General features: G+C 48.4%; 2 protein-coding genes, 1 non-coding gene and 1 pseudogene across 5 annotated transcripts in view; 1 reads left to right on the top strand and 3 right to left on the bottom strand.

Annotated features, from left to right (window-relative positions):
- Positions 1 to 4400, bottom strand: part of MMP17 (matrix metallopeptidase 17) — a 23471-nt gene extending 19071 nt beyond the window's left edge. Inside the window, exon 1 of the mRNA XM_025402519.1 lies at positions 4134 to 4400. Coding sequence (XP_025258304.1) covers positions 4134 to 4304 — 171 coding nt within the window. The 5' untranslated portion in view covers positions 4305 to 4400. The remainder of the gene's footprint in view (positions 1 to 4133) is intronic.
- A 6532-nt stretch (positions 4401 to 10932) lies between these two features.
- LOC112635643 lies at positions 10933 to 11036 on the bottom strand. Its single transcript, XR_003121987.1, has one exon. It is a non-coding gene; the product is annotated as a U6 spliceosomal RNA (small nuclear RNA).
- Positions 11037 to 21977: 10941 nt separating this feature from the next.
- LOC112635658 lies at positions 21978 to 22078 on the top strand (annotated as a pseudogene).
- A 14303-nt stretch (positions 22079 to 36381) lies between these two features.
- On the bottom strand, positions 36382 to 127198 carry SFSWAP (splicing factor SWAP). Of its 3 annotated transcripts, XM_025402627.1 has the most exons (19): positions 126838 to 127198; positions 124055 to 124224; positions 123344 to 123475; positions 118180 to 118265; positions 111772 to 111997; positions 110359 to 110471; positions 108972 to 109107; positions 83135 to 83375; positions 82007 to 82138; positions 80741 to 80834; positions 79245 to 79416; positions 71068 to 71298; positions 69433 to 69623; positions 57607 to 57872; positions 50663 to 50818; positions 49297 to 49422; positions 38700 to 38873; positions 37019 to 37091; positions 36382 to 36697 (listed from the first exon to the last, which is right to left on the bottom strand). In XM_025402627.1, the coding sequence occupies exons 1-19, from the start codon at positions 127053 to 127055 to the stop codon at positions 36632 to 36634; spliced, it is 3003 nt and encodes a 1000-aa protein (XP_025258412.1). In that variant the 5' UTR covers positions 127056 to 127198; the 3' UTR covers positions 36382 to 36631. The 3 variants fall into 3 exon arrangements, with proteins under 3 accessions (XP_025258412.1, XP_025258414.1, XP_025258415.1); XM_025402629.1 differs by lacking the exon at positions 50663 to 50818; XM_025402630.1 differs by lacking the exon at positions 50663 to 50818 and having other exon boundaries at positions 123340 to 124224; positions 126838 to 127190.
- Between the last annotated feature and the right edge of the window lie 16090 nt (positions 127199 to 143288).

The following is a 143288-nucleotide window of genomic DNA, read 5'->3' as shown; positions in this document are numbered from 1 at the left end:
GGTGCCACGTCCCTCGGGCACGGCGAGGCTGGGGTGGCCCCTGCTGGAGGGTGCCTAGCAGGTGCTCACAGACAATGGAGGGCTAACCTTATGAAGCGGGTGCTCTTATTACTCCCAGTTTACAGATGAGGACACCAAGGCACAGGGAGTTCGGACATCTATCTTCAGCCACACAGCCCAGGCTGTTGGCTACAGGGTCTCCGCTTGTGACCACTGTGCTATGCGGGTGTGAGAGACAGGCTGGAGGGCTGATGAAATGTGTGCTCGGGGAACACCCCGGGGGACACGGAAGGAGCTGTCCAGGTGATACGGGGGGGCGGTGCTCACGTGCTCACGGTGGGGGGGACAGTAAGTGCAAAGGCTTAGGCAGGGAAACACACAGCACAGAGGAGCCAGCGGGACAGGGAAACGCACAGCGCAGAGGAGCCAGCGGGACACGGAAACGCATAGCGCAGAGGAGCCAGCGGGACAGAGTCAAGGGGCGGGACGGAGAAGGAGGTGGGCCAGGTTGCGTGGAGCCCTTGGGGCCAACATGAGGAGGGGACTTGCCTATTACTGCAGGGTCCACAGGGGAAGCCGGGCTCCACACCCTGCCCAGACCACCCCGTCCTGTCCCTGAAGTCCTGTCCCACCCAGATGGTGCCCAGGAGGGCCCAAATCCCAGAGGCGGGTGCCCAGGAGGCTCACAGCCACTGCATGACAGAAGTGCCATCCTGCATGCGTCTGACACCCACCCTGCGTCCACAGCCAGGGCAAGCGTCCCACTGGATCTGCTGCCAACAAGGAGGCAAACTCACGCATGCGCAAAGTGCCCCTGGAACCCCCAGGAAGACAGTGTGTCAGGGAACACCCTGCCGTGCCTCCAGATCCTCTCCAGCCTTCCCCCTTCCCATCCCCCCAGATCTTCTCCAGTCTTCCCCCTTCCTGTCCCCCCAAGATCCTCTCCAGCTTCCCCCTTCCCATCCCCCCCAGATCCTCTCCAGCCTTCCCCCTTCCTGTCCCTGAGCCATCGGAAGCACCTCTGCTGATCTTACGGCAGCCTGTCCTCACTGACCCCATTGTACAGACAGGGAGACTGAGGCCTGACACTTAGTCGGGTCGCACAGCCCACGTCCAAGAGAAACATCATCTCTGGAGCCATGAAGATGGCTGTCAGAAGGGGACCGCGGAGCAAGGGACACTCAGACGTCTCTCATGGCGAAATCAGGCTGTGGTCTAACCTTCCTGCCTGTCTTGGTTTTGGCTGGGGGTGCTCGCCTGAAGCTCTGGGAGCAGCTGCAGGGGACACCCCGGCCCCAGCCAGGGCGATGACAAGGTCCTGAGGGCCAGGAACCCAGAGGCCACCGGCAGAGGCCAGGATATGGAGGGCGGCTGCCACCTGGTGCCATCTGGCCCAGCATCCCACAACCTCAGCAATACCCCCCACCCCGCCCCACCCCACCTGGTGCAGAAGATCAAGGGAGCTGCCACTGCCACTGTGCCGTGGGGGCGGCGATGACAGCCACAGGCTGTGATGCCGAGAGGAGAAATGGAATAGAAACTTCAGAGCACAGTTTGTCAAAATCTGCCACCACACAACTGCCACCCAGAACCCAAGACACTCTCGCGGCGAGTCCGGGAAGTTCCGGCCAGAACCGGGCTGCAGGCCGGCCTGGCTGAACCGGAGACGGTGGCTCCGGCACAGACACTCCAGATAGCGTGTGAAGCGGAGATGGCACGGCCCACGGGCAGCACGGTGCCACCGTGCAAAATAAGGCACTGAGAGCCGCGTCCCATCCGTGCCCAGGAGCCAGGGGCGGGGGGAGGCGGACGCCTGTGGAGACCCTGGGCTGCTGGTTGTACGTTGTACTCAAAACACAGGAAGACAAAAAATTCAGGCCCACAAGGACGCACAGCCCTGCTGAGGACCCCCGGGGGACAGTGCGCTCTTTTGTTCCCACCCAGGGCTCCTGAAAGCCCGGCTCCGGCCGCCCAGCAGTCTGAATCCCGGCCTTGTTCACGTGCTAATGGGGGGCGCTCCGGGGCGGGCCCTCCCCTCCAGCCGCCGCTCCAGCCCTGTTGGGTGCAGCTCTGTCTGCAGGAGCGGGTCCCTGAGACAAAGGAGCCCTTCTCCTCCCTGGCGCCCAGACCTGAATTTCAGTCAGAGAGGGGGCGGTGCAGGAGTCCCCCCTCCCGCCCAGGTCCCGGCCTCCCCATCCCTCCCCGAGGGGAAGCCGCCCGCCCCTGGGCCTGAGCTCGGCCCGCGGTTCCCCCGAGGGCCAGCAGAGGCCGCCCCGCACCGCCAGTGTGAGCAGGAGGCTGAGGCAGGACGGAGGCTCCATGCCAGGCCAGGCCGGGCGGGACCCCGGAGGGGGCTCCAGGCAGGGGGCTGCCCGCAGAGTCCTCCCTCTCCGGCTGGACACCGGGGCCCCACTTACTGCCCCCGGCCAGGCTGGGGAGCCACATCCTCCGCTCGGTGCTGTCACAGGGCGCGGGGCGGGTGACTCCCGGAGTGCCAGGAGAGACCGAGGCGCAGGTACCAGCCGAGAGGAGGGCGCCTGACCCACTCTTTCCGAGCAGGTGGGCAGGTGGGTGGCAAGAAACTTCCAAACCGTGCTGGGTCTGATCAGCCAACATGGCTCGGCCAGGGGTCCATCCTCCTGAGTGTGTGGGCACCACCTTGAGTCTTCCCTTGGCATTGACCCAGTCCCTTCTGCAGCACCCTTGGACCTGGAAGGCCGGCCTGGGCTCACCTCCCTCCAGAGCTGGAAACACCACGTCTCCAGGGCGTGCTTCTCGGTGGGGGATCCGGGAGACCCCCAGCTACAAAGGGGTCTTGAGGAGGTGGGGAGGCACCCCAAGTTCACAGGCTGCCTGGCTGGAAGTCACTGTGGGGACCTGCAGGCATCTGGACGCGGGCAGCAGGGACAGTGACCAGCACCCTCCCAAATGGCTTCGGGGCCTGGGGCAAACGGTGGCCAAACCGGCTTCCCATCCAGACCCCCTGGCCAAGTCCTGCCAACCACAGGGGCTGCGGGTGCCACCCAAGTGGCCCCTCCAAATGCCTCGACTGCCCGAAATCCACCTGCGCTGACTTGCTTGGACCCCAAGGTTTTGGAGCTCCTGAATGTCCACTGCGCTGGGCAAGGGGCCCTGTCAGGACCCCACTGGGAGACTGTCCGCGGACGAGGGCCGGGCCAAACACTTGTGCGGGGCAGGGAGGCCTCAGCTCCTGGCCCGACTCCCTGGGTAGGAGTGCAGTGAAGGCAGCGGTGGGTAGGAGCCTCAGAAGGAACCGCTGAACCCAGCCCGAGTCCACCCGGCCGCCCCAGCCGGGGGGCACTGACCCCACGACGTCTGCTCTAAATCTTCCGGGTCCACAAGAGACGCAAGTCCCGGCTGCGGAACAGGGGAGGGGGCTGTGGGAAGAGGCCACGTCGCTGCCCCCAGGCAGGGTTCCCAAGCTGAGCTGACAGCGGCTCGGTGTGGGGTGAGGAAGGCTCTCCCCGCGCCCCCGGCTCAGTACTGTACCAGGGCCAGGCAGGGCCAGTCTGGCCGACCTGGGGTGGAGGGGAAAGAGGCTGGAGGCCAGGTCCTTGCCCAGCGGTGAGCTGGGGGCCGGCTTCCCTGTGCCGCCAACACCCTCAACCGAGCAAACTCAGGGGCTCAAGGCTTTCGGGGTGCCCCCACTCCGCAGCCCCTGCCCTTCCTCGCTCTGTAGGTGCGTGCTCCTGCCCCCACCACTCCCACCCGGAACGCACGCAGCGCGCAGGGCTCGGAGCGGCCGCGATGCCTGCTGTCGCCCACCCCGGCTGCTCTGGGGCTGCTGCAAGCCAGGGACCCGGGCTCCGGGTGGGCGACCCCCTCACAACTCCACGGGCTCCTGAGGCTGCGGCGCGCTCCGAGCGCACGGAGCCGGGACGGCAGCCGGCGCCTCCCTAGGACTCGCGTGCGCTCGCTCGGCCGCTCAGCCCACGCCCCAGCCTCAGTCTCCCCACCCAGGAAATGGGTCCAGGGCGCCCGGGCTCCCGCGCGACGCCGACGCGCACTGCTGGGGTCTTCCCGGTCCCCGCCACCCGGCCCGCGGGGACCCCCGACTCCGGCCCAGGAGCTCCGCGCCCGTCCCGGCCCCGCGCCCTCGGCCGCGCGCTCACCACTCCCAGGCTGAGGTCCTCGGCGCGCGGCGCGGGCGCGGGCGCAGCGCAGCCCCCGCGGGTCCCCAGCGCCAGCAGCAGCAGCAGCGGCAGCGGCCGGAGCCCGGGCCCTGGGGGCGGCGGGGGCGGCGGGGGCGGCGGGCCGGGTCCCCGGGCTGCGCGGCGCCGCATGGCGCTCACATGGGACCGCGGGCGGCGTGCAGGGTCCCGCGCCCTCCGCTCGGCGCTCCGCAGCCCCGCGCCCTCCGCTCTCCGCGGCGCCCCCGCCGGACTGAGCCCCGCGCGGCAGCCTCAAGCGGCGGGGCGGGGCCATGCAAATATATGCTAACGAGGCCCGCCGCCTTAAAGGGCCCGCGCCGCCCTGGACGCTGCGACCCCCGTCCCGCCCCACCGTGTCCGCGAGAGGACCGGGTCCGCGGCATCACAGGGAAGGCGTTTCCCCGAGTGTCTCGGGACGGTCCTGGGGCGGCGGGGACGCGCGGGGTGGCCGCGGGGGCAGGGGTCCGGGGCGCCTGCGGGGCGCTGACCCTGACTTCCCTCTCCGGCCGCGCTCCCGGCCCCACTCCCCACGGCACCCGAGGCCCGGGTTCAGAACCGGGTTCAGGCCCCGGAGCCGTCGCCGCAGCGCAGCTGGTGGGCGCTTGGTGGAGCCCGCGGACCGCGGGAGAGGGAGGGTGGGGGCTGTGGGAGCGCGGGGGACTGGAGGGCGAGGGCGGTTGTTGCGGGGCTGGGGTCTTTGGGAGGCTCTGCAGTCCCTGCGAGCCTGGGAGGGACAATGTTAACTTGTAACGTTTGCTGGAGCTCAGCGTGTGCCTGAACATGCCCAGGGGTTACATGAATAATTTCATTTACTTACAACATTTATGAGATGAAAACTATGATTTCCATTTTGCAGACAAAGAAACTGAGGCCCAGAGAAATGAAGTAACTTATGGGAGGTCCTGGAGCGGGGAAGTGGCAGAGCTCAAGCAGGTGCTGGTGTGGATTGAACTCGTGCAAGCTTCGTACAGGCTGCCCCCCGAGTGGGAGATCTTGGGAGAGGGCGGGGGGTGAGGTTCAAGTGTAACCCTAGCCTTTATTCAGCTTCTCCTCGTGCTGGACAGCATGGCTTCCCCTCCTTCCCAAGCCCTTCTGCTCCGCCACCCCAAATCACAGCTGTTACTGTCAGGACTGAGGTCACATTCTACGGACAGGGAAACTGAGGCTTGGCTCCTTTTACCAGAACTGGTCTTAAGGGAGTGGTGCCCCCCCACTCCTGTGCGGGCCGACCCCCACCCCACGCCTTCCCTGGGTGCTCTGGCCAATCCTGTCCCTGCTGCCCTCAGAGCCTCCCTGGCCCTGTCTGAACAGGGAGATTCCACACCTGCTTCAGACGACCTTGGTTCGGACTGATGGAGATCACCTGTAGGAGGAGCCCTGGCATGTAGGGACTTTCACAGCACATCCCAGAGTTTTTTTTTCTTTTTTCTTTCTTTTCTTTCCTTTCTCTCTTTCTTTCTTTCCTTTCTCTCTTTCTTTCTCTTTCTCTTTCCCTTTCCTTTCCTTTTCCTTTTTTCTTTTCTTTTCCTTTCCTTTCCTTTCCTTTCCTTTCCTTTCCTTTCCTTTCCTTTCTTTTCTTTTCTTTTCTTTTCTTTTCTTTTCTTTTCTTTTCTTTTCTTTTCTTTTCTTTTCTTTTCTTTTCTTTTTTCTCTGTTGCCCAGGCTGGAGTGCAGTGGCAGGATCTTGGCTCACTGCAACCTCTGCCTCCTAAATTCAAATGATTCTCCTGCCTCAGCCTCCTGAATAGATGGGATTCCAAGGGTGCACAACCGTGCCCAGCTAATTTTTGTATTTTTTGTAGAGATGGAGTTTTACCATCTTGGCTAGGCTGGTCTTGAACTCCTGACCTCAGGTGATCCGCCCACCTCGGCCTCCCAAAGTGCTGGGATTACAGGAGTGAGCCACCACGCCTGGCCTCATCCGGGATTTTGACCAAATGCATGTACATCAGGACACCCTTGTTTCCAGAGCAGAGACCCAGCCAAAGCGGCTGTAGTCAAGGAAAGGAAGTATGTGGGGCTCAGGAACGGTGGTGTCCCAGCATGTGCTAAAGTCAGGCAGGGCCGGACCAAGTCACACGGCAACAGCATCAGAACGCGATTTCTCTCACTCCATCTCTATGTGGGGCAAAGATGGCCCAGGGCAGCTCCCGTCATCCTTCCTGCGCAGCAGGCCCAGCCAGAGACAGACGCTTTCTCAACCAACGGTCCCAAGGCCACCTCTTTCTGGATTCTGGGTCAGGAATTGATTGTGGGGCCAGGGGCAGGGAAGTGAGCTGCAGCCCTGGGCTGGAAGGGATTCTCTACAGGAAGTCAGAGGAAGGGAGGGTGGATGGCAGGCAAAGCAGGGTCAAGGGCTCAGAAGAGGCGATGCGGCCACCATCCCCACCGCGTCACGGGGCTCGTACGCATCTGAGACTTGCAACAGGACGCTGTCAAGGGGCTGTGGCTCGGTGCTGGCAAGAGGCTTCACCGCGGGGCTTGCTGGCAGTGAAGGGAGATGGCTTGTTTATGGGCGACAGTGGCTTGGGGTGTACAAATGTGAGAAGGGGCCTTACAGGCAGGCCACAGTTCTCCCCAGAAAGGCCTGGTGGAGGCTGGTGACCTGGAGATGCTTGGTTAGACGTCGGGAATGTGGCCTTCCTCAAAGCAGCTGCGTGGCACCGTGGCTGCTGTGTTCCCTTCAAGCCTGCCACCCGATTCAGACATCTGTAAGTTGTTCTTCCCCCATCAGCTCTGCAACGGTGAAATATCATGACCGGGCACGGTGGCTCACACCTGTAATCCCAGCACTTTGGGAGGCCGAGGCTGGCGGATCGCTTGAGCTCAGGAGTTTGAGACCAGCCTGGCCAATATGGCAAAACCCATGTTTCTACTAAAAATACAAAAAAATAGCCGTGCATGGTGGTGTGTGCCTGCGATCCCAGCTGCTTGGGAGGCTGAGGTGGAAGGATCACTTAAGCACGGGAATTCCAGCGAGACAGAGCGAGACCCTGCCAAGAAAAAGAAAGAAAGAGAAAGAGAAAAAGAGAGAAAGAAAAAGGAGGGAGGGAGGGAGGAAGAAAGGAAGGAAGGAAGGGAGGGAGGAAGGGAGGGAGGGAGGGGAAAAATCACATATTATCATGTGCAGAGGAGGGTGTGGGGAGTGGGCACTCGGGCTCCTGGTACAGCCCCTTGGGAGGGCCACCAGGTAGCAGCTATTATGATTCCAGAAGCGCGTGTTCCGCGGCCTGCGTTCTTGGTGTCTGCTCTGGAGTGACACTCCCGTCTTTGCACAGGAAGGCTAATGCAAGCATGGTGTTGCAGTGTGATTTGTAATAGGAAAGAATTTGGAAACTGCCCACGTGCCCACCCATGGCCGACTGGCTGATCCAGCGCCATGTGTCCTGCTGGCTGTGGCCAAGGGCGTGGGTAGAGGCTGGAGTCCCACCTGCACCCTGTTTATGGATCCATGGCCCCACGGTGGGGCCATAGCCCGTGAGGAATCAGGCACCTTTCCAAGACCCACGAAGCTGCTGTGTCAGCTGGTGGCTGCCCTGGGCTGACCACACTGGGACCTGTCCCAAAGACAGAACACTGCCTTGAAGCCAGGAAGAAGGGATTTGATCCAAGTGTATCAGCAGGGCCACTCAGACATATTGTTGGATTTTTTTCTTTTTTGAGATAGAGTTTTGCTCTGTCACCCAGGCTGGAGTGCAGTGGCGCAATCTCGGCTCACTGCAAGCTCCGCCTTCCAGATTCAAGCAATTCTCCTGCCTCAGATTTCCAAGTAGCTGGGATTACAGGCACACGCCACCACGCCCAGCTACTTTTTATATTTTTAGTAGAGATGGGGTTTCACTATGTTGGCCAGGCTGGTCTCAAATGCCACACCTGACTTCAGGTAATTCACCCATCTCGGCATCCTGAAGTGCTGGGATTACAGGCATGAACCACTGTGCCCAGCCTCAGACATATTGTTGAGCAAATTAAACAATTTATGAGAAACAAGAAAAGCAGAAAGCAGAAAAGACCCACAATAACCATATACTGTATTTGTGTTTACCACGCACACACACACATTGCCTCATATCTTCTGAGCCCCTTGATCCAGCCTTGCCTGCTATCCATCTCCCTTATCCTGCAATTTCCTTTAGAAAAGCCACCTTTGTCCCTGTCAGCCCAGGGTTTAGTGACGCTGCCCCATGCCTGGACCATTAAACCTAGGCTGGGCCCATCAGCTCATTTCCTGCCCCTGGCTGGAGACTCAGGTAGCGATGTCTGTGGACCATGAAGATGGGCAAATGACAGTTGGGCACTATTGTTGGGGCTCTGTGGGGCACACACTTGGGGCTCCTAGCTGTGACATGAAGGTTCTAGGAAAGCCAGAGGTGCCCAGCCCTGGAATGTAGCCATCCGGGTGCAGACACTCTGATGGGCAGCCCCCGGGTGGCCCTGCCCACGGTCGCTCCTGTGGGGACCCAGGACCCTTGGGTCAGGCAGTGAGGAGGGGGTGCTGTGCCCCTGGTTGTATCACTCATGGTGAATTCCATTCAAGGCTCTTTGTGTGTAAGTGACAGGAAGCCCAATGCAGAGAGGCCTGAGCACAAAGCACTGTGTTTGGCTTATGTCACCCATTTCAGAGATGGGCCCTCCCTGGACCCTATGCCAGCCCCAGCCTGGTTGGTCTTCTCCTCAGCCCAGCGTCTTTGTAGTCCTGGTTCCACGTCCTCATGCAGTGGTACCTGGCTTCCCTGCTGCCATGAACACCACCAGTGGAGGTCCTCAACCCCTTGTTGTTGACTTTTGAATGTTTATTAATTCATTAATTGATTTTTGAGATGGAGTCTCACTCTGTCGCCCAGGCTGGAGTGCAGCGGTGCGATCTCTGCTTACTGCAGCCTCTGCCCCACTGGTTCAAGCGATTCTCCTGCCTCAGCCTCCCGAGTAGCTGGGATTACAGGCGCCCGCCACCACGCGCAGCTAATTTTTGTATTTTTAGTCGATACGGGGTTTCACCGTGTTGGCCATGCTGGTCTCGATCTCCTTATCTCAAGTGATCTGCCCACCTCAGCCTCCCACAGTGCTGGGCTCACAGGTATGAGCCACCGTGCTCGGCCCACATTCTGTGCATTCCCCCGTGGCAGGCGCCTGGGCTGCCTTCGCACTTCCGTGGTGAATATGCTACACCCCCTTCCTGGTAAACGATGCTGTCCCCTTTCTCAGCACCTCTTTGGCAGCATTTCAGCTCTATATGAGTCCGTTCTCACAACGCTGCAAAGAACTACCTGAGACTGAGTAATTTATAAAGAAAAGAGGTTTAGCTGACTCGCAGTTCCACAGGCTGTACAGGAAGCATGGCTGGGGAGACCTCAGGAAGCTGAAGGTCTCCCCAGCCATGGGGACCTTCGCTCCCCACCCCTTCATGGAAGGTGAAGGGGACGCAGGTACGTCTCACGTGGCCAGAGCAGGAGAGAGAGAGCGAAGAGGGAAGTGCTACACACTTTTACACAACCAGATCTCGTGAGAACTCACTTCCGTGAGAGCAGCAAGGGGGAAATCTGCCCCCATGAGCCCATCACCTCCCACTAGCCCCCTCCTCCAACACACGAGGCTTACATTTCAACATGAGATTTGGGCGGCGCCACAGAACCAAACCCCTTCAATCCCACGCACTGTAGCCCCGCATGGGTGGGTTCTGGGCCCCCGGCTCTCAGCGTCCCCCCTAGCTGGCCTCCATCACGAGATCTGTACTCACCAGCTCCTCGTTGCTGGCCGAGCGCTGCCTAGGTTTGTCCACTCCAACCCAGAGCAGGTGCCCAGGCAGCCCAGGCGCCCTGGACATCCCAGGGTGAGCCGCAGGCTGGGCGCTCACACCAGAGTCCAAGCCCGGCCGCCTCTCTGCAGGCTCTCCACCTAGAAAACTGGGTGCCGTTATTTATTTATTTCAGGACGGCCGAATATGTCTTTATCCCAGAAGTGCTCATTCTGAACAATAATGAGAAAACAAAATTAATCTCTTCATCTCGAGTTTATTAAAGTTAACAAATATTGCCTTTGTAAAATTTTCAAATTCCTTAATTTCAGCTATTTGTTGCAGAGGAAATAATCTGCTGTCACTTCGTACGGCATTTGGGGGAATTAGCTTTGACCCAGCCTGGGAAACCCTGAGGCCCAGGGGCCACGGGAGGCAGTGCCCACTGGGCGCTCTGCAGATGACGCTGCGTGCCCTGTCACCCACCTGCGTGCAACTGAGGTCGGCTTCTGAGGTCTCACTGCACCCGAGGTGCTTTCCCAGTGGACCCATGGGCTGTGGTGTGCGAGCAGGTTGGGCAGGTGGGCGGAGGCGTAGGCAGCTCAGCCACACCCCGGCAGGCCTTGCAGCAGACTCAGGCAGAACGGAACACAGAACACAGGTGTTCCTAGTTGACATATTTTTGGTTTTTTTTCAGACGGAGTCTCGCTGTCACCCAGGCTGGAGTGCAGTGGTGCGATCTCGGCTCACTTCAAGCTCTGCCTCCGGGTTCAAGTGATTCTCCTGCCTCAGCCTCCAGAGTAGCATGCGCCATCACGCCCGGCTAATTTTTGTGTTTTTAGTAGAGATGGGGTTTCACTATGTTGTCTAGGCTGGTCTTGAACTCCTGACCTCAGGTGGTCCACCCACCTCATCCCCACAAAGTGCTGAGATTACAGGCGTGAGCCACTGCACCCAGCCCCTGGATGACATGTTTTGAGGCACGGTTTTGTATGTGTGTGTTATTTTTTATTTTTATTTATAATATAAAAATACAGAACACTTTATGAATTTTTGTGCCATCCTCGTGCAGAGGCCACGCTAATCTCTGTGTCGTTCCAATTTTAGGATAGGTGTTGCTGAAGTGAGCAGTCTGTTGTTTTTTAAAAATAAAGTTCTAAATTTTTAGAAGTTAAATTTATAGAAAAACTATAAATATAGGAAAGTTCCCATGTATCTTTTTATTTTTTATTTTTGAGATGGAGTTTTGCCGTTACTGCCCAGGCTGGAGTGCAATGGCACAATCTCGGCTCACCATAACCTCCACCTCCCAGGTTCAAGTGATTCTCCTGCCTCAGCCTCCTGAGTAGCTGGGATTACAGGCATGTGCCACCACGCCCAGCTAATTTTGTATTTTTAGTAGAGATGGGGTTTCTCCATGTTGGTCAGGATGGTCTCGAACTCCCGACCTCAGGTGATCTGCCCGCCTTGGCCTCCCAGAGTGTTGAGATTACAGGTGTGAGCCACTGCGCCTGGCCCCACGTATCTTTTTAAAAAATAAATGTTATTGTGTACATTTAAGGTGTACATCGTGATGTTGTAGGGTACGTATATGCAGTAAATTGGTGACCACAGCGGAACAGGTGAGTTTTGCATCATCTCACAGGCACCCGTCTTCCTCCCACAGTCAGAGCAGCATTAGCAAACACCTGGAACATAATTATTCTCTGTAGCCCTCAGGTGCACACAAGCCCGTTTGAAGGGGCTCACCCTGTCGCCCACTGTTTTATTCTGTCTTTATATATTTGATCCCTGCATTTTTATTTATTTATTTTTTTGAGACAGCTTCTTGCTGTCTTGCCCAGGCTGGAGTGCAGTGGTACGACCACAGCTCACTGCAGCCTCGACCTCCTGGGCTCAAGCAATCCTCCCGCCTCAGCCTCCCAGATAGCTGGGACCACAGGTGCACACCACCACACTGAGCTAATTTTTAAAAAAATTTGTAGAGATGGGGTTTTACTATGTTACCTAGGCTGGTCTCAAACTCCTGAGCTCAAGTGATCCTCCCACCTTGACCTCCCAAAATCCTGAGATTACAGGTGTGAGCCACCGCACCCCATACCCCTGCCTTTACTTATTTATTTTTAAGATTCTGCATATTTGTGAGATCCTGTGATGTTTCTTTCTGTGTCTGGCTTGTCTTGCTGCATCGTGACCCCCAGTCCATCCATGTGGCAAATGCAGGATCTGTTTTTAAGGCTGAACAATAGTCCGTCATCTCCCTCCATGTGATCATATACACCACATTCTCCTTATCTGTCCGGCCACTGATGGATGCCCAGGTGGTTCCCCGCTTTGGCCGCTGTGGGTAGTGCTGTGGTGGACGTGTGTGAGTGTGGACACCTAGATGGGTGGTGAGCTTGATTCATTTGGGTACAGGCCCAGGGGAAGGACTGCTGGGCCCTGTGGCAGTTCTATTTTTAATTTCTTAGGAATTGCCACATTGTTTCCATAATGGCTGAAGTGCCCATACACCTTACACCCACTCTCCTCTGTAATTAACATTTTATCTCATCATGGTCCATTGGTCACAGTGAATGAACCGTAATGATACATTGTCATTAAGCACAATCCGCATGTTATTCAGGTTCCCTGAGTTTTTCTCTAATGTCCTTTTTTCTGTGCAAGGGCCCCGTCTGGATCTCATGTGACATTTATTTATTTATAAAGTGTATTGTTATTATTATTATTTTGATACAGAGTATCACTCTTGTTGCCCAGGCTGGAGTGCAATGGCACAATCTCGGCTCACTGCAACCTCTGCCTCCCTGGTTCAAATGATTCTCCTACCTTAGCCTGCTGAGTAGCTGGGATTATAGGTGCCCACCACCACGCCCGGCTAATTTTTTGTATTTTTAGTAGAGATGCGGTTTCACCATGTTGGCCAGGCTGGTCTTGAACTCCTGACCTCAGGTGATCCGTCCACCTCGGCCTCCCAAAGTGCTGGGATTACAGGCATGAGCCACCACGCCCCGCCCTTGACTGGGGATTTTATTTGTGTTGAGCGCGTTCTTACTTTCTGCAACTATAAGGTTGTGTGTTTCCTGCCCCAGTCCTTGTTTTGTGTTTTTTTTGTTTGCTTGGTTTGCTTTTGTTTGTTTGTTTTTGAGGCACAGTCTCACTTTGTTGCTCAGGCCAAAGTGCAGTGGCATGATTATAGCTCACTGCAGCCTCAACCTCCCGGATTCAAGCAATCCTCCCACCTCAGCCTCCTGAGTAGCTGGGACCACAGGTACATACCACCATGCCTGGGTAATTTTTGTATTTTTAGTAGGGACAAGGTTGCCCAGGCTGGTCTCAAACTCTTGGGCTCAAATGATCCTCCTGTCTTGGCCTCCCAAAGTCCTGGGATTACAGCCACCGTGCCTGGCCCTGAGTTCCTCGTATTGGAGAATGGAATTAGGACCTCCTAACCTAAATATGAAACAGAAAGAGGCTCTCTAGAGGATGTGGGTATTTATTTGGGAGGGAATATGTGTGCCATAGTAAACTGTGTGTATATTAAGGAGGGTAAAGGAAGAAAAAGGGTTTTAAAGGAAAATGAGGATGACATCATTGTTTTGAAATGATTGTCCTTGGCCACGAGGATGAATGACAAGATGATGCCAGTCCAGGGTTGGACAGGCAGTCGCTGGGCAGATTTCCTCGCAGAAGTATTTTCTAGGCAAAGTTGTGGTTTTTGCATCTCTTTTGTGGTAGTTTTTATCAGGCATACAAGGCTGAGAACCCTCCCTTCATAATCTTTCCTGGCTCTATTTGTCAGGTGATTTTATTTTTTACACTAATAACTCCATTTTGCTTCTGAAAACTTTCCTATTTCCCCTTTTTAAAAATATTTTTTAATATATATATATTTTTTAGATGGAGTCTCGCTCTATTTTCCAGGCTGGAGTGCAGTGGTGTGATCTCTGCTCACTGCAACCTCCGCCTCCCGGGTTCAAGCGATTCTCCTGCCACAGCCTCCTGAGTAGCTGGGATTACAGGTGTGCACCATCACATCCGGCTAATTTTTGTATTTTTAGTAGAAACGGGGTTTCACCATGTTGGCCAGGATGGTCTCAAACTCCTGACCTCCTGATCTGCCCACCTCGGCCTCCCAAAGTGCTGGGACTACAGGCGTGAGCCACCATGCCCGGCCTCTTAAATTTTTAAAAAATAAATAAAGATGGAGTCTCCCTATGTTTCCCAGGTTGGTCTTAAACTCTTGGGCTCAAGGGATCCTCCTGCCTTGGCCTCCCAAAATGTTGGGATTACAGGTTTGAGTCACTGCACCCAGGCAATTTTTTTTTTTTTTTTTTTGAGAGAGGGGACTCTGTTGTCCAGGCTGGAGTGCAGTGGCATAATCAAAGCTCACTGCAGCCTCCACCTCCCAGGGTCAAGCAATCCTCCCACCTCCATCTCACAAGTAGCTAGGACCACAGGTGTGCACCACCAGACCCAGCTAACTTTTAAGGATTTTTTTGCAGAGGCAGGTGTCTCACTATGTTGCTAAGGCTGGTCGTGAACTCCTGGCCTCAAAAGATCCTCTCGCCTCAGCCTTCCAATGCACTGAGATTACGGGTGTCAGACACTGTGCTCGGCCGTATTTCCCCCTTTGATTGAGATCTTTCTCAGGCAGCCAGATGTGGCGGCTCAGGCCTGTAATCTCAGCACTTTGGGAGGCCAAGGCAGGTGGATCTCGAGGTCAGGAGTTTGAGACCAGCCTGGCCAACATGGTGAAACCCCATCTCTACTAAAACTACAAAAATTGGCCAGGCGTGATGGTGTACGCCTGTGGTCCCAGGTATTCTGGAGGCTGAGGCAGGAGAATTGCTTGAATCTGGGAGGCAGAAGCTGCAGTGAGCTGAGATTGTGCCACTGCACTCCAGCCTGAGTGACAGAGCAAGACTGTCTCAAAAAAAAAAAAGAGGCCAGGCGAGATGGCCCATCCCTGTAATAACAGCACTTTGGGAGGCTGAGGCGAGCAGATCACCTGAGGTCAAGGGTTTGAGACCAGCCTGACTAAAATGGTGAAACCCTGTCTCTACTGAAAATACAAAAATTAGCTGGGCATGGTAGTGTGCGTCTGCAGTCCCAGCTACTTGGGAGTCTGAGGCAGGAGAGTTGCTTGAACCTGGGAGGCGGAGCAGAGGTTGCAGTGAGCCAAGATCGTGCCATTGCATTCCAGCCTGGGCAACAAAGTGAGACTCTGTTAAAAAAAAAAAAAAAAAAAAACTTTCTCAGGCATCACTGATCAGTCTTTCTGTACTTAGCTTTTTAGTTTTTTGTTGTTTTTTTGAGACGGAGTCTCACTCTGTCACCCAGGCTGGAGTGCAGTGGCACAATCTTGGCTTACTGCAACCTCCGATCCGCCTCCTGGGTTCAAGTGATTCTCCTGCCTCAGCCTTCTGAGTAGCTGGGATTACAGGCGCCTGCCATCACACCTGGCTAAGTTTTGTATTTTCAGTAGAGATGGGGTTTCACCATGTTGGCCAGGCTGGTCTCAAACTCCCGACCTCAGGTGATCTGCCCGCCTCAGCCTCCCAAAGTGCTGGGATTACAGGTGTGAGCCACTGCGCGCGGCCCTGTACTTAGGTTTTGATGTCCCGGGGATGTCCTGGTTGCTGGTCTTGCCGCACACTAGGTGAGGTTACTGTGGGTGGTGACTAGGAGTCAATGTCAAAACCCTTTTAGCCACAGTTGAGCAATAAGAGAGGTTTGGAGGGCGTGGTTCCCGGGCTAAGTCCCCCTGGGGCCCGTTACTGAGTTCAATTTTTTCTGCTTTGGAGTCTCTTGCTGTCATCTTGACACGCTGGGCCAGCATGATTCTGCTAGGAGTTGTACTTCAAAATTTAACAAGGAACGAACGCAAAGCTTGAAAAGGGGAAATACAAAGTAAAATTAATAGTAATGTGGCAATCCCAGTTTGCATAATGGCTTTGAGTCACGAACCCAGGCGTAAAGGCAACCAGGGGAATAAATCAGATGGCCACAGGGTGGGTGAGACCAGCTGCGACCCTGTGACCTGTTTTCTTATTTTGTGCATGTGGGTCTCAGCTTTCCCAGAGGAGTTTCTCCAGGTGCAGCACGTGGTGTCGGCAACACACAGGCATTTCCTTACTTAACCAGCCGGGACTAAGGGATCTCCTGGGTCAGGTTCTGTGGAGTTGCCAGCAGAAGCCGTGGATCGTGAAGGTTCAGCGACACCAGTGTCCTGCCCCATGGAAGAGGTGGGCACTGAGATGGGTAAGAGCCTTGTCGTGACAGGAGTCCTGTTCTGGCATCCGGGGAAAGCCGTCTACAGCACGAAACGTCCGATTCGCAACCTGGTTTGCAGTTTGAATGTCTCTGATTATGGCATTAGGGGGTACTGTGAACTTTTTGTGTGGCCCACCCATCAGACGCAAGGCTGCTTTTGGAGAATTCATCTAGTTTTAGCTGATAGGACTTTAGGAACAGAGAAGTTTCCATTTTTAGTAATTCTATGGAAGAAAGAAAGATTAGATGAATCTAGAAGAATGTAGGTGTTACGTGCGTCGTCCGTATAAGAGGCCACCTTAACGCTTAGTGTGAGGAAAAAGGCTGTTTATTGACTTGGGTGCAAGGGGCTGAGTCTGAGAAAGGAGTCCGCGAAGGTGGTAGGCTTATCGTTGGTTCTTATAGGTTTGGGATAGGCGGTGGAGTTAGGAGCAATTTTTTGCGGGCAGGGGATGGATGTTACACAGTACATTCATAAGGGCGGCGAGCGTGTATTGTCACAAGAGGAGGGAGGAATGTTACAAAGTACATTCACAAGAACTGGGAATATCACAATGTACATTATCACAAGGGTGGGGGAATGTCAGGATGGCTTGACCATGGTGTGGCCAGCTCAGAGGACGTTACAGGGCTCCCGGCCCTGTGTACATTTTCTTTTTTTTTTTTTTTTTTTTTTTTTTTGAGACGGAGTCTTGCTCTGTCACCCAGGCTGGAGTGCAGTGGCCAGATCTCGGCTCACTGCAAGCTCCGCCTCCCGGGTTCACGCCATTCTCCTGCCTCAGCCTCCCGAGTAGCTGGGACTACAGGCGCCCGCCACCTCGCCCGGCTAGTTTTTTGTATTTTTTAGTAGAGACGGGGTTTCACCGTGTTAGCCAGGATGGTCTCGATCTCCTGACCTCGTGATCCACCCGTCTCGGCCTCCCAAAGTGCTGGGATTACAGGCTTGAGCCACCGCGCCCGGCCCCCTGTGTACATTTTCAAATATCACATTTTAGTCAATGCCTTGACCATGTGGGGCCAGGCGTGGTGGCTCGTGCCTGTAATCCCAGGACTTTGGGAGGACAAAGTGGGCGGATCACCTGAGGTCAGGAGTTCAAGACCAGCCTGGCCAAGATAGTGAAACCCCGTCTCTACTAAAAACTAAAAAAATTAGCCGACTGCCATGGCAGGCGCCTGTAATCCTAGCTACTCAGGAGGCTGAGGCAGGAGAATCGCTTGAACTCGGGAGGCAGAGGTTGCAGTGAGCTGAGATTGCACCACTGCACTCCAGTCTGGGCAACAGAGTGAGACTCCGTCTTAAAAAAAAAAGAGAGAATGGAGTTTAATTGGACCAATGCAAATGATCATATTGTCCTAAGAGTACTCACAAATAGTTTGAATTTTGGAGAAATCAGTAGGAAGAAAAAGCAAATGTTTTCATCTTTGTTTACAAAAGTATACTTTACCAAACTGTTTTATACTACAGGTAGTTTAAAAGGGAGGGCTGGGGAGGCCTTGCGGGAGGGTGGAGCAGTGAGTGAGTGCGGGCAGCTGCCTGTCGGGCCAAGGAGCCCGGGCTTGACTGCTGAGGAGGCTGGATGAAGACAGTTTAACCAAACAACAAAAGTGCTGGATGACCTAGAGAAACCTGGAGAAGGGAGGACTTTGGTTCAAAAGACCTGACATAATTAAGTTTTAAAAACATCTACTGCTCTTTAAAATCTGCTTTTAGCCAGACTGGGCCACAGGGTGAGATCCCATCTCTATAAAAAGTACAAAAATTAGCCAGGCATGGTGGTGCACACCTGTGGTCCCAGCTACTCAGGAGGCTGAGGTGGGAGGATCACTTGAGCCTGGGAGGCCGAGGCTGTAGTGAGCTGTGATTGTGCCACTGCACTCTAGCCAGGGCGACAGAGTGAGACCCAGTGTTTAAAAAAAAGGTTGGGTGCCGTGGCTCACACCTGTAAGTAATCCCAGCACTTTGGGAGGCCGAGGAGGGTGAATCATTTGAGGTCAGGAGTTTGAGGACTGACCAACATGGTGAAACCCTGTCTCTACTAAAAATATAAAATTAGCCGGGCGTGGTGGTGGGCACCTGTGGTCCCAGCTACTCGGGAAGCTGAGGCAGGAGAATCGCTTGAACCCGGGAGGTGGAGCTTGCAGTGAGCTGAGATCACACCACTGCACTCCAGCCTGTGCAGCAAGAGCAAAACCTCACCTCGAAAAAAAAACTTGTCTTTTTTGGTTTTTTTTTTTGAGACAGAGTCTCACTCTGTCGCCCAGGCTGGAGTGCAGTGGCTGGATCTCAGCTCACTGCAAGCTCCGCCTCCCAGGTTCACGCCATTCTCCTGCTTCAGCCTCCAGAGTAGCTGGGACTACAGGTGCCTGCCACCACTCCTGCCTAATTGTTTTTTTTTTTTTTTGTATTTTTTTAGTAGAGATGGGGTTTCACCGTGTTAGCCAGGATGGTCTCGATCTCCTGACCTCGTGGTCCGCCTGCCTTGGCCTCCCAAAGTGCTGGGATTACAGGCGTGAGCCACTGCGCCTGGCCAAAAACAATCCTGTCTTTTTTTTTTTTTTTTTTTTGAGACGGAGTCTGGCTCTGTCGCCCGGGCTGGAGTGCAGTGGCCGGATCTCAGCTCACTGCAAGCTCTGCCTCCCGGGTTTACGCCATTCTCCTGCCTCAGCCTCCCGAGTAGCTGGGACTACAGGCGCCCGCCACCTTGCCCGGCTAGTTTTTTGTATTTTTTAGTAGAGACGGGGTTTCACCGTGTTAGCCAGGATGGTCTCGATCTTCTGACCTCGTGATCCGCCCGTCTCGGCCTCCCAAAGTGCTAGGATTACAGGCTTGAGCCACCGCGCCCGGCCCAAAAACAATCCTGTCTTGTATGTTGTTAGATTCCTTTGGGGGTTCAGGGCTGTTTCCACCTAATATAGGTCTGTAGCAATGTCAATGTGAAACCCCATCCTGGGGGGCGTGGAATCACTTTTCATGGTTCACATCCTTGTAAAAATCATCAGTCATCATCTTTTCGTAAGTTTGACAAACACTCTTTGGAATCCAGAAAAGTCAAGCAGTGAAGGAAAGGAAGGGGCCACTTACTTTGCCTCGAGTCGGAAGACTGCGGTGGACCAGCCTCATTAAGGCCTGTACAGGTCTTCAGCAAGAAACTTGGAGAAGCCCCTAAAGATATTGCCAGGGAGAAAACAAAGAAAGCTTCAGATCCGCCTTCCTAAGCTGTCACGACTACTCTTTTATTTTATTTTATTTTATTTTATTTTATTTTATTTTGAGACGGAGTCTCGCTCTGTGGCCCGGGCTGGAGTGCAGTGGCCGGATCTCAGCTCACTGCAAGCTCCGTCTCCCGGGTTTACGCCATTCTCCTGCCTCAGCCTCCCGAGTAGCTGGGACTACAGGCGCCCGCCACCTCGCCCGGCTAGTTTTTTGTATTTTTTAGTAGAGACGGGGTTTCACCGTGTTAGCCAGGATGGTCTCGATCTCCTGACCTCGTGATCCGCCCGTCTCGGCCTCCCAAAGTGCTGGGATTACAGGTGTGAGCCACCGCGCCCGGCCACGACTACTCTTTTAAATGGCCCCACGCTTAGATTTCTGTCACCACGAATGGGGGAGCCTGGGCGAGTGTGATTTACCTCACTGCACCTGCCGTGGAGCCCACGCTGCTACGCCTTCCTTAGACTGTCGGGACGCTGAGTGGACAGTCAACTCCCACCACCTGTGCCTGTGAAAGGAGCTCTGGCTGAGAGGCTGTGCAGGCTTCGGGCCGGGGCCTGTCGTCGTTCTGTGTTGAGGAGATCGTGTGGACTGCGGCAGAGCCAAGCCTGAGCCCCGCGCCAGGATGAGTGGAGCGCCTGGAAAACCTGATTTCCAGCGTGGCGTGTCTTCCTTCGGTTACACTGAAAGTTTTACCCAACGACTCGTTTAAGTTTTTTTTTTTTTCTTTTTGAGATGGGGTCTTGCTCTGTCACCCAGGGAATCCTCCCACCTCAACCTCCCAGGGAGCTGGGACTACAGGTGCACACCACCACATCCTGCTTTTTTTTTTTTTTTTTAACTTTATGGTGATGGGGTTTTGCCACGTTGTCCAGGCTGGTCTCAAACTCCTGGTCTCAAGCTATCCACCTACCTCAGCCTCACAAAGTGCTAGGATAACAGGTGTGAGCCATCATGCCTGGCCAAGTTTTGTTTTGTTTTGTTTTGTTTAATTTTAAATTAAATTTTATTTTTAGAGTTGGGCTCTTGCTATGTTTCCCAGGCTGGTCTCGAATTCTTAGCTTTGAGCCATCCTCCCAGCTTGGCCGTCCTAAGCAGTGGAATTACAGTCGCGAGCCGCTGTGCCTGACCTCGCTGAGGTTTTTTATCATAGAACAATAAGAAACGCGCTGTGCCCATAGTTCTGTATCTAGTGAATGCTGTCGCTAGGACTTGCTCCTGGTTAGTTTGGCCTCAGATACTGAGTTTTTCCATGTGTCTACGTTGAGCCTGGCCTTGTGTGACTTGTGTGAAATATCCACTTCTCCACCCTCTTTGTTCTCTGCCAGTGGTAATTTCTTGAGTCATTTCATTTTTGCTGCAGGAAATCAGGTTTTTTTTTTTTTTTTTTTCAGATGGAGTCTTGCTCTGTTGCCCAGGCTGGAGGGCAGCGGCGCAATCTCGGCTGACTACAATCTCCCTCTCCCGGGTTCAAGCGATTCTCCTGCCTCAGCCTCCTGAGTAGCTGGGATTACAGGTGCCCACCACCACACCTGGCTAATTTTTGTATTTTTAGTAGAGACAGGGTTTCACCATGTTGGCCAGGCTGGTCTCGAACTCCTAATGTCAGGTGATCCACCCACCTTGGCCTCCCAAAGTGCTGGGATGACAGGCGTGAGCTGCCACACCCGGCAGGAAATCTGGTTTTAAGGGACTTGCCTATGAGTGAGTGTGATGGCTGGAGCCTCTCAACACTGCAGATCGCTGTAAATGAAGAGTGTGGAATGATGAATCTCTACGGTTCACGTGGGCCATCAGACTGATAAGCTGTACATAATCTGTAGGATATTCACATTAATATATTTACATAAATATAACTTTAAAGAAGATTTACTATAACAGCTAAAATTATGACTAATGATATTAGATTTTAAGTTTTATACAATTTTGAAACATTATTTATTTATTTTTGAGACAGAGTCTCACTCTGTCGCCCAGGCTGGAGTGCAGTGGCGCGATCTCAGTTCACTGCAACCTCCGCCTCCTGGGTTAAAGTGATTCTCCTGCCTCAGTCTCCTGAATAGCCGGGATTACAGGCGTGTGCCACCACGCCTGGCTAATTTTTGTATTTTTAGTAGAGATGGGGTTTCACCATGTTGGCCAGGCTGGTCTTGAACTCCTGACCTCAAGTGATCCGCCCGCTTCAGCTTCCCCAAATGCTGGGATTACAGGTGTGAGCCCCCACGCCCAGCCATGAAACATTTGTATTAATAACATAACTGTAACTGAAAGAACGTCTAATGTAATTTATTATTTGATAGTGTCTCTCACATAATTTACTAAATAAGCCTAGTCATTTAATGCCTCTACAAAATGAGAGATAAGTTTTTAAGGCTCTCCTAGGGCCCAACTAGAAAATCCCAAAGTTAAGCCTAGGTCAGAAAAACTTAATTTAGAATTTTGTTCTTGGAGAAGCTGCTAAAGATGTCAAAAGGTTTAAAACAATTGAACGAAAGGTGATCATAGGTCACTGTGAAATAATAGTCGTTTGTTTCACTGAAGTGATAATCAAAAGACTTTGAAAGCAAGACAGAGATAGTTACACAGCACTGGCTGCGGCAGCACAGACACTAAAATTGGAGTGACACAGAGGAGTTAGCCCTTGTGCAAGGATGACATGCAAATTCGTGAAAGCTTCCATATTTTTTAAAATAATAGAATTATAAATATTAAAAAATTATTTTTTGGCCAAGTGTGGGGGCTCATGCCTGTAATCCCAGCACTTTGGGAGGCCGAGGGGGGCGGATCACCTGAGGTCAGGAGTTTGAGACCAGCCTGGGCAACATGGCAAAACCCGGTCTCTACCAAAAAATACAAAAATTAGCCGGGTGTGGTGGCGCCTGTAATCTCAGCTACTCGGGAGGCTGAGGCAGGAGAATCGCTTGAACCCAGGAGGCAGAGGTTGCAGTGAGCGGAGATTGTGCCACTCCACTCCAGCTGGGGCAACAGAGCGAGATTCCATCTCAAAAAAAAAAAGAAGTCACCATTTCAGGGTGTACACTTCCATGCATTTAGGACATTTACAAAGTTGTGCAGGCCGGGCGCGGTGGCTCAAGCCTGTAATCCCAGCACTTTGGGAGGCCGAGACAGGCAGATCACGAGGTCAGGAGATGGAGACCATCCTGGCTAACACGGTGAAACCCCGTCTCTACTAAAAAGTACAAAAAACTAGCCGGGCATGGTGGCGGTGCCTGTAGTCTCAGCTACTCTGGAGACTGAGGCAGGAGAATGGCGTGAACCCGGGAGGCGGAGCTTGCAGTGAGCTGAGATCGCGCCTCTGCACTCCAGCCTGGGCGACAGCAAGACTCCATCTCAAAAAAAAAAAAAAAAAAAAAAAAAAGTTGTGCAGACGCCACCTTGTGAATGTCCTAAACTCCACCACACTCCAGCCTGGGCAATAGAGCCAGGCCTTGTCTTAAAAAAAAAAAAAAAAAAGAAAGTTTTTTTAAAAAGGTTACATGGATGTAACCTTTATTTATTTTTATTCATTTTTTTCGAGACAGGGTCTCAATCTGTTGTTGCTCAGGCTAGAATGCAATGCTGCAATCTCGGCTCACTGCAACCTCCACCTCTTGGGCTCAAGTGAGCCTCCCACCTCAGCCTCCCAAGTAGCTCTGCACCACCGCACCTGGCTAATTTTTTGTTTATTTTTTGTAGAGGTGGAGTCTCACTATGTTGCCCAGGCTGGTCTCAAACTCCAAGGTTCAAGCAATCTTCCTGCCTCAGCCTCCCAAAGTGCTGGGTTTACAAGTGTGAGTTACCACATCCACTCCTCTTTCTTACAATAATTACAAAAAATATTGACTGGAATGCTAAAGCTGTGAGTTTTATCTCAAACCCATTAGAAAAGTTAGCAGATTCAAAGTAAGCAGAAAAAAATAGAGAACTTAGAAGGCTCTCCACATTAGCTCTATAGTTGAAGGCTTTTTCTTTTTTGAAGAGACTGTTTGAATAATGATAATGTGAGCTCTTAATTTTTGTTGATGTAATTTGTCCACCAGTTAAAAAAATGTGCATGAGAATAGGCTATAATATGTAGGTGGCTGGAGTCCCAGAAAACTTGGCATGTCTTAATATTTAAGAATCCCATTCTGTTTCTTTTCTTTTTTTTTTTTTTTTTTTGAGACGGAGTCTCGCTCTGTCGCCCAGGCTGGAGTGCAGTGGCCGGATCTCAGCTCACTGCAAGCTCCGCCTCCCGGGTTCACGCCATTCTCCTGCCTCAGCCTCCCAAGTAGCTGAGACTACAGGCGCCCGCCACCTGGCCCGGCTAGCTTTTTGTATTTTTTTTTAGTAGAGATGGGGTTTCACCGTGCTAGCCAGGATGGTCTCGATCTCCTGACCTCATGATCCTCCCGCCTCGGCCTCCCAAAGTGCTGGGATTACAGGCTTGAGCCACCTCGCCCGGCCCCATTCTGTTTCTTATTAATATCTTTAGAGCAAAGAAAATTCTGTAAATCCTGTCAGAGAATGTTCGAGTTCGACCAGTGTTTTTAGATGGTGGTGACTGGCCCAGCAGCTTTAAAAAAGTTTTTTCTTTGTATCTCCTAGTACATATTTTTTCCAATTATGAATTCAACATGAAACCCAGTGGTTTTTAATTAGCCACCCTGTGTCCACCATTTAGAATGTTTATTTTTGTTCTTGGAAGATTTTTAGAAACAAAAAAGGGAAAATGGCCAAATCATGTGTGTGACCAAACTATAATCAGGATTTGCAAAAAATTTTGACCCAGGCATGTAGATCCAATGAAACATTCAGCTAGGAGCAGTGATCAACAGTGAGTTTACCAGAAAGACACACCTCCAGACAGAATCTGAGTTCTGTCAAGAAAGACACTTGTTTTTCTGTTTTGATCCTAGGAGGAATGTAAGGGCTTTTATTAAGGCAACCTTATAACCAAACCAAATCCTGAATAAAGTGGAGAGCTTCTACCTAAAAAGAGGGAGGCCTGGCCTGAGAGAAGATTCAGCAGGGCAGAAAAGGCAAGAGGCAGGAGTGAGCAGCTCAGGTGGGAATCGCCGGTTCTAAGAGCCACGGTTTCCTTCCAACAGTGACTGCTTTTCAGGTCCCACTTCTGACACCATTTATCTCAACTGAAATATCAGGGAGAGGCTCTTTAAAAGAAAATTATATATATATATATATATGTGTGTGTGTGTGTGTGTGTGTGTGTATATATATATATATATTTTTTTTTTGAGATGGAGTTTCACTCTTGTTGCCCAGGCTGGAGTGCAGTGGCATGATCTCAGCTCACTGCAACCTCTGCCTCCCGGGTTCAAGAGATTCTCCTGCCTCAGCTTCCTGAGTAGCTGGGATTACAGGCATGCACTACTATGCCCGGCTAGTTTTGTATTTTTAGTAAAGATGGGTTTCTCCATGTTGGTCAGGCTGGTCTTGAACTCCCGACCTCAGGTGATCCGCCCACCTTGGCCTCCCAAAGTGCTGGGATTACAGGCGTGAGCCACTGTGCCCGGCAAGAAAATGGTATTTATTTGGGAATGGGGAATTGCAGTGGGAATACGTGTGCCATAGTGAACTATGTGCATTACTGGGGGTGGGGGCTGGGGGTGAAGGAAGATGAAGCCTTTACAGAATGAATGAGGAAGATGACATAATTGTTTTTGAGATCATTCTATTTGGCTGACTGGGCACGGTGGCTCACACCTGTAATCCCAGCACTTTGGAAGGTCGAGGCAGGCGGATCACCAGAGGTCGGGAGTTTGAGACCAGCCTGACCAACATGGAGAAACCCGTCTCTACTAAAAAATACAAAATTCACGGCCGGGCGCGGTGGCTCAAGCCTGTAATCCCAGCACTTTGGGAGGCCGAGACGGGCGGATCACGAGGTCAGGAGATCGAGACCATCCTGGCGAACACGGTGAAACCCTGTCTCTACTAAAAAATACAAAAAAAAACTAGCCGGGCGAGGTGGCGGGCGCCTGTAGTCCCAGCTACTCCGGAGGCTGAGGCAGGAGAATGGCGGGAACCCGGGAGGCGGAGCTTGCAGTGAGCTGAGATCCGGCCACAGCACTCCAGCCTGGGTGACAGAGCAAGACTCCGTCTCAAAAAAAAAAAAAAAAAAAAAATACAAAATTCACTAGGTGTGGTGGTGCAGGTGCCTGTAATCCCAGCTACTTGGGAGGCAGAGGCAGGAGAATTGCTTGAACCTGGGAGGTGGGGGTTTCGATGAGCCAAGATTGCACCATTGCACTCCAGCTTGGGTGACAAGAGCAAAAATCCATCTCAAAAAAAAATCAAAAATTTATCTTTGGCTACAAAGATCAATAACAAAGGCAATGCCAGTTCAAGGTTAGACAGGCAGTTGCTGGGTAGAGGTTTTCACGGTAGCTTTTGTGTAGGTTTCAATGGCCTTTGTGCAATGTTGTGTTTTTTTGCATTTTTATTTTTTCATTTTTTTCTTTTCATTTTTTCATGAGTCCGTATGAGTCCATTTTTGCAGTCTTTTCTGATCGTTTTGTTTTCAGGCATTGATGTGTGAGAGCCTTTCTCTTCAGGGCCTTCCTCAGACCTGTTTGTCAGGGCATTTTGTTTTATTTTGTTTTTTATAACAGAAGTGATTCTGATAACTTTCATGAAATCAAGACCTGGGCACTAGGTTTGTTCATTGCTGCTTGGGCCTCATTGGTCAGTGAAAGAAACGTGTGTGTATGAAGCCCTGCACATACACATACACAAATATTTTCCTATGCAACCTTACCTGTAGCTGTGTTCAGCTGCATGAGTTCACACTGACATCTCCAACCCTCGTCCATCGCCACATGCACCACGCCAGCCTCTCCCCTTGCTCACCCTGGGAGTCGCCTTGTCCCTCTCTCTTGCTCTCCCTCTTCCCAACCGTGGAGCCCAGGACGCAGCCTCCTCAGTCCCTCTGGGGCCTCCCGCGGCTCTGTGCACTCTCGCGCAGGCCCCTTGCTGTGGACTTGACTCTCTACTTTCAGCCTCCCCACCCTAGTCTCCCCAAAGCACATTCTGAGAGCTCTCTGAAGCACATGCAGGCCTGAGGCTGAGCCCTCTTTTGCGTCCCTTTCTTCCCAGGATACTGCTTGGGGAAAGGACATGCTCGGGACCCATCTGGTCAGCTGAATGGAGGTCGGGTGGTGCAGGGCTGGCATCCAGAGGGCACTTCATCTGCATGTATGCTGAGCCCCTGTGGGGTGCCAGGCTCTCTGCTTTCCTGGGAGCTGGGGCCAAACTCCGAAGAAAGCAGAGCTGCCACCCTCCAGAAGCTGGTGGGTCCTGGGTGGTGGTGGCCAGAAGGGACACTGGCTACTGCAAGCTTGTTTCTGCTTTTGCACAATTTTTTTTTTTTTTGAGATGCAGTCTCACTCTTTGCCAAGGCTGGAGTGCAGGGGTGCAGTCTTGGCTCACCACAACCTCTGCCCACGGGTTCAAGTGATTCTCCTGCCTCAGCCTCCCAAGTAGCTGGGATTACAGCCGCCCACCACTATGCCCGGCTAATTTTTGTATTTTTAGTAGAGGCGGGGTTTCACTGTGTTGGCCAGGTTGGTCTCAAACTCCTGACCTCAGGTGATTCGCCTGCCTTGGCCTCCCAAAGTGTTGGGATTACAGGCGTGAGCCACCGCACCCAGCTGCACAATTTTTCAAGAGCTGGCAGGACCTGCTGTACTCAGAAAGAAACCTGGGTTATTTCCAGGTTAGTAGGGGCATCAGCTGGCCTTGTTTCCATGGTAGTCTAGCAACCCACGGCAGAATCTGTCCAACGGGAAGACAGAGGTGGCTCAGCTCTGCAGAATTTGAGATCTGAACCAACGAAAAATTGTCGGCAGTGCTTTCTCAAATTCTTTTTCAACATTTGACTTTCACGTTTCCCTAAGCTGCCCCCGCTGAATAGCTAATGAACTTGTAATTAAAGCAACTTTTCACATGGTGAAAAGCCGCATTCCAGCACCCGTGGCTCGGGCTCTCAGTCCGGGGCTGGAACCCAGCCCGGCGCAGCAGGTGTGCAATCCCTGACCCTCATGTTGATGGAGTGGGTAGAACGGCTGCCCTCCAGGACCCCGCCCCTGTGCACCTTCTTGTGGGAACACCTTCCTGGGGGCGGACCTGGCCCACGAGGTGCACCAGGGTGCTGGCCGCTTTCAGCCGGGGGCTGAGCGTATCGCGCTCAGTGGAAGCCCAGGTCCCTGCACTGGGGATTGGGAAAGGAGTTGAAGGAAGGCGGAGGCAGCCTGGGCCTCGTGCTGCACCGGCGCTGGGAGGGTCGTCCGTGCGCCACCCCGGCTCTGGGGCCCTCTGGAGCGGCCGGGGCCCAGCCCCCCTGCCCTGGCGGAACCGCCCGCTGCCTGGCGTGATTCCCGTGGTTGGGGCGGAGACTTGGCGTCTGCTGCTCACCGGAAAGGAGCCGAACGCGGCGTTTAGTCTCCAGTCAAAACGGAGCAGCGGCGAGACAGCGCGGGGGGCGCCAGCAGCCGGGAGGCACCTGGTTCTCCAGCCGCTCCCTGCAGCTGAGGAAACGGAGGCTGAAGAGGCCCGGGGGGGGGCGCCCCTGCCCGCCCCACACTCCGCCCGCAGCGCCTTCCGCTCCTTCCGTTCCGGGTCCCCGCGGGGCCCGCCCCACACTCCGCCCGCAGCGCCTTCCGCTCCTTCCGTTCCGGGTCCCCGCGGGGCGCGCTTTACCCTGAGGGTTCTGTCGTCTGTCTGGGTTGAGGAACGTTTCCAAGACGCCAGCAGTTCAAAGATCTAATACAAATGTCTCCCTTTTTTTTTTTTTTTTTTGAGACAGGGTTTCACTCTCACCCAGGCTGGAGTGCAGTGGCGATCTCGGCTCACTGCAACCTCCAACTCCCGGGTTCCAGTGAGTCTCCTGCCTCAGCCTCCCGAGTAGCTGGGACTACAGGCGCCCATCACCATGCCCAGCTAATTTTTTGTATTTTAAGTAGAGTCGCGGTTTCACCATATTGGCCAGGCTGGTCTTGAACTCCTGACCTCAGGCGATCCATCCACCTCAGCCTCCCGAAGTGCTGGGATTACAGGCGTGAGCCACCGTGCCCAGCCACAAAAGTCTCTTTAAAAAGTTTATTTAGGTCCGGGCGCGGTGGTGCATGCCCGTAATCCCGGCACTTTGGGAAGCCGAGGTGGGCGGATTATTTCAGGTCAGGAGTTCGAGACCAGCCTGGTTAACATGGTGAAACCCCATCTCTACTAAAAGTACAAAAAAAAAAAAAAAAAAAAAACCCAAAACAAACAAACAAACAAACAAAATTAGCTGGGCGTGGGGCACGCGCCTGTAATCCCAGCTTCTCTGTCCGGAGGCTGAGGCGTGAGAATTGCTGGAACCTGGGAGCCAAAACTGCACCACTGCACTCCAGCCTGGGCAACAGAGTGAGACTCCATCTCAAAAAAAGAAAAAAGAAAAGGTTTATTTAGGCCGTTTGGTGGCTCACGCCTGTAATCCCATCACTTTGGGAGGCCAAGGTGAGTGGATCACTTGAGACCAGGAGTTCGAGACCAGCTTGGCCAACACAGTGCAACCCCCATCTCTACCAAAAAATGCAAAAATTAGTGGGATGTGGTGGTGTGTGCCTGTAGTCCTAGCTACTCAGGAGGCTGAGGCAGGAGAATTGCTCGAACCTGGGAGGTGGAGGTTGCAGTGAGCTGAGATCGCGCCATTGCACTCCAGCCTGGGCAACAAGAGCAAGAAACTCTGTCTCAAAAAAAAAAAAAAAAGGTTTTCAGTGTATTCACAGAGTTGTGCAACCATCACCAGCCTGTTTTAGAATATTTTTAGCACTTCAAAAAGAACCTTGCAGCCATCAGCAGTCACTCCTTATTTCTCCCCAATCCCCCCAGCCCTAGGCAACCACTACTGCTTATGGATTCTGGACATTTCACATAAATAGGATCTTAGGTAGATGCCGAGCAGTGGGATTGCCAGGTTGCATGTTCGGCCTTTTGAGGAAGAGCCGGACTGTTTTCCAAAGTGCTGTACCATTTTACATCCCACCTGCAGTGTGTGAGCGTTCCAATTTCTCCAACACCCCCGACTCTTGCCAGCACCTGTGCCGTCTTCTTGATCCAGCTGTCCTAACCGGTGTGTGGTGGCGCCTCACTGCGGTTTGCGTTGCCCTTCCCTGACGGCTAATGGTGTTGAGCCTCTTTTCCTGTGCTGACTAGCATCTGTATCTGTTATGTGGAGGAATGTCTATTCAGATCTTTTGACCATTTTTTAATTGGGTTATTTTCTTTTTATTATTGAATTGTAAGAGTTCCTTACATGTGCTGGATACAAATCCTTTACCAGACACGTGATTTGCAGTTTTCCTTCCATTCTGTGAGCTTTTCACTTGATGGTATCCTTTGATGCACAAAAGTTGTACGTTTTGATGAAGTCCAGTCTGTCATTTTTTCTCTCGTTGGTCGTGCTTCTGTGGTCCTGTTGAAGACACCACGGCCACCACGGTCGCAAAGGTTTAGCTTCTAACGCTGGTCCGCAGTTTCCACTCTTACCTGTCGGCCTCTGAGCCAGTTTGAGTTCACTTTTGCACATGGTGTGAGGGAAGGATCCAACTTCATTCTTTGCACGTGGACACATGCCTTTCCCAGCAGGGCTTGTTGAAATGAGCACTTTTTTGTCCCCTGAATTGTTTCGGCTTTCAGTTCTGCCCCATCAGTTAGCTCTGCATGGTCCGGGTCCCTGCGCCGTCCAGTAAGTTTTCCAACTCTGAATTGTGAGTCTTCCAACTTTGTTCTTTTTCATGAGTGTTTTGGCTATTCTGGGTACAAATGCTTTTATTTATTTTTTTGAGACGGAGTCTTGCTGTGTCACCCAGGCTAGAGTGCAGTGGTGTGATCTCTGCTCACTGCAAGCTCCGCCTCCTGGGTTGAAACGATTCTCCTGCCTCAGCCTCCCGAGTACCTGGGATTACAGGCACGCGCCACCATGCTTAGTTAATTTTTGTATTTTTAGTAGAGATGGGGTTTCACCATGTTGGTCATGCTGGTCCTGAACTTCTGACCTCAGGTAATCCACCTGCCTCAGCCTCCCAAAGTGCTGGGATTACAGGAGTGAGCCACTGCACCTGGCCAGGTTATACATTTTAAATTTTGAAACAAATTTATTTAAAAAAATTTGTGAAAAAGAATATTTTGTGATATGTAAAAATTCTATGAAATTCAGATCTCAGGGTTCACACATAAAATTTTATTGGAACACAGCCACACCTGCTCATTTACATATAGTCTCTGGTTGCTTTTATGCAACATCAGAGTTGAATAACAGAAACTGGATGCTCTGCAAGTACTAAGATGTTTACCATCTGGCTTTTGCTGAACGTTTGCTTGTGCTAAAGATGTTTGTGCAGATACGAGAAATGACTTAGGTACAAGGCTTTTAGAGTAGTGTTATTTGTAGCAGCAGGATCAGAAACAACCCAAATGTGTTCCAGAAGAGGACTGGTTAATCAGCAATGCGCCATTTATAAAATGGAATATTATACAGCTATGAAAAGAATGAAGAACTTCCCCAGCCCAGAGGCGTCCAGGGAGACAGGACTCGATACAAGGTTGGAACCCGGATGGGATCCTGGGACAAAAGAAGGACATTAGGGAAACAAAGGGAATCTGAAGTATGGACTTTCAATAATAATAATGTATCAATATTGGTTCATTGATTATAACAAATGTACCATCCTAATGTAAGGTGTTGCCAGGAGCGGTGGCTCACGCCTGTAATCCCAGCACTTTGGGAGGCTGAGGCGGACGGATCACGAGGTCAGGAGATCGAGACCATCCTGGCTAACCCGGTGAAACGCCGTCTCTACTAAAAATACAAAAATTAGCCAGGTGTGGCGGTGTGCGCCTGTAGTCCCAGCTGCTGGGGAGGCTGAGGTAGGAGAATGGCGTGAACCCAGGAGGTGGAACTTGCAGTGAGCTGAGATCCCGCCAGTGCGCTCCAGCCTGGGCAACAGAGTGAGACACTATCTCAAAAAAAAAAAAAAAAAAAAAGTTTATTATTCTTTGGGTGGCCAAGGCGGGCAGATCACTTGAGGTCAGGAATTCGAGACCAGCCTGGCCAACATGGTGAAACCCCGTCTGAACAAAAATATAAAAATTAGCTGGGCGTGGTGACGTGTGCCTGTAGTCCCAGCTACTCAGGAGGCTAAGGCAAGAGAATCGCTTGAACCCAGGAAGCAGAGATTGCAGTGAGCCGAGATCGCACCACTGCACTCCAGCCTGGGCGACAGAGTGAGACTCCATCTCAAAAAAAAAAAAAAAAAAAAAAAAAGAAAAGAAAAGAAAAAAAAGTTTATTATTTAAAAAATAGGGAAGCTTTTTATGTTCGGATAAGGAAATGACTCCAAGACATACAGTAACCACAAAAGCAAGATGATGCTGGCACAGAATAGAAATGATACACACTTTCTGTGTATAAAGATGTGTATTGGGGCTGGAGGGGGAGAATATATTTGCATATTTGCTTGTATTTATACAAAGAAACTTGGAAAGATTCACAAGAAATTCCTATGTAGCCATGTGAGTGAATCACGTATTCGGACAAATAAAACCCCAAATGTTGGCCGTGAGGTGGAAGTTTTCGGCGTTCCTAGTGATGCCTCCTCCTCAAAGGCCTGCCCGGCCTCCTCAGCTCCTCGTTCCCAAGCCCTTTCCCGGGCTCACCCCGCTCTTGCTCACAACCCCCAGTGCCTGTCTGGCTCCCGGAATCTGGCAGAGCAACCCAGCCCTCTCGGTTTGCATTAGGGCTCAGAGAGCTGAACGATCTAGACACGGGTCACACCCAGGGACACACGGGGCAGGGATCCAAGCTGCACACCAGGACATCAAAGCAAATGACTTCTGACAAAAGCCAGCCTTACTAAACACAGGTGAAGGAGACATTCTTTGGAGAACAATTTTATTAACAGTTTAAGAACCTTAGAAGTGATACAGTAAAACTACTGTAAATCTGTCCTAAAGAAGGAAATAATATTTTTATTGTTGTTGAGACGGAGTCTTGCTCTGTTGCCCAGGGTGGAGTGCAGTGGTACCATCTCAGCTCACTGCAACCTCTGCCTCCTGTTTCAAGCGATTCTCCTGCCTCAGCCTCCTGAATAGCTGGGATTACAGGCGTGCACCACCATGCCCAGCTAATTTTTCTATTTTTTGGTAGAGACAGGGTTTCACTGTTGCCCAGGCTGGTCTCGAACTCCCGGCCTCAAGTGATCCACCCACCTTGGCCTTCCAAAGTGCTGGAGTTCCAGGCGAGCCACTGCGCCCGGCCCCAGAAGGACGCTTTTTAAAGGGGAAAAACTCTAATTTCACAGCAGCATCCTTGCCGATGGTAAGGCAGGAAGCTGTCTAGATGTCCAACGGCAGGAGAGTTAGGCCTGGGGAGGGTGGGGTTGCATCTCATACGGGTGAGGGGTCCAGCCAAAGTCACCCTTGGAAATCTCTTTAATCACCCATAAAGTAGGACATTTGCGGTTTAACATGATAGTCCTTAGCCGTGATAAGACTTTTTTTTTTGAGACTGGAGTTTCACTCTGTCGCCCAGGCTGGAGTGCAATGGCGTGATCTCAGCTCACTGCAACCTCTGCCTCCCGGGTTCAAGCAATTCTCCTGCCTCAGCCTCCTGAGTAGCTGGGACTACAGGTGCCCGCCATCACGCCCGGCTAATTTTTATAATTTTAATAGAGACAGAATTTCACCATGTTGCAGGTTGGTCTTGAACTCCTGGCTTCAAGTGATCCTCCTTCCTTGGCCTCCCAAAGTGCTGGGATTATAGGCGTGGGCCACTGTGTGCCTGGCCCATGGTACGGAATTACTCCTGTGTCATACACACAGTAATGTGTCTTGTATACACTATGCAAAGTCTAATTTTACAGGGTTTTTTTTTTTTTTTTTTTGAGACAGGGTCTCACTTTGTTGTCCAGGCTGGAGTGCAGTGGCTCATTCATGGCTCACTGCAGCCTCGACCTCCCAGGCTGATGCTATCTTCCCACCTCAGCCTCCTGAGTACGTGGGACTACGGGCGTCACCATGTCTGGCTAATTTTTGTGTTTTTTGTAGATACGGAGTCTTGCTCTGTTGCCCAGGCTGGTCTTGAACTCCTGGCCTCACGTGATCCTCCTGCCTTGGCCTCCCAAGGTGCTGGGACTGAATCACTTGTGCCTGACCCAGTATTTTGTTTTTGAAGATGGGGTCAGCTGGGCGTGGTGGTGCATGCCTGTAGTCTCAGGTACTCAGGGGACTGAGGCAGGAAAACCTCCTGAACCCAGGAGGCAGAGGTTGTAGTGACCTGAGATTCTGCTACTGCAGTCCAGCCTGGGTGACAGAGGGAGACTCCAACTCAAAAAACAAAAAACAAAAAACAGATGGGGTCTCCCTGTCACCCAAGCGGCAGTACAGTGGCGTGATCGCAGCTCACTAGTCTGGACCTGCTGGGCTGAAGTGCTCCTCCTGCCTCCGCCTCTCAAGTAGCTGGAACCTCAACTGCGCGCACCACGCCTGGCTCCGGTATTTAGAGTGCACGTGTGCTGCTGAGTTTACCGGGGGGTCTATGCGGAGTGTGACACCACTGCACTCGTTTCCGGGGCACACTCATTTCCGGGGGACACTCATTTCCGGGGGACACTGGCCATCACGAATGTGACACCACTGCACTCATTTCCGGGGCACACTGGCCATCATGAGTGTGACACCATTGCACTCATTTCCGGGGGACACTCATTTCCGGGGCACACTGGCCATCGCGAATGGCCGCTCTGGAGACTGGAGTGGTTGGAGGCCGGGTGGGTGGTCTTCTTTGCTCCAGGCACTCATGCCTGCTCCCATCTATCAGGGAAGTGCCTCAACCCTTCCAGCACCAACGCACCAACAAAAACATCACTGTATCAGGACGTGGCAGGCCCCTCAGGATTCCCCGACGTTCCAGACGCTGGCCAAGCCTGTGTTGCCCTCGCCGACGATCCTGGCTGCCGCCGGCATAAACGTCGACTTGACAGTGCATGGGTAAAACCACGGTCCTGCTGACGTCTGGTCCCACGTAACGATCTCCCTGCATCAAGACGCCGATGTCTGGCTCATGATCCCCGACCCTTTACAGTGGAAAATGACCCAGCAAAACAAGGAGGGTGTGTGTAAAACTTGGAGGTGCAAACCCGAGGCAAAGCAAGGTTACCTCTGCACAGAGGGCCCATCTCAGGAGCGGCGCCCAGAAGCCACGGCAAACACAAACAGCCACGCCTGAACATGCCTGGTTGCATCTGATCGAGGAAGCTAAGCAGGGTTGGGCCTGGTTAGTACTTGCATGGGAGACCAACTGGGAATACCAGGTGCTGGAGGCTTTTGGTAAAAAAACAAAACAAAACAAAAAAAACCACTACATACAAAAATTTTTCCATGTAAAAAAAACCTTAAAAAAAAAGTCAAAACAGCAATGACAAATTGGGGCAAACATTTACAAAATAAATAATACCAGAAGGCTAAGTCCCCTAATATGTAGAGAGTGGTTATGACTGAAAAAGAACTCCATAGCAACACATAGGCATGGATGCGGTTGAGTTCATAAAGAACATAAACGCATTTTTAAACAGAAGAGAAACTGCGCCATTTGACTCATCACTAAAGAAATGCAAGTAAAATCAAGCCCTTTCCATCTTTCTGATTTAGCAAAGATAAAAATGTTTGCAGACGCTGCACCAGGAGGATGTGGGTAACATCTGCCTGAGGACGGTCACCACGGCTCTGCCCCGACAGCAAAGGCCACCTGCGACCCCGAGCAGCCACTGGGGAGCCTGAACTGAACCGCAGTGCGCCGCAGCGGGAGGAAGCCAGCGTCTTCCCAGAGACGGCTTCGTGTCCAGGTGCAGAGGGCCTGATGAGTGTCTGTGGGATGGACGGCTACTGCAAGCCGTGGGTGGGGGCGGGGGGCCCCGCGGGACGTCATCTCAGAAACCAACACATCAGGAGACGCCTAGAGTGCTACATAAAGTCAGCCACCGCTTGTGAGAGGAACCAGGTATATGGGACCGTGGGGGTGGGGGTGGCAGAGGAGCCTGGCTGTGCAGGGTGCAGGCCACACGGCTTTGCTCTCTGCCTCGTCCAGAGCCTGTGGCATTCCCGAGTCGTTGTGGGCAGCTGTGGGGCCTGTGCCTATGTGTGTGCCTGGCCCCACGCACCCACCTGCTCCAGTTTGCCCACCTGCCTCACCTCACCCACACTGTCCTTTGTGGCAGGCAGTGTCTGGACCCCAAGTGCCATAAGGAGGAAAAAGTGTAATTCCCTTTCTGGGTTTTGGTAAATTGGCAGAACTGAAAATGGAACGACCTCGGCACAGCAGGGGTTTAAGTGAATGCCAGGGAGTTTCCTTCCTGTGGGGACCAAACTATCACTGTGACCTGACTGCAGCAGACAAGCAGCAAATCCTCATTTCTGGTGTAAGGACCTTATGAGCCCCAACTCCAGGTGGCCGGACCCTCAGCTACACACAAACTATGTTTCCACTGGGGCGGCCAAAGGCTGCAGTGGAGTCCCGGGCATCCGCACGTCAGGAAAGGCACCAGGAGCAAGCAGCCAGCGCTTAAGGCAACACGTGGTGCTTGGCACGGGGACGCGGTGCTCAGCGCGGGGACGCGGTGCTCAGCGCGGGGACGCGGGGCCGGGCTGCTCCCCTGCTGTGTGCCACCGCGCAGGGACGGCCTGTCCAGCAGCTGCAGCATGGGTGCCGGCAGGGACACACGCCCACAGGGAGCTGACGGCCTGGGAAGGGCGTGCGGTGATCGCAGGAGGCATGGGATGGGGAAGGGGAGTCCAGCGGCTGCTGTCAGAGGGCTGGGGGCCCAGGACAGGGAGGCCCAGCGCTGCCCATCTGTCCCCGCCACACCTCCATGACCACATGTATAATAGATGACAAACAGTCAAACAGACCCAGAAGCCAACCAAGGAGAGAAGGAAGAAACCACGCCAGGGTCTAGCTAGAAAAGGTGTTTCCTCCCATTTTATTTCATAATACATTTTCACAGAAACATGATATATTTACAAATATACAGGTAAGAGACTGCTGGTCAGAAATCTTAAAACTGAAAATGTCATCAAAAATTAATTTACAAAAGCCACCGAGGGTCCACGGAGGCGGCCAGGTGGATGGTGTGGCCAGCGTCTGCGTGAGCCTGCCCAGAAGCCCACGCAGCCTCCCAGCTCTGCCTCCGCTGGCCCCGTCTCAGGAGGCGCTGGTTTGCAGGTTTTTCGAAGCTGCAAGCATCGCTCTGACTTTGGCCATGAGATCCTGTGCAGGGCGAGACATAGAGGAGAACCTGTGAAGACCTGGCCAGACAATCCATGCGGTGAAGAAATTCAACGAGCTGGTGGTCAAGACCAAAGACAGTGCTTCTAGCACAGTGGGGGTGGTGGAGGAGCCTGGCTGTGCATGGTGCGGGCCACACGGCTTTGCCCTCGGCCTCACCCAGGCCCTGCGGCATTTTGCCTGAGATCCCTGTCCCGTGCCGGTGTCGATGACGGGAGGGACAGGGAATGAAAATTAGCAAAAGAAAATCCACGAGGCCCCTTGATGAAAGGCTGGGAGTGGGAGAGGGGCACGCCCACTGACCTGAGTGATTTTGCTCTGCACGGAAGAAACGATTGCTGAAGAGATCTGGGCTTCTTTTTCCTGAGAGACTCCCCTGATGCAGAGAGAGAGAGAGCAGAGCTTACCACCGTGTGAAGACGCTGAGCCAAGGCCAGCGAATAGCATCTCCACCTCCAAACCCCAGCTCGAGGACTGAGAAGAGCCCACTACATCTGCTTCCAGTATCCTTTTTTTTTTTTTCCCCCAGACAAGAGTTTCACTCTGTCGCCCAGGCTGGAGGGCAATGGCACGTTCTCAGCTCACTGAACCTCTGCCTCCAGGATTCAAGTGATTTTCCTGCCTCAGCCTCCCGAGTAGCTGGGATTGCAGGAGTGCGCCACCACGCCTGGCTAATTTTTGTACTTTTAGTAGAGACAGGGTTTCACCATATTGGCCAGGCTGGTCTCCAGCTCCTGACCTCAGGTGATCCACCCACCTCGGCCTCCCAAAGTGCTGGGATTATAGGCGTGAGCATATCCTTCAATAAAAACAGGCTTCATAAACATGCTGTTACACGCATCTGAAATGTGTACAAACTGCAATCTAACTAAAAAAAATTTTCATATAAAATTACCTTAAACACAAAGGAAAAAAGAAACAAAGAAAGGAAAGATGCAGCAGAACAGTGGAGCCCTCCCAGAACCACGGCCTTGAGTGGGTGCCCTTGGCCTGTGCACGAGGCGTCTGTGTGGGGAGCCAGCACCCCTGCCCCCCAGCGATGCTCAGCCTCCCGCACTGATGTGCATTTGGCCATTATCACATTTTCAGAGACAGGGTCTCTCTCTGTCACCCAGGCTGACGTGCAGTGGCGCCGTCACGGCTCACTGCAGCCTCCACCTCCTGGGCTCAAGCAATCCTCTCGCCTTAGCCTCCTGAGTAGCTGGGATTACAGATGCATGCCACCTATTTTTAGTAGAGACAAGGTCCTGCCATGTTGTCCAGACTGGTCTCAAATTCCCACCCTGGCCTCCCAAAGTGCTGGGATCACAGGTGTGAGCCACGGTGCCCGGCCCGATTGACATTTTAGCTCTAAAGTTGCCACCTCTTAGAGATTCGGATCCATCTCAAATGAGCTGAGGCCTCTGCCACCTGAATGGAACAGTCGCACGTCCCATGATTCACATTTACGGAAGCAATCAGTTTAAAGGGAGCGGCTGTTCCCAGATGCCGCCCTCTGGTCCCTCCAGGGTGTGGGTGCCTGGGCAGTGGAGGGTGTCTGACTTGAAGTCATTATCACCTAGCCCAGGACTGGGACGCCACATCTGTGCTGCTGCCCAGGTGTGATGCCCGGCAACAGGTTGGCGTCATCTGGCCCCGGCCGTTGCAGCCTGGGGAGCTGCTGACAGTTCCAGGTCTACTGGTCACTGCAGAGCCCAGTATGCCTGATGAGCATCAGGCACGTGTGTGACACCCGGGCTGCTTGAAGTGGACTGCTCCACTCCTGGGCTCTGCAGGAGGGTCTCCCCAGTACAGGACCTACTCCTCTGAGCGCTCATGGATTATGAGAAGCCTCGTCTGGGGGACTTCCTTGCTACAGGGGGTGTGGTTTGGCTTCGTGGCTGGTGCCCCCCAGGACACAGGCAGGGACTCAGGGAGGGAGGGAGAGTCCTGCCGGCCACCCCTTGCCCTTCCCCAAAGAGAGCCGCTGGAGGACAGGGGTTACCTGGAGCGTTCCTGGCTGGAACCCCGACTCTCCACAGGGGAGACGCTGGCCGAGTGGGCCGAGGGGGCTGCGGGCCGGGGAGCTGCCTGCTTGCTGGGTGACACCGACTGAGACCTGGCCTTGGACTTGGTCCGCGACCGGGACCGCCTCTTCTTCTTCTTCTCGTGGGGACTTCTGAAAGGCAAGTGTTTCTGTGAGAGATGTACCTTTGGTTTAAAGGCAGAGCACAAAGGGAGAAGCTCGGACCTGAGCCAGTTTTTGGGTAAGAGTTCGTCAAGGCACAATTCAGGGATGGAACCATTCCAAACACATGAATTTTTCTTAAAGCAACTTATTTCACTGAACTGATAACTGACAACGTGGCAAATCGATCCATGGGTTTAACAAAAGCCACCCAGCACACTGAAGACGGTATGGTCTCCCTGGAAGAAGCTTCGTCCCAGTTTAGGACCTCAAGTAAAATACTTGTGGTATTTAAGATGCAACCAGCATTTTATTCACATGCAAAATACGTAAGATAAGCAACCATAGGCAGTTCACAGCGCTTTGCCGCTACGTTTCATCAAAAAAAATTTCCAAAATGATACAGGAAATTATTAAAGTATCAATACATCGAAGTTTAGCGTTCCTTTTTTTAAAAAAGCAGACAGGGTTTCGTGCTGCTATCCAGGCTGGAGAGAGTGGTGCCACCACAGCTCACTGCAGCCTTCACCTCCTGACCTCAAGCAACCTCCTGCCTCAGCCTCTCAGACAGTTGAGGCTAGGGGCGCAGCTTCTGGTGCTGCTGCTTCCTTTTTCTGAAGAGATGGGGTCTCACTCTGTTGTCCAGGCCAGAGCGGTGCTTCTTTCTGACCTGCCAGTTGCCCGCCGCTTGGTGATGCTGCTTAGCCTCTGGGCAGTGGAGCCTGCTCTGTGGGCAGCAGCTCAGCTCTGACTGCTGTCATTCCCTGTCCTCTTGCCTCCCAGAGTCCACATCACCAAACTGACAATCCCGTACCAGAAATGCTTGCCAGACATTCCGGCCTGCACCTGCCCTTAGACCATCCTTCTCTCCTGCCTGTAGAGGCCGACCCTTTGGCTTCCGCCTGGTCTAGCTCCTTTCCACACCTGAGCCACGTGGCCCTCTTGGCCACTCCTCTACAAACACTTAAGAGAGTGAACACGTACTTGGTAAAGGCAGACAGGCCTGAGCCCTTCCCATGAGGCCCTCCAAGCCCTGAGGTGCCCTAGCTGGCATCTTTCAGAATTCATCTGGAACACACGCTGCAGCCTGCGCTTCTGGCCCTGAGTACAGAGTTTCTTGGAGAGTCTTTGCATGGGTCATTTGCATCACTGATTTCCTTCCTTCCTTCCTTCCCTCCCTCCCCATCCTTCCCCTCCCTCCTTCCTTCCTTCCCCTCCTCCCTCCCTCCTGTCCTGCTTGCTGGGGCCTGGACAGGATTTCCTTCCTTCCTTCCTTTCCTCCTCTATCCTTCCCCCACCTCCCTCCCTCCTTCCCTCCTGTCCTGCTTGCTGGTGCCTGGACAGGATTTCCTTCCTTCTCTCCCTCCCTCCCTCCTGTCCTGCTTGCTGGGGCCTGGACGGGATTTCCTTCCTTCCTTCCCTCCCTCCCTCCTGTCCTGCTTGCTGGGGCCTGGACAGGACAGATCCTAGGAGTAGGGCTGCGGGGTCCGCTGCTGCAGAAGCTGCCAGAGGCCTCCTGGCTCAGCCTCACCCTCGCTATCCAGGTGGACCCAAACTGCTCAATCTGCCAACCTGAAGGGGGAACCGTGGTTCTCTGCTGGTGTCTGACTCTCCTGGGGTTGCTATCTGCACAGCTTGCAAGCGTCTGGCCTCCCTAAGGATTCTGTGTGCCACGAAGCCCCTTCCCAGCCTGGCCTCTTGTCTTCCAGGGAGACCCCCAGGGCCTGTGCACAGGCCCAGTTACCCCAAGCCCTGCCCCTCATCAGGGTCTCCCGACTTCATGCATTTCTTTTGTGCCAACCCCCAAGATCTGGAACATTCTTGCTTAATGGCTGGGGCTGTGCTCACAGTCTGGGGTGCAGACCCCCATCAAGGGGCCATACCCTCTACCCATCTCTCGGACCCCACTAGTGCATGGCCCTGCAGAGCTCAGACAGAGCTGTGGGAGGAGGGGCCACAGCATGCCCTGGTAGGGACAGCCCCGATATGCAGAGGGGGACTGAGCGTTTCTGTCCGGGCTCCCTTGTGTGGTCCTGGGCATGAGCAGACTGTGTTGGTGCCAATGAAGTGACCTAAAGCAGCAGCGCCAGGCCTGGGGCACTCCCACCCAGCTCCATTCAAACAAGGCAGGACCTGCCAGAGGCGGTGCTGGCTGGCAGCTTAAATCCAGTTGCTGGAGGGGCTGTCCCTGGTGAGCTGGGCCCGGACAGATGACCTGGCATCTTCTGGAAGCCTGCCTGACGTGCCCAGTGAGGACAAAATGTTGTAAATGGAGATGTTGCTCTTACTGTTCAATACGCCCATGTGGGATCTGTACACAAGAGTCATTTTTCTAAATTGCAAAATGTTTTGTGAAATTTTTGTCTATGAATACATGCCAGGATTTCAAAGGAAGCAGCAAATAAATAAAATATATACCAGCATGTGACATGTGTCCGAAATGACTTACTCTCGAAATCCAGCTGAGTTTATGTGGCTGGATAATGAACAAAAGGCAGGTTACTAATCCTTAACTGTAAACTGGCTCAATTCTGCTACAATCTGATCTAAGCCCTTGCTGAAGGAATGAAGTAACTCATTCATTTTTTTAAAGCACTGAGGTGCCATTGGGTGAAACGATGTCCTCGGTGCTGGCAAGTGCGCACACCCTGACACCTGGGCCCTATCCACGCAGGGGTGTCTCTTCCTTCCAGAAAGTTCCTCAATGCCACTTCATCTATACCTTCTCCACCCTGAGCGCTCCCCACTGCTCTGATTTCTAGGGCACAGCTTAAAGCTCTATGGAAATGAACCCCACACTATGCCTGTATTTGTTTGCTGGTTTGGCTTCTTGGTTTTCTGTTGTTTCTCAGACAGTTTCCCTGTTGCTCAAGCTGGAGTGCAGGGGCACAATCCCTGCTCACTGTAGCCTTGACCTCCCAGGCTCCAGTGATCCTCTTGCCTCAGCCTCCCAAGTAGCTGCGACGACAGGCAGACGCCACCACAAACGTTTTTTTTTTAAGTAGAGATGGGGGTCTCTACTTAAAAAAAAAAAAAAGCCTGGAAATCCTGGGCTCAAGCAATCCTCCTGCCTTGGCCTCTCAAAGTGCTGGGATTACAGGTGTGAGCCACCACACCTGCCCTGTGTCTGGCTTCTTTTGCTTAGCAAAGCATGTCTGAGAGTCCTCCATGAAGCAGGGTGAGCCTCAATGTGTTTCTTTCACCTATGAATAGTATTACATGACAGGACGCCACCATCGTCTGTTGATTAAGTCTCCTGTTAATAGAGATTTGGTTGTTTCCAGTTTTCGGCAATTATCAATCAAAGTGTTTTTGGTCCAATGTTGACCTACAGAGGAGGTCACAGCGAGGAACAGGACAGCTGGGTGAGGGAGTAGGTATATACTTAACTTTACAAGAAACTGCAAATATTTCCCAACCCAGTGTCTGAGAGTGCAGCTGCTGGGCCTGTGCCCACTCTCCCCAGAGCCCGTCCCGGTTTTCTGGGACGGGCGATTCCCGTCCAGTCCTGTCTCACTGGCTTCATCAGCACGGCCCTGACTGCTGACTCATGCCGTTCCACATCTTTCCATGTGCTTACTGGCTATTTCAGTAGATCCTTTTGTGAAGTCGGCTGGCGTCATCTGCCCCCTTCTTAATTGGGTCCTTTGTCTCTTTGGTACTGACATAGGCTTTTGTCAAGAGATACACGCCGCAAAACCTGCGGCCTGCCTATTCATCTTCTTAACTGTGCCTTTTGAGAGAAGTTTTTACACTTCAAGAAGTCTAATTGATTTTTTCCTCTTATCAAGAGGGTTTTCCACATCTTAAGGAATCTCTGCCACCCTCAAATTCATGAACATACTCTGTGTTTTCTTCAAAAAGCGTAACAGTCTGATCTGACCTGAATTAAATTTTGCAGATGGTGTGCGCCGCACCTTTCCCGTTCCGGTGTCCGGCTGTCCATGCAAGTTTTGTCGGAAAGACTTTCCCGGCTGGGCGCTGGGCCTCACGCCTGCAGCCACAGTATTCTGGGAGGCCACAGCAGGAGGACTGCTTGAGCCTAGGGGTTCAACATCAGCCTGGGCAACATAGCGAGACCCCATCTCTAAAATAATAAAAAAAAAATTAGCCAGGCATGGTGGCGTGTGCCTGTGGTCCCAGCAGAGGCAGAAGGATTCCTTGAGCCCAGGAGGCTGCAGTCAGCCGAGCTGAGCCGAGATCCCACCACTGCTGCACTCCAGCTTGGGCAACCGAGTGAGACCCTGTCTCTTTAAAAAAAAACCAAAACACTTTCCTTTCTTTTTTCCATCACTGAATCACTGTGGCTGTGGCCCCAGCCCCCTGCCCTTTGGGTGATGAATTTTTTCTGCACTTTCTATTCCATCCCACTGTTCTGCTGTATCCTCATGCTGAGGCCACACTGCCTTGGTCACTGCAGCTTTCTGGTAAGTCTTGAAATCTTGCTCTTTGTCAAGGAGGCTGTTTCGGCTCTCCCAGGTCATCTGCATTTCCACACACGCTTCAGAGTTTGTGCCAATTTCTAGACAAGCCATGGGAGCTCTGAGTGGGACTGCACTGCATCTCTGCACCAACTTGTGGAGAACAGGCATCTCAGTAATACTTAGTTGGCTAATATTTTATGAAGTATTTTTGCATATATGTTCTTGAGAGTCCTGGTCTGGAAACATATACGTGTGTGTGTACACACAGCACTGGTCTGTGAACACACATACACACGCACACACAGCACTGGTCTGCGAACACACACGTGCACACAGCACTGGTCTGTGGACATGCATGCATGCGCACCAGTACTGATCTGTGAACACACACGTGCACACACACAGTACCGATCTGTGAACACACGTGCACATACAGCACTGGTATGTGAACACACACATGCACACACAGCACTGGTCTATGAACACACATGTGCACACACACAGTACAATCTGTGAATACACGTGCACACACAGAGCACTGGTCTGTAAACACACATGCATGCGCACCAGTACTGATGTGTGAATACACACGTGCACACACAGCACTGTTCTGTGAACACATATGTGTGTGCACACAGTACCTATCTGTGAACACACACGCACGCACACACAGCACTGGTCTGTGAACACAGATGTGCGCAGACAGTACTGGTCGTGAACAGAAACGGGTGCACGTGCACACCTTTCCCCAAACACAGAATCTTTATCTGTCTTAGGTATGAGAGATGATGGACTCAAGAGATGAGATGGGAAGTGTTCCCTCATCTATTTTTTTAAATAGAGTACCCCTTCTTTCTTTTTTTTTGTTTTCTGGGACGGAGTCTTGCACTGTCACCTGGGCTGGAGCGCAATCTCGGCTCACTGCAACCTCCACCTCCCAAGTTCAAGTGACTCTCCTGCCTCAGCCTCCTGAGTAGCTAGGATTACAGACGCACGCTACCACACCCAGCTAATTTTTTGTACTTTTAGTAGAGATGAAGTTTCACTATGTTGGCCAGACTGGTCTCAAACTCCTAACTTTGTGATCCGCCCGCCTCAGCCTCCCGAAGTGCTGGGATTACAGGCATGAAACACCACGCCCGGCCCCTCCTTTCTTGAATGTTAGAATTCACTGGTGAAGCCATCTGGGCCTGGAGTTTGGTGGAAAAGGTTTTTTTTTCTTTTTTTTTTTTGAGGTAAGAGTCTCACTTTGTCATCCAGGCTGGAGTGCAGTGGCACCATATTGGCTCACTGCAGCCTCCGCCTCCCAGGTTCAAGCAATTCTCCTGCCTCAGCCTCCCAAGCAGCTGGGATTACAGGTATGTGCCACCACACCTGGCTAATTTTTATATTTTTAGTAGAGATGGGGTTTTGCCATGTTGGCCAGGCTGGTCAAAGTGCACTCGGACTCCCAAAGTGCTGGGATTATAGGTGTGAGCCACCGCGCCAGGGCAGGTCTTGCTCTGTAATCCACTCTACAATCACTGCCTTTTAACTAGTCTTTAGTCTTCTTACATTTAATGTAATTATTTTACAATGGTTTTAAGCCTACAATCTTGTTTTTTATTTGTCCCATTTGTTCTTTCCCCCACCTGCCCTTTTCTGCTGTTTCATGAATTTAAGAAAGCATCTAGAATCCTACTTTATATCTTCTATTGGCTTTTTAGCTACATTTTTGTTTTTAGTGGTTGCTCTAGGGAATTAAGTTATGCATCCTTCAGTTAGCAAAGTCTACCTTGAATTAACATTTCATGGATAAAGAAAGATCTTTACTGCAGCAGTAAACTCCCATTCACTCACTCAACAAATAGCTGTCCATGTGCCTTGTGCAGTGTTAAGTACTACAAACTCAATGGGGAAAACCTGTAACTAATCATTCATTGTATTTGCTACAATACGATAACTGGGACATCTTGTTGAAGTGTGCTACTGTAAGATTTGGTCAATATTCTTGTGGAAAGCCCTGGGTGTGAACTCCTAGGTTCAAGCGATCCACTCAGCCCTCCAAGTAGCTGCGGCTGTAGGTGCCCGCCATTGTGCCTGGCTGAAAAACACTTCTATGACGTACTCAAAGTAACTTTCATGAATGTTGTTTTATATATATCCACATAGTACTAAATTTTACTCCTAAAAATTCCTCAATACGTCCACATCTGGTTTTCCAAATATTCACTAAAAGGAACCAGAGGTCCTTGAAGAAATGGCAGATTCCAGGGCTGGAACAGGGAAAATGCCCAGTAAACCTGGAATATCCTGTACCAAAAGCAAGAACACAAAGAACTATGGGAGGTGTCAAAAGAACAGAACTGACTTGAAAGGGTTGCCACTGGCCAAATTGGAGACAATGTCACCATCTAATAGAATAATAATAGCAATGGGATTATCACACAACAAATCAAAAATCAAAACCAAAAATGCTCCTGAGTCCATGGTGAGATTTAAACAAAAGGGCAGGGTCTTCAGCTAATAAACACAGAAGGAAGAAGAGAGGGAGAAAGTCACTATTTGGCAGTCAGCAGTGTAAGAGCTGATTCAGGCAGGGGCCACCCTGCCTGACGTGTGCTGAGACAAATGAGGAGAGAGCTGCTGGGAGCAGCAGAGCCGTGCTGCTTCACAGTGTCACCTCCTGGATTCCTCGCTGGTGGGGAGACGAAGGGGCAGATGCAGCCTTAATCAAGTGATCAAACTCAGCATCATGAATGATGGGACGAGTGGACACTCCTGTGTCTCCTGATCGGTGATGCAATGGGAAGCTACGCAACGTCGCCTATGCAGCCAAAACATTCGCCCTGAACCCAGCCACAGGGCACAGCAAGACGAAGCCCGATTGTGGGACCATCTATAGTAGAGCTGGCCTGGAATTTTCAGGAATGTGAAGGTCATGAAATACACACACGAACAAAGGAGGGAGGGATGGGAGTGGATGGGATGGGTGCGATGGGAAGGGGTGAGAGAGAGAAAGCAAATGTGGCAAAATGTCAGCTCTTGTGGAACTGAGCTACAGATTTTATGCATATGGGTGTTTATTGTACAACTGTTTTTGAAAGAGAGGGTTTCACTCTGTTGGCCAGGTAGGGGGTGCAGTGGCTATTCACAGGCATGATCACAGTGCATACTACAGCCTCCAACTCCTGAGCTCAAGTGATCCTCCTATCTTGGCCTTGAAGTGCTGGGATTATAGGTGTGAGCTACTGAGCCTGGCCCCATTGTACTATTTTAAACACTTTCCTGTAAGTTAAAAACATTTTCAAAGAAGTCAGTGAAAGAATCAGGCTATAATCAGTTTACAGAAATGACCCATCAGGGCCAGGCACAGTGGTCTATGCCAGCACTTTGGGAGGCTGAGGTAGGCAGATTGTTTGAACTCAGGATTTTGAGACCATCCTGGGCAACACGGCAAAACCTTATCTCTACTAAAAATACAAAAAATTAGCTGGGCATGGTTCCATGTGCCTGTAGTCCCAGCGACAGAGGAGGCTGAGGTGGGAGGATCAGTTGAACCCAGGAGGTTGAGGCCGCAGTGAGCTGAGATCGTGCTGCTGCACTCTAGCCTGGGCAATCTCCAGCCTGGGCAATGGGAGTGAGACCCTATCTCAAATAAAAAGAAAAAAATTCAAATCTGGGTAGTGGGCATATCCCCGGGTCTGGTCTGGTGCTGTCCCAGCATTAAAGTGACAGCAACTCGGTAGTTGATTACGTGCACTGCACCACGGCAAGGAAGTGGATGCCCACTCTGAGACGGGGACACAGCCTGGCTGTAGGAATAATATGATTGCTAATAAAACATATTCTGTACCAGGCACGGTGGCTCATGCCTGCAATCCCAACACTTCTGAAGGTTGAGGCAGGTTGATCACTTGCGGCCAGGAGCTTGAGAGCAGCCAGCCAGGCACGGTGGTGGGAGCCTGTGGTCCCAGCAACTCAGGAGGCTGAGGTGGGAGGATGGCTTGAGCCCAGGAAGCAGAAGCTGTGATTACACCACTGCGCTCCAGCCTGGAAAACAGAGTGAAACCCTGTCTCAAAAAAAAAAAACCACCCCCCAAAGAAAACAAAACCAAATCCATATTCTGGATTTATAGACTAACTGGGGGCTTATAATTACAACTACAAAACTGACCAGTAATTACCCACATATTCACCTCTATTGAGTTCCTAGTGAATCACAGTTTAACACTCCACAGAGTTAGGTTTGCAGGTTTAATTCCGTCTATCCAGGCAGGGCAGCTCAGGGCTCAGCTCTGCACCGAGTCTAATGCTTCGCTTCTCTTGTGTGACCTGTTAGCGCTCGGTGAGAATATGAGCCGCTCACGTGAGTCTGGCATCTGAGTGTGCTGGCTGGCCGTCAGGACGCTGCTACTTACAGATACGATCACTACTTGCTCCCACAAGCTCTCTCTTAGAGCAAAGGTTAATGTGAAGGCCTCTTCTGTTGAGACAGAAGGAATTAATTTCTAACCATGCCCTTCACATATACCAAAGGTGATGGTGAATTTCTGATGTGAAATTACTTGTTTAAGGGATGGATTCTAACATTTTAATTTTCATCAGATTGTATGAGAGTAGACATGAACGCTCAGTGTAGGATTACTAAGGAACAAAATGTAATTTATAAACAGAGCCAGTTGTACATGAAACATTTGCTAGTATCTATCTGCTTTATAGTTCTTTTGCTAATTTTTCTGTTTTAAGAAAAAATCATATCTTGTCAACGGAGGGAACTGTGGTACTTGGCCAACTGCAGCAGCGTCTTCTTGCCCAGGGTGCTGTGGGGAGGACCTGCTGCGGCTCTCTGCCTAGGGTGTGCCTTGCGGCTGGGCAGTGTGGGTGACGGCTGGGGCCATCTGTCCCAGGAGCAGGAGGGTCCCAGTGTGTGGGTGATCCTGGCAATGTAAGGCTCGTCCTCTGGAAGGCTCTGGGACCCTGAGTGTCTTGACCCCCATGCACTTAGCAGAACCGTGTTAAGAAACTCAAGGCTACGACGTGCAACGCTCCATCCTTCTCTGTGTGGCTCCAGACGCAGACACGGTCCACCCACACAGCCAGGAGGCTGCACAAACTCCACGTGGGGACACAAAACAAGCTCCTTGTGCTTGGAAAGAGTGGAAATGCAGGGCTGGCCCATGCAAGGCACTGGGTGGTGACATCAGTGGGTGAGAACCAGAGGAGGCGCTCATGAGATGGCACCCTCATGGTCGAGAGGGTAGTGCTCACTGACGGCACCAATGGAGGTGGCCGTCCACAGCTACTGGAAGCCGGGGCGAGAGGACAGATGGTGGATGTATTTCCTGAAGTGAAAGGTGGAACCTCTACTGAGTGCCAGGCACTGAGTGAGAGGTGAGCCCGTGGCACCCTGGGCTGTCAGAGGCCCTGCCAGCTACCATGGCTGGGGCTTCCGCTTGATAAACATGAACGCCAACCTCCCTCCATCTCCTGCTCCAACCAAGACAGGTTCTCCTTAGTGGTCAAGAGGTAAGGGATGGATGCTCCTTGCCCTCTAGGCCCCAACAGGACTCTGTAGCCTCTCCTGGGAGCTCCAGCCTGGGCCGTGGTCACAGTCACCCAGCACCCAGGCAACTATGGTGACTGTCCTTGAGACCAGGAGGCTTTGCGACCGGAAGCTTGCATTTTCCTTATGTTTGTGCCTTCCTGTCCTCTCCACCAGCAGGTAGAGGGGCAGTAGTTGCATGTGGACCCAGTCGAGGTACCAGCACAGTGGAAAGCTGGACACGAAGCCAGGCCGTGCAGAGCCCTGGGGGGTGAGCCCCGCCCACCAGACACAGGAGCTCAGTGTGATCAAGTGTCAACAGGGATGGCCACGCCACGGGGAGGGACTCAGCACCTCCCTCTGGTCACCCACAGCTCTGCTCACAGATACCCGACCTTCAGACGCCCTTTCCGCCCAGGGAAACCTGGCCCGCATCCGGCACCTGTGCGCACACCCAGTGGCCTACCTGGAGCGGGTCCGCTTCCTGCTGGCCCCAGGGCTGCTGCTCACGCGGTAGGCAGTGGGCACACTCCTCTCTTCTCTCCGTCTCTCAGGGGAGTGGGCTCTCCTCCGAGGGGACCGGGAGCGGGACCTGGACAGAGGAGGAGGCAGCGTTCAGTTCTGTGGCCTGGCTGGCGGGACGTGTCATGCTTCCGACTGCCTTGGCAGAGATCAGGCCCCGTCTGCAGAGGCTGCTCCTCAGGATGGTGCCCGTGTAGACCCTGAAGCTTCAGAGAACCCCTGCCAAGCTCCACTACTCTACCGACAACGAACTGAAACCCCGAATCCCATCTCAGAGGCAGAGATGGTCTCTCTCTCGTTCCACACACTTATCACACCAAGGATAAACTTTTAACCAATATACAACTGGCGTGGAGGCTGGAGCTGCTTCAAATGGTCAATGGCAACCAATTCCCCACAAGCCATGGTCTGAGTATGCAATTTATGACCACCTCAGGCTGCCGCTTTCTCTTCCTTCCTCCTGCCTTTGCCCATTTTATCTCCCTATACATTTCAGCTCACTGACGTTTCTACCAGCACGAGGTAAGAAAAGGCAAATCAGACTCTAGCGAGTCGGGTCTACCTGTCTGAATAACAGCAAGAAGAAACTCAACAGTAATGAAGCTAGAGGCCTACCTGGAAATTTCTCCTGTTCACACTAATCTTACAGCCTCTCAGCACAGACACTCAGGAACAGGCTGTGGGGCACTGGCATGAAGCCTGAAACCTTCAATCCTATTCGGAAATGCCAGTCTTACGACAGTTTCGGCTAACTTAAGTTTATGAGATTTCACAGATGCAAAGCCACCCATGAACACTGACTCCTCCTCCTCCTCATGTGCCTGGAAAGGACTCATTTCTCTCCTGTGGTTATACAACGCACACGTGGCCACGAGGACCCTGAGACCCGTGCCCCTCCGGGGTGATGCTCCTTAGTGGAGGCCCCGTAGCGATGAGTTGGGACCTTCGTTTTAGTTCTTTGTTCATTCAGGAAAGCTACTATTTTGGGAAGACCTGCAATGAGCACAAATCTGGAAAAAAAAACTCCATTTATTTCCATTTTGTTTCCATGACAACTCATTCAAAACAATATAAAGAAGAGTGGTCTGATTTTGCCATTTGAAAAAGTTCTACATTGAATCATTTTCATGACAATAAACCGCACACGCCACAGGCTATGCTTCTGCAGATCAGCTCGGGATCACTCAGCCCCCAGCATCCTGGAGAGCCAGGAGTGGCCATCCTTTAACTGACAGAATGGTTTTGATTTTTTTTCCAGACCTTTCCTAAGATTTACAGAACAGACAATAAAGGCGCGGTCAGTTAGACACCTTGACATTTTACCAGGTTTTCCCTCAAAAGAACTCGCGGAGTCAAATCTGCTGGTGGCCGAGGCTGGCTGATAACTTCCTGGCTGGGCTGCCGCTGTCACTGACACGCTGCTCTGACAGGGCTCCGCGCGCAGCATCCCTGGGGAGGCTGAGGCTCTGGGACACGGAGGCACACACTTCACACTCAGAATAAAAGGTGCTGGGCTGGGCGCTACCAGAATTCTGAAAAAAGCTCTGCTTATTCAAAGCTATAGCGGCTAGGGAATGCTTACACGTAGAATTCTACAATAAACTCAATAATCAGGAAAAATAAGTTAGTTTGTAAGGCCTGCAAATTCATAAGTTTGAAATACAATACCATTTTGTAGTGGCTATTAGTAATAGACTTCTTTAAAGGGAAATGGCTGTTACCAGTAGATTTTCAAGTTATCGGGGGAAAATGCCCATCTCAGAACGAGGGGGTTACATACCATTAGACAATTCTCTAAGTTTGACTTTAGCTAAAGAAGCTTTAATGCTTTTATTCTGCTAATTAGGCTTCTCATATTGATACCACAACATAGTGCAAGAAACAGGAATTCCATTTTATAAGCAAATCATCCATATAATGTGACCAGAGGCCTTCTTAAAGATGAAATGGTCTGAATTAAACACTTTCAAGCATAACGTGACTCAGTTTTGTTTTTTTTTTCTTAAAAAAGCATAATGGTTTGCTTTCAAATAGAAACATAATGAGACTTTTTTCAATGACAAAACTCCAGATATTTTATCTGAATGACAGTGGTCATATTTATAAATAGCCTCTCTTCTCCGACATGTAACCATTCCATCTACTCCACTTCCTCCATTCGCGTCCCTACCCACGGCATTTCAGTCACGGAATAATCTGTGCAGACGACTTAGCAGCAAGGGTCTGGCTCTGCCACAGCTGGAACTTCCAGCAGCTCCTGGAATAATCTCTGCAGATGACTCAGCAACAAGATCTGGGCTCTACCAGCAGCTCCCGGGGCTTAATTTTTCTCAAGTTGAAACTGGATCTGATTTCACATGCAATTCCTCCTCATGTCCCCAGCCCAGTGACAGCCGCTGCAGCTCCCCTCCTTCCTGGACTGCTCAGTGCAGATACCCTCTGGTCTTATCTGTGTCTGGCTATGATTCACTTTGATTCATTTTGCAAGTGATGGGAAGACGGTCCTCACCTCAGCATGATCAACACTGCCACTCGCGAAACTGCAAGCATCTGGTTTCCTCCTTTAAGGAGCAGGATTAGGAGATGAGTCATCACTTTGACTGATTTGCTATGCAGTTTATCGTGGGTAAAAAGGGCAATGAGGAGCCACAACTTTCAACCTAAAGTGGAAACCCAATGTCGCCTGAGTCCCTTCTGAATGCTAAACAAGACTCCTAAGAAAAGTCTTCCAAATCCATCCCCAGTCTCCTTCACCAACCCCAAGTATTTAGGAAGCTAATTTCTACAAATAAATAGATTATATATATATTTTTTATATATATTTTTTGAGACAGAGTCTCGCTCTGTTGCCCAGGCTGGAGTGCAGTGGCGCAATCTCGGCTCACTATAAGCTCCACCTCCCGGGTTCTTGCCATTCTCCTGCCTCAGCCTCCTGAGTAGCTGGGACTACAGGCGCACGCTGCCACACCCGGCTAATTTTTTGTATTTTTAGTAGAGGCAGGGTTTCACAGTGTTCGCCAGGATGGTCTCGATCTCTTGACCTTGTGATCTGCCCACCTCGGCCTCCCAAAGTGCTGGGATTACAGGCGTGAGCCACCGTACCCAGCCAGAAATATGTTTTTATCATATAGGTCTCTACACTAGAAGATATCTTAAAATGATAACATGCAGAGATCTATCTAGAACTCCCAGAAGCCCAGGCTAACTCTGAAGATGTATTTAGATAAGTAAATGAACACAAGAGACCATCTTAGCAAGTTTTAAAAATAAACTTAGTTTCAAACTGATACTTATTAAAATTTAATTTTAGGTTGTAAATGAACTGCATGAGTACTTCTTCATTCCATTAAGACAGAGAACCAGATACGATATCAAAATACAAATGAAAACAGAAAACAAGACAACAAAAGTATTTTAATTTTTTTTTAAGACGGAGTCTTGCTCTGTTGCCCAGGCTGCACTGCAGTGACACAATCTTGGCTCACTGCAACCTCCACCTCCTGGGTTCAAGCGATTCTCCTGCCTCAGCCTCCCGAGTAGCTGGGATTACAGGCGCCCACCACCACACCTGGTTTTTTGTAGTTTTAGTAGTGGTGGGGTTTTACCATGTTGGCCAGGCTAGTCTTAAACTCTTGACCTCAGGTGATCCACCTGCATCGGCCTCCCACAGAGATGGGATTATAGGCGTGAGCCACTGTGCCAACCTCAATGTTGATATAAAAGACACTAAATACTACCTGGTCATAACTAGTATACTTTTTGATAAGTAACATAGTGATTTCCCAAAACTAAAGATTTTTACATGTCTAATTTGTCTTTGGAGATCCAAAGTCACCCATAACTTAGACATACTAAATAAATTGGACTTCAACCACAGGAATAGTATGGCCATTAAATAAATATTCATTGTGCTGTAAGAAGGCTTTCTAATATTAACTTTCTGTATTTTACATAGAACTTCAGTAATTTAATATATACAAAAAACATATTCCACATAGCATCCTACCACAATTAGAAATATTAACAACTGTGGTATTCTACTGTGGGCTGGCAGCAGTCATTAAAAATGATCAATTAGGTCTGTTCAGGCCCAGGTGACAAGTCTGATCCATTCTGAGTGGAGGCTATGTTTGTTAACAGTTTATTCTATCTGATAACAACCGCATTAACACTTTCAATACTTTGGTTAAAATTTAGTTATCTTTTATACTCCAATAATTCATATGACTGAGGAGACCACCACCCCTCCCATTTCTAACTTGCATTTTTAAGGCCACTTGGATCCCTGGAAATGATTATTGCTGGCAGAGCTTGGATGGAGGACGAAGGTTTGCAGCCAGTTTAGAAAAATGCAATCCTACTCAAAAAAACACACACTTCCTGTTCCCAGAAGAGCTGAGGCAGAATTCCACAAGAAAAGGTTATGGTGAGAAACCATCAGCTTCTTCTTCTTCTTTTGTCATAGAGAACATGTCCATCAGGCTAGATTCGAACTCCTGGGCTCAAAGGATCCTCCTGCCTCTGCCTCCCAAGCATCTGGGGCTTGACTAGCTTGTTTAACTCATGTCCTCGGACTCCAGAACCCACGGCACTGCTGGTCTCTGCACCCAGCCATGCCCTTGGCCCTGTGGAGGGGAACAACTGCCAGGGGCCAGCACCCACAGTAGAACTTGCTCAACAATCCAACACCTGGAAGGTTTTGTTTTATAATACTCTTATTTTCATTTTATAATAAACGTGCACTTTGCCTTCATATTTTGTCTCAGTTGCAAAATCGAATGCTTTTTAATCAGTTATTTAACTAAAATTAACTAAAAGTATGTAGATACTACCTTCTCAGCCATGGAGATTAATTAAAAATTTGAGTGTTCTGAAAACACTTTGCTCTGTTGACACTGTAAAATATTTTAAATGTAGGTCAAATTAAAATTGGTAGCCTACCATCACAGTAGAAACCATACTCAGGTAATTTTTACCTTAATTTTTTCTTTTAACTGAAAGTTACAAACAAATGAGTAGGGTTTGGCTTCTTGGACTTGTCAGCAATGAATCCATAAAAATAATATAAAGATATATTTTTATATAAAGTAATATGCAACTAAAGCTATTCTAAAGTAAATTATTCGAAAATATGTAACTCTAAATCTATTCTAAAACAAATCACTCAAGTAAGATGTAAAATGACCTTTTCTCCTATAGTCTAGTGAACAAAAAGGAGGCACAGCCTAGAAACCTGAAATTCCAAGTGTGAGGTGAAGCCTTTCAGCTCTGAATACACCAATGTGGGAAAAGCTGGCGGCCACGGCATCATCTGTCCTTAGAAGTGAATGGTAGGAGACCTGGAAATATCAGATGCCGCATCTGCTGTGTTTGCAAAAACTCCCCAGGTGAAAGCTGAGCTAATTTCTTACACTAAAGAAACACCACGAACAGCTGTTACAAGGATCGGCCCCAAGGCTTGGGATTTAGGAAGGAATTATGCTTTCTTTGGAGCCTGTAGAAAAGGAAAACTGGGAAGAATTTTACTGCATCTGGTCACTAGGAGGGCTTGTTTATGCCTGTCTTCAGCTATGTAATGTCGTAAGAAACATTTTCAAGTGGGAAATTTTTTATTTTAATCTTCACTTAATTGCATGTAGAGGCAGGGTCCCGCTCTGTCATCCGGGCTGGAGTGCAGTGGTGTGATCATAGCTCACTGCAGTCTCAAACTCCTGAGCTCAGCTCAAGCAATCCCCCCACATCAGACTCTACGCTTGAGCTCAGGAGTTTGAAGCACGCACTGCCACGCCTGCCTAATTTTAAAAAATATTTTGTATACTCGGAAGGCTGAGGCAGGAGAATGGCGTAAACCTGGGAGGCAGAGCTTGCACTGAGCTGAGATCTGGCCACTGCACTCCAGCCTGGGCGACAGAGGGAGACTCCGTCTCAAAAAAAAAAAAAATTTTGTAGAGATAGGTGTTCACTGTGTTGCCAAAGCTTGTCTCGAACTCCAGGCCTCAAAGTAATCCTCTCATCTTGGCTTCCTAAAGCACTGGAATTACAGGTGTGAGCCATTGTGCCTGGCCTCAAATGAGAAATTTTAAAAAAGCTTTGATATATAAGCTCCTGGGAGCCTTCAGAAATTGAAGATATGTTAGCAAAACTGTTCATTTGATTAGAAAATAGCAAGGTTTCTTTTTTGTGTGTATAAGGGTATGAAGTGATGAAACATTTAAAACACTCGCAAAAATGCAGAGTGAAAGATCAAACTGATTTATCATAGAGTCAAATCCAATTTCACTGCAGAGAAGTCAGTGTAAATGCCTGTCAAACTTTAAGTGTTGGCTGGGGTAAAAATAAAGAAAGCAGGCTGGCCGTGGTGGCTCATGCCTGTAATCCCAGCACTGTGGGAGGCCGAGATGGGTGGATTACCTGAGGTCAGAGGAGAGAGACCAGCCTGGCCAACATGGTGAAACCCCATCTCTACTAAAAAAAACAAAATTAGCTGGGCGTGGTGGCGCATGCCTGTAATCCCAGCTACTTGGGAGGCTGAGGCAGGAGAATCACTAGAACCCGGGGAGGCAGAGGTTGCAGTGAGCCGAGTTCACGCCATTGCAGACCAGCCTGGGAAACAAAAGCAAAAACTCCGTCTCTAAATAAATAAACAAACAAACAAATAAATAAAGCAAGCATATTGTTTTTAGGATATATTCAGAGAGGCAAATGTGTAAAATTATACTTAAAAAGCCCACAGGGCGCCCAAGGCATCTGTATTTTTCCCATGGAAACGTAAGAGCTAACAGCAATTCCAGAAGAAAAACTAGACGAGCACAGTCAGTGCCGCACTACAGAAACCGAGAGAGCCAGTCAGTGCTCAGCAACAACCCGAGGTGTAACGGGGCCCTGAAAACACAGCAAGCTGTGCCAGCCTCCCATAGGCCGGCCACTGTTTTGTTTTTAAAAAATGGTTTTCACCAAGATGTAAATTCTGTGACTCTTAAATGTTTTTACATTTTTAATTTCTGCTCCTAGAAATGTTAACCTGCTTTCTGAAAAACTGGCTCCTCACCAGGAAGGCCTTTGGTTTAATAGTGACTTCCGGAAGGAGGGTGGAGAGGAAACAGTGTGCACCGGCGCCGCCCTCTTCACACACACCTGTGCCGCCCTCTTCACACACACCCGCACCGCCCTCTTTACACACACCCGCACCGCCCTCTTCACACACACCTGCACCGCCCTCTTCACACACACACACCCGCACTGCCCTCTTCACACACACCCGTCGGCCCTCTTCACACACACCCGCAGGCCCTCTTCACACACGCTCACCCGCACCGCCCTCTTCACACACGCTCATCTGCGCCGCCCTCTTCACACACGCTCACCCGTGCTGCCCTCTTCACACATACACCTGCCGGCCCTCTTCACACACGCTCACCCGCGCCGCCCTCTTCACACCCACTCTGCACACACACTCACCGGTGCCACATGAAGTATGTGCAGAGTGTGGCACCGGTGAGTGTATGTGCAGAGCAGGGAATCCAAACCCAAAACCAGTGCTAAAGAGTTCTCCTGTCTTGCAACTTTACACATTTGAGAGAAATTAGCATGGGAAACTTCACTTACACAAATAAAACAAAAGACCCCCCAGCACACCACCCTGTGAATCTTTTACACAATCAGCACACCACCCTGTGAATCAAGGTCCTGGTAGGCTTACTTCCAGGACCCATTAGAATTTAAACAAACCAATTTTTAAAAACCTGGCAGTAGTTAAGTATAGGCCTGTGCGGTGGCTCAGGCCTGTAATCCCAGCACTCTGGGAGGCCAAGGTGGGTGGGTAACCTGAGGTCAGGAGTTTAAGACTAGCCTGGCCAACATGGTGAAACCCTGTCTCTACTAAAAATACAAAAATTAGCCTGGCATAGTGGTGGGCGCCTGTAATCCCAGCTACTCAGGAGGCTGAGGTAAGAGAATCACTTGAACCCGGGAGGTGGAGGTTGCAGTGAGCCAAGATCGCACCGCTGCACTCCAGCCTGGGCAACAAGAACAAAACTCTGTCTCAAAAAACAAACAAACAAAAGTTAACTACAAAACAAACAAAAAACCAAAAAAGATCTTATTTGGACTTGCAGGGCACACGAGCACACGCATACACACGTCTGTTCAATGAGAGTGGCACTGATTTTAAACTTTCTACCTAGCTCTACTGGGTATCCTGTGAAGGACACAGGGGTCACGAAGGCACCAGAGGTGCTGCCCCCTGCACACCCACCTCGACCGCCGCACTGTCCGATAGGCACTGGGAAGAGAATGCTTTGCTTTTGAGTGTGATCTAGACCTGGACTTGGATGACGAATGGTACTTGGGAGAACGCGATCTTGTTCGAGATCTTTTTTTGTGCTTTTTCTTTTTCTTTTCTTTCTCTTCTTCTCTCGGTGGATCTTTGCTTTTGCTCGAAGGCCTATCGGGTGGTTTAACTTCTACAGTAGGCAGAGGTCTGCCTCCAGTCAGTAGAGGGCAGGGCGTAGTGTTGGATTCCTAAGAATAAAAGGGAAATCTGGGTGTTAACAGGGAAAACAGAACACTGAAGTGTATGTATAAAATTTCAACTTTGGCCCCTCACACCAACAAACACAGCAACCATCCCTTACAAAGACCCGTCTCCTCCTGTAGCTATCCAGAGTGACCTCCTTTTCACCTCCCAGGATGCAAAGGGAGAAAGGGAACCCCCTCTGGTTCCCGAGCCTTTCCACAGGCAGCACTCCCTTCCCAGCCCCCAGGCTGTGGACAGCAGGAGCCAATAAGAGGAGCACAGTATTAGAGATGCTATGCTGGAAAAAAATACGTTTCTTTTTAATAGTTTTAACTACCAGAGGAGAGATTCCTCAAACCTCCAATATTAGGTTTTTAAATGAATCTCTGCACTACTCTGACAATAATTTTTAAAGGTCTAGGTTCCCCCTTTGATGTTTTAAAACCTCTCCATCTGAGTGCCACATACATGCAGAAGAGCACACGAATCTTCAATGCATCCCGACACATTTCCACCACAGCGCATCGGAACCAGGTCAGGAGACAACACCCTTCAACAGTGTGGGCCTGCAGCCTGGCCCTCTTCCCCGGAAAGCTCACTCTCTCCTCAATTCACTTTAAGTGAATTTTAAACTACAGCCATTAAACATTTCACACCTTTAGACACAGTGAAAAAATCTGCAATTCATCATTTAGTGCCTTGAAGAAATTCAGGTCAGGTGCTGGGGTAGGACCCAGTCTCCCAGGCTGCCCCCAGCTGCTCCCCAGGGAGAGAGCTCCAGCCCAGCCCGTGGCACAGTGTGCGCAGGACAGCGTCTGTGAAAGGCAAAGTGCTAAGGGGGCTTCCCTTCCTTCTTTCCGCTCCCTAGGTCTGCCCTGGCAAGGCCAACTGGCTGAGGGAAAACACTGTAGAAATGATTTTTCTACAGTTATGCTTCTTTCTTTGGCTTTGAGATCAAAAGCAATTCAGCGGAGCCCTGGTGGGGCAGGCCCCAATTTAAGATGAGATTCCACTCAAGCTGGCTGCTTTATGATGGCACTGTGATTTCCCAGTCCTCTGTTCAGCCTCCTTGCTGTTTCCGTTTACACCATGCTCTCTGATGCCCCTCCCTGGTGGTGGGTGTGCTGCAGGCAGGAGGGCAGGGATGAATTCCTCGTCGGGATCTGATGGCCCTCCCATTTGGCCGCTACCAAGTTCACTGCTACCAAGTTCATCTTTACGGCTCTGCCTAAATTATCTCCAGGGACACTTTGGTAAAAAAAATCCATTTTACTGTGGGAGAGTTCTTATCAAAAAGGTCTTTCTCATTTGAAATTCTGTAAGTGTAACAATATTTTTCAGGTCTAACTTTTAAATATTTTATTGTTTTTTGGTTTGTTTTGAGGCAGAGTCTTGCTCTGTCGCCGGGGTGGAGTGCAGTGGCGTGATCTCAGCTCACCACAACCTCCGCCTCCCGGCCTCAAGTGATTCTTGTGCCCCAGCCTCCTGAGTAGGTGGGATTACAGGCATGTGCCATCATGCCCAGCTAATTTCTTTTTTGTTTGTATTTTTAGTAGAGAAAGGGTTTTGCTATTTTGGCCAGGCTGGTCTCAAACTCCTGACCTCAAGTGATCTGCACGCCTCAGCCTCCCAAAGTGCTGAGATTACAGGCGTGAACCACCGCACTCAGCTAAAATATTTTATTGCTTACATAATTCTAACACACAAACATCCAATGAGAAGCCAAGCTCTATATCCAAGAACACCCACTCCACTCTGGTATTAGTCAGGATTTGCCCATGAGCAATGCTAAATGATCCTTTAAATTAAAAAGACAATAAATAAAAGCCAGTAAGCTTCACAACTTCAGAGGCTGAACATCCTAGCTATGGCCTCTCCCATACACACTGCAAGGGCTTCCATTCTGCAAACAGCAAAGAACAAAGGTTTGTGAGCTGAGCACATCCTATGAGGTGAGCCCTGGGTGGGACCAGAGAAATCAGCTGAGGCACTAAAAAAATCCCAATATCCATGGACTCTAAACCAGGAGAAAGCCAGCCAGCCCCAGGGATGAAAGACGCCACTGGGAACCTCAGCACGGGCACCTGTGAGTGTTTGAGGAAGTCAGAGCTGCTGCAGGTCCTTTTAACAAGGCCCGGGATCTCCCCAGGAAAACAAAGAGAAGGCTGAAGAGGAGAGCCAAGACACATACTCCACCCTCGAGTGAGGAGTCTGTTCTGTGGCGAGAAGGAAGAGAAACACGTCTTTGTTGTCTTTTTCTGGTGAAGAAGTCTCCTCATTTACTCTCTCTCACAAAATCACTGCACTATTTTGGCATGTGACTGATAACACATGGCGTTAAAACAGAGGGGAGATGGAAAAACCCGGTCCCTGGCAAACGTCTGTGAAAGACAAAACCAAAGGGGCGCGAGACGCCATCTGAGGCATAGTCAAGACAAACAGGAGTGCGAGGAGTCAACTCTCCAGCTGAGTTTCTGCTCCTGTTTTTACTGCCAATGATTTGAACCTCTAAACTTTTTTTTTTTGCCTTTATCCTAACTAATGCCTGTCATTAATAATACTTGGCTGGGCGCTGTGGCTCAAGCCTGTAATCCCAGCACTCTGGGAGGCCGAGACGGTCGGATCACGAGGTCAGGAAATCAAGACCATCCTGGCTAACACGGTGAAACCCTGTCTCTACTAAAAAATACAAAAAACTAGCCGGGCGAGGTGGCGGGCGCCTGTAGTCCCAGCTACTCGGGAGGCTGAGGCAGGAGAATGGCGGGAACCCGGGAGGCGGAGCTTGCAGTGAGCTGAGATCCGGCCACTGCACTCCAGCCTGGGCGACAGAGCGAGACTCCGTCTCAAAAAAAACCAAAAAACAAAACTTATCTCACCACTGTGGTTAAAGACGAGGGCTTCATTTTGAAGTGAGGGGACAATCTGAATCAACACTTTCAAATGTCACTTGTAATGAAGCCCAGTTCTATTTATTCCAACAACACGATCATCCTTCACCACGAAGGTGAAGACTAGAGCTGCTGCGAGCTCTGCCAGGCTGAATTAAGATGGTCTGTGATGTTGACATTACCGCTTTTTTCAGCTTCAAGTGCTAAAAGTGCACAAGGACTGATGCCAAACACAGCTTTCCAGAAACCACAGCTGCCTTTGAGATGCAATTTTAATATTCCAGCAAAAATGATCAAAACCGAAGTCATGTTTGAGTGTAGGGGGGCAGACGTACGTTGGTTCAGGTAGAGTCGAGGACAAAGCAAAGAACTTCTGAAAAATGGTCATTTATGAGAGCATTAAAAGCTTACTGCCTGCCACTTTTGTAACATTGGAAAATAACATTGATTAGCCCCCCTTTATCACAATGAAGTATTTGGCAACAAATTAGCACATGAACTAGCAACTATTATTTCCTACTGTGGCAAAACAAATTGCTCAAAAGCAGACCGACTGTGTATCTGATTGTATTGGAAAATAAAAGAAATCTTATTTGTGAAGGGCATTACATTAACTATGAAATGGGCCAATCCCACGGACGGATGGCAAACACTAAAGCGTCCTCTCCATCCCTTCACCCAGCCCCACTGCCCTACTGTCTCCTGGCCAGGTGCGTCCTCCCACCCCTGCCTCCACTCTGCTCCAGCGCCCCCTGCCCCGCAGCCACACTCTTTCAGCGGAAATGCAGCTCTCGTGCTCTCGCTCACTTATCCTGGCGTCCCAGGCTCTCTACAACTGGCCTCCCATTGTCATACCCGTTCTGCCTGAGAACGTGTCTTCCCGAGTGGGGCCACCTGTCCTTTACCACTTGTGGGTCTTTGGTCCTCGTGGGTCCTCACTATTCTGTAAGCGCCTCAAGGCCTTGCCTAAGCCCTAGGTCCCGGAGCTGCCACTCTCCTCCTGGCTGTGCTGTCCTGATGGAAATGCCCATGTGTGAACAGCAACAGCTCAAATGCTGTCACGGTCACTGGTGAACAAGCAAGCTTCTAATGCATATCCCAAAGTGCCTCAGCACCTAGCACACAGCAGATTCAGCAAACACAGGCGGGTTTCAGTTCCTATTTCCTTGTCAAACTCTTACTGGAATCGTAAACTTGGCAGGATCCGTAACTGGAAAACATCTATGGGCTGGGTGCAGGGGCTCATGCCTGTCATCCTAGCATCTTGAGAGGCCAAGGCGGGAGAACTGCTTGAGGCCAGGAGTTCAAGATCAGTCTGGGCAATATAGCAAAATCCCATCTCTACCAAAAATACAAAAAACATTTAGCTGGGCATGGCGGCAAGTGTACGTAAGTCCCAGCTACTCTGAAGGCTGAGGTAGGAGGACTGCTTCAGGCTGGGAGGTCAAGGCTGCAGTGAGCTGTGATGGTACCACTGCATTCCAGCTTGGGTGAGTGAGACTCTCTCAAAAAAGAAAAAGAAAAAAATTTGTGGAATCCAAGAAACCATCCTGCAGTCCTTTGCTACTATGTAAACGACCGCATGACTATGTAAACGACCGTATGACTATGTAAACGACCGCATGACTATGTAAATAACTGCATGACTATGTAAATGACTGCATGACTATGTAAATGACTGCATGACAAAAGGAGCTCAGCGAAGACTTCTGCCTTCTCTTCATCCTGGATTAAGAACACACACTAGGAATGGAGAGAGAATCTATGTGACACGGACAGGAGGCAGGGAAATACTGGCGAGGACTTCACACTCAAGCCTGGACCCACGGCCCAAAGTGAGAACTATCCCTGTTTTCCTGCCTGAATGTTGCCTTTTGGCCTGTTCTGCCCCTTATCCTGTGCCCATAAGAACCCCAGACTCCAGACTTAGGGGACACACACAGAAGAGAGACGCGTCTGAGCGAAGAGAGGATACGAAGCAGCTGGATGTTGGAGAGGAGTTTGGCTGAGGATGGCCAGACTCCAGGGGAAAATTATCTTCCTGCTGTAACCCCTTGTCAGCTTCCCTTTCTGCTGAGACCACTTCCACAGCTCAATAAAGTCCTCCACATTCATCATCCTTCAATTTGTTCGTGTGACCTGATTCTTGCTGGACGCTGGACAAGAACTCAGGTACCAAGAGGGCAGGGTGTAAAGGCTGTCACCCTGGCCCTCCAGAGCTGATTAACACTCAACGCTGACTGTAACACACGCTTTCTGGGGCTCCAGGGGTCACAGACACCCCCTCCTGGACGGCAAAGCTAAAAGAGCATTGTAATGTGCTTGGAGGATGCCGTGAGGCCAGCGCAGAGCCTGCTCCCGCTAGAGAGGAGCGTTCCTTTGCTCTGGTTCCCGCACCTGTCCGTTCATGTGGTCCCTCCTGTAAGAGATTGAGTGGCGGCCAAGTAAACGAGCCACCCCCTTTGCGAGTCCTGGGAAGGGGTCAAGGGAACTCTCCAGTCTCATATGCAGGTTTATATGCACTATTTTTGCATATGCTTTTATAATTTTTATACTCCACTTGAAAAATTTAAGAGTACTGCCAATATCTTTCCATGCCAATAGGCACACTTTAGGACATAATTTACAACTGTATCTCAATACGTAAAATCACCTCTCCTAACGATCAATGGGACTGAACACGAACACATACGCAGAAAGATCGAGTACAAATGGGAATTCAGCACGTCGTAAAGAAGGCTCTGTGAGTCACTGGGGAAAAGATGTATGACTTAGTGAATGTGTTGCATCTAGCGACATGCTCCTCAAACTGAAATTAATTCCAAGTGTGGCAGGTCAAAAACGTACCAGAGGAAAAAAAGTTTGTGACACTGATGACAAACAGCTAACATGAAGCAGCATAGACAAAGAAAGGGCCCTTCCTGGGCCCGGAAGAAACACAGGCCCAGGCTAAGGGAAAGTCAGTTCAAAAGGCAGCAGACAATGCCAAGAAACATCAGCAAAGTGGCCGGGCGCAGTGGCTCAGGCCTGTAATCCCAGCACTTTGAGAAGCTGAGGCGGGCGGATCACGAGGTCAAGAGATCGAGACCATCCTGGCCAACATGGTAAAACCCTGTCTCTACTAAAAATACAAAAATTAGCCGGGCGTGGTGGCACCCGCCTATAGCCCCAGCTACTTCAGAGGCTGAGGCAGGAGAATCACTTGAATCCGGGAGGCAGAGGTTGCAGTGAGCCGACTGAGCCGATATCGTACCACTGCACTCCAACCTGGAGGCAGAACGAGACTCCGTCTCAAAAAAAAAAAAAAGACATCAGCAAAGTGACTCAGTATTACTTATCATTAAATATGTCAGTTAAAGCAGATGCTGCTTTCCCACTGAAAGGCTGATGGTACCCAATGCCGACAGGGGCATGAAGAAACAGTTATCATACCCCATGGGTGCCAATAAAACTGCTACAATCCCTTCAGAGGTCAACTGAGCAGTATCTCAAATTAAAAAAAGAATTCCATGGTGAGGATTTCCCCCATGAGTGCACTCACTGGAGTACACAAGATACAGGACACAGATGGGTGATCGGCATTGTTCACAAAGACAGACCTGAGACGTGGCTCACATTTCCCACAGCAGGGGAGGGGCACACACAGAGGGGGTGATTTACAGGTAAACTACTTACAGTCATTCGGTCAATAAATATCTATCTACCAAGTGCCTGTAACACACCAAACACTACTGTAAGCATTGATAACAGAAGGATCTCTACTGTAAGTCAAAGAAGATGTCAGAAAAATACGTAGGGTATGATCCCATAACTGTGAGGTTTTACATCTCTACATACATGAATCGAATTGAGTTTTTCCCCTCAAGGATTCACAGGAAACAAAGGGAGGGGATACACACGACGGAGCATCGTTCAACCGCAAAAAGGAAGGGGGTCCAACGCAGCTGCCACGTGGCTGGACCGGAGGACACCACGCTAGGCAAAGTCAGCCAGGCACAGAAGCACAGACACTGCAGAATCCCACTCACAGGCAGTCCCCAGGAGTCCCGTTCAGAGGCTAAAAGCAGGTGGGTGTCAGGGCTGGGGGAGGGGAGAGTGGGGAGTTACTATTTAATGGCTAAAGAGTTTTGGTTTTAGAAGATGGACATTCTGGGAATGGATGGGTGGTAATGGTTGCACAGTGTGAATACACTTAATGCCAGCATAAACGGCACAGTTAAAAAAGGTAAAATGGTAACCTTTATGTTAAAAACTCAAACTACAGAAGGGAGAGAATTGACAGGAATTTTAAAAAGTGCCATTTCCACAGGAATTTAAAAAAATACACAAGAAAGAAAGGACCTTTTCTCTTTTATACCTTTCTGTAGCATTTGAACTTTAAAAATCATATGTATACATCAGTTTTATAAAAAGCAACGTAAAGACAGAGAAGTGACTGTCCTTCAGGCACATAAGCTGCTCTGTGGCTGTTTTTAGTTAACTTTAAGGTGACAGTAAAATTCCTGCCATGTTACGCCAGGCCTTGTATAAGGGAGTGTCCTCATGCCACCCTGCAGAGTCAGCCTGAGCTAGCCATGGCTCCAACAGACCTGGGGGTGCCATGAGCCTCCTGGTGCTGATGTGCCCTCAGCCACGCTGGCTCCCTCACCCAGGGTGTGCGGTGGCCAAACATGGTTTTGTCTCACGTCCTCCTGGACTCCGAGAATTTTACAACTACACAGCTGGGTCAAATGTCTCAACATCAGTGAGTAAAGTAGATGCTAGAATACTTAGTAAAGTCAAGGGTAACCTGTCCCAGAAGTTGTTTTAGGCTAAAAATACTTTTGAGTTTGATTTTTATTTATGACAATTGCCAATTTAATTACAAGTATTTTTGTTTCAGAAGCAATTAAAGACATTTATCATCATCTGCTACAACCATTACACTTTTGTTGAAATGGCTTGGTAGCTGTAATCTGCACATACACACACACATATATTCAGGGAGAGCATTCTAGTGATTTAAACACTCGTTTCTATGTTCTACAGATTCAAAAACCAATGCCTGCAAACAGGAGAGGTGAGAGAAATGTACGTATAAAAATAAATAGGACAGATCGAGACCATCTTGGCTAACATGATGAAACCCCGTCTCCACTAAAAATGCAAAAAAATTAGCCGGGCGCAGTGACAGGCGCCTGTAGTCCCAGCTACTTGGGAGGCTGAGGCAGGAGAATGGCGTGAACCCAGGAGGCAGAGGTTGCAGTGAGCTGAGATTGTGCCACTGCACTCCAGCCTGGGTGACAGAGTGAGACTCTGTCTCAAAAAAACAAATAAGTAAAATAAAATAAATAAATAGGACAAAGGCCTAAGCTGTAACATATCTTGTGTTTATAAGGAAATAATTCTGGTTGCTGTGATGTGGAACTACAGTAGATTGGGAAAAACTGGGTTAGTGATAAATTATAGTTGTGACTGAATTTCACTGGAAATTTTATTACAACATACAGATACAGTCATGTAATATAAATGGTTAAAGTATTCTCACGAATGTCTTTTGATGAACCCCTTTATCCACTGCACAAATGATATCAAAACACGATAACCCGTACGCCACTGTAACAGGTCCCTTACTTTCTTAAATTCCCTTCCCTTCTTGCCACATGCATATTTTCATGGCTGTAACCACAGAAGTGGATGTATTTTATATTGTGCTTCTCTTGCTTATTACATCAGAAGCATTTTGTGTGGCTACAAGCGTCCTCATGATTATTTTTGTTGTTGTGTATTTCATCCCCTTATTGCTGCCGAATATCTTTTTTTTTTTTTTTGAGACAAAGTCTTGCTCTGTCACCAGGCTGGAGCACAGTGGCGTGATCTCAGCTCACTGCAACCTCCATCTCCCGGGTTCAAGCGATTCCCCTGCCTCAGCATCCAGAGTAGCTGGGACTACAGGCGCGCAACACCATGCCTGGCTAATTTTTTGTATTTTAGTAGGGATGGAGTTTTAACATGTGGGACAGGATGGTCTCAATCTCCTGACCTTGTGATTCACCTGCCTTGGCCTCCCAAAGTGCTGGGATTATAGGCGTGAGCCACCATGCCTGGCCATCCTTTTTTTTTTTTTGAGATGGAGTCTCACTCTGTCGCCCAGGCTGGAGTACAGTGGCACGATCATGGCTCGCTGCAAACTCTGCCTGCCAGGTTCGAGAGATTCTCCTGCCTCAGCCTCCCGAGTAGCCGGGGTTACAGGCATGCGCCACCATGCCCGGCTGATTTATTGTATTTTTAGTAGAGACGAGGTTTCACCATGTTGGCCAGGCTAATCTCGAATTGCTGGCCTCAGGCGATCCACCCGCCTTGGCCTCTCAAAGTGCTGGGATTACAGGTGTGAGTCACCACACCCAGCCAAGAAATCCTATTAAAGCTAAGGAATGACCAGAGATCCTTTTGCCATAACGGGCTGAAGTAAGGAGCCAGGAGGCAGCCCCGACTCTGCAGAGCCGTGGAAAGGCTGTGAGATGGTGTCCTGCGGGGCTGCTGGGGGTTCCCACCTTCCCTGAAAATGTTCATTTCTGGGACTGGTAAGTCGAACGGCTCAGACGACTGGGCACCACCGACCTGTGGAGCTGAGGCTACAGTGGGTGGCCGGGCACTCCGGAATCAGGGGCAGGAGCCCACCCTGTGGCACTCGGGCACTCGACAGGTCTCACACAGACTCATCTTCTGTGCTCCTCTTATCTAACTCTCCCCTCCCTGCTCATCATATTATTTCTGAGGCCTCCTGCCAGATGGGAGGGGATTTCAGACTGACTCCCAAAACAGGAAAGCTGATTCAGCCTTCTGCATCATTTCAAAAGTCTGAGCCCAGAATGTTGTTTCCACAGAAAAACAAGCGGAGTGACTTCAAGCAGAGAATCAGTTTTGAATAATGGTCCTGGACTCTTAGAAATGTCAGCATAATTAAAGTGAAAGGCTTATTCTATACTGTGGGAAAAAAAGAGCTACAAAAGACATGTGGGGCCACTTGGAGCAATGTGACTGCGGCCTGCAGAGGAAGTGATGTACCATCAGTGGGCAATCTGCGTGCGGCACTGTGTTTCCCAGGGGAAGGCCCTTCATGGGTATTCAGCGTAGAGCGGTCACCATGTCTGCAAACGACTCTCAGAGAGGGCGAGCACGCATGGGTCAACGTGCCCACATATAGATGAGTAAGCATGCGCATGCAATGGCCTGGGCACTGGGGGCATCTTACCATTCTTTCCAATTTTTTGAAGGTTTGCAAACTTTTCAAAAAGTAAAATTCCCAGAGTTACTATCTTTTTTATTCTTTCCAACTTTTATTTATTTCATCACCCAGGCAGTGAGCACAGTAGCTAATAGAGAGGTTTTTCATCTTAACCTTCCTCACTCCCTCCCTCCCCACTCAATGAGGCCCTCGTGTCTGCTGTTCTCTTCTCTGTGTCCATGTGCACTCAATGTTTAGCTACCACTTATAAGCGAGAACATGTGGTGTTTGATTTTCTGTTCCTGTGTTCATTCATTTTTTTTTAGGAGAGAGATTAGGTTGAGAAAGATTTTATAAAAAGATTTTTTAAGTGCTCTTGAAATAACATAAAACCACAACTTTTTAGCTATTGTCTAATTGTAGATCTAAACCCATCCTAATATTATAGTTCAAATGTTAAGTCAGCTTTTAATTCATCTACAATTATAGGACTAGTTACTAAAATGCCCAGTTTTGTCATAGTTTATTGATATAAAATGACGATCCTCCTTTAATCCTCAAAGGATGTGTCCTACTCTATTATTTTTCTTACTTTAAAAGAGTTATGTCTCCAAAATGCTCCTAAACTCCCCAAAGAATTTCTGGATATTCTTGTAGTTTAAATACAAAATAAAATTCAGAGACAGAACTGCTATAAAAAATCTAAAATTAAACTTAAAAGATTCTAAATTGATGTGACTGAAAAAAAAAAAAAAGCAGCGTTTTTGCTGAATATGATTAATTACGGTACTGCTGCTGCTGAAGGCATCAGTGTTTCCTGAAGGCCTCTGGTCTCAGACGCCCATGTGAGCAATCCCCCTGGCACAGGAGCCAGTGTCTACTGAAGGCCTCTGTTCTGAGCACCTTCCCTTGGCGCAGGAGACTTGTAAGGCAGCCATGTGATGACCCCCATGTAAGGCCATATCTCTGCTCACACCACTGAGGAAGGAGCCATGTACTCCCGGAGTCTGTTCTCTTAACTCCCTCTGCCTTTTTCTCTTTAATTAAAGTGTTGACATTGATACAGACTGTGGCAAAAGGATTTCTGCCCTAAGTGTGAGCTCAGTACTGGTGCTGCTGCAGAGGCGGGGCTCCAGGGAAGTGTGTCCACCACATTTCCCCAGCAGGACCCATGGGAGTGACTCCCCAGGCCCTCCTGCCCGCCCCATAAGGGCAGCCGTGAAGCAGAGGCTCCCCCGAAATCGCAGGCAGTATTTGCTGTTTATGTGAACGTGCACTTACAGGGCAAACTCTTGTCAAATTCTTCGATTCACAGCTATAAAGCAAAAGCCAACCCACGTAGGAAGGAAGAGCTGGGGGCTCATATCCCTCACTCAGGCCAGAGACAGGCAGCTGGAGGGAGACACATCCTCCCTGCTTCTATGTACCACGCAGCCCCGCAAATACCAATGTGGGATTTCTTTACTATACCTCAACACTGAAAGGACTCTCCTCAATTTTCCCAGCTTCTGCTTCCGGCAGAGGATTTTTGAGGGTCTGTAAAAATAATGCCGCTTTCCTTTTACGTTCTGCTTGAAGCTGTTTCTCTTTCGACTCCTTAGACGCCTGGGCCAGCTTTTCCCGGGCTGCAGCTGCGAGGCGATCTTCCAGCTTTTGCTTTGCTTGAGGAATAAACAAAGAGAAAAGAGAAGTTTAGAGCAAGCAGTATTTTATCTGATCTTAATTTTCACAGGTTGCAAAAGCGTCACACGATGCAGTCAGTTAAAGTTTCTGAATAGGTACATACATCGGACAAATCAAATTTTGAAAGAATTAGTTTATAACGTGCCCTTTTTTGGATATTTTACTTTTAGAGTTAGAAGGCTGATGAGACTCTATACTAATGAAAGCTGGAATAATGAAAACCTCAGAATGGCTCTCAACATATATCCAAAATATTCACACCAGGCAATGGATACTCTATGACAAGTGTTTTATTCCAAATGATCCGACAGTTGGTTAGTTTACACACAGGAAGTACAGATTCAGATGTACAGGCATGAGGACAAGTTTGCTTAGGGAGAACATCACAGCACAGTGGAAGTTCTTGATGGTGGATTGTGGTTGAAAAATGGCCCTTTTTTTTTTTTTTTTTTTTTTTTTTGAGACAGAGTTTTGCTCTTGCTGCCCAGGCTGGAGTGCAATGGCGCGATCTCGGCTCATTGCAACCTCTGCCTCCCGGGTTCAAGCAATTCTCCTGCCTCAGCCTCCCAAGTAGCTGGGATTATAGGCGTGCGCCACCATGCCTGGCTAATTTTGTTTTTTTAGTGGAGATGGGGTCTCACCATGTTGGCCAGGCTGGTCTCTAACTCCTGACCTCAGGTGATCCGCCCACCTCAGCCTCCCAAAGTGCTGGGATTACAGGCATGAGCCACCTCGCCCGGCCTGAAAATTGGCCTCTTTTAAATGTTGCTTGATCTGAATGTGTGTATACAGGAAAAGCAATTTAAGAAAATCAGTTAGAATAGATAACAACCACAATGCAGCAACCATTATTTGACTGCTTTAATGCAGAACAGAATTTATTTTGGAGTCAGGATGGGAAGACTATATGCTGTCCCCACGCTGCCGGCAGTGTTGGGGCGGGTGTGGTGGCCACGCTGTGGCCCATGAAGATGAGCTGCAGCCCGAAAACCAGCTGGGTACACACCACCTTCAAGGGCCCAGTGGTTCTGTTGGGAGGCAGCCTCACGAAAGGGCATCTCCTAGTTTGGTTCCTGAGCTGGGAAGCAAGGCTGAGCCTTTTACCCTGGGGCTGCCAGCCAAGCGCAAAGTGAGCCTCCATTAATGCATCCACTGTGGCGCATGAGGGCTAAGACGGCCAACTCAGTTTCTTCGAAAACAAACTGCCAACGGCACTGCATTTGAGGTTCAGTGAAGAGCAGAGCTCATTCCTTTAACAGAGAACGTTTCAAAACCTCAGACATGTTACACAACTCCCAAATGGGTCTGATTTCCAAAGGCTTCAGATTCTAGTTGGCAGCCTTGAGATTTTTTGGCTTAGCAGATAAATCTTATATTTATGTATTTCCTTTCTTTCAAGAAGTTTAAAAGCTATCAACAAACCTTGCTTTGCTTCTAGCTCCTCCTGGGTAAGTTGAGGCTTCTTCTCCTCAACAACTACACAGGGTGGGGCAACTGCTGGGTTAGTGTTTGCAGCACTACTAGAACTTTCTTGGCCTTCTTTGCTTTCTTCATCATCATCACTGTCATCATCTAGCTTAACACGATTTTTTTCCAGGGGAAGCAGATCATTTTCTTTGGCCTTGATTGCAAAGCTTATTGGAGCAAAGGAAGCTATTGAGGAAAGGTGAGAATTATGATACATGTTACAGAGTGGAAATCTTTGCAGGCCCTGCTACCCACCTGAGCACAGGCTGCTGGGAAGGGGATGACCAGCATGGAGCCACATCATACACAGGGTCTCTGGTGGGGACGCCGTGCCATCAGAGCAGACCTGGACAGACGTGCACTGCACGGCGCGGGGCTGGGGCAAACCCCTGAACTGTGCTGTGAGAACGGCACTGACTGGGCACTGCATGGCAAGGGCACACTTGCTGATGCCAGGGCAGTCACCTGCAATTTTAAATGGCCAATTCTTGTCATTTCTCTCTCTTTTTTTTTTGAGATGGAGTCTCGCTCTGTTGCCCAGGCTGGAGTGCACTGGCACGATCTTGGCTCACTGCAACCTCTACCTCCCAGGTTCAAGCGATTCTACTGCCTCAGCCTCCCGAGTAGCTGGGATTACAGGCGCCCGCCACCACGCCCGGCTAAATTTTTGTATTTTTAGTAGAGATGGGGTTTCACCGTGTTAGCCAGGATGGTCTTGATATCCTGGCCTTGTGATCCACCCGCCTCGGCCTCCCAAAGCGCTGGGATTACAGGCATGAGCCACTGTGCCCGGCCTCATTTTTCTTTATAAAAAAAAAAAAAAAAAGCTCACGGCTCAGCATATATCTAAATTTGCTTCAGGAGGCATATGATGTGACTCCACTATAAACAGGTCTCTTTCAAAAATTCCCCATGATACAAAATAGCCTTTTCTTACAAACCAAAAATTACAGAATCCATGCCTTTATTCAGCAAACATTTTTACCTACTTTGTGACAGGCATTATGTCAGACCATTTTCCACACCTGTAAGAAAATTTCAAACCCAGCGTAACAAAAATTTAGAAGCAATCCCTCCTCCTAGAATATCCAGAAAGTTTAATTTAAGGGAAATATGGAGGCCCTGAAGAAAAAAAATCATCTTCCCTGCCCCACCACTCAATGAACACAGAGTCCCTTTCTCTTTCAGATGCTGTGATAAATGGCTCTTGACAAGAGCTAACTGGTTGCAATAAGATACAGTATTTTAAAAAACCATTAGTTATTTATGAAGAATATTCAAGTAACCCACAATGAAGGGGATGCTAAGTGCACCGCAAACCAGGTGACTGAGAGGCAGGTGGGTTCTGGGTAAACAAGGAAGCTTCTGGAAGGGCTGCAACTTATGTTTGTGATGCTCTGCGGCACACGGCGGGCTACCTGGCCGGCCCCTGGGGGAGGTCCTCCCGCTTTAGCAATTTACGGCTTCAAACCCGGTGTGACGTGAAGTAGACAGTTAAGTATGTGATAGCCCGGACCCTCTGAAATATAACCACTTTTCATCAGCAACTGCCTCAAGGGACAGGGCACACACCAAGACACTAATACCGGGAGAGCAGTACTTTATAACGTCAAAATAATAAGGAGCAGGGCCAGCAGCTGAAGCCAGATGATGAGCACATGTGTGGGGCGTGAGTGGGCATTATATGATATTGTTTTCGTACATGTTTGAGATTTTCCATAAGAAAAAAAAAAAACTGGCCGGGCACAGTGGGTCATGCCTGTAATCCCAGCACTTTGGGAGGCCGAGGTGGGTGGATCACAAGGTTAGGAGTTCAAGACCAGCCTGGCCAACATCGTGAAATCCTGTCTCTACTAAAAATATACAAATTAGCTGGGTGCGGTGGCGGGTGCCTGTAATCCCAGCTACTTGGGAGGCTGAGACAGGAGAATCACTTGAACCTGGGAGGCGGAGGTTACAGTGGGCTGAGATCACACCACTGCACTGCACCAGCCTGGGCGACAGAGTGAGATTCTGTCTCAAAAAACAAAACAAAAAAAAAAACAAGGGGCTAGACTAAAACATATCACGAAATGATTTAATAACAATTATTTCCAAACCATCTCCCCAAATTAGAAAAATATGCAATCAACAAATAAGAGTATTAAGATGAAAGCTTCTGGAACACTTTCTAGTGATGCTTATTTCATTTTACATTTTATTTTCTTAATATTTTTTGAGACAGGGTTTCACTGTATTGCCCAGCCTGCAGTGCAGTGGTGCAATCATAGCTTATTGCAGTCTTGACTTCCTGGCCTCAAGCAATCCTCCTGCCTGAGCCTCCCGAAGTGCTGGGATTACAAGCATGAGCAACTGTGCCCAGCCTCAAGTAGACATTTTTTGCTTTTTTGAGACAGAGTCTCACTCTGTCGCCCAGGCTGAAGTGCAAAGGCGCAATCTCAGCTCATTGCAACCTCTGCCTCCCAGGTTCAGACGATTCTCCTGCCTCAGCCTCCCGAGTAGCTGGCATTACAGGAGCGTGCCACCATGTCCAGCTAATTTTTTGTATTTTTAGTAGAGATGGGTTTCACCATGTTGGCCAGGCTGGTCTCGAACTCCTGACCTCAGGTGATCCACCTTGTCCGGCCTCTCAAGTAGACATTTTAAAGCTAGTATCTATACATACCAAACACAAAGCCAAAACCACAGCTACTTACACTAAGAGTGGCCTATGGCACACGGCCCACAGGCCTCCCTTACTCAGCCTTTACAGCTCCACAGAACGGACACTGAGAGGCTTCCCATTTTATAGATGGGAAAACCGAGGGTGAAAAGATTAAGTAAGTTTCTCATGGTACCTCAGGTCAGTGCAGGGAATGGAATTTTTCAATCACAAAATTGTTGCTTCTGCCTAGAATCCTCCTTGCAGATCACGTGACAACACATGGAAAGCATGTCCTACCGCTTCAGCGAGTGGTCTCATGCTGCATTCAGAATAAACCCAGTTCCTTCCCAAGGCTGCCATGTCCCTGCGTGACCGGGGCCATTGCTCCACGTTTGCACTGCCCCTCACCTCTGCTGCCGGCCTGCCCTCTGCCTGAGAGCTGCCTGCTCTTCTCCTGTCCCTTTCACATTCTTCAAGGACCAGCCCCTACGAGGCCTCCTCAGACAGACCTGCCCCACCTCATTCCTGCACACCACTCACTACGATCTGCATTCAGGCGATGACGGCCCACTATCTCCCAGGCAGTGCCAGATGCACGGCTGACATGGCATTGGGCACCCCTGAGTGAACCCTCCATCTTCCGTAGCAAATAGGTTTCTGCTTTTTAGCTAACAACTCTTATTGCTAACTTCTAACTTCAAAAGTAATATACATTTTCTATGGGAAATTTTGAAAGCATATGAGCAAAAAGATCAGCTGCAATCCCAATATGGAAAAAAATCATCTGAACATCACTGGTGGATTCCTCGGCAGAAGTGTACAATGGTACACGTGTGAAAAATGAGGGCACAGCTCCTTGTTTCATAACCTGCTATTTTCACTTAATAAGCAACTCCTTTTTTATTTTTTCTTTGAGACGGAGTTTTGCTCTTTCACCCAGGCTGGAGTGCAGTGGCGTGATCTAGGCTCACTGCAACCTCCACCTTATAGTTTCAAGTAATTCTCCTGCCTCAGCCTCCCAATTAGCTGGGACTACAGGTGCCTGCCACCACACCTGGCTGATTTTTGTATTTTTAGTACAGACAGGGTTTCACCATGTTGGCCAGGCTGGTCTCAAACTCCTGACTTCGTGATCTGCCCCCCTCGGCCTCCCAAAGTGCTGGGATTACAGGCGTGAGCCACTGTGTCCAGCCCCAGCAACTCCTTTCTTTATGTGTAGACACGTTTCCGTGTCAACTCAGACCACTTAGACAGCAAAAAGTAGTATGGACATGCCAATTCACAATTTACCATAACTGCTTCCAAGCTTTTTTTTTATTTTAAAAAACAAACATGCCCTACAACAAACATCCATGTATAGACATCTTGGTAAAACACGTTTCTAGGAGTAGAAGGTCATTTTCATTTAAAATTCAGTCCATATTACTGGGTTGTATCAACTTACACTTCAAAATCAGTACTCCCACTGCCCACAGCCTCTCTATCACTGTTCCTTCAAAACCAGTACTCCCACTGCCCACAGCCTCTCTATCATTGTTCCTTCAAAACCAGTACTCCCACTGCCCACAGCCTATCACTGTTCCTTCAAAATCAGTACTCCCACTGCCCACAGCCTCTCTATCATTGTTCCTTCAAAACCAGTGCTCCCACTGCCCACAGCCTATCATTGTTCCTTCAAAATCAGTACTCCCACTGCCCACAGCCTCTCTATCATTGTTCCTTCAAAATCAGTGCTCCCACTGCCCACAGCCTATCACTGTTCCTTCAAAACCAGTGCTCCCACTGCCCACAGCCTCTCTATTATTGTTCCTTCAAAACCAGTACTCCCACTGCCCACAGCCTCTCTATCACTGTTCCTTCAAAACCAGTGCTCCCACTGCCCACAGCCTCTCTATCATTGTTCCTTCAAAAATAGTACTCCCACTGCCCACACTGCCCACAGCCTCTATCATTGTTCCTTCAAAACCAGTACTCCCACTGCCCACAGCCTCTATCATTGTTCCTTCAAAACCAGTACCCCCACTGCCCACAGCCTATCATTGTTACTTTTTTAAAACTTTATCAATTTGAGAGGCAAAAAATAAAAACCTGTTAATGAGGATACATTGAAAAAATATATTTACTGGCCATCGATTTTTCTTCTTTTTGGAACCACCTTTTCATGTCCTTTGTCTATTTCTCTAGGTCAGTGACTGTCTTTTCTTATTGATTTATAAAAGCTCTTTCTATAGTAAGGATGTTAACCTTTATTTTTATGTGTTAGCAATTACTGCCATTTCTGTATTTGTCTTTTAACTTTATTCAGGCCAAGCCCCCATTAGACCTACTAATCTTTCCCCATGATTTACAGCTTCAGTTCTTAGACACTTCTTTCCAGCTCCAAGATTATTTCAAAAAATTACCTTTATATGTTTCTACTTTTCTAGTTTTATTTTTTACATTTAAATACTGGATTTATATGGAATTATGGTTGTCAAATATGTGATGTCTTATTATTTTTCAAAACGGAGAGCCTGTTTTTCCAACATCAATTACTGTTATACTAAAGAAGTTTCATCATAAAAATGTGAGAGAATGTTGCTGCTTTCTCAGCATCTGAGAAAGCCATTCATCTGTTAATATGATAAACTATACTAGAAGATCTTCTCATTTTGTGACATACTGGGATTCCTGGAACAATCCTACTTGCTCATAACTTATTACTATTTTCATACATAGCTGAATTCAGTTTCATATCTTAACATCTATACTTGTAAGTGATCGTGGTCTACAGATTGCCAAGCTTTGAGAGCTTCATTCTTTTCCATCTTTCTTAATGCTCTGGAGTGGCTTTAATGATGTAGGCGTTCTATTTCTTGAGGGTGAACTAACTTGACCTTTAATTTGTCTTGGCTGACTGCCTGGGTTTAGAGGTATTTCACTAACCAATTATTTTCAAAATTCTTTCAGGTCTATAGATCTATGTCGGTTCCTTATTTATGAAATAATTTCAGCAACTCATGTTTTCTTAGAAAATGATATTTTTCACTGATTTTCAAATTCATTCAAATTTGAAATAATATATGTTCTTCATATACTTTAAAGATACCTATAATTTTTTTCCTCTGTCACACACGCTGGAACGCAGTGGCGTGGTCTTGCCTCACTGCAACCTCCATCTCCCAGGCTCAAACAATCCTCCCACCTTAGCCTCCAAGTAGCTGGGAGCACAGATGTGTGCCACCAAGCCTGGTTAATTTAATTTTTTTGGTCTCACGATATTGTCCAGGCTGGTTTCTACCTCCCAGGCTTAAGTGATCCTCCCACTTCACAGCCTCTGTGAGGAGCTGGTGCTACAGGCATGCGCCACTATGCCTGGCTACATTTTTGTAATTTTAGCAGAGACGGGGTTTTGTCATGTTGCCCAGGCTGGTCTCAAAAACTCTTGGACTCAAGCGATCTGCCTGCCCTGGCCTCTCTGTGTGCTGGGATTATGGGCGTGAGCCACCACACTCCACAGCAATTTATTTCTAAGCAATCTTTTCCACGTCTGATAATCAGTAGCACAAGTTTTATATTTTCAGTTTTGTAGAATACAAATTAGAGACAAAGATTTTTCTCCTGTTACGCAGTCTGTTTCAGAGATGCCCATATGCCTGGAGGCTCAGCTGTGTCTTCCGAACTTTGGAATCTCTGTGGGCGCAATGACATTTCTGTCTCCGCATCTATTCAAAGAGAGGCTGGCCTGTGCTTTTGAGAACTGAGAGTTAGCATGAGTTTTGTCAGATACTGAGTAGATCTCTGTTCAAGTGTCTCAGGCTTGGGTGGATGGAGACGGGAAACTTCTGGGTGTGCTGTTTTGTCTGCCAGGTGCCAGGACAATCAGGGAGGTGTGGAGAAGGCCATGCTGGTTGGCAGCAGCCTTGTGTGCAGGGCTGCTCCTCTGCGAGCCCCACAGCTGGCAGGGGTCAGGCGCCTTCCCTGGGCTCACAACCCCTCTCCACGCCCCATAGCTGGCTGCGTCAGGCGCCTTCCCTGTGCTCACAAACCCTGGGGCAGGAGGCAGGTTCGGGCTGTGGTTTCTTTCTGGGGTGTGAGAATGGATGAGGTACTGCTGCCTCTGGGATGCTCCCAGCTTGTTCCAGCCTCCTGACCACCCCTCTGTGGCTGATGGTCGACTCCCCTGGGGTCACCGCCCTGAGTCTCAAGGGCACTTCTCTGCGAGCTCCAGGTGTGCTGCCTTACCCTGACATACAGACAGTACCTCCCCCTGCTTTCTAGAGCAATAACCATTTTCATCCTCTACTTATTACAATCCTTTGGTTATTCCAATGAGAGTCTGTGGATGGCCGGGAAAGGTGAGAGATGGATCATTTGTGCTCAGGTAACCTCCTGGAATGAGAGGCCCAAAGACACACATAGTGAATGGCCTAGTTAGCAGTTCATCCACACGGATTTTGTTTTGCTGAATGATCACCATTCTCATACAGCAAGGCATCTTTATGCAAAGAATGGTCCTCTTACCACCCCAGCCTACTTCCTCAATCTCTCGTCTCCACTCCGCCTTTCCTTCTAACCCAAGAGCTGTCACCTCGCCCCACTGCCACACCTGTCACACTCCATTCCAGGCCACCAATGCCACCAGAAATCTCTGAAGTCGCTCCAGTGGCTTAATTGCATCACAAAGTCACCAGACTGGATAAAGTGATTCTGCTGACCTGAAACCTGTCAGATGTACCGGCCCCTCCCCCAAAGGGCACGCCTGGACAAGCTGGCCAAGGCTCCTTCACCAGCCACCCCCCTAGTCACTGCTGACTACCTACCACATCTCAGCACAGGGCCGGGCAGCTCGCACCACGGCGCTCCTGCCTAGGGCTGCACCCCCGCCTCGGTGCCTCCCGTTCCTCTCGCAACACCAGCTGAACGCCTCTCCTCCACAGAACCTCCCTCCCGCGGGGGAGCCCACCGCTGCTCCACACGGGCTTCCATGAGGCTCCTGGCTACGGCGCCTGCTCTGGCCTTTGCTTCTGTCTGCTTTTTAATTGCACTGGCTTTTTATTTTTACGTGCATGTGTGTCCTGCGACATGAAAGTCTCCCTCCAAGAACATAATAAAGTAACTGAAATCGAGTGAGCGAAGTATCGCCTGGCAGAGATTCTCAAGGAACCTGCTTTGACAAATAAGTAAATGAATTTCATTGGTACAACAGTTTGCATATAAATAGCTTCAGAAGTCCCAGGGAGTATGAAGGATTATTTGAAACTTTCTGCAAACGTCCAGTACAGTGAACAGACTGTTAAACAGACACATACCTAAGGGCTGCTCACACCCACGTTACCTCCAGTGCCACGCTAGGCAAGCACGACACAGCGCAGAAGGCGGAGGTTTCGCCGCAGCCACCTGCGGGGGCCGCCAACCCCAACCCAGCCTGCAGGTGAGGTTGCCGAGGATCCTGAGCTTGCCGACTTACGGTGGAACGTGCAAGGCCAACATGCAAGTGGCAGCGTACCTTTCACCAGCTTCCCGTCCGGGACGGTCTTACTGGACGACGCCTCCTTCTTCCCGCCTGAGCCTGCCCGTGCTCCCACCTCGGCCGTGTCTTCAGGCGCGCCGTCCTCCCCAGTGTCACTCGGCTTCTCAGGAGCAGAGTCTGTGGGAGCCTCTTCCGGTGCGGACACAGCCTAGAGATGAAATGTCACTATAAACTGTCAGCAAGAAATTATACAGACATTTTCAAAAAAGAGAGATGTATACAGTATGTATGTTTCACTGGACAACGGCAACTGTACATTACTGCCCAAGCAGCACTGGGAATAGACTTCCATATCCAGATCTGCTATTTTTTCTTACAATAGAATATATCAAAGAGGAGCAGAAGATTTTCTCCTGTCTGAAAAAACACTATACTCTTTGAAGCCCTAATACTGCCTTGGGAACCAATCTTCGGTACCTTTTCTTTGGACGCTGATTACTGAGAATTCTTTAAAAATACCAAATTATCCCCATCACCTACAGAGGAGTCAGTTTCTTTCAGTGTGGGCCATGCCATCGGAGATAAAGGTCTGAAGAAATCTCCTGAGAAGCAAGGTCCATGTCATCTCTTCACCAAAACTGGCTTTACAAAAATGTCAGGGTGTCTGTATAACTGAGAAGAGCAGAACAAAGGCAGAAGACGGGGCTGCGGGACAAAAAGCACTTCCAAGGACACCAGCACCACGCCGGGGACCTGGTGAGGGGGAAGGGCGTGCAGGAGCAGGCAGAGACCATGCTGCAGGACACCCCCAGCAGCAGCTGGCCAGCTGTGAGGCGCCCACATATATATATATATATATATATATTTTTTTTTTTTTTCTTTTTTCTTTTTTGAGAGAGTCTCACTCTGTTGCCCAGGCTGGAGTGCAGTGGCAAGATCTCTGCTCACCGCAAGCTCCGCCCCCCGGGATTCATGCCATTCTCCTGCCTCAGCCTCCCAAGTAGCTGGGACTGCAGGCATCTGCTGCCACGCCTGGCTAATTTTTTGTATTTTTAGCAGAGATGGGGTTTCACTATGTTAGCCAGGATGGTCTCGATCTCCTGACCTCATGATCCATCCGCCTGGCCTCCCAAAGTGCTGGGATTACAGGCATGAGCCACTGTACCTGGCCATATTTTATATATTTCATACATGTTAACACAACACATGCAGGGTACTCAGCTGTCAGGAAATGTAGCTAAAAACTGTAGACAGCCAAAACATCGAACAGCTGAAGGAACAGGATTTTTTTTGTTTAGAATGTGCTGGACAAACAATCATCAGTACTGTGAATGTGGGCAGATGTTTTCAATAGATCAAGTTCCAGAGCTAAGGGGGACGTGAAAGATGGAGTATGCCAGACACACATTAAAGAAAGGTGAAGAATCACCCAGCCCTTTCACCTGTAGGAGAATAAACAGAAAGTGACTTCTGATCTGGAAGGCAGAGTCACCTGTAACAGCTTCACGGCCTCCCTGTGTTCAGACACGTACCTGCGTGCTATCGCCCCCTTCTTTCTGGAGGAAGAACTGCTTCTTAAACTCATAATAGGCATTATACTGGTGCCATGGCTGCAGGAATTCAAATCTGAGCAGAAGGAGAAAGAAAATGGGTCATTTACCAACATAAGCACACTGAAGTAACAACAGGCCCTGTTCTCCTAGCTCTTTACTGATCTCCACAACCCCACAAGGTAGTTACTATTACAGCTACTCATAGACGAGGGAGACGGCATACAAGGGGTCGAAATCGCTTGCCCGGGGTTACACAGGTCACACTATAAACTGACAACATATTTTTAGGCTTTACTAGCACTGAAGCATGGGACATTACTTGTTTTTTAAAAAGAAGGGTTTGTGTCTAGATTTTTAAGGCAGATTCTTGAAAACCATGAATTATAGGCTTTTATTTTAGGTAGCTTCAAAATTCTTTTTTTTTTTTTTTGAGATGGAGTCTCGCTCTGTCGCCCAGGCTGGAGTGCAGTGGCCGGATCTCAGCTCACTGCAAGCTCTGACTCCCAGGTTTATGCCATTCTCCTGCCTCAGCCTCCCAAGTAGCTGGGACTACAGGCGCCCGCCACCTCGCCTGGCTAGTTTTTTGTATTTTTTAGTAGAGACGGGGTTTCACCGTATTAGCCAGGATGGTCTCGATCTCCTGACCTCGTGATCCGCCCGTCTCGGCCTCCCAAAGTGCTGGGATTACAGGCTTGAGCCACCGCGCCCGGCCCAAAATTCTTACTTAAAAAATGAAACAAACAAAAAACAGGTAACATAATTTAAAAACACCACCCCAAGTCTAAGCAATTTAACAAGCCAATTAAAAAATGTATTTATCTAAAGACATTGGTTGGGTGTGGTGGCTCATGCCTGTAATCCTAGCACTTTGGAAGGCCGAGGCAAGTGGATCACTTGAGGTCAGGAGTTTGAGACCAGCCTGGCCAACACAGTGAAACCCTGTCTCTACTAAAATACAAAAATTAGCCAGGCGTGGTGGTGCGCACCTGTAGTCCCAGCTACTTGGAAGGCTGAGACAGGAGAATTGCTTGGGCCCAGGAGGTAGAGGTTGCAGTGAGCCAAGATCACGCCACTGCACTCCAGCCTGGGTGACACAGCGAGACTGAATCTCAAAAAAGACATTTGAGCCAAGAAAAGGATTAAAAATACATAAAAAAAAATTCATTCTGTACCTACATTTTTTAAAAAAGGCTAAACGAAATCCCCAAATGCCATATACCTAACATACAAAATTCTTCTTCTGACCTTTGATCATTCTTGGCACGAACACTGGTCTCGAACTTCAGGCCGTTCCTGGCGACATACTCGGCTAGCTTGTCAATCACAGGCTGGACGTCGGGGGGCGGGGGGATGATGGCGGCCACGGGGGCAAGTGCACTGTGGGAGAAGAGTCTGTGAGGCCCCTGGGCCTCAGGGGCTCGCCAAGCTCAGTCCTGGCTGCTCGGAGGTCCTCACCGCCTCAGATGTCCAGAGAGACATGTGAGTTACAGTATATAGTGGAGGCTCTTGTTGAAGGTGATGCATACGACAGAAACTAAAGTCAACTAGACAGGATTATTGTCGAGTGAAAATGGGGATTTTAGTGATAAAAGGTGCATTTTTCCTAGTAATTAACATTTCTCCCCAATCACAAGCTAATTCTTAGAAATAACCAAGAGTAAGTTTTTGTTGTTGTTGCTGTTATATTAAAAAAAAAGTCAGCAAGCATGATTCAGCTTTCTTCATTTCCTGTTTGACTTGCTCAGCATGACCAGAAAGAGTCGTTTTTACAGAAACTCCCATGTTTTATTACATTTCCCAAGAGCCTCCTTTCAAGGCCGGGCATTCCAGGCCCTCTGGTAAAGCACCTGTCTCTTCCTCGTCCCACGAACACGGGGGGCCCTTGCTGTTGGGGAAGCTAGGGCTCTGCCGATGGCTTCACAGGTTAACTAAAGTAGCTGCCAGGCCCCCGCAATGGCCAACAGCTTCGGAGAGACTCATGAAGCACCCCAACATCACCTTCCTCAACTTTATGAACCTGCATGTTTTGCAAACAACTGCAGTTTCACTGCATACTGATTTTGCCTAGCACAGCTCAACTGAGACTCTGACACAAAGCGCAAGAACAGATGCTGGAGATCTGGGGCCAGCGTGCAACGTGAAATGAACTCAACTTTATAAGAGGTTTAACTTCAACGCTAAAAAGTTTGTGCTACGACCATTTCTGTTTTCCTGTCAACTTTGTAACTTGGGGATTTGGAATAATAACTACTCAGATAATGGGGACCCCTATATGTGATCCAGATTACAAGACCCCCATGGAGACACAGATGGCTCCAGTGACTGCACTGCTAAGTGACCCACACAGCAGGCACCGGCGGACCCTGCGCCTACCTTGTGGTGGTGGTTGTGGAGGTGGCCCCGCTGCTTGTCTCCGCCGTGGTTGGGGGCGGCGGTGGCGTGGTCCCGGGAGGCGGTGGGGCGGTGGTCGTCACTCCGGGGGAGTTAGACACGGTCACACCAGCAGGAAGGGTGCTGTAGTAAGTGGCCACGTCGATTCCGGGAGGGGGCGGCGCCAGGCAGTAAGTGCCATCCGGTAGCATGTAGTAGCTGTAATACATGGCTGCCACGGTCGCTGTGGAGACACATTGCCTGGGAGTGAGCATGGCCAGCGACAGACTGGTCCGTGAGTCCACAACACAGTCACAGGAGCCTGTCCCCTGGCAAGATGCAGCCTTGCTTCTGCTCACTTCCAACCATGCTGTTTTCTAGATTTTTCTGATACAAAAATGTTGTCTGTGCAATACGCAATTTAAAAGAACCAGGCAAAGCCACAACACACATCCAAAGACAGATGGAAAGTGAACAGCATGAGGATGTTCAAAGCCACCAGACGTGAATATTCTCTAGACAAATTAATATTCTCCTTAACTTCAAAATGTGCAGGTTGGGAACAGTCTCCTCTCTTGCGGCAACCAGTCACCCCTTTGCTCACACGGCTCACGAAGGCCACCTATGCTCCTAAATGCACATGTGAGGAAACGCCTCTGGCTAGCTGCCTGCGCTGACATCAGCTTTCATTCTCCAGGCACGCTGCTCCCTCCGTTCACACGTTAATCCGGAAACTACCCCCTCGGTAAGGCAGGTGCTCCTGGCAACCCCGGTGTCAACCCCCGGCCCCAGCAACACAGGCTGTGGGGGAATTTATCCAGTAAATAAAAGTTCCCATGGGCACTGAGTCTGCGTCTGGACCTTTCCATCACAGACAGTGATGTACGCCATCTTCCCCCCTATTCTGTGCACACATGCAGGTATCTGTAGGGCAGTGGCACGCTGTCTTAACAATTAAAAATCCTGTACATTTATCCTTTTTGGGGCTAAATGTTCAGAACCATGAATCGCAGAAGATTCAACGATTACTTATGAAATTTAATTTCCAGTCCTGTTGTAGATAAGCAAGTAGTTCTGACTACACACAGATTTAATTTCCTCTTTATTAGGAGATGGCAAAATTATTTTTCTAATTAAGAACTTTTATCTTCATTTTCAATTAATTCACCTTGAAACGGTAACACTGAAAAACAGTGAAAGCTTAACCATGGTTTCCAGTAATGTATGCTACGCAGAGAAACATTTCAGAAGTACGACTTAGACTCTCTTGACCTTTCCGTCATAGATTGGCAAGGCAGCATAATTCCTACGTACTGTAGGCATATTCTCCAGCTGCCAACGACTTATTTAAATTTTTTTTTTTTTTTTTTTTTTTTGTTTTTGAGACGGAGTCTCGCTCTGTAGCCCAGGCTGGAGTGCAGTGGCCGGATCTCAGCTCACTGCAGGCTCCGCCTCCCGGGTTTACGCCATTCTCCGGCCTCAGCCTCCCGAGTAGCTGGGACTACAGGCGCCCGCCATCTCGCCCGGCTATTTTTTGTATTTCTTAGTAGAGACGGGGTTTCACTGTGTTCACCAGGATGGTCTCGATCTCCTGACCTCGTGATCCGCCCATCTCGGCCTCCCAAAGTGCTGGGATTACAGGCTTGAGCCACCGCGCCCGGCCGACTTATTTAAATTAATTAGACACGATGAACTCCTAAACCGTCGTTCTCCAGCTCCATGTTATATACCAACCACCATGACACAGAAACAGCAATACTCCAAATTTTCAAAATAAGATAAGTGGGCTCAATGTACTCCACATTATCGTCTACACAGAAATATCTGAGTACCATCTCTGAGAAAAGGCCGGGGGCAAGGATGAAACCCTTGGAGGTCAATGGGAGGAGGCTGACAGCAGGGCAGGCACCGTCTCTGAGGTCCTGCAGGGGCAGGTCCTGTCTTCACTGTCTCTGTAGCCTCTGCACTGAGCACAGAGTACGTGCTGGACCGACGAACTGACCTGATAGTCCAACACAGGCTTTCCTATCAAAATCAGGAATCCAAATATAAGCACGTGCTTCTGTAAGAGACAACGTCATCCCTGGAAGAGGGGAGCTGCTGCTTCCATCCACTCCCTGCTGGAGCCATCAGGTTACTGTGTATGGGCCAGGGTGAAGCCAGCACTCCAGGGGAGACAGCGCAGCCCACTGTGTGCTTGGCTCTAGGGAGGGCTGGGCGGAACCGACCCCACTACTGACTGGCTACTGTCAGGTCTCAAGCCTCCCACCTCAGCAGGAAGGACGGAAACCCCACGTCCTGCCCTGGACAGTCAGTCTCATTCCTAAAAAGAAGCCCAAATATGTTTTAAACTGGGGCCACAAAGGAAGGGATCTGAATTCATAAAAACAAACAAAACAAAACAGTTTATAATTATTTCAACTAGTAGTACATATTACGCAACTCCAACCTGATACCTGCATTCTTTATGTAACTGTGTAAAGTGCAATCACCCTGGAACACAACAGAGATGAAGAAGTTATTTTCAAAGCTAAGCGCCATTTCTTTGAAAGAACCCGCAGACTTCAGACTATATGACCTTCCTGAGCATTCCATCTTGTTAAATAAAAACGAAGTGTTAAAAAAAAATAGCAGTGCTGGCAAAATGGCAGACTACTCAGAGACTCATCCACTACAAACATCAAAAACGTTGGCTAAAATATAATGAAAAATTTAGCCTGGGTGCAGTGGCTCACATTTATAATCCTGGCACTTTGCGAGGCTGAGGTGGGAGGATGCTTCAGGCCTGGGCAGTATTGTCAGACCCCATCTCCAAAAAATAAAATAAACTAGCTGGGTATGGTACACACCTATCGTCCCAGCTACTTGGGACGCTGTGGCAGGAGAATGGCGGGAGCCCAGGAGTTCGGGGCTGCATTGAGGTGTGATGGCACCACTGCGCTCCAGCCTGGGTGATAGAGTGAAACCCCGAGCTGAGCTCACAAAAAGAAAAAAAGGCTGTCTCTAGGTGTAAAAATGAAACAAATCCCCAAATCTGAAAACACCTCCAGGGACATCCTAGCCTGGGTCCCCAACTTGCTTCAGAGGCTCTACACAAAAACCACCCAGGCTGACCATGCTCTGGGCACACCCTTGACCCAGACACAGGAGATTCTCATGGAGGAGAGCTGTGAAGCCCAGATACGCGCAGCCTCTGTGATACGGTCTGCTACTAGCCACTGCTGCTGGGACCTCTTCCCTGTGATTCTCTCCAAGGTTTTAATCAAATTTGAAAATCGTCCTGCTTCTCAAAAGGACTCCAAGAGAAATAAAGTATGTGCTGTTCAATGAGATGAAAACACTCATCTGTCGGCAGACGGTGGAATGTGGAGCGTGGGGCGTGGCCTGTGGCACTGCCATGCTCCGAAGTGGCCCGGGAACCAGCACCGCAGGGGTGCATGAATTCCGCTACACTGCTCTTGGGCTGCCTCTCCCAGATTCCCATTTCGTAGGGTGTCAGGGATGTGAAGATCTGAGGGAGGACATCAGATCCATCCTTCCCCAGACGCTGTGGCCCTGGTGGGAGGCAGGACGGGCACAAGGCGTCTGGAACAGCCCAGGGCCAGTCTCCTGAAGGGCTTCTGCCGCTTGCCCAGCCCGCCCCTTGCCCTGGTTTCTGGTCCCCAGGTCTCTGTCCTTGGCACGGCCTCACAGGGTCTCTGCCTGCCACGAGAGGCCCCTATTCAGCTTATCTCCAGTGCCACCTCTTTTGGGAAGCCTCTGCCTCCTTGGCAGACTCAGGATGCCTTTGCTCTGGGCTCACGTGGGACCTCACGTGGGACCCTGTACACAATGCCCTAAGGCGACTCCTGCACCAGCCACCAGGACTGGGGTGCAGCTATGGCCCCAAGGACTCCACATCTCCAAATAGTGACCACAAAACCTCAGCAGCTCGCACAGCTCCTGGCATGAGCAGGCCCTCAGTAAGTGTTTAATGAGTCAGTTCATGCCAGCTGGTGGCATGGCCTGGGCTGCTTCTAAAATGCCTCAGTGCTAAAATATCCCGCAGTGACCATGAAGCTGCTTGACACATGCCCCACACAGTGGCAGCACCGCACAGCTCACAGAACCCTTTAACTGGACTGAAGCCCTTTAAACTGACTAGCAACTACAGCACACAGGGATTTTGTACACAGCCCCTTGTATGTTGTATACAGCAATTCTCATGAACACTAAACTTTAAGAATTTCTGGACTAGAACAGGGTGAGAACAGAATTAGAATCTACGAGCTGGGCTGTAGTCTACAAACTGAAGTCTGGGCTGGCAAAAGTCACATCAGCTTTACAATAACTGTGCCATCACTAGTCATAAATGGGGGCGGGCACAGCGTGCCAAGGGGCTCCTGCTGTCCTCAGGCTGCCACGACATGCAGGGAATCTCCTGGGCTTATCGTGAGGCTACTTCCCGACAACCTCACCATACACTGACAACACCGTGAAATGGAAAATGCACTGAATCCACCTGTAACCTACCAAACATCATGGCACAGCCTCCCCTGCCTTAAATGTGCTCAGGGCACCTACAGTAGCTGATGGCTGGATGAAATCATCTAACACGAAGCCTATTTTATAATAAAGTTTTTAGCATCTCAAGTAATTTACTGATGCTCTACTGAATGCAAATTGCATTTGCCCCATCATCAAGTTGAACCCTCAGTAAGCTGGGACCACATATATTTTGTTAGGTTTGTTGCTGTTCTCAGGATTTTATATTGAATTTCCCAAAAGAGGACTAGGTTTTAAAGTAAGTTAAATGCTGACGTAATGTTACTCTAATAAACACTATGAGTACTACGAAAGCCTACTCCAAATAAATCCAAGAAAGAAATTCCAACAGGTACCTACACAGTCCCTAAAGGCAAGTATAGTTGTACGACAAGAACCAAGCTGCTTAAAAGCAGGAAGCACATTTGTAAGTCCTTCTTCCCCAATACTGCCTCCTCTGAAACGTGCAGAGCTACTTAACACAGGTCAGAGAAATCTGCCTAATTATCTCCCAAGGCCCCGCTATTCAACAGGCTTCTTGCAAAAACCAGAGCCAGTTTCCTGGTATCTCCGCATGATCTTAATCTCGTGTAAATTCAACAGACAGAACAGAACTCCTGTGCTGAGAAGGTTCTTAGAGAGGAGGAGACTGGTGAGCAACCACCTTTCCGGAAGAACTAAGACAGGGAAGATGAACAATGTGTGCATTAAGAATAAAAACAGGGTCGGGCGCGGTGGCTCAAGCCTGTAATCCCAGCACTTTGGGAGGCCAAGATGGGCGGATCACGAGGTCAGGAGATCGAGACCATCCTGGCGAACACGGTGAAACCCCGTCTCTACTAAAAAATACAAAAAACTAGCCGGGCGTGGTGGCGGGCGCCTGTAGTCCCAGCTACTTGGGAGGCTGAGGCAGGAGAATGGCATGAACCTGGGAGGCGGAGGTTGCAGTGAGCTGAGATCCGGCCACTGCACTCCAGCCTGGGCGACAGAGCGAGACTCCGCCTCAAAAAAAAAAAAAAAAAAAAAAAAAAGAATGAAAATAGGCTGGCCAGGTGGCTCATGCCTGAAATCCCAGCACTTGGGGAGGCCAAGGTACAGGGATCACTTGAGGCCAGGAGTTCCAGACCAGCCTGGCCAACGTGGTGAAACCCCGTCTCTACTAAAAAACACAAAAACATTAGCTACTTGGGAGGCTATGGCAGGAGAATCACTTGAACCCGGGAGATGGAGGCTGCAGCCAGCTGAGATCAGGGACAGACTGCCTCCAAAAAAAAAAAAAAAAAAAAGAATTAAAATAGTTAAGAGTTCTATGGAGATAAGTATAGATATTCTGAAAAAACACACCTATCCGAGTAAGCCCCTGGGTGTCAGCCAGGCAAATGTCACTAGCTGAGCATATCTGAGAGGCAGCAACAAGCCAGCCCTCCTGTCTCCCGGCTCTCCAGCCATCCAGAGCCAGACATGGCCTCGCTGCTCCCACAGCCCCAGGCTCTTCCTCAGCACCGGCCATGCCTCTATCTCCTTTCCTGGATCTCTAAATCCTGTTGACAGGGACTCTTCTAAGTTCAATGGCTTTAAATTCTATTTATACCTGATGGCTGCAGAATTCACATCTCCAGCCCTGAGCTGAACTTGAACTTGTGCGTTAACCACCTACTCAATGTTCCCACTGGGACGTCTCATCCATATTTCAAGTCGAATGTGTCCAGAACAGAGCCCCTGATTTCTCCCATGCCTCTCTTCTGTAGTCCCTCAATACAGGAGGTGGCCACACCCCTCGTCCATCCAGTTCATCTGTCAGACCCCATGGCTGATGCCCCATGATTCAGCTCTGCGACCTGCCCTCCAGCTCCAGCACCTCCTGCCCTCCACGTGCACAGCTCTGCCCCGGGCTTTTCCGCCCTTGCCTCCACAGTTTCTGCCTGAATCCCTCCCACGGTGACCTCTCTCAACCAGGGTCAAGCTAAGTCCCTTGTCTGGGAAGCCCTCCTGCAAACCCACTTGCCTGCTTCTCCCACCTCATGTCCCATTGCTGTCCCATCCCCCACCCTGCACATGGTAATTGCTGGGCTCACCTGCACTTCCTCTGGTCTCTGGTCACAGGAGGCCTCCCCGACCCATGATGCCAGCACTGCTGGCCTCCCCAGAACCCTGGTCCCCTTGTCATGGCCACTTTCTCCATCGCTCTTAGTCACGTGTCCACTGTCACTGTCTGGCTCTGCCCTCCAGAACATAAGCTCCATGGCAGAAGGAGCTTTGTCCACTGTGTTCCTCGCATGGCAGAGCATGATGCAAATCGCTCAATGCCTGTACAAGTTACACAGGAGAGAATGGGAATGAACATGGTATGAGATTTTGTTGTTTTTTTTTTGAGATGGAGCCTCGCTCTGCTGCCCAGGCTGGAGTGCAGTAGTGCAATCTCAGCTCACTACAAGCTCCACCTCCTGGGTTGATGCCATTCTCCTGCCTCAACCTCCCCAGTAGCTGGGACTACAGGCGCCCACCACCATACCTGGCTAATTTTTTGTATTTTTAGTAGAGACAGGGTTTCACTGTGTTAGTCAGGATGGTCTCAATCCCCTGACCTCGTGATCTGCCAGCCTCAGCTTCCCAAAGTGCTGGGATTACAGGCGTGAGCCACAGCGTCTGGCCGGCATGAGCTTCTCCATGGCAGTAAAGGCTCCTGCAGATGGTGGCACCCAGCACCCACATTCTTAGGGAAAGTCATACCCATCCAGCAATTCTAGGTCCTTCCAAACTACCTGTCAAATGGGAGGGCAACATTAAGGCATTTTCAGATATCCAAGAATTTAAAAAACTTTGTGTTCCTATGTACCCTTCCTTGGCAAACTACTGGAGGATGTGCTCCAGCAAAATACAGAAGTAAACATACAAACAACAGTAACAGGAACGAACACAGGAAAGAAAGACAAGTCACAGAAAAGTACTGGCTACAGGCTCAGAACACCACTGTTCCAGGCGGGGGACACAGAAACCCAGCTGTCAATTTCACCAAATGCACACACTGCAAACAAACGACCCACACACCAGAGAAGCTGGCTCCACCTAGATCCAGCAGCAGCAACTGAGGCATCAAAAGTCAAGACCTGCTTAAAAGATGGCACCATTACGTGAGTCTACACTACAACAGCGCTGTAGGTCCTCAGCGAGGAAGTCAGCACAGCTCCATCTGAGAACTGCCCCTCAAGGGTGATCTGGACTTGCCTGCATTCCCTTCCGTTCTTTGTCCACACGCACACTGACTTCTCAGAGATACAGAGTGGGCTGCATTGCGAAGATGATGTGCACGCTCCCAATACTCACCTGAGATCTCTCCAATTCAGGCTAATGGTTCACCAACATACGCAGTCATCTGTAATACTAGGCATGTACATGTATTAGTGTGTCAAACAGAACATGCAATATGCAGCAAATTTCCTAGACCATAACCGACGTTCGTTTATTTCCATTTAATTTTCAAGCTGGATTCTAGGAGGAAGCCGCTGAGAGCAGATTTACCCGAGCAGTGCTGGTGAGCCAGGTAGCCGCCTGCTCTGAAGCCCACAGCCTGACCCGCTGCCAAGAGCCACTGTTCCCGGCAGGCTTATTCGACTGCTGGATCAATGTCAGAATACATTGTCATCATGGCAAGTCCACTATTTAGTGTAAAATTCTACAATACTACTTTTTTTTTTTTGACAAAAAAAAAAAAAAAAAAAAAAAAGCCTTACGAAAAGTTTTATTACCATCTGAAGATGCAGATCCCTGAAAGAGGTATTTTTAGTTCCTTCAGACTGTGGCAGACTGCTTGATTTGAGACTCTTACTCTGCTTACGGTTAGAGTGCTGCCTTATTCACAGTGAAGACCTGCACCCCAGGAGAGGTTCAAATTCTATGCATGGAAATGTCAGGCATTGACAACACAATTCAAGAATAATTGTTTTTATTACTGAATTCTGCATTCTCAAGAGTGAGGCAGTGCCTAATACACCCAGCGGACGTTAGAAACCTTCAAGGTCTTCTAGAAGTGAATGAGAGGAAACAGGGCTGAGAAACTCTCTCCTTCTGCAAGTTTCTCTTTTCCACTCAATTATCTCCACTCTCAAGACTTCTGACTTCATCTCCTGAACTCAGATAATTTTCAACAATTCCTAAAAGACCCCTTCTGGCAATAGTTTGTTTTAGGCAGGGTGGTTACCTATGAGCTCTCTATAACATAAATCTCATATCCCAAGAATAAAAATGGTAAAACAAACCAAAAACTCCTTAAGATGTAAGCCCACAGTTTTTAAGAAAATATGACTTCCTTCCCACCCTCCCATACTTAAAAGCATTTATTATTTGGCTCATCACACATTGTGTCCAAATATTTTCCAACTGAGATAAAACAGTGATATAGTTTGGCCGTGCCCCCACCCAGATCTCATCTTGATCTGTAACTAGCACAATTCCCATGTGTCGTGGGAGGAGCCTGATGGGAGGTGACAGAATTATGGGGGTGGGTCTTTCCTGCGCTGTTGTCGTGTTAATGAATGAGTCCCACAAGAGCTGACAGTTTCAAAAACAGGAGTTTCCCTGTACAGGCTCTCTTTGCCTGCTGCCATCCATGTAAGACATAACTTGTTCCTCCTTGCCTTCCGCCATGATTGTGAGGCCTCCCCAGCCATGTGGAACTGTTAAGTCCATTAAACCTCTTTTTCTCTACAGTCTCAGGTATGTCTTTATCAGCAGTGTGAAAAAGACTAATACAGTAATTTGGTACCAGAAGTGGGGGACTGCTGAAAAGATAACCCCAAAATGTGGAAGTGACTTTGAAACTGGGTAACAGGCAGAGTTTGGAACAGTTTGGAGGGCTCAGAAGAAAACAGGAAAGTTTGGAACTTCCCAGATATTTGTTGAATGGCTTTGCCCAAAATGCTGACAGTGATAGGAACAATAAGGTCCAGGCTGAGGTGGTCTTAGATAGAGATGTGGAACTTGTTGGGAACTGGGGCAAAGGTGACTTGTTATGTTTTGGCAAAGACATTGGTGGCGTTCTGCCCCTGCCCTAGAGATTTGTGGGACTTTAAACTTGAGAGAGATGATTTAGGGTATCTGGTGAAAGAAATTTCTAAGCAGCAAAGCACTCAAGAGGTGACTTGGGTGCTGTTAAAGGCATTCAGTTTTATAAGGAAACAGAGCATAAAGGTCTAGAAAATTTGTAGTCTGACAATAGAAAAGAAAATCCCATTTTCTGGGGAGAAATGCAGGCTGGCTGCAGAAATTTGCATAAGTAACCAGGAGCCAAATGTGAATCCCCAAGACAGCGCAGAAAATGTCTCTAGGACACATCAGAGGTCTTCATGGCAGCCCCTCCCATCATAGGCCTGGAGGCCTAGGAGGAAAAAATGATTTTGTGGTCCAGGCCCAGGGTCCCTGTGCTGTGTGCAGCCAAGGGACTTGGTACCCTGTGTCCCAGCTGCTCCAGCTATGACTAAAAGGGGCCAATGCATAGCTTGGACTGTGGCTTCAGAGGGTGGAAGCCCTAAGCCTTGGCAGCTTCCATGTGGTGAGCCTGCGAGTGCACAGAAGTCAAGAACTGAGGTTTGGGAACCTCTGTCTGGATTTCAAAGGATGTACGGAAATGCCTGGATGCCTAGGCAGAAGTTTGCCGCAGGGGCAGGGCCGTCATGGAGAACCTCTGCTAGGGCAGTGCGGAGGGGAAATGTGGGGTTGGAGCCCCCAAACAGAGTCCCTACGGGGGTACTGCCTAGTGCAGCTGTGAGAAGAGGGCCACCATCCTCCAGACCCCAGAATGGTAGATCCACCAACAGCTTGCACCATGTGCCTGGAAAAGCCAGTCACTCAACACCAGCCTGTGAAAGCAGCCGGGAGGGAGGCTGTACCCTGCAGAACCACAGGGGCGGAGCTGCCCAAGACCATGGGAACCCACCTCTTGCATCAGCGTGACCTGGATGTGAGACATGGAGTCAAAGGTCATTTTGGAGTTTTACGATTTGATGGCCTTGTTAGATTTTGGACTTGTACAGGGCCTGTGCAACCCCTTTGTTTTGGCCAATTTCTCCCATATGGATGGTTGTATTTACCCAATGCCTGTACCCCGATTGTATTTAAGAAACAACTAACTTGCTTTTGATTTTATAGGCTGATAGGCAGAAGGGACTTGTCTTGTTTCAGGTGAGATGTTGGACTGTGGACTTCTGAGTTAATGCTGAAATGAGTTAAGACTTTAGGGGACTGCTGGGAAGGCATGACTGATTTTGAAATGTGAGGATGTGAGACTTGGGAGGGGTCGGGGAGGGGGTAATGATATGGTTTGGCTGTGTCCCCACCCAAATCTCATCTTGAATTTTAATACCCACTATTCCCACATACTGTGGGAGGAAACTGGTGGAAGTGAGTGAATTATGTGGGCAGGTCTTTCCTGCGTTATTCTCGTCATAGTGAATGAGTTTTATGAGATCTGATAGTTTTAAAAACATGAGTTTCTCTGCGCAAACTCTTTGCCAGCCACCATCCATGTAAGACATGACTTGCCCCTCCTTGCCTTCTGTCATGATTGTGAGGCCTCCTCAGCCGTGTGGAACTGTAAGTCCATTAAACCTCGTCTTCTCAGTCTCGGGTATGTCTTTATCAGCAGTGTGAAAACAGACTAATACAAACCGTAAGGCTATCCGTATCACAACACAGAATGGTTTCCAATGATCTGTTAACGGGTTCTTATATGCCAAGACCTACTTGAGAAAATCAACACTTAACACGCAGTCCATCACAACCACACTGTATTCTGTTGCAACTTCCAGATGACCTAGTATCTTAAAAAAAAAAAAAAAGGCCGGGCGCGGTGGCTCAAGCCTGTAATCCCAGCACTTTGGGAGGCCGAGACGGGCGGATCACAAGGTCAGGAGATCGAGACCATCCTGGCTAACACGGTGAAACCCCGTCTCTACTAAAAAATACAAAAAACTAGCCGGGCGAGGTGGCGGGCGCCTGTAGTCCCAGCTACTCGGGAGGCTGAGGCAGGAGAATGGCGTGAACCCGGGAGGCGGAGCTTGCAGTGAGCTGAGACCCGGCCACTGCACTCCAGCCTGGGCGGCAGAGCTAGACTCTGTCTAAAAAAAAAAAAAAAAAAAAAAAAAGTCCCCCAACAAGAGAAGACTCGTTTTGACATCACCGAATTGGATTTGGGAAACCCGAATGAATTCTGTAGTGATGCAAGATTATTCTACTTGTCAAGTTGGGAAACCACAAAAATGAATCTGTTTTGGGCATTTAACCAGCTATTTGGAATTTTAGCCCACTGTGCTTAAAAGTCACCTCTTTTTGGCAAATAAAACTTTCCTGTAGAAAAAAAAAAGGCCTGTCTCTAAACATTACTTACCATTTTCATCAGTGACCCTCAAAGTAAAAAGTTTTCAATTTTTAATGCTGTATTGAGGTTTTGAAGACTTCTTACATAAAAATAGCTGTGGGTACAGAGAGCAAGTGGCTGAAGTGGGACCTGGGCCCCACCACAGAGAGAAGCAGGCAGAAATGCCATTGACCTGCAGTGGGGATCTTGCCAGTGAGGAGAAGAGGGCTTGTGGACTGGGGGGCCCTGCCTGACAGACAAGCTGTGATACTCAAGAACGCCTCTCTCTGTGGGTCCCTCACTGGGGGAAGGAAATCCACTAGGACATTTTTAGAATCTCACAAAAGACAGCAGAGGACAGGTCTTCCCAAGAAGGCTGCTGGTAGGGAAGACAAAGGAGCTAAGAGAAGGTGAGAGAGCATCAAGGAGAATCCACCCATACCAAGAACACACAGGCTCGCACACCAGGGAAGGAAGAGCGCCAGATGGCATGAGACCCCGCACACACCCCCAGGAAAAGCAGCAGAGGGAAACAGCATGGCATGTGAATGGCAACTCAGGCTGAAGAAGCGTTAACCCGAGGAACCTCTGAGCTCTCTGAGCCACAGATGAATCTGGGAAGACAGCAGTTCAACAAAACACAAAAATAAGGTAACACAACCACATGCAATAGAGGGGGAGGCTGTGAGGCAGGGTCCAGCAGGCGCTCTCCCTGTTCTTGTACAGCCATCAGCAGAACGGTGTTTACTGGCTTTTTTCTCTTTTGAGACAGGGTCTTGCTCTGTCACCCAGGCTGGAGCACAGTGGCGCAACCATTGCTCCCTGCAGCCTGGAACTCCTCGATGTCCTCTCCACTGCCAACCCCCACACCTCACTTTCCCCAGCAGCCGGGACCACAGGTGTGTGCCATTATGGTCACCTAATTTTCTTAATTTTTTTGTAGAGACAGTCTCACTATGTTGCCCAGCCTGGTCTTGACCTCTTGAGCTCAAGAGATCCACTCACCTTGGCCTCCCTAAGTGCTGGGACTATAGGTGTGAGTCACCATGGCTGGCCTGGTTTTTACATATTTAAATGGTTGAAAAAAATACAAACAAACGAAAGAATAATATTTTATGACGTCAAAATTACATGAAATTAAAACCCTAGGCCGGGCACGGTAGCTCACGCCTGTAATCCCAGCACTCTGAGGGGCCGAAGCGGGTGGGTCATGAAGTCAGGAGTTACCAGCCTGGCCAAGACGGTGAAACCCCGTCTCTACTAAAAATACAAAAATTAGCCGGGCGTGGTGGTGCACACCTGTAATCCCAGCTACTTGAGAGGCTGAGGCAGAGAACTGCTTGAACTTGGGAGGCGGAGGTTGCAGTGAGCTGAGATCGTGCCACTGCACTTCAGCTTGGGCGACAGAGTGAGACCCCATCTCAAAAAAAAAAAAAAAAAAGAAATGAAAACCCTCGTATCCATCAATTAAGCTTTAGTGAAGCCCTGCCACACACACGGGTCTACGACCATCTGCAGCTGCCTCCACACCCCAGGGACAAAGCAGGGGCTGCACACAGGCTGGGCAGCTGCAGGGCTGAAGACATGCACCTTTATATAGAAAGGCTGTGGAGCTTTGCTGTAAAGCTTAGAAAACCAGCCGAGCATCCAAACAATACCATTGCAGAACCAATGGAATTTAAACTACAAGGAATAAATAGACATGGCTGAAAAAAGTCGCTGAAAGACAGACACAGTCCTGCTGAGTGCCAAAGAGAAACACAGAAGAAAGGTGACCCGAACCAAGAGACTGCGTCCTTCAAGCAGAAGCACCAATGCATGGGACAGGAAAGGTGCTCGAGGCACAACAAAAGAGCTTCCCGGAAATGAGAACTGAATCTTTGACTGAAAGGTGTACAATATAGTCCCTGAAAAATGGGAAATCAAGTTAATAAAATTTAAGGGCAAAGCAAGACTTCCTCAGATGTTGGGTCAGAAAGAGCATCCGCCTCCCAGGGCAGGGTAGGGAAGACAGGGCTGGCCTCGCCCTTTCCATAGCAACGTTTAGTTCCACTTCTGAATCCCAGGCAAGCGACTCGGTGCATCATTCCCTGCAAATTGCTATTTATGTTACAAGGCAGCCGAGAAAGATGTTCAAGCATGAAAAAACTCAGAGAGCAGCACAGGAGCAATGAATGCAAACCAACCAATGAATAAACCCAAATAAGCAGTCATGACCCACCCAGCTGCCCTGGGCCACCCTGCCGAGCCGTGGAAAACAGTACCAGATGCCAGTTCCCAGAGACCTGAGAGGCCCACAGCATTACTTAAAGAGTTTTATACCCAGACAAGCTGTCCTGCTCACATAAAGGTCAAACGCAGGCATTTTTCAAGAGGCAGAAATTCATCAACTACAGCCCTTGTAAAAATGTGCTTGTTTATGAAATTCAAATGACCAAGAAAAGATGAATTGAATAAATAACTCAAAAGGAGAAGCTGTGGGGAAAAAACAAATCCAGTCAACCATAAAAATAAAATTAAGCAACTGGGGGCCAGGCACGGTGGCTCATGCCTGTAATCCCAGCACTTTGGGAGGCCAAGGCGGGCAGATCACGAGGTCAGGAGATCAAGATCATCCTGGCTAGCACAGTGAAACCCTGTCTCTAATAAAAATACAAGAAATTAGCTGGGCATGGTGCTGGGAGCCTGTAGTCCCAGCTGCTTGAGAGGCTGAGGCAGAAGAATGGCGTGAACCCAGGAGGCGGAGCTTGCAGTGAGCCGAGATCGTGCCACTGCACTCCAGCCTGGGCGAGAGAGCAAGACCCTGTCTCAAAAAAAAAAAAAAAAAAAAGCAACTGGGAAATAACACAATGTAAATACTATTTATAAACTCTCATAATTTAAAAATATTTCTATAAAGGAATCAAAGTCAAAGGCATATATATAGTATATTAACTGTTCTACTCACTCTTCAATATATTTCTGTATCAGCATATTCAAATCAATCTTACATTTTAAATGGTTACACAACTAAGCAGCTCTCATATCCCCGTGGTGACAATGCAGCAATGCATACGGCACAATGTTTCAGAAGGCAACTGCTCGGTCACTGGTAATACTTTGAACAAACGCATATACTCTTTGAACTAGCTGTTTATTTTCTAAGATTTTTATCTTGCATATAGGATTATACCGTGTTAGTGCTTAAAAGCAATAAGTAATTGGCAGGCCACAGCAGCTCATGCCTGTAATCCCAGCACTTTGGGAGGCCAAGGTGGGTGGATCACTTAAGCCCAGGAGTTTAAGATCAGCCTGGGCAACATGGCAAGACCCTCCAGAAAATTCATCTAAAAAATCAGCCAGGTGTGGTGGCACATGCCTGTGGTCCCAGCTGCTCAGGAGGCTGAGGTGGGAGGATAGCTTGAGCCTGGGAGATTGAGGTTGCAGTGAGCCAAGATCCCGCTACTGCACTCCAGCCTAGGCGATAGAATGAGACTCTGTCTCAAAACAAAACAAAACAAAAAAAACACAAAGAGTGTTCATTACAGTATTGGAAAAGCAGAAATAATTGGAAATCATAAATAATCAAATTATCCATTAATGGAGGGCTGTTTCATAATAAATCTATACGACAGGATACTAAGCAGCTGCTACAGCGAGGAGAGAGAAATCTACATGCACTGTTACACAAAGATGTTCGATAGATATTAAATGCAAAGAAAAAGTTGAAAAATTCTAACAAAAATCAGGAAAAATACACAGCTTTATAAAACATCTACAATGACAACCTCTCAATGGTCTCCTGACCTTTTTTCAGAACTGAATTCTTTAGGCATAAAGGAAACTTTCATCCGAAGTTCCACAGTTACTTCACTTTTAGATTGCAGGCTCTTCTGTTTAAGTAAAATTAAGTTTATTTTCACTTTAACGTAAGTATTTCTAGAGACACAGCCAACATTTTAATTGATATTCGTGCATAAAGATGATCTTTGTGTTCCACAGATAACAAGCTTCTTTCTTTCCTTTTTATTTAGCACGATTACCTCAGTCTTTTCCACTTTGCTAATGATGTTCACGAATGGCTATTTCTGGATGGTGGAATCTTGGGTAATATTTTTGCTTTCTTTCTTCTTCTCTTGACATACAATAAAACCATTTTTAAAAACGGGTTTGGAAAGTAAGAACTTCAAGGTCATGATTTGCAGGAAAAATATACCATAAACAGCAAAGACACATTTAAAAAACCGGGACCAAGCTAGAAAATATCTATAGTAGCCACATGCAATGGTTTAATTTCACTGCAGATATTTATAAAATAAATATTAAGAAAAACTGAGTTGGCATTTTATTTAAAAAACCATAGGCTATCACAGTGGGCAGTATTTCACTATTACTGCTGCCTGCATAATTAATTTTATTATTTATACTCTTCTGTAAGGATTTATAGGTAAATAGCAGGAGACAACTAAGTAATGAAAAATAAAGAGCATGAAAAGTGGTTCATTGTCAGGCTAATTAACACATGAAATAAATTGTTAGTTTTACACATCCATATTTAATGAGCTTCTAGAAAAATCATTTTATATACATATATATATGTAAAATTCTGGTGGACTTTAAGGAAAAAAATAGATCCTTTCTTCCCAGGCTGCCAAAATGTAGGAAAATCTCTATCGGTAGGAAGTAAATAAGAAAGAATAACTGAGTATATCCTAAGGTAATTATTAAATACCAGGCCACATGAAAGCCAGAAAAGCTTAGTGACCCAACAGCCCCCGCGAGACACAGCAGTACTGGGCATGCCAGTCTTCACGGGGAAAAGGATGTTACAGGGACCGCTTTCGCCTGAACAAAATACACTGAGCAGATGAAACACCTCAAAATTATAAAAGCACGTATTATTAAAATACAGAATTGTAAGGAATTAATTCAGGATACTAGTTTAGTCTCAAAATGAGCACCACGTCAATCTGCATGTTTTGAGGCAACGAGTCACGCTGAAAAAATTCAAGCAGCACGAACGGGCAGGTGAGACTGCGACCTCATCCTTCCAGTTCCCCTCTCTGTGCTGGCCACCGGTCCTTCTTACCTGTCCTTTTAGGTGCTGATACAGAAGCACGTACAGACACTTCCCTCCCCTTCTGACGTGAACAGACTGCCTTGTGCTGCCCTCCCCTTGAGTCACCTCGTCTTCATCCTCAGGAAGAGGCATTCCGGCAGGCAGCCCTGCAATACTCGGGTCCTGGCTCACCCCCAGAGCCCTGCAGCCCGCCTCGAGAGCGCACCAGAGGGACTCCATTAGTCCTCCACTGAGGACGTGGGTCGCCTCAGGCTTTTGCTACTACTAAAATCGTACTATGATGAATATCTAGTGGCTATGTTCGCTATGTTGAACAAAGCCATGTTCACCCATACATTAGTAAATGAGAGTAGACATCCTGGGTTGGAGGCATGTGTGTTTTAGACTGATTGCCCGCTGGCCCTCCACATGTACCACATCGCTGGCACAAATCTACACCCCCACCAAGAATAAACGTCTGTCACCTTTTCTCTCTCTGCTTAAGTGACAGCTGAAAAATGGCACGTCATTGTAGGTTTCCTCTGCATTTATTTAATCTCTATTATTAAGGTACCCAAACTCGCATATACAAAATAACATTCTAACAGCCTAGAAATCTTCGTCTTCTCCTAAGTCTTAGACCTGCAGAGTGTTCTGTGTGCCTGTGAGTGCGCTCCTTTCTACCGTAATACGAAGCGTCTCATCCTAACACATTCGCTGCAGCTGAGCTGAACCAAAGCGCTGGAGTGGTGGTCACTACGGATTTCAGGCTCTGCAGTCGACAGACACAATGTCTGTGAGAGGCAGTGAGGGTGAGCCTGTAAAACCGTACGGGCATTTTTACCTCTGTGATTTATTCACACTGCAGATCATGCTTCTACTGGACTATCAGAATTTTTTCCTATTGGATTGTAAAAGCTGTTTAGACATACAGGCTTTTTTTTCCCCCCTCAAATTTTTTTTAATTAGTTGAACATAACTGCTGACTGAAAATAGATGATTCTTCATTCTGCTGAAGCATCCTTACTTTCCTAAGAATTTCCACAACTGGCATTTACATCTGGAAGTGACTCTGATATGGGTAAAAGTGAGGCTTTAATGTGATGTTTTCCAAATAGCTCTTCATGTCTTAGAACATCCGTTCCTGTTAGCTTGGTGTTTCCTTTTCTCCGTCCCTATTTTTATTTGGATCTGTTTCTGGGGACTCATTCATCCCTTCCCACTGCAGGGCCTGTGGATTTCTGTGCTGGTGCCGCCTTGTGTGAGACACACGCAGAAGCTTCCTGGCTAGAATGACAGCTCCATCTTGCTGGGTTGGCCGGTGCCATGACAAACACCAGGGTAGAAGGGGCGTCTCTTCAGAAGCCTGGGCCTTTTTGCTTTTAACATTAGAGTCTTTCTCTTATTTTTTCCAGTTAAACTTACTGTAATTACGTGTTTGATGAAAATGTATGCAAACGTAAAACTTGAGAGATGAGAATGATCATTTCTGTGAAAATGAAGCTGAATACTTTGAGAAGATGGACAAAAAGTCACCTGCTTTAAGAAGCCATAGTGCAACTTGAGGAGGGAGAAGTAACCATCAAGTCCTTGAACTACTGTAAGTCCAGCATCACTTTACAGAAATCCAGACTGGAGGTCAGGGCTCTGCTGGCTGGGTGCAGCTCACATGAGGACCACAGTACGCCAAGACCAAGGGAACAGCAATAGATGAGCTGAGGCCCAGCAGATGTTCACGGTTTGGGTCCACACACAGCATGTGCAGACCTGTTTTAACCGCCTATTTTGCTTAAAGCGCCAACTACAAGGCTCGAGAGACCTTCGGTGGCAGCATAACACTTTATGATCACGTGGACCCTCCATCATTTGTTTCTCAAACTCTCCCTGGGGCTCACAGGAGCAATGGGAAACCTCCCAAACGTTCCAGAATTAACTGGTGTCCCATTCAGAATACGATAGAGTGCTTCTGCTATTTAAATTAATACCCTAATGGTACAAATGAGAAAACTGAGGCCCAGAGAAGCAAAGCAAAGGGCTCAGCGTCATCCAGCCGCAGCAAAGCCCAACTGCAAAGGCCGTCCTGGGAAAGCGCGCAGATCTTCCGTGGCGGGCGCGCAGGAATGATGCACAGCCCATGGCTACGACGGCTCTCTTCGCTAGGGGAGTTTGTGGGGACTTGATTTTTCAGCTTTTTTGTCATTTCCAAGTTTCCCTTGTCCCCCAAACCCAAATACTTGTCACTGCTTCCAGCCAGCAAAGCCTCTCGCCAGCTCTCTGGGGAGTCCGAGTGCCTGTGGCCACGCGGCTCCACTGCTGCCTCCCGCTTTTGTGACTGTGTGGCAACAGCTCGCTGCTAAGGTTATGGTATGAGCGTCACCTTCACGGACAGCTGCTTCCGGCCTGACCTGTCTGTCTCTCAGAGCAGGCCCCCCGCATTGCCCCACCCCGCCCCCATGCGCCATGCCAGCTGAGGTGGTATCTGCGGCTGCGGCAGCAGCTTCGTCATGTTTGAATGCCTGCTCCTCAGCATACACGTGTGTGTACACGTGCGCACGGAGAGCGAGCTGGTTCATCTCACGTGTCAGTTGGATCCAAGGTACCTGTGCAGGTGATTTCTCCCAGGAAGCACCAGGCACTTTTGGAACTTCTGCTCTTCACTTTTCTGAAGTTACTTGGTGAATGTTCCTGGGATCCCCGTGGCCCCTTGGATCGAGGTGTAGGGAGCACACTGGCCAGTAAGACAGTCCCAGCCTTTGCCTCACGGACCTCCAGGTCCACAGGGCATTCACACATGCACAAGCACACACGACTGTGTAACTCAAAACCGTAACAGGCTCTACAACAGAAGTGTGGTAACACAACAATGGGGTCCCAGCTTATAAGCGGGGAGTGCGGGGCAGGGTGGCTGCCTCTCTGACCTCCTAGTCACTCTCTGTTTGATCATAAGTCCTCTTCTCATTTCCCCTGCACATTCATTTTAAAGTCCTCTTGGGTTAGATCATGGCTAGCCAAGACACTCATTCTTGTCTTCGTAAGAACCGAAAGTCTGTAACTGTGCTATTTCAAGTTGTGGGGAAAAACAGGAATCCAGTGTGTGGGCCCTGTCCTATGTACGAGCCACACCCAGCCCAACATCAGCCTTCAAGTCCTCGAGGGCAGCAGCAGCCAGCGATGAACACGCTCTCTGTGCCAGGGGCCACCTGGCGTCCACCGTGGCAGAGGCTCTGAGCTTCCCCAGCCTCTGCTGCAGGTGTCACTGTCACCTGAGCTGTCGGGTCTCAGTGCCACATGGTGGGCACTCACCTAGGACAGGAGCAAAGTTCCCGAATGGTGGTGGCAAAGCCACGCACAGGGCGCTGAGCTGCTCCCATGTGTGTGTTTAGGGTCTTATTTGTATCTAGGAGGTAAGTCATCTGGAGACCATGCCCTGGAGGACGAAGCTGCAAGGGGAGTGGAGGGGCAGGTGCCAGGATCGAGGCCTGGGAGGGCTACTGCACTGTGGCAGGAAGACAAGCCCGAACACACATTCTGCACACCTCAGGGCCCACTCCTGCCTGTCCCCCTACCTCACCAAGCCTGTGACCCCAGGGCGGGGTCCTCTGTGCCCGTCATGAGGAGACTGTATGGACTGCTGTTTCCTTCTGGGCTGTCACAGACGCTGTGACAGGCCTCTTCCTCTCTCCAAGAATATGGCTGCAGTCTGTGAGCCCCCGAGAAACACAGTGAAGAAATCCCCCGAGAACACGGAGCTGCGCCCACCTCCAGCCTCGGCTCCACTGCTCAGAGGCGAGGAGAAAGCCCTGCTCCTGTGACCCTTTGAGCACTGGGGCAGTGCAGGAGGGGTCGCTGCCTGGATCTCAGGATGCATGCTGTGCTTTATGATCGTGAAATTTCCTCCCACAAACGACAAACTGCCGCTCCCTGCAAAGCTGGACTGAAAATCCTAAGACCCTCAATGTGAAAGGCACCTTATAGGCCTGCCAGTCCACCCCTGGCTCCACAGGTCAGGAATGGGAGGAGGAGATGGCAGAGACGCACACAAGAAAGTTCTCGCAGGGCAGGGTGAGGAGCTCCTGACAATATGCACCTTCCCAGTAAGTCCCAGGGAGACCGCGCCATCCCCAGCCCGCTCTCACAGAGCTGATGTTGCAAGTCTCCGGCCCAAACGTCCTTTGTCTTTTCTTTGGTGTCCACAGCTGGCAGTGGTTTGAAACGTGGGTCACAGAGCTCTGCTTTCATCATGGGGCAGGAGTCTCTGCAGGCTTTAAACCACGCCTCCTCCCTCACACACAATTCCTCTGTCCTCGGGAAAAGTAACTGGGTGCTGTGGAAGCTGACGTGCTTGACGGACACTAGCCCCACCCCTTTCCAGACTCCACGGGGCCCCAGGTTTGCCCCAGCTGTGAGTCTCCCAAAATGTTATCAGTAATGTTAGTAATTTTCCAGATAGCTTTCTCTCCAGTATCCTACTATTTCCCCAAGTGCAAAGCCCACAGTTTAAGTCCTCTTCTGAAAATTACTTTAATGCCTCTGACGGTTGTGCCTTCTCTGTAGAAAGCTTGCTGTTTAAGAAACAAACCCATGCATGCCCAGAGCATGGAAAATCACACATTAGAAATACAGGAATAACAGGCTGTACACGAAACCCCGTGGGACAGCACTTCTGTGAACGCACTGGGTACATCAGGGGGAGACGAGGAGCAAGCTGAGAGCAGCCAAGGGCAGCACAACCCGCAGACCTGCTTGTCAAGCTCTCCTGAGCAGGGCTGGGTGGGCCCAAGACAGAAAGGGGCCCCTCAAACCTTCCTCTGTGCTGGCTGAAGCAGGAATTTCAAAACAGCCCACCAACTTCATACACTGCATTCACAAAGGCCAACTTCATACACTGCATTCACAAAGGCCAACTTCACACACTGCATTCACAAAGGCCAACTTCACACACTGCATTCACAAAGGCTCGCCAGACACAGCCCGTGAGTAAGGTCTTTCCTTCAAGCAGCTCAGAGGCCTGAGAAGGAACTTCGGGAGATCTGTACAGGCCTGGGCTTGCCACAAACTCAGGTCAAGGCACAGGCTGCTCTTGTCCTCACTGTCACGGCGTTTCAAACACTACAGTTATTCTATGAACTTTGTATTTTACTTTGTTTCTTAAGTATAATAGCCACATGGCTGGGCGCAGTGGCTCAGCTTGTAATCCCAGCATTTTGGGAGGCTGAGGTGGGCGGATCACCTAAGGTCAGGAGTTTGAGACCAGCCTGGCCAACATGGTGAAACCCTGTCTCTACTAAAAATACAAAAATTAGCAGGGCGTAGTCACAAGTGCCTGTGATCCCAGCTACTTGGGAGGCTGAGGCAGGAGACTTGCTTGAACCCAGGAGGTGGAGGTTGCAGCGAGCCAAGATTGCACCACCGCACTCCAGCCTGGGTGACAGAGTGAGACTCCCATCTCAAAAAAAAAAAAAAAAAAAAAAAAAAAAAGTAAAATAGCAATGCACACCCCAAAACATTAGGAAAATGAAAAAAGTATGCAGAGAAAAAAAATCAACCAAATGCCAATCTGAGAGGTAGCTCTGAGCCTCATAGTATTTTTTGCACAGCTCTCTTCAGTTTATTATTTTAAGCATAGTTGAGATCCCACGGCATTAATACTTTTGGAAACTAACTACACATAATGAATGTAAAAATATTATCTTGAACTTTAGCACAACGGAACTCAACCCAAAAACTATGACCAGTGTTCCCTCTACTTGAACTGCATTTGTAAATAAATGCTGTTACCAATGACTGATTACAAACCAATAACCACAGAGTAGTCAGTCCATGAATTACAGGTAGTTCCCTAATTATGACAAACCTGGGTAAAGCAATGACTGCTGTCTCCACCTGCAACTGCCAACAACCCGCCACACAGGACCCCAAATTCCGCAACAACTTCACTGAAAACCCAGGAAGGTGAAGACGAGGTCATGAGGGACTTTCACCCACGAAACTTCAACAGCACACAGAAGCACAAGGCAGGCAGAACAAGATACTCAAAGGGTAGCACAGGAAGACGGCGGGCAGGGAGGCGTGTGTGAGTAAGGCACCCTGGAACCTCTGTAGATTCTGCAGCAGCCGCACAGCCCAGGCTTGCATGGTGCTGGAGGACCCTACTACTGCCACGCCACAGCCACTCATCCCATAAGGCTGAGTGCCTGAGTACAGGTTTATACTGATTTCTGCTGGGTTTTACAGTGATTTAGAGCCAAAGTTCTAGCTCTTGGCTCTTCTTGGAAACTGGATGAGGACACCTCCCCCACCTTCTGAGCCTCCAGATCCAAGATGGGTGGGACTGTGGTGGTGGCCCTGAGTGCTCATCGAGGAGGCTCTAGGCACTGTGCTAAGGGCTCTGACCCATATGGCTGATGCAGGAGCGTGTGTCTAAAACCCACAGACTCTAACATCAGACACACATGCTTTCCCCAGCCTCCAGGCACCCAGCCACCTTACTCTCACATGTGTGTGTCCACTACTCTCGCTGTGTTGAGAGGAGATAATGTTTCAAAACAACTCTACTGTACTGAGGGGAGGAGAGGGCGCCCCCTACTGGAGCACCTGCAGCTGGGAGGATGGGGTGGGGTGCCGTCAGTGCCCAGGGTGGTGGTAGTCAGGGGCCTGAACAGAGTAAGTTTGGGGTTCCTGCAGAGGCTGTCATGGCTCATCAGTGGTCTTGTGAGCCAACAGCAGGTGGGGAGAAACCAAGGTGTGTGGGCTCTGGTCGCCCTGCGGTGAACCCTTGGGAATGTGCCCAGCCTTCTGACCCAGACAGCTCACAATGCCGCCCCAGCATGCCTCGGTTCAGATCACGTTCCCACTAGACCAGGGGATGCTGTGTGTCACAGAACGGCCACTATCAGCCAGCTCCACCATCCTGCCTGGCCCTGAGGGGTCTGCACATAGCTGTTCTTCTACTAGAGATTAACACGGCAAATAATCAAGGTCAGCCTGCCCTGAATTTGTAGTCCTCTCCTCTGCAACAGCTTCAGGGATCTAGTGGACGTGCACGGACAATGCATGTGGCTCAAGCAAACTCAACGACAGGCTTGGAAAAAGGAAAGGAGGAAGCAGAGGGATAGTCCCTCAGTGGGCAGGCATCCCGGGCAGAGCACAGCGCCCCATGATGCCAGGGCAGGAGCTTCACAGGCTGCCGAGTGGGGCTCAGGACTTAAAGGTGTGCGGCCGTCTATCCAAAAATCCATGCAGTGAAGCAGTGAGGACTGGGCGTTAGGAGAGATCTACAGAGCACCTCAGCTAGCTGGCTGCCTACACCATTCAACACGCACCTCTGTAGCAGTAGAGCTGATCTTTGATTTGAATATTCAATAAAATTTGATATGACTTGATTTAATCATTTAAAGACAATCTCAGCTTTAAAAGTTTTTTGGGGGGACACATGCAGAGAGTTCACTCAAATAACTAATTTTTTAAAGTCTAAAAACGTTTAGTATATGCCAGTGCTAAAAGGGAAGAGCGAAGAACACAGCTGTGATGTTTACAAAAGATTGTATCAAATAAAGAGGAGCTCATGTTTTAACAATTCATCTCTGGCTGAACTGAAGAATATAAGCTTTACAAATGGAGTCAGGGCACCAGATGTGCCTGGGAAGCAGATTCAGCAGGTGGTTCCTCGGCTCTGCTAAAGCTTCCTCATTCCATATTTAACCTCTGAATAAAACAATTACAAAAAGACCTGACGCTGGAACCAAGGCCAAACACTTTCAAATGATCTCCTGCATGGACCTTCAAGACTTACCTTCGATTAATACCATAAAATAATTGCAATCAGCAAGAAAAAGAAATGTAATTCCTTTACATATGCATATAATATGCTGCCTTACACTGTAAGGCTTTTTTTTGGAGACAGGGTACTGCTCTATCGCCCAGGCTGGAGTGCGGCAGTGCAATCACAGCTCCCTGCAGCCTTGACCTCCTGGGGCCAAGCCATCCTCTCACGTCAGCCTCCCAAGCAGATCAGACCACCATGCCCAGCTACTTTTTTATTTGTTGTTGAGATGGGGTTTTAGTATGTTGTCCAGGCTGGTCTCAAACTCCTGTGCTTAAGTGATCCTCCCACCTCAGCCTCCCAAAGTGTTGGGATTATAGGCACCAGCCACCATGTCTGGCCTGCCGTGAGCCTTTTTAAAGAAGCAACTGTGTTAGACAACACTATGTGTCTCCCATTCTCCCTGTTCTTAACAGCATTTGACTTTGTTTAGGGCAGCAATATGTTTAACGGAGGCCCCACTGCCCAGCCTCTGCTGCAGGTGGGGAGACCACGTGACACCACGCTAGCCACTGAGAGGTAAGGGAAGCCACTAGGTATGGTTTGGGGGGAGATATTTAAAGAAGGGCAGAGCCAGGGCCAGGAGCAGCGACTTGCGCCTGTAATCCTAGCACTTTTGGAGGCCAAGGCAGGAGAATTGCTTAAGCCCAGGAGCTCGAGACCAGCCTGGGCAACACAGTGAGATCCCATCCCTATCAAAAAATCAAAATCAGCCCAGAGTTTTAGTGCCTGTAGTCCCACCTAATAGGGAGAGTGAGGTGGGAAGATCGTTTGAGTCTGGGAGGTAAGGATGCAGTGAACCATGCTTGCATCCCTGTACTCCAGCCCGGGCAACAGAGTGAAACCCTGTCTCAAGAAAAAAAAAGAAAGAAGAGGCAGCCAACTACCTTTGCCAGTCCTTCCTGGAATGCAGAGCTAATGCTGGAACAGGGCAGCATCTTGCTGACACGGGGCCAAGCAAAGCCTCATGGCACTCTCCCTCAGGGCCCACGCTGGCTCTGGGCTGCCTGCTTCCAAACTTGCTACACTGAGGACAGAACACCTGGGGTTTAGAGCCCTGCAGCTGGCTCTGTCACGGGTCAGGATACACACAGTGAGTACTCACAGTCTGCCGTGTACTCCACCTGGGAGGGCTGCACAGGCACACCGTCTGCGTTGTGTGGGGTGGGAGTGGAGCTGTCAGCCTGCGCCTTACGAACAAGCGCTGCAAGGGGATGATCTGGGTCCACCACCTTCAAGGGCTGAAAACAGAGAAGACACAGCCTTAGCATTCAGTATTCTGAACCACACGGAACTCTTCTGCTACAAAACGCTCACCTCTAGGACACAGTGTACATGCCTCAGAAAAAACACACACACGCATGCACCCATGTAGGTACTAACTAGTTGTGGCCAAATGCCCCAGCTGGCTGTCTCAGAGGAACTGAGTAAACACAGGGTTTCAATTTCCAAAATAACTATCAAGAAAAGGACAGATGAACAACTAAGTCCAGTTTGACACCAATTAAACCCCATGCAAAACTTCAAACTGTTTTTCCTTATAGGAGTTTCTGATTTTTAATCACCAACAGCTTTTCCAGTCCAATCAATCAGCAATCATTCCCACAAAAGGTCACCCACACTGCACAACTGCTGAAACGAGATGCTTAACTGCTGAAAACTAGACACTTAAATCTAGTAGACTCCTGTTTTTTCTGTCGCAAATGGCAGAGTGGTGTGAATTAACCACAAGATACTGCTGAGTGGTTTCTTCACACAGATGAGAGGAGAATTAGAAGTGGAAACATTTATTTAAAAACAATCTCTGATGGTAACAGAGGACTTGAACATGCATACATTCTAATCACCTACAAAATCTAATCCTATGATGAAATCACAACTAAACAATTTTCTTTTTTTCTTTTTGAGACACAGTCTCACTCCGTCTCCCAGATTTGAGTGCAGTAGTGTGATCTTGGCTCATTGCAACCTCCACCTCCCAGGTTCAAGCAATTCTCATGCCTCAGCCTCCTGAGTAGCTGGAATTACAAGTGCACCCACCATGCCTGGCTAATTTTCGTATTTTTAGTAGCGATGGGGTTTCGCCATGCTGGCCAGGCTGGTCTTGAACTCCTGACCTCAGGTCATCCACCCGCCTCAGCCTCCCAAAGTGCTGGGATTACATGTGTGAGCCACCGCACCCGGACAACAGAACAATTTCCAAGTCTTAACCAACACTCTACTTATTCTAAGTATTTCAGAGAGTAAAACTGTAATGAAATGATAAAATTATCATGAGCAAATGCTCATGAATTTTATAAGATAGATAGGTAAGAAACCAAAGAAGCAAATGCTTTGTCACCCAGCTAAAAACAAAAATGCAAATACACCTCAATGATGATAAAATAAGATACAACTGTAACACACAAGAATGACATGCTTCAAATTTTCCAAAATTACGTTAGCAGTTTTGTGGTGGCATAAAAAATATAGTTCAACAATGAGATAAAAACCTTCATCAGCTCTTCAAGGCGGTTACACTTCTTGGAGGCAAAGAGAGAGGGATGCAAGTAATTCCCATCTTCTTCATCATCATCATCTTCATTGTCAGAGCTGACTCCTGATTCTGAAATCAAAATCACATTTCAAAATTTTGGTGTTTGGTGAGAAAAAAAGTACAAAAATTATGCAAAAACTTAGAAGCAGCCAAAGGTAGAGCTTCTTGGTTATCTGTCCAAAAAACACTATTAGTAATTTTTCCCTAGAGTCACCCAAGTTGCTCAGACGAAGGCCAGCTAGAAAGGACTGCAACCTTTGGCCATTTGGTGACTCCTGCCAACACTGAACACCAGCTGGTCTGGGGCTCTGTATGCTTTTTTCTTTCTTTTTTTTCTTTTTAAAAAAAGGGCAAAAATTGTACTAATTTATGAAAAGTAAAATAACAAACAGAAATAAACAACTACAACAAACCTGAAGATGAGATCTGCATTAAGATTTACACAACTGATTTGAAACTTATTTTAGCTGAAGAGAACAAAATTCAGTGGAAGGGCCAGGCACAGTGGCTCACGCCTGTAATCCCAGCACTTTGGGAGGCTGAGGCGGACAGATCACCTGAGGTCAGGAGTTCGAGACCAGCCTGGCCAACATGGTGAAACCCTGTCTCCACTAAAAATACAAAAATTAGCCGGCCGTGGTGGCACGTGCCCACGATCCCAGCTACTCGGGAGGCTGAGGCATGAGAATTGCTTGAACCCAGGAGGCAGAGGTTGTAGTGAGCAAAGATCGCGCTCATGCCACTGCACTCCAACCTGGGCAAGAGTGAGACTCTGTCTCTAATTAAAAAAAAAAAAAATTCAATGGAAGATATGTGTGTGTGTGTATATATATACACACATAGATGAACAGACTTGTCAAAATACCATCTTTATTCAAAATACAGCTAACTGGCTTTTGCAGTAAGAACTCTAAAAGAGAGACACTGTTATAAAAATAATAGCTTAAAATAGATAATCCAAGTAAAATTTTCACTTTTGTGGCCATGTATAGAGCTATACAGCCCTGAACACTATGGTACATGAATAATCCAAGAGCGGGTATAACTGTTTTCTCTCTGAAACGTTAAGTGGGTAAAAGGAGGGCAAAAATTTCCCACCCAGATGATTATGTTCTGATAGCATCAATATTTAATTATATTTCATTTATCTATAAAATATTAACCAAGGATTTAATAAAGGTGCACCAGCAGGGGTAATGATCACGCCTTAGCTGCAGGATTTCAGACACATTCTAGAAATTCAAGTCTGGCTTTCAACCATGCATCTGTAAGAATGTACGTCTTCAAACTCTTCCCAGAACCACCCCCGGCCTGCCACCCCCACAACACAGGCCCAAAGTCTGGATGGAACAGATGCAGTGGGACCTACTTTTTTTCTCGTCACTTTTGTTTTCCGCCAGGACGGTGTAGCGTCCCTCTTTCATGGCTTTCTGGATGAACTTATAGTAGGGGTTGAGGTAGTGGTCGAAGCGCAGGAAGTCGAACTGGGAGTTCCGGGCCTGCTTGGCCTTCAGCATGATCTCAAACTGCGCTCCCTGCCTGCACACGAAGCTGGCCGTGCGCTCGATGATGGCGTGCATTTTAGCAGTTGGTGGCTACGGGAAAACACACATATTCACATTACCCATTTGTGCTCTTGTCTACCGGCCACATGATTTCATTAAAACAAAGAAATGACTCTAGCTTTACTGTCAATTTTAAGAGATACGAGACTTGAAGCTGGAAGAGCCAAGGCTGTTCAGACTCCTCATCTCCAAATCTCGTCAGGATTTTGCAGGGGAGAAAACTCGCTGGCTGAGGCAGGCCACTCCATGGTGGTACAGACCCATGGGAGGCAACCTCTTTTTGCACCAAGTCAACATTTTTCTATATATCAAGGGTCTTTAAGTTTGGTTCTATGATGGAATTCAGGGGGTTTGTGAATCCCTTGTGTATGCAAATTTTACATACGAACATTTTTCTAGGGAGAGGATACACATCCCATGGTTCTCAATAATCAGAATCACCGCTCTTTCCTTTTTCTTAGTGGGGACTCGTTCTCACAGCTTGGAGGCTCCCTCTTAAAAAACAGCCCTCTCGACACCCAACAAAAGCCACAAGAGCACATACACCATATCTTGTCTTCTGCACCTGACCCCTTCTCCTCAGCCTCTGCACAGTTCCTGGCTCACTGCCATTCCCACTTAGAAGCAGTATTCCAAGCTGAAGACCACCTAGGTGTTGTCTGGCCAGAGCAGACGGGACACTCCAGACACTCCAGGTGAGTTTCTTCCCAGCATCAAAGCCCTCCCTCATCCTTTCATGTGCTGCTAAGGAGTCACTTCCACGACCCTCATGCTCTTAGCATTTCCTGCCCCCAAAAGGATCTTGTTAGACTAAAGGCTGAAAGCCACACATCTAAAATACTTTTCATATCAACAAAGAGATTAACACTAGGAAATTACTTGCAAATAAAACTGGCAATTATTCTCATTAAAAATGGATGGTTAAGAATTCAGGGCTTCATCCTTCATAAAATATAAATGGCTTAGTTCTCTAATTTAATTTTTGAACTAGTAACATCCTTCACACTTAAAAAGGATAAATGTCTACAATTAAAGTTATTCATTAATCCCCAAATAATTTAAATTCCATGTTAAAGGCCCATTGTGTGCATATGGATCATGACTTGGATTTTCAGTAGCTTTGGTTATTGATTGTTAAAACAAAATATTCCATAAACACATCAATAATTAATGATCACTTCATAACAACCACCCTTAAAGGAAAATATGATGTTCCCAGTTGAGGCTTTCTTTATTGACCAAATCAACTTGTTGATCTAAAATTTCTTAAAAGTCGGCCTATTTGTTATATAATATTACTACTACCATGGTTAAAAAGCAATGTGTAGGTTTTTACAAAAAAACAAAACATCTTATGAACATATTTCAAGGTTGGCTACCAACCCTGAATGAGATTAAAAAGTATCTGGTTTGGAAAAAGCCATTCTTTACTTTCTTTATTATGCAGACTTTAGGTAAATCATTTTCCATTTAAGAATATCATGATCATTCCTACTACACAATGAGATTTAAAAAATACAGTCAATATATAAATATGCATGTTACAATGGCCTGAGAAAAGGAAACTGTTTTTCGAATTTAAATCCAGTGGGGAAGGCTTCTGTTTAAGGAAGCTGACAGAGCTCCAGAAAGGGTCTAACACCTCCTCTCCCCCTCCCTGGAAATTCCATTAATGTGAATTTAAACTCCAGGGGAGGCATGGGAAACGGGAGAAAGGTATCTACGGGTCAGAAAACCCACACAAATGTATGGTTTCCTAAGAGCTTTGGAAAAAGTTTGAGCTCAGACCCATCGGCGAACCAGGAAGGAGGTGGCATGACATGAAGACAGGGAAATTAGCAAGGAACCCCAGGGGCAGCAGGGCCAGCCGGGCCAGCCATCTCCTCACAGGATTAGGGGAGAAAAAAAAATCAAATACCTGCTTTGCCCAGAGCCCTAAATAAGTATCAGATTGAGCCAAAATTCAAAGGCAAAAATACAAATACAGAAGTACGGCCAGGCCCGGTGGCTCACACCTGTAATCCCAGCACTTTGGGAGGCCGAGGCGGGTGGATCATGAGGTCAGGAGATGGAGACCATCCTGGCTAACATGGTGAAACCCTGTCTCTACTAAAAACACAAAAAATTAGCCAGGCGTGGTGGCGGCGCCTGTAGTCCCAGCTACTCAGGAGGCTGAGGCAGGAGAATGGCGTGAACCCGGGAGGTGGAGCTTGCAGTGAGCCGAGATGGCGCCACTGCCCTGCAGCCTGGGCAACACAGCAAGACTCCATCTCAAAACAAAAACAAAAACAAAACAAAAAACAAAAACAAATACAGAAGTACTAGCAGTAAATATAGGAAAATATTTTCAAACTCTTGTGAGTGGGAAAAGTCTTCCAACATAAGCTTTAAAATTCTGAAGCCATAAGGAATAGAGGAACATGTATCACTCTACACCTAAGTTCTGCACAGAGTCGCACAATCACTTACAAGACAGAGCGTGGGGAGAAAACAGCTGGAGGACACACTGGGGACCAAGAGTTACTGCTCATCAGACGTCAAGAGTCCTTATGAATCCGAGCAAAAGGCCAATCACTCCACAGCAGTTCAAGAATGAATCAACATTTTTCTCTCCCCACCCACCTTCCGTGACAATATAGTACCTAAATTATGATGAAATCACACTCTAATCTGCACAGATTTGATAAAGCTTAACTTCAGTGGTTCAGCGCTCTGCAGTCGGTCCCTTGGCTGGAACCCCAGGCCTTACTCTAACATATCTAACTTAGGGCAGTTACTCTTAACTTTCTAAACCTTAACATCTGGAAACAACTGTATCTGCTTCATAGAGTTATTTTTGTATTTTTATTTTTTTGAGACAGGATCTGGCTCTGTTGTCTAGGCTGGAGTGCAGCAGTACCATATCAGCTCACTATAACCTCCACCTCCAGGGCTCAAACCATCTTCCCACCTCGGCCTCCTGAGTAGCTGGGACTACAGGCATGTACCACCATGCCTGACTAATTTTTTTTATTTTTTGTAGAGGCGGAGTTTCACCATGTTGCCCAGACTGGCCTTGAACTCCTGGGCTCAAGCGATTCTCCCACTTTAGCCTCCCAAAGTGCTGGGATCACAGACATGAGCCACTGCACCCGGCCTGTAGAGTTACTTTGAGTATTCACTGAGAGATACGCCTAAAGAAGCACTTAGTACAGTGTCTGGTACACAGTAAGTGCTCCATAAAGGCTGGTTCTATGTTATTATTCATTAACGGAGTAAACGTTGCACATAACAGCAACTATCAAATCCTTCCCTGTTTTTCTTCTGTCCATAACATGTGTTGGAGCAAGCACATTTCCCTTGGAACCATGCCCTAACAGGTCTGGGACTACAGGCATGCGCCACCACACTGGCCTGTTATTTTTACTTGTTTATAGAGACGGGATCTCACTATGTTGCCCAGGCTAGTCTCGAACTCCTGGCCTCAAGTGATCCTCCCATCTTAGCCTCCCAAAGGGCTGGGATTACAGGTATGAGCCACTGTTCCCAGCCTGGGGTGCTGTAATTTCTAACTACTTCTTACTCTTCATCCAAAAACCTCAAGGATCCTGTCATCATTAGGTTCTAAACCAAGTTAGTTCAAAAACCAAGAACCTCCTAAAGTACCTGCTGTTTTTCCCAATCACTCCAACCTCGTCAGTGAGTCAAACCATGTCCTGCCCCTGAGGCAGCAATAGTCTACTTAACCACAATTCAACAATCCTGAGGCCTAGTCACCAAAACACCTTATAATTCAGACACTTCTGTTTTCTACATTTTCTCCACTAACATGGACACCACAGTGTATAATTTACACAATGAATTACTGCCAAAAAATCATAATAATTATGAGAATGAAATACTGACACTACCACAAAGTAAATGAAAGACGCAAATGAGAGACTCAATCAAGCCCTCAGTTTCCACACAGTCAAAACAACATTCAAGAGGCCTTTTATAATATTAGAAGAAACTCTAATGATAAGATAGCAAGTTGCTACACACTAAGACTTACTTTGTTCTCCAATGAGTGACAAGTATGTTTGATCTGGCAGACTACCAAGAGCTTAGTGATGCTTAGTTTGGCTGAGAACACAAAGCTATTAAATATTTTAATAGGAATTAAGGCAACAAAATTCTATTGTACCTCTATATTTAAATTTGAATAAAATTTAAAAAATCTTTAACACTAAAAACAAAATTCCATATAGTCAACTTCACATAAACTTTTTAGCATTAAATATTAGATGCAGCACTTAGCATTTAATAAAAATGGAGTAACTGATTTTTAAAGCTTCATGTTAATGTGTCATGCATAATACACATATTTCAGAACAAACAGGAATACGACATATACTAATACATGGAAAATATATTAATACAAGTCTCAGGATATCAAATCTTTGGGTAATTTTAGCTTTAACTATAGCAAAATCATCAATACTAGAAATGGAGAAATAAACAGATGTAGTAATATAGTTTGGATCTGTGTCCCCACCCAAATCTCCTGTTGAATTGTCATCCCCAGTGTTGGAGGTGGGGCCTGGCGGGAGATGAACGGATCATGGGGTGGATCCTTCATGAGTAGTTTCGCACCATCTCCTCAGTGCTGCTCCCGTGATAGACGGTGAATGAGCTGTTGTGAGATCTGGTCATTTGAAAGCATGTAGCACCTCCCTGTCTCCCTCCTGCTCTGGACATGCTAAGACATGCCTACTCCCTCCTCACCTTCCGCCATGAGTTAAAGCTTCCTGAGGCCTCCCCAGAAGCAGATGCTGCCCGGCTTCCTGTACGGTCTGCAGAACCGTGAGCCAATTAACCCTCTTCTTTATAAATTACCCAGTCTCAGGTATTTTTTATAGCCATGCGAGAAATTACTACCAATACAAGTAGTAATTACACTAGGCAAAATCCAAAGAGTTATTTTACCCATATTTGCAAGAATAAAAGAGAGAGAGAGGATATGTAAATGAATAAGGGAAGAGAAGGAAAGTGTTGGAGGCAGGAATTAAAAGGGCTATTTTTATATTGCCCTTCATCACATAATGAAGGGTAAGAACCATCAAATTCACGCTGAACTCAATGAGACTGGCAGCAAGTGATCGCAGTGGGAGGTGAGAGATGCTCTTTCTGTGCTGAGCTTTCCCGGCATCTACTGTGCAGGTGATTCAGGATGTGGGACACAAAAAGAATCGAGAATGCCTGCGTCTGTGCCACTTGCAGTCCAGTTACAAAAATGTCCAAGAAAAAACTTCCTGCTAGGCACAAACACTTAAGATTCCTTCCCAAGTATACACACGCAGCAGAAAGATTTTCAACTTCCCTAGTAAACATATAAAAATCCCATAAAGCACGGTGACTGAAGATGGCATCGTAGTTAAGACCACGGTTCCCAGTTGCCATTTATTAGCCAAATTCTTGACGTTCCTAAGTCTCAGTTTCTTCATCGGCACAAGAGGGAGAGTAAACAGCAGCTCACTTATAGGACTGTTAGCATTAAATAAGATTAATATGCAAAAAGCAGCTTAGCACGTGACTAGAATGTGGAATTCCCTCAATGAACATTCAGAAAAAAAGGAAAAATCCTGGTTTGGGCTTTAACACCTGTTATAGCTTAATTTAATGTGACATAACTGAAATAGCAGGAAAGGTCAATGCTGAACAGACAGTAACCAGCTGCAAAGCCCTCAGATGAGGAAAACCAGGGTAGAATTCCCCTTCATCAGTGGAAGGGCGGCCTGGGCCTGGAGATGCCACAGGGACCTCATCACAACACAGAAAACTGCCAAGAAAATGTAACGTGAAGTGCCCCCAAAAATCACACTTTAAAAAGCCAGAACAAAGCAACATTACTGAAATCAACGCTGTCCTGAGCAAGAGTGCTTTTGCATCTATGTGTGGTTAACAGCCCACTCACCACTGATTCTGACTTGGGGATTCAACTATATGGCCGCTGAAACACACCCAAGTCCTCAAGTCCCTAATGCTCCAGTCTAGTTCAAATTTTGCTATAAGTCTTCCCTTTTTCTTTGAGGAAAATAAGTAGGGTGTGATCTTTTTACCCATTAACTCACAAACCATTTTAAAGCATTACATGCCTAAAAAGCAGCTGTAATCATCGAGCTTTCCCACAAGCAGGACTGAATCATGATAAATCATAATGACGACAACTAGTGCTCATGAAGGACACATACCAGCTCCACGTCAGATGGGACGCTCAATCCTAAGGGGGCAACGAAGGGCTCTTCATTTTCCTCTAAATTTTCAGCCTCATTTTTTTCTGCATAAAAAGAAAATTTAAAAATTCAGAACAATGCAGGGAGGAAGGGACCTGCAGCAAGATGGAAGCATGTGACTGGCTGTTCCTGCTTCTTTACCTTCTGTTTTACTTCTAGAAGCCAGTTTCAGCTTTCTCTTCTACCTACAACGCAAGTGAAACTCACTTTACAAAATTCCCAATGAGGCGGGGCGGGGGGTGGCAGGGGCGGTTGCGGCAGGGAGGTGTGGTGCAGCAGAAGGAGTGTGTCTAGGGTCAGACTGCACGGCATTCCCTTGGTATACACAGGGTTCTAGGACCCCTGCGGACACCAAAATCCACATGTGCTTGAATTCCGCTTTTGGTCCATTTGAACCCACATATACAAAGAAGCTGACCCTCCATATATGCGGGTCTCACATCCCTCAATCTGATCCCTGTATGGCTGAAAAAAATCCTCATATAAGCGGACCTATGCAGTTCAAACTTGTGTTGTTCAAGGGTGACTGTAGTTAAACTCCTGCCCTGCCACTTGTTAGCCCCAGGATTCTGCTGTTCTCTGTTTTGTCACAGGCTGTGAAGTCATCGCATCTACTCCCAGGGCCAAGTGGGGCTCAGGTGAGATAGCCCACCTGAACATCTCTACCATAATCTTCCGCACTTAGCAGATGCTCAGTCCATGTTCCTTTTCCCCTCCGCATCTCTTTCAGGTATGTAGGTAAGTATTTCATTGGTATCGCTAAGATTTTTCTCCAACTATTTCTGTGGATTCCTGACAGCATGACACAACACAAGGTAATCAATTCCTAGATAAATGATTTTCATCTTTGAATTGTAAACTACCTGGGTATAACTGTCAAGATTACTCCACCCAAGCAAATTACCTCTTTCACAAATAATCAATTATTTTTCCATTTCTGTTTATTCATTAACCATTCACTTAACAAGTATTTGCCTACTATGTGGTAGACAAGGTACTACACATTATCTTTTTGTATTCTAAGGTACCTAAGTACATCTCAATAACTCAGATGATTACCAGTTTAAAAAGACACACTGAAATGTACAAAAATACCACAGCAAACTTTAAAAAGCTAACTTTTTTAAGGATTTCAATGATCTATTGAGGTTCTTATTTAAAAACAGATGACATTAAAGAAGCAAACCTTAAATCTTCATGAAAATAAATGTTTCTATCATACACAGTAAAGGCTCTTGAAGCGATCAATAATTTGCAAAGATCTCCTGTCAAGCCTCATTCTGTGAAACCAAGGAGGAATTTTAAGCAGGTTTCCTGGTATATAAAAACTTGGGTATTCTAGTCTGATCAGATACAAGTTGATTACAATCCCTATTAAGTTACAGTTATTTAACACTGTCCCATCCATTTCTGTTTGAGTCCCCTGTTCTTTCAAAAATCAGAGACAAAGCTGGGTGCAGTGGCTTACACCTGTAATCCCAGCACTCTGGGAGGCCGAGACAGGTAGATCACCTGAGGTCAGGAGTTCAAAACCAGGCTGGCCAACATGGTGAAACCCTGTCTCTACTAAAAATACAAAAAATTAGCCCGGCATGGTGGCACACACCTGTAATCCCAGCTACTTGGGAGGCTGAGGCAGAAGAACTGCTTGAACCCAGGAGGCAGAGGTTGCAGTGAGCTGAGACTGTACCACTGCACTCCAGCCTGGGCCACAGAGTGAGACTCTGTCTCAAAATTCAATCAATCGATCAATCAATCAATCAGAGATGAATGAGAGGGCAGAGATTTACTACTGCTTTTTAAAAAGCTCCCTGTAATTAGTAATCCTGTCATTCAGCTTCAGTAACCAAACGACACAGTAAGATTAGAAAATCCCAGAAACACTGGTCTGCAGCGATTTTCTATTGGTAAAATGCCAAGCAGCAGATGTTTCCTCTTTCTCAAAATCTCTTTGGGAATGAGGCAGGAGTGTGTGTTTAAAAATGCAACTTTTTATATTCCAAGGTAGACTGCCTTAAAAAAAATAAGTAAGGCTGGGCACGATGGCTCATGCCTGTAATCCCAGAACTTGGGGAGGCCGAGACAGGTGGATCACTTGAGGTCAGGAGTTTGAGACCAGTCTGGCCAACATGGTGAAACCCTGTCTCTACTAAAAATAGAAAACTTAGCCAGGTGTGGTGGCAGGCGCCAGCAATCCCAGCTATTCGGGAGGCTAAGGCATAAGAATTGCTTGAACTCAGGAGGCAGAGGTTGCAGTGAGCTGAGATCGCACCACTGCACTCCAGCCTGGGTGACAGAGCGAGACTCTGACTCAAAAAAATAAAATAAAATAAATTTAAAAATACAACTTTTATTATATTTTCCTAAAATGAAAAAAACGATTAAAACATTGTCTAGGCAAAAAGCCTTTCCTTAATGTTAAGTTATTCACAAAAATAAAGGCATTTTAATTGAAATAGCCTTTTGGGATGGATGGGTTAAATAGATTTGTTCTATTCTTATATATACCTTATTTACAAAAAAAAAACAGCTTTAGTAGCATAAAATAAAAACCAACCATTGCAATAAAAACTCAGATTTAAATAAATTCAAATAATCTTTTGTTTAAAAAATAGATATATAGCAGTGAGGGCCTGTCCCCGCCCCATTATTCCCCTAAAAAAGAGGAAAAAAATGGATATAGAATAATGATGAAAAATTATGAACATCTAAAGGATAGAAACTTGACTGAAAATAGTAAAGATGGCAGAGATGGAGGCACCATCAACTGCTTTTGGCTAGTATCCCAAGGCTTTAAAATACTAACAAACAATACAATAGAGTAATTTTGAAAATCAAGACATATGTAGACATATTGACGGCTCAGGAAAAAAAAATTATTTTAACAGAATGTGACACTCAATGTGGCTGTTAGTGGTATTGGATTCTATCACAATATGCACGTGTGTGTGTGTGTGTGTGTGTGTTAGGTGTTTCACTTATATTAATGCAAGTTAAACATAAAACGTCAAGCTCTAAGTTTTATGTGGGCCCAATTTCCATTAAGGAAATTAATCAGCATATAAGGTAATGTTCTGAGAACATGATTACAGAAAGAAAAGAAGTAACACTGTAAAATACTAAAGAGACTTTTATCTTAAGGGGAAAGCAAACTAATACTCAGAAGATAAACTAAGTCATGCTGAAGTTCTCAAAATTCAGTAATTGTAACAAACTGAGCAACATTTAGCCCAATAATTACACTGAGACAACGGTCCACCAGCGAGAACCGGGGCTGACAAACTCTATAAAATGCCAGACAGTATCAATAAATATTTTTGGTTTTGTGGGCCATATGGTCTGTTTCATTTCTTCAACTCTGCTGTTGAAGTGCGAAAGTGGCAACAGACAATATGTAAACAAATGAGCATTGCTGTGTTCCAATAAAACTTTGTTATTTTCTTTCCAATATTTTAGATCTGTGGTTGGTTGAATCCACAGATGTGGACCCGATAAGCTGACTGTATTTCAACTCTTTATTTATGAAGTGGTTATAGTATCTATTCTTTCCTTCTGATAAAAACACCACAGATAGAGTCGAACTCATGTGTCGCTTAGAGATAAGACAACAAAATGACAACTATCCAGAACCCTAGGAAGGAGAGCTCATGCTGGATAAATCAATGGGTGTTCACTTCTTAGACCTGATACAACATTTCCAGTGCGCTGTAACTTCTGAGGGATGGGTAGCTTTGAAAGTTAATGCAAAAAGTCTTAAGTGCCTTAACTAGCCTTTAACTCGGTCTAATTACAATTACACTTGAAAGTTTCTCTAAAAGCTCATAAAATAGAGCTGTGCAACAGTAATTCTTGTGCCCACGAAGTAAGGAGCAGGACTAAAGGCAGGGCAAAAGGAAAGCCTGTGTGCGTTTGCCCCACATTCTATCATTCCATTAGGACCGCAGCCCTTGGAGAGTGCCGACAGGTAGAACCCTGGTGCAGTCACAGCACGGAGTGGCAGACATCATTTTGCTTTAATACTAAAATGCTGTAATTGCTTCACACTTGTTAAAAGATGTGTTACTTCGCTGGACGTGGTGGCTCACGCCTGTAATCCCAGTGCTTTGGAGGCGAAGGCAGTAGGATCACTTGAGCTCAGGAGTTTGAGACTAGCTTGGGCAACACAGTGAGATCCCATCTCTTTTTAAAAATTATTGTGTATTTTATAATAAAAAAATTTAAAAAGATAACAAAAAAGTGTTACTGAAGGAGAAACCAATGAAGTTCCGAATAACAGATTAAATTAGCTCTAAAACTGAATCTCCATTTGATGTAATTCCACTTTACTAAACGTTTGAGTCAGTTTCTAAGTTAACGTTCTCCTTCTTTTTAAACAGAACATCCTGAATATAGTGATCCGTCTTTAATGTGTCAGGTTCATGTTACCATTATTGGTAACTAATGACTGACCATGACGCAGTGCTGTGGTAGTGGAGCTCTCAACGCTTACTGAAGTGATTAAGGATATTTGTGTCTACACCACATGAGCCCAGGTTTTTCAGCAGCACTATTTTTTATATCCAATCCAGAAAAGCATAAATTCCAAATCTTTAATTTAAAGTACTGTGATAAGCATATGCCCTAGGTGGCACCAAGGCTACCGGAGAGCTGTGTTGTTTTCTGGGGAGTAGTAACTCACTCACTGTGTCCTTCCACTGGGCATGTGTCACTGTCTCAGTTGTGCAGGGATATGGAGAAGCAGATTGGTGAGAGGGCGGTGAGGTTAATGTATCCCAGCTCACACCTATTCTTTCACTGCCTCAAGAATGAATCCCTGAGGATATTAATGAACACGTTAACAATCTAGAAACAAATAATCTGGAGTGAGTAATTCTGTTACCCGAATCAATGAGAAATAAATGATCCAATGCATTCACTTTCCACCTCCACTAATCATTCCTGTTCTAGTTTTTAACTTTGTTTTACCAAAAGAAGGAATACCGCTTACTCCCGTTTTCTCCTGTGGTCACAGTGGTGTTATCATGAGTGCCAGAGATGTGTTCTGCAGACTTGACCATGGTGCATGCAGCCTGTGTGTACACATGTAGCCCCACACCAGCAGTCCAGGCAGTTTCCCGCTCACCTCTCTGTTTGGAAGGCTCCTCCTCCTCCGTCGGCTCTGACGGGTCATAATAGTCGCTACCGTAAGTGAACCCCACGGCATTGTAGCTCCCATCCTCTGCTAGTGCTTCACTCAATCGCTTGTATTCTTCCTCTTGAATAAAAATGAGAATTTTATCAACAAAAATAGAAAATTACTGAGAAAAACTTTTATTTCTAAAGTTGTAGCTATCAGTAAAGCATACAACATACTTTTTTCAACCTCCTTTTGAGGTAAAATATTTTTTTAAAATTCACACTTTATATCTATCAATATGTACTTTTGTCAGTACATGTTTACCCACAGACAGCTGAATACACGTCTTTTATGGAAAATTTCTTCCTGCTGAGAAAATCTTGGGATTAAGAACTGTATTAAAGATTGTTACGGCAAAGACAAGAACATCAATTTTATTTATACGATACTGTTAAAGAAGAACAGTTAAAGAGTTTGGTTTTTGTTTTTTTCAAATCCCAGTCTGCCCTCAAAAGCTGGGAAAATTCTTTGTGGCTCTATTTATAAACTATCCTGAGGTCCTCTCAGAACGCAAAGACTCCTGTTTTTCCAATCCACTGGGTACTGTCAAGATAATATCAGAAAGAGTGAGTATAAAAAAATGAATGGGAGTAAATTTTTAAATACTTAAAAATTTTAAAAAGTTTGTTGCTGAAGTAAGTTTGTCTTGAGCAGTACCTTGCCTTGCCTCCTCCTCAAGCAAGTCCGTATGCAAGGCTAAATACCTCTCTTCATCACACAGGGCCTCTATTCGCGCCTCCTCTTCAGACAGCTGATAATCTCTGTTCCACGTGGAATACTCAGCATCGTACTCAGAAAGGTCATGCAGGTGACCACGTCCATCATATCTGTAATGTGAACAAACTGGTCAATAAAAGGAAATTAACGTCTAGACTGGCGTGTGTGTGTGTGTTTTTTATATATATATATATATACACACATACTTACCGATTAAAATAAATAAAAATATTAAAACAAGTATAAAAACTCTTCCCAGGTTTACATTTAATTTGGATAGTCATATCTCACCTACTTTTAAACTCAAGTTATCTTAACAAAGTCTAAATTCCTTTCCACGGTAAGATAACATTTATAACTAAAGGCAAACAATCCATTATTAGGAAAAATGGTATCCACTTCACTGGCAGTTCTTACCATTATGGTTTGGTCAACCATTCAATGCCACTTGCAAAAAATTATTATTTTTTTCTGAAAAGTTAAATATCATAGCTTACATTCACACAAACCAAATACATAAATACCTATCCGTAAGAACCAAACGGTCGAAATTTCCTCGCTTCTTTCTGCTAGTCCCGAACTCTCAGGAGAGATCTTCACCAAAGAAACTTGCGTCCATTGGAGGTAAAATCTTGGCTAGGCTCGCCCCCTAGCCACTTGGCTGAGGAAATAAGTGCTGGGTTATGTGATAGAGAGACACACATACATCGGAACAGTGACATATACATGCAGTTTAAGGAGGTTCACTGGCAACAGAGCAAAACTATTAGAAGATACGGTATCAATATTTCCTTCTGAACTTTATACCCGCAGGAAGTAACATACATGAAGACACTTCCATGTTTCTCTTGCATGGACCAATCAGTAATTTAGCCAAACAATGGGAGCACTTTCTGCTATGCTTTTAACATAAACGATCCAATGAGGATGCTGTCAATGTGTAAAACTGTCAGATAATAAATGAGTGAGTTAGTGAATTTTACTTAAAACACTCAGATTTAGGGTTTCAAAAACAAACGTAGAGAAACAAACAAAAGTCTGCTTATTTTTTAAATGCTGACTTTTGTAATGGGAACCAAAAATATTAATGTAGACCAAAAAAGACATTTACAAGAAAAAGGCCCAAAATTCCAGGGTAGTCAAGTTACTGCATTTTATTAAATTTCAAAATTAATTGGACTTTGATGTAAACCTCCTTAACTTACAAATGTAGATTATTATTAAAAATACTATACATGTACATGTGCGGCGTTTGCTCCCCACCAGTTTTGGAAGACCTAACTCAAATCATGTACAGAATGATAGGAAAACTGTACAAAGAGCTCAGACTTCATTGCTTACCAAACTTTAATGATAAATATCACAAGTGACACTTTGGAAAAGCAAGCCTGATAACTCAGGTGACACATTCAATATAAACCATGGTGTGAAGGCACAGCAGGCTTGAGCGGAGCACGGAGCCATCAGATCCAGGCATGATCTGATTCCGCGGCCCTGCCTTCACCAGTTCTTGTTTTCTAGCTCTAATTCCAAGTGGAAACGTCAGGGATGGAAAAAGGCCTATTTGGTCATTAATGTGTCCATTCTGGCCAGCTCAGAAGTCATCCCTACGGTCATGTTCCAGGGCTTTGAAGAATCCAGTTTTAATGGTCTCAAACGATGGGCTTTCTTCACGTGGAGAGACTATTCAACAGTTTAATGGTTGGTCATGGTTAGCTTTTCAGTCCGGGCCCCAGAAGTAGCCAAACAGGCAAAAAAGAAAAAAAACCACCCCACAACAACCCCAAAACCCAGAGACAAGGGGAAGGGGGATTGAAAAAATGGGAAGAGGGGAGCAAACCACCTACATCATGTAACGTTATCCTTTTCAAATCAAACGCCTTTAGAAATCCCTAATCCCAGGCCCCCACTGCCCATAATGGCTAGACACCCTCGAGTGACGACCTAAAGCAGGTTTGATTTGAAAAGAAACAACACATCTATATCCCAGCTCCACCCTTCGGTTTTAAGAGACAGTGAAACCAGCCCTAAGAACACTATCTCCTCCAAGTGCAAGGCCAGGGTCCGCACGAAGTCAACTGGCCGCCAACTGACAGGCAACTTCGCTCACTACCTCAATCTGTCGAACTCGTCGGATTCTCACCAGGAAGTCAAACGTCATGCCGTTAAAGTACCGGCGCTCCACTGAGGGCGCTGGGGTCGTAACAGGTTAAGGCTAACTCACAGGGTCCAAAACAGACTTCTAGCCACGGTCTCAGTGAGCGGCGGTTCGGAAGAATAAAGGCACGCCTCCCAGGCTACCCTCCCAGTACACCGAGCAGTGGGAGCGCGGCGAGTAGAAAAGCAGCGCGCGACCCCATGGCATCGCCGGGCGGCAGGCCCAGGTGCGCTCAGAAGCAGACGCTGGGCACTGGCAGCTTTCACCGCGCGGAATCGCCAACTGCAGCCCAGCGACAGGGTGAGGGGTCGAGGCGGCTGCGGGACCAAAGACGATCCCTCCGGAGACGGACGCGGCACGCAATTCCAGCCAGTGCCTTAGGGCAGGTTTCACCGTCCCCCTCCCCACCAGAACACCAGCAGGAGGTGGGGACAGGGGAGGGGGTGTCCCCCAGATCCCCGCTGGCTCCAGAAAACCCTCTGCAGTCCTTGCAGTCAAGTCAACATCAGACGAGATCAAGCGGGTGAGGGAAGGGGAGGATCGACGGGTGGGGGGAGGAACCGACCTGTCGATGAGGATCTTGTGGTCCCCCATCCAGGGGATGAGGTGCTGTCCCTGTTCCTGAGCCAGGGCCCGCTCGTCGTCCCGGAACAGCTTGCAGGCATAGCCGAAAACCAAGAGCTCCACTCGGCTGCCCCCACCTCCGGCACCGCCTGGCCCGGCCTCCTCCTTCGCGCCACTTTTCCTCTCGGGTTTGGCGCGGCCCCCGCCCGCGCCGTACATGACAGCGTCCCCGGCGTCCAGGCTGGTCCTCTTCTGTGCCGCGCGACGTCCCTGATACCTCCACTTGGCCTACCCCTTCAGTCAAATGCCCCGCATCCCGGACCCAACCTCAACACCGCCGCCATAGCGGGCCACAAAATGGTGGAGGGGCAGCTTCCGGCAGGAGGGCCCGCATTTCCGGCGAGCGGACAGGCAGATTCGTCATGGCTCAAAGCTCTTTTAGCCGCTAGGAAATATTTTGGCGTTAATTTTCGCATTCAGATGCGCCGCCACAATAGGTGCTGCTGTATTCAGTGCAAAGTGCAATTTTAATGTTCGTTTTATCGGGCAGCCGTCAGGAGAGTGACGAAAGCGCGGCGTGGGATCGCGCGCCGGCTTCCGCTGCGGCCAGTCTGGCGGCGACGGAGTCGGAGGGAGGGGCCTTGCGCGCTCTAGGCCTTGGGCGAGTCCTTGTGGGTGGCCCTGCCGCGGGTGTGGAGGCCTCGGGTCCACCCCGGGCCGCCGCGCCCCTCACCGTGTCCAGGTCGCTGGGGCCATGCGTGCTCTGCCCAGGGCGGCGATGTCCTTTTCCTTGGCCCCCTTCTTCATCCCTAGGGGGGCTTGGCCCCCCACCCGCCCACCTTTGAAGGTTTCCGAGGCAGCAGAGGCCCCTGCGCCGCAAATCACACGCAGGTGGCGAGATTTCGGAGACCTGAGACCCTTGTCACGGGGAGGTGGTCTGGCGGGTCTGGAGACTGGCCACCCGGATGCGGTGCGATTTTGCTTGGTGTGTTTCCTCCTGGGCCGCAGTTTTTCCATCGGTGGTTCCGTTAGGATCTTTCGGTCCCTTTTAGCTCAGTAATTTCAGGTCAGAGGGGCTGGAGTGCAAAATCTTAGGATGGGATATCCCCATGTTTGCCCTTGACTGGAAAACGATGACAGATAATCTCCTTTCTGGGCCTCAGATCCCCTTTCCATAAAAATGGCATCTTTCTACTAGTGATGTTGAAATGAGATAATGTGTATGAACCTTAACTGACTTTTGGAAATTAAGAAACAGGCAGTTCCCACCAAAAGTCTTTTGTTGTGGTTTCCCCTGACTGGGTCATGCTTCTGTGTTTTCATTTGTCAGGCTCCTCACCCCAGTTTAACTCAGTCATCCATCTCTCCACCTGGGCTTATGTGTCTACGTTGTCTGGAGTTTCCCCTCCCTGGTGGCTGACTTGTGCCTTCCGATTTGTCTGTGTACCACTCATCATCACCTTAGGTTACATCCTGTGTTCAGCATCCCACTAGAATTAGCTTTAAGAGATCAGGGACATTGTTGGGGGTCACCTTAGCATCCTCAGTGCCTAGAATGGTGCTTGGCACGCTGTGAGCCAAATACCATTTAATACCTGTAGAATGAGCTTTGCCAGCAGCTAAGCATGCATGGCCAGGCCATCGTCTTCTATCTGACTCTACAAGACTGCTCTGCCACTGCTGAGGAAGATGTACGTGTCATGGTTACTTGGTAAAAACACTGTTGGTTGCCCCCAGGCATATACTAGTTTGTTGGGGTGCTGGGCTCCCTTCAAGCTTTCCCTTGGATTTAGGTGTGGGGTGCTAAAGCAAATAAGGAGGCCATTAGCTTGAGATCAACTCTGTAGCACCAGCTCCTATGCAAGCAAACCAAAACCCAATCAAGTAATTTCTGTGCTTCCATGTTGGGTCTATAAAAGCTTGCTGCTCATGCTGCTGAGTGGAACTCTGAACCTCTTCTGTTTCTGCATGCTGCCTGGTTCGTGAATTGTTTTTTTGCTCAAATAAACTTGAATTGGTTTTCTGTAAAGTTTTTCTTTTAACAGTTCTGGTGTCAGAAATGGGGTCTGGAGGCCCCCGCATCCCCTCAATCATGACCTCTGGGAACAGTGACTAAACGGATGTAGGTGCTTCATTGCGCAGGACAGTTTTCTGGATAGCCTTGGGCCTACCCAGTTCTCCCTCCTGTTCCTTCGTAGTTTTCAAGAGTAACTGCATAACATGCTGGGATGCAACATCCTGAGATAGGGAGGGACTGGCCGAAGTAGCCCAGGCTCTGTTCCAGTTCTCCCCTGGAAATAGAAGGTCCTTCAGCACTTTAGCCCAGTGATTCATGTGAACACGCAGTGTGTAATCTGGGTGGGCCGCTCTTTACGATCTCTTATCTGTGGTGTGAGTGAGGAATGTGCAGTGGAGACTTCATCCACCTGGGTAACTTTCTGAGCTTTGAGGGATTGACTCACAGTGAGTCCTAGCCTTCGTCCCTACCACTTGTCTATAGGTACGAAATGCTTTGCGTGTAAATTGTTGATTATGATAATTCAGAACAGGCTGGTAACCAGTGCCCAGTGGGTCTGCTTCACACGCTGAGCTGTTAGTGCTCACAGCTTCTCACTGCACATTTGGAGGCTGCCACTTGTAGGCCCTGCTTGGATACAAACTCTACAACTTGTGTCAAATTCTTAAAGTTTATTTGAGCATTTTTTATCTGAGCTGGGTCCAGAAGTTACGACAGAAACCGGGACTGGATCCAGTACAAGGCCTATGGGAACAGGACTGAGTCCAGTAGGAGGCTTATGGTTGGAAAGGGTATGAGAATACACGGAATGATGCCTTCATTTGGATCCAAGGAGTCTGAAACTCCTCCACCTGGAACTCCAGCCAGTTTCCTATGTAAGAAACTATCAACCCAGAGTCTGCACTTTTGCAGAGAAGTGGGTGAACCTACCAAAGGTTATCTAAGAGTTAGCAGTGGTCAAAGTGAGGAAGTTTTAACCTAGATAAAATTGTTCACTTGCAAGGCATTAGAAAAGAAAGGATCTTTGTAGGACTAGGTCTGAAAGGAATAAAATAAAATATTCAGAAAAAAAAGGATAAAAAGCAACTCAGAAACAACAGGATGTATTTTGATTGACATGCAGAGACTTCTAGAAGGTTAAATGAACCAAAAATTGCCTTTCTAAATGACTTCTTACAAAAAGCAAATGAAAAACTTAAGCAGCTAATTTATGAGAAAAAACTTGTATTTTGGTGGATTGAACTCACTGTGCATTCTGTCTTTCTATCCTTCTCTGCCTACTCAGAATCTCCTAACTTCTTATCTCAGTTACCTTCCTACCCCAAAGACAAAAAGAAAGCTAAACAAATGCCTTATATAGTTAGGCCCTCAGATCAATAAGTCTGCTTATTTAATTACTGTTATGTCTTGTTCAAAAATCTTTTGAGTTCAGAGCAATAGTGAAAGGTTTCAAAGGAAAGCCCCCAGAAATTTTCTCAGAGGTAAAAAATTCTCATGGAGTACATGATCCATGATTCCTTGATCTTTCCCAATTTATTCATATGATATTGGGACTGGTGATACTTGTAAATGGATGGCTGAGGCCAGATGGGAGGTACTTGAAAAAGATATCAAAGATCTAACCGTTTGGTCTTTCAGGGATGGACTAAAAAACGGCTAGGGAAATCTCATATGTCAAAGTAAAGAGATCACAAGATCTTAAATTTGCAAAGGAGAACTTTATTTTTGAGAAGGGTTGCAACCCACAGCCTGGGAAGCAGACCCTCTGGCTGAGACAGAAAGGAGGCACTTTGAAGGAAGAAGGGTGGGACAGGAGGTTTATGATAAACAGGTTGGCTAAACATACATATTTAACAGGTTATAGGAGGAGGTATGAATATTCGTGAAAGGGGCTTGTGAGGATGTGTGGCAAGCAAACATGTTACATGGTTCCACGTTCACTTCAGGGTGGAGAATTTACATTAAAATCTAATAAAATTAGTCTGTGTATGTCAAAAGGTGAAATTTAGGATTGTTTGAGCCTGGAAGGTCGAGGCTGCAGTGAGCTGTGATTATGCCACTGCACTCTAGCCTGGGCCACAAAGCAAGACCCTGTGAAGACCTTGTCTCAAAAAAAACAGGTAAGTAAATAAGATTAAAGAACTGTAAAAACCTAAGAATCAACATGCAAATGTGTGTTTTGTAAAATTATTTTAAGTTGCCACATAATAATTGTACATATTTATGAGTACAGTGTGATATTTTCATTGCATGTATACAATGTGTAATGATCAAATCAGGATAATTAGCTTATCTATTGCCTCAAACATTTATCATTTCTTTGTGCTGAGAACATTCAAAATCTGCTCGTTTAGCTATTTGAAATATACTATAAATTGTTAATTATAGTCACCCTGCAATGCTATGGAACACTAGACTCATCCCTCCTAACTAGATGTACTTTTGTATTTGTTATTTATTTATTTATTTGAGACAGAGTCTCGCTCTGTCGCCCAGGCTGGAGTGCAGTGGCTCCATCTTGGCTCACTGCAACCTCTGCCTCCCGGCTTCAAGCGATTCTCCCGCCTCAGCCTCCTGAGTAGCTGGGGCTACAGGCGCACGCCACCATGCCCGCCTAATTATTGTATTTTTAGTAGAGGTGGGATTTCACCATGTTGGCCAGGATGGTCTTGTTCTCTTGACCTTGTGATCTGCCTGCCTCAGCCTCCCAAAGTGGTGGGATTACAGGTGTGAGCCACCGCGCCTGGCTGACTACTATTGTATTTGTTAATCAACCTTTGGCTATGCCCCCTTCTCCTGACACTTCCCAGCCACTAGTAACCACTATTTTACTCTCTACTTTTATAAGTTCAACTTTTTTAGCCTCCACATATGAGTGAGAACATACAATATTTATCTTTCTGTGCCTGACTTATTTCTCTTAAGAACCTCCAAGGTCGTCCATGTTGCTGGTATGACAGAACTTTCTTTCTTTCTTCTTTTTTTTTTTTAGATAGAGTTTCACTCTTGTTGCCCAGGCTGGAGTGCAGTGACGCAATATCGGCTCACGGCAACCTCTGCCTCCCAGCAACCTCCGCTTCCCCAGTTCAAGTGATTCTCCTGCCTCAGCCTCCCGAGGAGCTGAGATTATAGGCATAAGCCATCAGGCCTGGCTAATTTTGTATTTTTAGTAGAGACGGGGTTTCTCCAGGTTGGTCAGGCTGGTCTTGAACTCCTGACCTCAGGTGATCCACCTGCCTTGGCCTCCCAAAGTGCTGGGATTACAGGTGTGAGCCACCACACCCAGCCCAGAACTTTATTCCTTTTTTGTGGCTAAATGGAATTCCATTGTGTATATACACACCACATGTTCTTTATCCATTCACTTGTGGATGGAGAATTTTATCCTGGAGAATGTTCCATGTACTGATGAAAAGAAAATGTAATCTTCAGCTGTTAGATGAAAGATTCTATAAATGTCTGTTAGGTCCATTTGGCATAAAGCATAGTTTAAATCTAATGTTTCTTTGTTATTTTCTGTCTAAATGACTTGTCCAGTGCTATGAGTGGGGTGTTGAAGTCCCCAACTGTTACTGTATTGGAGTCCATCTCTCCCTTTAGATCTGATAATACTTGGTATTTATGTATCTGGATGCTTTAGTGTTGCATGCATATATATTTATTATATCCTCTTGCTGAATTGATCCTTTTATTATAACATAATGACCTTTTCTCTTTTTACAATTTTTGCTTTAGAGTCTGTTTTATCTGATATAAATACAGCTAATCCTGCTTGTTTTTGATTTTCGTTTGCATGGAATATCTTCTTCTATCCCTTTACTTTCAGTCTGTATGTGTCTTTATGGGTGTAGTAAATTTCTCATTGGTAGCGTATAGTTTTGTCATTTAAAAAAAAAAACCCTTTCAGCCAGTCTATGTCTTTTTAGTGGGAGAATTTAATCTGTTTTAATTCAAGGTTATTATTAATATGCCAGGACTTATTTCTATCATTTTTTGACTGTTTTCTGGTTGTTTTATATATCCTTTGTGCTTGTCTTCCTTGCTTATTGTTTATTATTTTGGTTTTATTTGGTTATATTTCTATAGTAGCAAGTTTTTATTCTTTCTTTTTTTTTGAGACAGGGTCTCACTCTGTTGCCCAGGCTGAGTACAGTGTCATGCCCATGGCTCACTGCAGCCTCAACTTCTCAGGCTCAAGCGAATCTCCTCTCTCAGCCTCCTGCGTAGCTGGGACCACAGGCATGCACCACCACACCCGGCTAATTTTGTATTTTTTGTAGAGATGGGATTTCACCATGTTGCCCCGGATGCTGCCAAACGACTGGGCTCAAGCAATTTGCCTTCCTCAGCCTCCCAAAGTGCTGAGACTACAGGTGTGAACCACCCTGCCCAACCAAGTTTTTCTTCTTTTGTGTTTCTCCTCTGTGTATCTCGTCTACCAGCGAGTTTTATAGCTTTGCATGTTTTCACAATAGTGACGATTATCTTTTCACTTCCAGATGTAGGACTCCCTCAATCATTTCTCATAAAGCTGTTCTAGTGGTCGTGCATTTCCTCAGTTTTTGCTTGTCTGCAAAAGACTTTATTTCTCTCTCACTCCTGAAGGATAGCTATGCTGGATATAGTATTGTTAGTTGACAAGTTTTTTTTCTTTCGGCACTTTAAATATATCATCCTGTTCTCTGGATCCGGCCTGTAAGACTTCTGCAGAGAAATCTGCTGTTAGTCTAGTGGGGATTCCCTTATATGTGACTTGATGCTTTTCTCTTGATGTTTTTATTTTTATTTATTCATTTTATTTTATTTATTCTTTTGAGACAGGGTTTCACTCTGTCACCCAGGCTGGAGGCGATCTCAGCTCACTGCAGCCTCGACCTCCCAGGCTCAGGTGATCCTCTGACCTCAGCTTCCTGAGTAGCTGGGATTGCAGGCACATGCCACAGTGCCCTGCTAATTCTGTGTGTGTGTGTGTGTGTGTGTGTGTGTGTGTGTTGTTATTATTTTTTTTTTTGGTAGAGATGAGGATTCACCATGTTGCCCAGGCTGGTCTTGAACTTCTGGGCTCATGTGATCCACCTGCCTTGTCCTCCCAAAGTGATAGGATTACAGGCGTGAGGTACCGTGTAATAGTGTCCCATGTCTTACAGGTTTTTAAATATTTTTCATTCTTCTTTTTTTTTCCTCTGCTAGATAATTTCAAATGACCTATCTTCATAGTCAGAAATTCTTTCTTCTGCCTGATCAGGTCTGCTGTTGAAGCTTTGTATTGTGTTTTTATTTTATTCATTGAATTCATCAGCTGCTGGATTTCTGTTCAGTTGAGTTTTTTTCCTATGATTTCTATCACTTTCTGGAATTTCTTGTTCATATCCTCAATTGTTTTCCTGATTTTGGTGGATTGTCTATCTGTATTTTCTTGTATGTTGTTGAGTTTCCTTGAGATCATTATTTTGAATTCCTTTTCTAGCAATTTGTTGATTTTCTTTTCATTTCGGTCTGCTGCTAGAGAGTTATTAGATCCCTTTGGTTGTGTCATATTTCCTTGCTTTTTCATGTTTCTCATGCCCCTGCATTGATGTCTGTGCATCTGGTGGAAAAACCACCTCCTCCAAATTTTGAGAGCGCCTTGCATAGAGAAAGACTTTCACATGTAGTTGGGTTGGTTTTAACGTGCTGGTTAAAAAGGATGTGGTGACTCTGTTTCCAGGTAAGTGCAGTGATACAGTCCCCACTCAGCTTCTTCAGCTGTGTTGAATGTCAGCAGTAACTGTAGGTGCCTCAGTTGTCTAGGCTGTAGAAGTTTGTGGTAGCAGTGGTGCCAGCATAGGCTGTTAATGTCCTTGGTATCAAAGGCGTTTGGAGTCCTCCTATTCCTGTTTTCCCCACAATAGGGGACTCAGGTCAGGGCATCTCTCTTGATGTCAGTCTGACATGGCCTATAAGCAGCTCCAGTGGTGCTGGGTTCCAGGTGCAGATGCTTGCAGCAGCTATGGATCCAGGGTCCTAGGCTCAGGGTCTCACAAGCCTATTATGGCACGTGGGTTTTGGTGTCTAGGTTCATTCTTTGTGGCAGGGTTGGATGTTGGTTGCCAATAGATCTGTGACTCTGAGACACTCCCTAGCAGCTCCGGCCTGGGGCCTGGGTTGTAGCTGTGATTCTACCCCTGGGAGACAGGGCACAGCACTGGCCCAACTCTGGGGAAGAAGGCTTGTCCTGGGGGTTTGGGCCTCAGGATCAGGGCATGACTGCAATTCGATAACCTCAGCCAATAAGGCTCAGTGGCAACTTGGGTCCCAGGGGATGAGGCACCAGGTGGTAGTGACTCTAGACTCTGGGATGGTGAGGCTTGGCAGTACCCCAGACTCTGGGAGGCCAGGTGCAGAGGTGGCAAGGATGGTGGTATAAGGTTGTCATTTGGGCCCTTGAGGGGTAGGGAATAGCACAGCAATGCCTCCACTTCCCGGGTAGAGGGCTGTCTCAGCTGCTGAGACTCTAGAGTGCTAGTCCAGCTGCAGGGAAGCAGGTACTAAAGTTGTTTGGCCTGTAGGGTGGGTGTCTCCGCTCAGCCACTGCTGTTTCCCTGGAATGTGGGGCACCATCTCAGCTCTGCTCTGGGATGTGAAGCTGTGCAGCTTGGCCAGGGCACTGACTCCTCAGGAAGCAGTGTGCTGTTTCACCTCAGGCTTGGGGAGCGTGGCTGCTCTGGGCAGCCCAGGCCCTGTTTCCTGGGATGCAGGGCACTTCTCAGCTCCGGCCCAAAGGGGTAGAGGGAGGGGTAGGCAGGTGGTTTCACATCTGCCTGGCCCCCCGGGAAGGCTGTAACAGCTGCTCCAGTTCTGCCTGGGGATGTTGGGTCATTGGGCTGTGGTGGTTCCACAGGAGCTACCCTTATTGTTCCAACCATGACACACTCTAGCCATGCTTCCAGTTCCAAGATGGCGGGGCACAGTAGCCATGTGGGCCATGGGGGTGGGCACCGTGTTGCTTCCTTCTCTGGGGGATCACAGCCATGTAGACTCCAGGCAGCTCCCTCTGCTGAGCTTGGTGCCTGTGGGGACTACAGGGACCCCAGTGGTGAGGGCTGTGGGTGTCCATGGTGGTGGTGGGGGCTGCTGGGGTCCTCTTGCTTTCCTCCCCACCCAAGGGAGAAGCTCCTTGAGGGTCCCAGCTGGTCCCAGTTGGGGGATGGGGTGGTGGAGGCCCAGCATTTCCTTCTCGATGTGGCCATCCTGAGTTTCTGTGCTCACCAGCGTTTCTGTGACTCTTCTGATGCACTCCACCGCTCTCTCTCTCTCAGTTACTTTCATTCCGATGTTGTTGTGTGTTCATTGTTCTGGCTGTCTCCACGAGGGGCCAAGCACGAGAGGCTTCTAGTCAGCCATCTTCTCACCCATGTGTATGTGTTTTCTGTGGTTAAAAGAAGGCCATGATCAAAGTGTGATTTCACAAATAACGTGGTTTAATTGCTATACAGAGACTCCTTTTGTCACAATGCTCAAAGATGGGGAGGATGATGAGAACAAATCAGGCTGCTGGGGATGTAGAGTCTAACTGAAGTTTTAGGTATACCTTTCTATGAGAAGTTCTTGGAAGAGGCGGTTTGACCAGCACAGCAGAGATCTGGGGTGACTCTCCAGGTCCCTCGACACTAGTGAGTGGTGTTGCTTATGGACGAGGCTTCAAAGCACAGATCAGAGGCTGACAGAGTAGCCTGGCCACAGCCTGAGCTGTCAACGTGTCTGTTGAAATTATGGATGTGTATGTGTTTTGGGGTCCAGTAGTCACATACGTGGTCTGACAAGGTGTGATGTAAGATCTTCATGGGGCTGGGGCTTATTCTCCATTTTCTCATCACAGCAAAGCATGTTCCACTCATGTAGCACACGATGTGTTTGGAATCATGTCACAGCTGCATAGCAAAGTGGCCTGCAGGGTCCATCCCTCCATGGATGTCAAGCCCCACAGTAAACCCCAAAACCTATGTATTTAAGTTTTTTGGGATTATTGCTTTCATGATGACAAAATGAGTAGCACCATCTCCAGTTTTCCCATTTTCCTGGGCTACTTCACAGCTAACATATTTCTTCACCTAGCCTTTCTTCTAAGTTTCTTTGAAATCCAGTGTTCAGAGTGAAAGCTTGTAAACAGTTATGATGAAGCCTTTTTGAAAACAGCTTTATATTTCTTTCCCACTTGGGCCAAGGCTTGACTCAGATGTATAACTGGCAATTTTTACTCCTGATAACAGTACCCTGGCTAGATCAATCGATTGACCTTGATGTTTAACTCAGCCAGTTGTACCGGAGGCTCTGTTCTCACTCCCTTCCCTCACTGACTGCACAAGTTTGCCATTTAAAAATGCAGCTGTGTCTATTTCACTCCTCACCACATTGTCCCCAGTCATCATTTCTCTCACTAATTGGCATTATATTCCAGTTTAACTCTGCAGCACCATTCATGAACTATTTAATCTCAGTTGAGTCATGATGGTACATTTGGGATTGGAAACATTCGAGCCTGATGTGCTCTGTGGGCGTAAGAAGAAGGAATGCGGTTCTATTTGTACAATCCATCGGCAATTGATCATGGACTGTCTTTTGTCTTCTACTGTCTTGAATTCTCATTTCATCTTTCCTTGTTAGCCTCGTTAGTGAACCAGAATACACACATTCACTCTGAATTCACTCAGAAGGGACCTTGCAGATGTGGCTGAGGGTCTTGAGATGGGAGATGATTCTGGATTCTTCGTATGTGTCCAATATAATTGCATGGGTGCTAATGAGAGGGAGGCAGGAGTGTCTGTGTTGGGAGAAAATGATGCGAATACAGAAGCAGAGGTCGGAGTGATGCGGGGTGGCCTCTGGGAGCTGGAAGAGGCCAGAAATGCACTCTCCCCTAGACCGGTGGTCCCAGCCTTTCTGGGACCAGGAACTGGTTTTGTGGAAGGCTTTTCTTCCACGGATGGGGTAGGGATGGTTTCAGGATGATTCAAGTGCATTACATTTATTGTGTACTTTATTTCTATGATTATATTGTCATATATAATGAAATAATTGTACAACTCACCACAGTGTAGAGTCAGTGGGAGCCCTGAGCTTGTTTCCCTGCAGGTAGATGGTCCTATCTGGGCGTGATGGGAGCAGTGACGGATCACCAGGCATTAGATTCCCATAGGGAGCTCACAACCCAGATCCCTTGTGTGTGCAGTTCGCACTAGGGTTCATGATCCTGTGATCATCTTTTTTTTTAAATTTTTTTGAGACAGAGTCTCACGCTGTTGCACAGGCTGTAGTGCAATGGTGCGATCTCGGCTCACTGCAACCTCCGCCTCCCGGGTTCCAGCGATTCTCCTGCCTCAGCCTCCCAAGTAGGTGGGATTACAGGCATGTGCCACCACGCCTGGCTAATTTTTGTATTTTTAGTAGAGACAGGGTTTCACCATGTTGGCCAGGCTGGTCTTGAATTCCTGACCTCAGGTGATCCGCCTGCCTCAGCCTCTCTAAGTGCTGGGATTAGAGGCGTGAGCCACCGCGCCCGGCCTCCTGTGACAATCTAATGCCGCTGATCCGACAGGAGGCAGAGCTCAGACGGTAATGTGATTGACAGGCAGCGGCTGTAAATACAGACGAAGCTTCGCTTGCCTGCCACTCACCTCCTGCTGTGCAGCCTGGTTGCTAAAAGGCCTGGTACCGGTCTGTGGCCCGGGGGTTGGGGACCCCTTGGGGACCCCTGCCCTAGAGCTTCTGGATGGAACCAGCCTGCCAGCACCTGGGTTTCAACTCCTCGAAGACTCGTTGTGAACTTCTGACCTTCCGAATGGGAAGAAAGCAAAGCTGTATCGTTTTCAGTTGTTACAGCAGCGATGGGAAATCCGTGTGTACAGCAGTGATGGGAAATCCGTGTGTACGGCAGCTCCATGCTGAAGCATCTGAGGCACTGCCAAACTGTTTTCCAGCTGGCTGTAACATGTTCCATCTCCACCACCACTTGGTGTGGGCAGTCCTTTGGTCTGTAGCCATTCTAGTGGCTATGTGTCTCTCTGTGGTGGTAGTTTGCGTTTCTCTAGTGACTGATGATGTTGAGCATCTTGTCCTATGGTCATCAGCCATCCAGATATATTCTGCAGCAAAGTGTCTATTAAAATCTTTTACCCATTTAAAAGCTATGGACTTGCGGAAGAGATGGCTGACACCTGTAATCGCAGCACTTTGGGAGGCTGAGGCGGGCAGATCACCTGAGATCAGAAGTTCGAGACCAGCCTGGGCAACATGGCAAAACCCCGTCTCTGCTAAAAATACAAAAAATTGTCCGAATGGTGCATGCCTATAATCCCGGCTACTTGAGAGGCTGAGGCAGGAGAATTGCTTGAACCTGGGAGTTGGAGGTTGCAGTGAGCCAAGATCCCATCACTGCACTCCAGCCTGGGTGACAGAGTGAGACTCCAAAACAAACAAACAACAACAACAAAGTTATGGACTTTTCGTATATCCTGATATGCTGATTACCTGATATGCTAATTACCTGATATGCTGATTAATTTTTTTCTTAAAGGTAACTATTACCCTGACTTTTACCATGGTAAGTTGATTTTGCCTGTTTTTATATTTTATGTAAATGGAATTATATAGTATACATGCTTCTAAATCCGTTGTCTTTTACTTACGTTTATGAGATTTTCCCAAATCATGGTATGTTATGAGAAAAGTAAAGAACTTTAGGCTGAGGAATGCAAGTCCCTTTAATGATCAGGCCCAGAGAGACCGTAGAATGAGCGGCAGCCACATGCTCCTCCCTGCTTTGAATTGTGTACTCGACTCTTCAAACTGTGGGCTGTCGCCACAAGTAGCTGTAAATTAAGCTAGTAACGCCACACTGGACACTGTGACCCACACCCTACCTTGTAACACGGTACAGCCAATCACTAATCAATGTTATTTCTGTAGACTAATGAGAATTCTTTTTTCCTTTTTTTTGAGATGGAGTCTCGCTCTGTCACCAGGCTGGAGTGCAGTGGTACGATCTCGGCTCCCTGCAACCTCCACCTACTAGGTTCAAGCGATTCTCCTACCTCAGCCTCCCGAGTAGCTGGGATTATAGGCGTGGGCCACCACGCCCAGCTAGTGTTTTGTAGAGGCAGGATTTCGCCATGTTGCCCAGGCTGGTCTTGAACTCCTGAGCTCAGGTGATCCACCTGCCTCGGCCTCCCAAAGTGTTGGGATTACAGGCATGAGCCACTGCGCCTGGCCAGATAATTCTTGATATAACTTTTTATCAGCCCACTCCTTGTTCCCTTTTGCCTTTAAAAATCCACTTTTAATGGTTGCTAATCAGAGTGTATATTCGGGAAACTTGAATGTGTGCTCCTGGGCCACAATCCTCAGGTTTGGCCCAAATAAACTCTGTACTTGTATTAATTTTGCCTCAGTTTCTTCCTTTTGGGTTAACAGTTATTTCTAGTTTATTCATTCTCATTGCTGAATAATGGCCCATTATGATAGCACCATCGTTTATTTAGTAGTCTGTGGGCATTTGAGTAATTTTACTTTAGGGCAATTGTAAATAGCGCTGCTGTGAGCTTGTGTGCACATGTCTTTTTTTTTTTTTTTTTTTTTTTAAGACAGAGTTTTGCTTTTGTTGCCCAGGCTGGAGAGCAGTGGTGCGATCTTGGCTCACTTCAGCCTCCATCTCCTGGGTTCAAGTGATTTTTCTGTCTCTGCCTCCTAAGTAGCTGCGATTACAGGCACCTGCACCATGGGCATTTTCACACGTGGGGGCCACACCGAGGGACCCTGTTGCTGATCAGTGTGGCCAACGTTGTCGTCTTTAGGCTAGTGAAACGAGAAAGGATGGAGGAAGAGGTGAGTGTCAAGATTGGAAACCAGGACCAGGGAAGGGGCGAGGGCCAGGGAGGGGACCCCAGGGGTGGGGAGTGGCGACCACAGGACAGGTGAGCCAAGGTGTTTAGTGCTAGCTCTGTGGCCGACACCATTGCAAAAGCATTCGGAGTCTCTATTGGGGGGGATTTAACTTAGGCACACGTGTAATCACTTACGTGTGTACGGGCATCCTGGTGACTTGTGGAATTGGTGTGAAGCTGTGCAGTATTTACTGCTGTTGCCCAGTTACATCTTTGTGGTGGGTTGAACAGACATGAATAGACCATGTTGGGAAGGTGGCATCTAACTGCCCTTGTTACTCGGGGACATCCTTTCCCACACCCAAGATGCTTTTCCATGTCAGAGGCAGAAGCGAAGTGGGAAAAGGTTTTCTTTCCCTATGACATCAAGCCCGACTCCGTCACGATTTCCTTCCACGAGGAACAGGTAGTCTTGGCAGCCGAGTTCCTGATTCAACCTGCTGTGCATTCAACCTCCACTTTTCTGAACCTCGAAATGTTTACATCTTTCTGAAGACAGGCTGACTCTTCAAGAGTCCCAGCGCAGTGTTTTCCCTACGCCAGAAGTGTTAAGCTCAGGTACCGCCAGGGGCCAGGCCTACAGGTGAGGCTGCTGCAGAGGTGGAGGTGGTGAGCGTCGGGGTGGGTGCACCAGTTGCACCCTGCAGGAGCGCCAGCTGGGGATGCCTGAGGAGAAGCTCAGAGTGTGGATTTTTATGTGAAATCCCCCGTTAAGAAAAAAGTTGGAATGGCAGCCCAAAGAAAACTCACGTTCCTGCTAGGCCTCTACTTTGCAATCTCTGTTCTAAGTATTTTAAAATGTGATCTGAACCAACAGAATCGTGTTTAAAGCAACCAGCTCTGGCAAGGAGAGCTCAGCACTTAGACTGGGAAAAGCCCCACAGCCCCTTCCGATGGTCCCGTCTGCGTGCGGGGAGCAGGCACTCTTTGTAGGAATGACCTCCATGGGGAAGGGACTATTCCACCCACCCTCACAGTGGAGGCTTCACTGGCTCTCCCCAGGCACAGGCAGCTGTGTGCAGCTTCCGTGTAAAGCCTCTGTATGCAGCCTCTCTGTGCAGCTTCCGTGTAAAGCCTCTGTATGCAGCCTCTCTGTGCAGTTTCTGTGTAAAGCCTCTGTGTGCAGCCTCTCTGTGCAGTTTCTGTGCGGCTTCTGTGAGAAGTCTTTGTGTGCAGCCTCTCTGTGCAGCTTCCATTGCGCGGCCTCTGTTTGCAGCCTGTGTGCAGCCTCTGTGCACGGGCTCCCTTGTGCAGGCCGTGGACTCTGTGCACGGCCTTTTTACAGTATCCTTTCTGCCCTGCTCTGTCCTGTTCTGCCTCACCTACTGTCATTGTCAAAGGGTTTCAGCAGGTGCCCCCTCCTCACTTCCCAGTCCTGGGATCAGAAACCTCAAGGGGGTGTGTCTGCTGCAGGGTGGGCAGGTCGGTGGGCCCCTGGTCTCTCCCCTGGATGCAGGACCATAAGGTAGGCATGTGTGTTTTTGGGCTGTGGTGTCTCAGCTGGGGACTGTCCTCTGCTGGCCTGTGACCATGGGGCATGGTCTCTGCAAACCCCTCTTGGACCCTGCCTTAGGGGCCGTAGGGGGAGGCAGTGAGACTGGAGGGCTGTGGAGGTCAAAGCAGCTCCATGTTGGATGTGAATCTGCTATGTTGGCTTCTGATTAACCCCTATTCTGGGAAGGCCTCTAATGTTTCCAGTTTATTGATTGTTCCTTGTATAGGAGCAGATACTTACTCTAAATCCTGCCACTGGATCAAACAGTCTTAAGGTTACCATCCTTCAGTTGTCTCTTCTGAGTCACCCCTGCCTGTGGTCTATGAGCCCTGGGTCTGGGAGTGATGGGGCAGGGATCCACCATCTTGTCTCGCTGTCGTCTGAGACACAGACCTGGCTTCTGTCCGTAAGTCACTATTAGATGTTTCTTTTAAAGAAACTGAACATGTCGGCCTCTTTCTTCAGCAGCTTCCTTGGACTTTGGGGTGGACTTGCACACACCTGCCTGTGGTGGAATGACAGAGGACTGGTGGCCTCCAGTTTGCTTCCTGCTCCTCTGAGCGCCACCCCCCAGCAGCCACACTTCTACCAGCAGTGCAGGCAGCTCCGGGCTCCTGCCTGCTCAGCCCAGCCCACCCCTGGCCAGCCTCACTGCATCATCCTCCTGTGTGGGGCCCTCAGAGTCTGGGTCTTAGCCCCGTGGGGTCCCTCTTCCAGCTCCTGGGAAATCAGCCCCAGCTGGGACCCAGGAGATTCTCCAAGTGTGGAGGTGTGCGTGGTGGGGAGTGTGGTATTGCAGAGTGAGGGGCCCCGGAAGACACATGACGGGGGCTGCCTTGGCTGCCTGGTGTGAGCCCTGCAGGAGGCAGGAGGAAGCGGATACCCCGCGAGGCTCAAGGGGCATCAGAGCAGCAAGGACCTGGACTCACCCCTGGGGAGGGCCAGGGAGGGAGCGAGACTCGGAACGAGCTGAAGGCTGAGTGTGCAGGCAGAGAGGGTCTGGCTGAGCCCCCCAGGCTCAA

This window comes from Theropithecus gelada, chromosome 11 (assembly GCF_003255815.1).
Source record: "Theropithecus gelada isolate Dixy chromosome 11, Tgel_1.0, whole genome shotgun sequence".
In the NCBI taxonomy this organism is placed as follows: domain Eukaryota; kingdom Metazoa; phylum Chordata; class Mammalia; order Primates; family Cercopithecidae; genus Theropithecus; species Theropithecus gelada.
Note: the sequence above shows the minus strand (reverse complement) of the source record. Positions and strands in the feature narration are given on the sequence as shown.

Bases quoted from the DNA above. Each gene is read 5' to 3' on its own strand.
- SFSWAP (XM_025402627.1), bottom strand. From the start codon at position 127,055: ATGTACGGCGCGGGCGGGGGCCGCGCCAAACCCGAGAGGAAAAGTGGC. The intron at 82,139-83,134 runs GTAGGCGCAGGG...CTTCTCCCACAG, and splicing joins TCCACAACCACCACCACAAG to TGCACTTGCCCCCGTGGCCG. The intron at 36,698-37,018 runs GTCAGTGGGCGT...CGCCCTGCACAG, and splicing joins TGCAGAGCAAAATCACTCAG to GATCTCATGGCCAAAGTCAG.